We start from the raw sequence: 107,529 nt of genomic DNA, 5'->3' as shown, positions 1-107,529 counted from the left end.
AAAATTGCAATTAAGATAAAAGGGATTCAGGTGGAAAATTAGGGGATTGGCAAAAATGTTTTCATGATTCTTATTTAATTTTAGACAATCTTTTTGATCATTCCACTGTTTGTGTTACCCAGCTTATATTTGTTTTTTTATTATTTTGTGATTATTAAGGGTTGCCAACTCTTACGAACACTCATGCTTTCAGACTTTAACACTCAGGCAAGAATCTTACAGTAAATCTATATTATTCCATTATAAACCTAAAATTAGCTATATTAAAAGTGCTGGGATAGTTTGCAAATCCTCAGGCTATTTACAAGGTAACAAAACTGTTACATACATTTAAATGTGCATGTGTGTGCAGACTTGTGTTGAAAATGCCAGCCAGCTGACCGAAGTTGGCAGTCCTGCTTATTTTCCATTCGTCGTTTCATTTTCAGGTGTCGTTGTTGGTTCAGGTGCAGTGGTTAACTGTTGCCTCACACCTTTGGGACCAGCGTTCCATGTGTGTGGAGTTTGCATGTTCTCCCCATGTCATCGTGGGGTTTCTTCCAGGTACTCCAGATTTACAACAAGGGAATGGAAACTGAACCTTCCGCATGGCGGAACTAATAATATAATTTCATAATTAAACAAAATAAAAAATTTAATTATAATAAAATCACTTATTATAAAACACACATAAAATAATAAGAACTGTTGACCACAAAAACATCAAAGGTTGACTAGAAATTGCCAGGAGAAATTTGGACTGGCCTACAGGGTTGCAGGGTTAGTTCAATGGACTGATTAAACTAAACTGGAATAGTTTGGCCACATTAACCAGCAGTATGTGTGGCAAGAGAAAGGCCAGGCTCATGACCTTAAGAAAGCCATCCCCACAATCAAGCATGGAAGTGAGTCATTCGTTCAAGATGTGGGGATGTTTTTGGCTGCAGGATCTGACAGTCTTGATTGTATACCTTGAACCCTGGATTCTCAGAAATACCAGGCCAGTTTCCAGAGGAATGTGATACCCTCTGCTTGGAAATTGATCCTTGGTGATGATTGAACTCTCCAGCAAAACAAGGATCCCAAGCACACCTCCAAGTCAACCAAAGGTTGATTGAGAAATAAATCCTGGCATATCCTGAAGTAACCTTCTCAGTCCGTGGATTTAAATCCCATCAAACATCAATGACCTGGAGCCTTCTGCACGTGAAGAATGGGCAGAGACTCCAATAGGCAGGTGTAAGAAGCTTGTCAGTACTTACTGAAAATGCTTACTAGCAATTATAAAGGCTAAAGGATGCTTCACAAAGTACTGAATTTGGGGGTTGATGGTTAAATAATAGTGCACATGCACATTTGCGAAAAGAATTACATTTTTCAGATGAACTCAAAAGTTAAGTTAGTTTGGGATTTGAGGTGAGGGGGTGGAGGATCTCCAGTTGCGGGTGTACGTGATATCTTTGGGACTCTGGAGCCTCAAGTAGCTGACTTCAGCAGCTCACCAGCTTGAAGTTACGTTGAATTATTATAAATTTGAATGCATTTGATTGAGAAAGGAAAAAAGTCTTTTTCTCCACAGTAATCTTTGCTGTGGAAATACTTGGCTGCAGTACTTATAGTAAAGTTGTTACATTTTGGCATTTATTTGAGCCATAAACAACGTCAAGCCCGTTATCCTCTTACATGTTGTTGCACCTGTTTGTTCTATAATGTAATAATGTATCTGACCAGCAATGAATTTTCTTGCAGTTGAACATGGTTGCTATGTATTTTCAGTAAATTACAACATGACTGAATTTGAGATTTCATTACTCTGGTTGTGAGATTAATCGACTGCCAGCTCAGTTTTTTTAAAAGAGGTGGGAACAATGGACGCCAAAGTTGTAAATGCCGGTCGTAGCCTTTAATTCGTTTTCCAGCTCCGTTTAGTTAGCTTGTCGCTTTGATGTGAAAGAATCTTATTTTATCGATGGCCACGTTACTTCATACGAGTGGATTCCGATTTAGATATCTTACAGGTACAACACTGTATGTTCATGTAGTAACAGTTTCTCCACCAGATGGCAGTATTACCCCATGCTTCTCTTTCACAGTTAGGCTTTCGTTGCGGATGGACAAATTTGCTGTAGTAACCTGGGTATGAAGCATTGCCAATTCTGATGTTCACGTGACACTTTCAATTGTGGTAGAACCTGGTGCGTGTGGTATCCCCACTCCCTTCGTTGACTCAAAGTCACAAACACCGCCAAGCATTCCTGAGGATTGTTCTCAGTCCACCTGGGTCTGTCTGAGATCCAGAGCCCAGTAAATTTGCTGACAGTCTCTGCTGAAGAGCGATCAATGCTGATTGGTGTCTGACACTTGCTATGATACAATAATCTATTTGGTTTACTAATATTATTCTGTTATTCTAATGACACCAAACCACCAGCTCTGTCACCTCATATCTCCAAGTGCACCAATGTTCTGCAAAACTTGATGATGCAGTTTCTCCTTAACTTGGCCATGCAGTCATGGGGTGAGAGGGAGTACGGGTTTCGGTTCACGCTGGTTTTATTTGTGAACTTCACCACGTGGGGTGTGTTTGTCAGGAAGACTGGAACCCAGCTGCAGATGCAATAATTTGGCATGGGTCCAGACTGCGACCATTTATTGAAAGTTAAAATTTCATGCGATCACATCTCTGCGAGTGTATGATAATCATTAGGATGTTTTCTTCTGGCACAACTAATTAGCAAAATGTGATTGAAAGTTTTTTTTTTCTTCTTCTTCTTCAGTGTCTCTCTTTTTTCTTGCTGATTTGGTCTCTCCCTACCTGCACTCGGGAGTTCATATGCATACGTTCACTGATGATAAAACATGTGAATCCCTTTAGTTGTAGTGTTAACATGTTGCAAAAATGAAGCGGTCATGCATCCTGGACTTGAGAAGAGCTTTGCGAGTCTAATAACTGAGCAGTGCTCAGATTCTGATCTAGCGACCCATTCCTGCCAGTCACAACCTTCCGGGTTTTAACCATATGAATGTTAAAGCCCCCCAGCAGAACAATGGAGTCCCCAGAGGGGGGGCCGTCCAGCACCCCATCCAAGGTCTCCAAGAAGGCCGGATACTCTGGACTGATGTTCAGCACGTACGCACAAACAACAGTCAAAGCCCGTCCTCCGACTCAAAGTCGAAGGGAAGTGACCGTCTCACTCACTGAGGTGAACTCTAATATACAAGCACTGAGTTGGGGGGCTATGAGTAAACCCCCACCCGCCCAAACTCTCTCACCCAAGTCAACTCCAGAGTGGAATAGAGTCCAGCCCCTCTCCAGGAGTTTGGTTCCATAGTCCATACTGTGCATTGAGGTGAGCACATCTAGACGGTATATTTCTAGCACCCACATTAGCACAGGCTTCTTCCCCACCAGGGAGGTCACATTCCATGTCCCCTAAGCAATTCTGGTAGCTGTTCGCCAAGGACTCTGCTTTCAACTGCCACCCTACGACAATGCACTAGATCCCCACAGCTCCCCCTACAGGTGCTATGTGTATCCACATAGCTCTTTTGGGCTTTGCCCAGCTCACAGATGACCTCTTCCCCAGACCTGGCTCCAGGATGGACCCTAGACTCCCATTTACAGCTGAGGCTTCTGGATCCATGTTGTTTTTTTGTCATCATGAGGGTCGTTTAAAATCACACTTAGTTGCTCGTAGGATCGTTGAGGCACAAAAACCCATCCAGCACGGTAAGGTGATGATTCATGGGGGGGATTTGTGTGATTATTACATCTAAATTAATCATAGCTACCTTTTATTGCATCTGAGGTCATGTGATCATTTGTTTATGCATCCTGAATGTGAGCAGAGCTTTACGATGGTGGGCTGGGGACACTAGCCTGGTCCAGGACAGTCTGTTGACCCAGACATAGATAAAAAGATGTTTGAACAGCGGTGGAAAAACATCTTCGACGTCAAGGCATCACCAAAAACAAATTTGCACACTCACTTCACCTTAAACGTCATGGAAATGATACATCATTATTTAGCACTAGTTACAGCTGAAAAAAGGAAGACAAGTTTGAATCTTTTGTCCTTGGAAACACTAGTGATCTTAAATTTTTCATGTGTCGTAAAACATTTATGAAATGATACAGGATTTTAAGGTCTTCTGCAACATGTGAACAAGAATTAGTTATCTTATAATCTTATTTATAACATTAGTTATCTTATAACTTTTCCTGGTTTATGGGAGCCTTTCCCCGGATGGACTGAGCAGGTTATATCATAAGGAATGCAGGACCACAAGGGCCACACAATAATCATTTTGAGCAGGGGCTCTCTATTATTCTTTCCCTGAGGGCCCAAGTTTCATGAGCCACACAAAATCCACTGTGTTTGAAAAATCCAACCCAAGGTCCACTGTGTTTGAAAAAAATTTGGCAAACAGGGAAGTATGGATTCAGCTGTGCTTTGGTCTGGATGTACTTCAGACCAATGATTTAGAGACTAGTATCCACTGAAAGCAGTGGGTATCTTTGCTGTGTGAGGACCCCCAGAGCGTTTAGAGGAACCGCACGCAATGCAGGGGTAGATATGCAAGGAGTAGGTGCTGGAACCCACAACCCTGCAAGTGAGCCACACCACACATGCATTTTTGGGAATATATTAAACCGATCATTGGTAGTTTAGTCTAATTTTAATATGGCAAAGGCTTGAAGCTTATTCAATGACTTTGGTTTGTGTCGGTTACATAGAAATGTAGTGCTGTTATCCTTAAACACCAAAAAAACAATAATGCAATAAAAAGTGTTACCACTTATTATGTTTGCTATACGTGTACCTTCTACTGATTTATTTATTGTAATAAAATCACTATTGGACTTCTATGAGTAAGAATCTTGACAGATTTGTAATACATGCCTGGACCAATAGCACTACCTTGCATGCTGATAAGATACAGGACGCAATGTGAGCATCTGTGCATTGTCTGTGAATCACGATCGTGATGCTTGCAATATCACCACTGGCATCTCCCTGCTCTACTGGCGCAGTGTCTGCACCTCATTCCCTGCCGGTGGAGCCCAGTAAGGATATGGTGCCAACGCTGTACTGCATTTTGTTACAGTGCTCCTCTCGCTTCTTTTGTACGTCCTGAAATTGAAAGAGGAAATATTTATTACGAAGGTGCATGTAGTGGCCTAGTAAGATTAGAGAAGCCAAAATTCTTCTTCATAATAATAATAAGAGTATTTTCTTTTTATAGTTTTTAAAAAATAGTTTAATATCTATCTATCTGTCTGTCTATCTATCTATTTTTAGTTTTTTGTTGTTTTTTTTTTAGAAATTATTACTATCTAGTTATTTACTCTGTTTTCAGTTCAGTTATGAAATCAGTGGCAGTGGTTCACATTTTGGTTAATACCTTATGGTTTTACCCTAATAATTGTTTGCTAGTAGAAATGCCTGTTTTTTTATGTTGATCTTATTAGCAGTTTTTAATACATTTCGAAGCCTGACACAGAGTCATTTTTTCAAAAAGTGGCAAACTGTGTTTCTCAGATTAGTATCAGTAAGTGACACATACCTCTGTTAAAGAAGGTTTGCGAACACAGCTGATGTAAGGCTTGGGTTCGCTTAGAATGTTATCAGAATGGATTTTGTAACAAACCGCACACTCTATCAGAGGCTATCAAGGGAAAAGAACATGGAATCAGAGATTGGACAACCTACATATTAAAATGACTGAGAAGAGAATTTCTTTATGTTCTTGCATGATTTAGTAAAAAATTTGACTACTGTTACGCCAATGACTTCCTTTCAATACTAACTTTGTCATTTCTGAATGTGCACCACTTAGCATTGGGTTCTTCCGTCCCTTTTGTGCATGTTGTGGCTTTGGCGTAAAAATTGTGATATATGAACCAGGCACCAAACCCAGACTGAAAGAAGCAGATGAATATTATTGCATCATTGTAACATTGCTGGCAGTATATATAGCCATATAATCTATAGGTGCATTTCTATTCTATCAAAGTTATCTATAAAAAAGTTTAGTTTGTCTTGTATAAAAAGAAATAAATTAACAGATTACAGCATTTTCTTGGGAAAAGATGTTACCTCAGTGCTGAACTTTTTCAAACTTCTGAAGAAGCGAAAATGGTACTGTGTACTTGAATGTGAATTGAGGTTTTGTAGAGCCAGATCGACTCCCTTCTTTTCCATGTTTGAAAGCTGATCGTAAGCATCTTGCCCTTCACTTGGGGCCAGGAAGGCCGCTATGACAACTAGGACCATCAAGCTCTGGTTCATCTTTCTGTTTGTACATGGAACAACTGCACCGGGGGACTTTGACAGTCGAACTTTGGCTCTTCTGTGAGTTCGATTGAAAATTAACCAAACTTATTTGACCGCTTGTATAAACAGTCCTACCTGCTGCTGACATGCATATTTTTCATTTACTCATTAATTTGTATCAACCATTGCCTTCCTTCATTTGATCAATCCTGCATTTTTCAGGTCAGACTGTTTTCAAATTGAATATATAATTGAATATAAAATTATATATATAATTTTAAAGGTAGATTTCCAACACAAAGTTTTACACGCCCTATTTTGTGAGCAATGACCACATGTGTGCTGCAGCTGCCAGGTTCTGCTCCTTCCACTGACTCCTCTAAGCACAATATTTTACAAGATCCCTTTCCCAAGTTCTGTAAAAAAAACTATATCTGTATGGTAAAAATACCCAATGTATTTCACCAATATCCAATTATGAAGAAAAATCTAAATAAGATAAACTGATCTTGCACATTGTGAGTTAGTCTGTTTTCTTAATCCATAATCAGAGTTAAACATTAGACATTGGGTCTTTCCAGAAGAAAATCAGCCTAAAACAGTCTGCCACTATATAAAAATGACACAAAGTTCAGATCAATCAAAAAATTCTGAATAATAGAAGAATATAACTTGTATACTTTATTTTTTATAATGTAGTTTTTATTTGAATATTTTATTTCCATCAGTCTTAAAATCTCTTATGCCAGTCTATAATGTAACACCAAAATGTGTGTAAGAGTGGATTGTTTTATTTTTAATGATGAACGCAATCACTGTATTCCATTTAGTATTAGGTCATGATTATTTTATAAAATGTGCATTCGCGGGTTAAAAATGAAAGAGGTTAGACTGCAACAGACAAGAAGCTCCCCCCCCCCCCCCCCCACTCCCCACCATGGAGAGGTTATAACAAACAGCAACCCCCCCTTCCCCAAATTCATGGAGAGGCTATAACAGGCAACAAGCACCCACCCCCTTCACAGAGAAATGTTGCATCTTGATAGGGCAGGCAGAATTTTGTGATTGTGCAAGTTTGTGCTTGGCTTGAGACAAGCACTAAGAATTCTGACTCGAGTGTTTTTGAGTATTTGAAGCAAATCATCAGGAATGCGGAGAGGATGGTTGATATTCTCTCCCCCGGCAAGACATCTATAACTCTCCTTGCCTTTGCAGAGCCACAAACATCCTCAGTGACGCATTGCACCCTGGACAACATTTATTTGGACTGTTACCAACCAGTGGAAGGTACAGGGCAGTCAGAGACAAACTACCAGACTTTACTATACTTTTTACCAGGATAATCTGAGCACTAAAGGACTCTCACACATAACCCCCACGCACCACAGAGTCCTTCTATTAATTGCATTTGTACTTCTGCATATATTTATCAGCCATTCTGTACATTTTACTTACATGTCTACTCGTGTGTTTTTGTTTGCACCGTTTGGGGAGTTGCTAACTCAGTGTTGTGCTGTTGTATACAATATAGAATTGAATCCTGAATATGTAACATATGGACCTTAGTTTGCACTGGTTTACACAGCTGAATATAGCTTTGTAGTTAATCCTCTCCTGTCATCCACCCCTTACAGCAATCTGGCTTCCAGCTACTATCAATCTGAATTTGACTGTAACCAACAGTACAGTTCCTTACTGTAACTAAAGCAGAGGTGTGTCAACATCAGGAACACATTATCCCAATATACTGTAAAAAAGTGCAGAGATGAGGATTGCAGTGTGGCTGTTATATTCTGTTCCTCCACAATAATAATAATGTCATATCCCAGCCATGTAAGGCACCGCGAGAGTGATGTCAAAAAACCCAAAAACATAAAATGATGAGCAATATAAGGTGAACCACCAAGATGGACTGACCTATTAATGCAACTATTCCCTCTGCTTAAACTGCACTAGCATGACACTCACAAACATGCACATACACGCTCAGACGTATACATGTCTGTTTTCGTCTTTAGGTACACATAAATGGCATGCATGTAACGGGAAAGAAGTACTGCCCATATAAAATATGATACATGTGTGATAAAAAAAAAAAGAGCGAGCGCCTGACAGAAGGTCACCAAAGCAGACGATGTTTTAATGTCAGAATGAATTGAAAGTGTAATTACCAAAATACACGACATTAAATATGAAGAAGGAATAGCATTACGTTTTGGAAATACCCGAGCGTTCATCTTAAGAGATTTACGGTAACCTTACACTGAACAGTGACCGAGGCTAGAGGCGGGACCCAAATGGTGAAAGATGTGTGTAGGTTGAGTAAAAGGGGATGGCTACTGATAAAAAAAATATCGTTTCAATAACAATGCGGGCTTTGGAGCGTTTAAGGCGTTGAATTTAGAGTATGGTCCTGTGCGCCTATAGTACGCATGTAGCTCTCTTATTGAATGCAACAAATTAAGTCGTGATCAGTTATTTTATAAGCTAGTCGGTATAATAGTTTTTACGCAGCTTAATTTATATATGCATGTATGTGTGTACGTATACATTAATATATTGGTTTTAAAGTATCGTTGTGCATCGCAGCTGCATCCATTCAATGTAATTGTGTAATTTAGAGTCCGCACGTCGGCAAGTATGTTACACCGATGATCAAGTCGACTTCTCAGTAGTTACATGAAGAACAAGCAACGAAAGTAATCAAGAAAAAATAATATGTTACTGTAATTTAAAATAAGACAAGCAAACTAAGGAGCATACGGGCTAAGATGACTATGCCTGTCCCGGAGAGGAACTCGGGCTCTGGGGTAAAGGAGGAGGAAAGTGAAGATGAGAGCGAGATCCTGGAGGAGAGCCCCTGCGGCCGCTGGCAGAAGCGGAGGGAGCAGGTAAGCGTCCATCACCGGCCGTATAATACGCATATGTTTGTGCTGCAGGAGAACTTCGAAGTTCGTAGATGAATGTGTGCCTGTGTGCGGGGCGGGAAACGGCGATTAGTAAATGACTGATAGAGCAGAGGTGGGTAGGTGGGTGGAGGAGGGCAGGGCGATTAGTAAATAACTGATACCGGCTTCTGTCACCAGTGTGGTGCGATTCTTTGTTCACACACACGAGATCGTAGACCATTTAGATATAGTTGTTATTTCTCTGATAGAATCTGCTTGTAATACACTTACAGAATATGTCCTGGGCCCCTGACCCGCACTGACACTGCGCACGCTTGATTTAAAGCTGGAGTGATACAATGTACCATCATAAAATGCCTCGGATACATTACACAAGCTATTCCGGTCTTGGTTGCTGTTTCAGCGCTGTGTCTGATACCTATAGCTGTACGTTGCATGTTGTGCAATTGTGACTCGTTTCTGTTTTTATTCAGACATTCTTCTCAGTGACTCTATTTCTTTTGAAGTGTCTGACTTAGTGTTCCACTACCCCAAAACACAAATTTAAGTTCTGCTGTTACTTAAGTTATTTGTGTGGGGCGGGGATGTGTTGCCTTTTTCGTGTGCTAAACGTAGAACCTAATGCGCACGCAGGCTGTGACTCTCAGTCAGGATGACCTGCTTGGTAGTTCTCATGTACACAATGTCTGATCTTCCATTACAGGCCAGGAAACTGAATTTAGAAAACCTTTTTAGAAAAACATCTAAATTTTTTAGTGCAGCTGAATCATCATAGGCACCCCATTCATATATGCACACTCACACGCACACACATGCATGCAAACACACACAAACTGTTGACAATGCTTCTTCACGCTTGCCCTGGAGGATATTTTGGTTTCACAATCATCAGCAGTCAAGAGCTGAGGTGGCTTCCGTCATAAGCATCCCTTCTGAGAAAATGTGATCCTTCTTGGATTGCCAGCCAGATAGGCCAGATGTCTTAAAGAACCGTGGTGAATTTGATGTTGTTATCATTATTATTGCTTGTGTTACACAATATACATATCAACTACACTTATGCATCTGCCAGTCAACAGCACTTATCTGGACTCCTACTCCACTCAAATAATTGTTCATCCACATCTGCCCATCCATTCATTATTCATCCACTTGTCCATTCATTCATGATCGGTTTTGTTTCTATGATCTTGTTCTTTGTCAGCAGTAAATTTTACATGGAAACTTTTTCTGCTTTGTTGATTGAATTTCAGGTACATACTGGATATCTTGCTGGAACCATTTATATATTATTGGAAATGCTTCAATAAAAAGCATTAAAATACATTTCGGTTTTAATGTTTCTATACATATGTCAGGGTTACATACCCTACAGAAGAAAATTATACATTAGCTAGAATCGAATCCCAAATTAGGATGGAGAACTAAAACATTTGATCAGCAGAATGGACACATGCAGACTGTTACAGTAATAAAAAGATACATCTTATTAGTTTGTTTTTATGTCTTATATTTCCAGGTTATTTAGTCATGAGTGACAGAAATTAGCCCTTGCTGGGTAACTGAGTAAATTCAGGGAATATTATTGCAAGCAGAATAATAGCATGTTTTGTTTAAGATTTATTCCCTGCCTTCGGTAGCAATGTGAGTAGGACTAGTTTCAGAATGAAGCTGCATTTGCCCTCTGAGATTTGCGTTTTTGTACTGTAACTGTGCCGCTGTGTGGTCTGATAGAGTTCAACCCTTCATCTCAAAATTACAGCTGCGATTTCATAAAAGGGAATTCAGTGCAGTCAAGTTTACACATGACATCATAGATAAATTTAGATGCAGACGTGATTGAATACTTTTAGTTGAAACGGGCTTGTTGATCTGGGTAAGATTACTTTTTGGAATCTTATGTCTGCTGGAGTGTCATTTTATATTTTATACATAAAATGCATGTTCTCTTACAGAAGTACTGGGAAGTACGTCTGTACGGAGGTTTTCTTTTTAAACAAAACCTTAGAGGTAGAAGGTCTCTTTGGAATGCTTATGACTGGGGCATTTATTTACAGCAGGGGTGGGCAATCTTATCCACAAAGGGCCGGTGTGTACGCAGGTTTTTGGGATAACCATTAGGTCAGCTGTTCAAATCCAGGTGTGAGGACTCTTCAGCCAGTCAGTCTAATTAGGCAGTTGCAACAAAAACCCACACACGGTGGCCCTTTCTGGATAAGATTGGCCACCCATGTTCGAGATTATGAAAGTTAAGCAGTGGGTTTAGATTGATTTTAAGTAGACTAATCACACTGAGTGGAAACTTGAATCCCTTAAGTGCATATTGTCTTTATTTGGTGCTTTTTTTTGTTAGAGTGGTAACGGTAATAAGAACAGCCCAGCTGTCACTGTCATCCATGATTATGTTACTAGTCATGGAGAAGCAGTTGTAGGGGTCACATGCAGTAGCTCAGTGGCTTTCAGATGAGGGTCATCACTGTTGGCTGGTGTGACAGCAGCATACTAGGCATGTCTCTCAATACCAAGAACACTGAGATCCTACTTGTGGTCTTGGCAAGCCCGGTCTTGCAAACTTCCCTCCCACGAACAAAGTTGAGACACAATGAATCATGGGATTGGTCTCGTTCGTTGAGGATGCAACTGATGTTTCCTTGATATCTGTGTGGGGCAGGGGGGGGCAAGAACGACATCCGGGGATTTTCATTGTTCTCTGTACTTCTTGAGTATCGGAACTGGCCTTTGGCAATGGAGGATGACGTAAAACAGATATACGAGAACACAAGTATGGTCAAGTACTCCTATTGAGAAACACTCTAGATCTGTGGTTCCCAGCATACGTTCCTCAGGGATCCCCAGACAGTCCATTATTTTGGTTCCTCCCAGCTCCCGGCCTCACACTGGCAAGCATGTGAAAGTTCTGTACAATTTACATACATAGAAGTGGTGTGCGGCTCAGTGGATTAGGACGCTGTGCCTGTGATCGGAAGGTTGCCAGTTCAAATCCCTGAATCAGCAGAGCGATTTCACCACCGGGCCCTTGAGCACGGCCCTTAACCCAAAATGCTCCAGGAACTGGCTGATCCTGGTTTCACAGAAAATGAACGTCACTTTGGATAGATCTACTAAATAAAATGCATTCAAATGAAAAAAAAAATGCAAATGCTCAGACATTTTGCAGCAGTTAACATACAGACACTCACAGGGAAAAGCCTGTAGGTGTAACCTGCTATCTCAGCTGCAGTATGAGTGATCCTGTCACAGTTGCCTGTGCTCAGGGGGAATTAGCGAACGGTCACCATTTCACAGAGAAGCATTAAATCATCCAGCCCATTCATGTCCTAGAGCGACACTTACTCTCTGAGGAATGTAGATCTCTGTATACTCTGCAAACGAGCTTGTGTTGGCAGCTCAGGGAGAGCCTCCAGCCTGCTTGTGCAATGTGAGGCCTGTTGCAGGCATGTCATCACCTCCGGAGGCCTGCTTCTCTTTCGAACAGCAAGGCATTTCAGCGTACTGCAGAAACGCCGCGTGGAAAACGGCATACTACAGTACACCACAGTGAAGCTCTGCTTCCTTAATGTCCTGTGGAATGGCTCTGTTTTGTGCAATGGTATCAGTTAACCTTTAATCATATTTCACCACGAGGGTGCCTCAGTGGGTAGTGGTTTTACCTCTGACCACAAAGGGTTGTTGGTTCAAATCCCGCCTCCACTGTACGTATATGTGCGTGTGTGAGCCCCTGCGATGGGCTGCAGTCTCGTCTAGGATGGCATGGGTCCCATGCTGCAGGAAAGTAAACAGGACTTTTTGTTCCAGTTTGTTGCATGTTTATTTTTGTCTCTTTATTTCTGTCTGTATTTGTCTCTTAGAGCAGTGTTTCCCAACCTTTTTTGAATTGTGTACCCCCTGAGAGATTTTCTCATACCACAAGTACCCCCTTTGTCAAATGTGTTGATGATTCAATAAAAGTAGAACGTACAACTGATTATCAAATTTAAAACATTTTATTAAATCTCCATAACTTGAACATTTAATTATTGGGCATTTTATTCTTTTCAGTTTAAATTTAACATAAATATATATGTTGCCACGAAAGTGAATGATAAATCTGAAAATAAATACTAAATTTAAAAAAAAGTAAATAAACCTCCCTTTGTTATAACAAAAGCTGAATGAGTCCCCTTTAAACAGACATTTAAACTTAGAACATCAGGAGCAAAACACTAAAATAAATAACCATATCAGTTTTACTTTGTTTTCATCATTCAACTTAGTTTAGTTTAATGAGACACCTGAGCTTGCTTATCTTTGATAAGCTCTGATAGATCTCATTAAGCAACACATCCCAGACAGATTTTCTTTCTATACCAGGGCACAGCTAATGGAATGGCTGATAAAATTTACCCATCATCAGGGAAATTAAATATTAAATTTTTTTCCACGTACCCCCTGTAATGTGCTCGCGTACCACTAGGGGTACGCGTACCCCCGGTTGGGAATCACTGTCTTAGAGCATATGGTGGGATTTCAGTGGCCCATCTGTGCTGTATTTGAATGATGAATGAATGAATGTTACATTTATATAGTGGTTGTCATGACACCTGAAGCACTTTTTAAAGAAGCAAAGGGGATCCACTTCAACCACCACTGTGTAGCCCCCACCTGGATGATGTGACAGCAGCCATTATGCACCAGTATGCTCACCACTCAGTAGCTAAGGTGGTGAAGGGGCAGGAGAGAATTTACCAGTTAAATACAGGGGATGATTAGGAAGCCAGATTTGAAAGGGCCACAAGGGGCAATTTTAGTCAGGAAATCAGGGTACCACTCCAACTCTTTCGAAGGATACCCTGGGATCTTTTATGGCCTCAGAGAGTCAGGACCTTGGTTTTACGCTTTTTCCGAAGGACGGCACCATTTTTATAGCACAGTGTCCCATCACTGTACTGGGGCTTTGGGATCCACACAGACCACAGGATGGGCTAACCTGTTGGCCGCATCAACACCTCCAGCAGCAACCCAGCTTTTCTATTTCCTCTTTGGGTCGTCCTTTGCGAACATATCAATGTGGGAAGTATATAGTCTACAACAGCGATTCTCAACCCATGGGCTGTGACCCAAATTTGGGTGGCGGCAAGTTCTGAAAGGGTTGGGAATGTAAGCATTAACCTATATAAATGTCTGCAAATGCTGAGCACTTAACTAATGAACACTCAACTAACACAAGAAGCCAAACCACAGATTCTTAATTTATAATTCAGTGGCACAGTCAATCAGATTTGTGCGATAGGCATTGCTTGGTGTAAATTGCTGAGTGCACTGCATACTTGATCATAGTGTTAATTTAAACCTACACTTGATATAGGGTCGCGACTGAGCTGGCATGGTAAAAATTGGGTCACGGTGCAAAAAAGGTCGAGAACCTCTAGTCTAAGAACACGGTGACGCTCCTTTCAAAAGGCATATAAGCAGATATTAAACCCTTTAAACCATTTTACTTTAAATGACATCAGTTGCTCTACCAAGACAAAGACGCCAAACGGTTGTCCGAATAACTAGTGAAACAGACAAAGGAACTGACAAGAGATACTTGATTTAATAGGTGGACGTGAAACACCTAGGAACTCAAAGGTGAAGTAAATACTATAGCAGAAACGCTACAGCAGAAATGCTGTCAAGACAGTGTTTTTATATAGTGCCCATGGATTTTGCAATGCCCAGACATGTCAACAGAGTCAACAGACAACAGGGGTGGGGTGGCATTTAGTGATGACACTTCGATGGTGAGGTGCTTATGATGGATGGCTAACGAGCTGCCAATCTGGGAGAGCCTGTAATACTTTGTGCAATGATTACTAAATTGGAAAGAATAAAACATTTGCCAATATCCTGCATCCCTTATAGAGAATTTGTTTTTCATCCTGCCGGTTTAGAAATCCATCCATCCATCCATTTTCTGTACCCACTTGTCCTACAGTATTCAGGGTTATGAGTGTTTGGAGCCTATAATTAAGGCTATGGGTACAAGGCAGGGAATAACCCAGGGCAGAGCGGCAGCCCATCACAGGGCACACTCACACACCATTCACACACACATACATTCGTACCTATGGACAATTGGATAACGCCACTTCACCTTAGCATGTGTTTAATAGGGTGTCAAAGAATGTCTTAATTGTTTGGTTCCCGTGCTTGTCTGTAAATCTTTAAATTGTTATATTGAAGTAGCCTGTTCGCACTGCTTCGCTGTTTTTATTATCATTACTATGTTCTTCATCCTTCTTTGTGCTGATTAAAATTGAATGCTACTTAATTAGCTTCCTTTTGGAATTTAAAGTGAACAAAATCCAAAAACAATTCCACATGAGCAATAGGTGCAATAGCAGTGAACCCAACAGGTATTGGGGTGTAATGACAGTAACCCCTAATGATACTGGGGTGTAATGACAGTGACCCCTACAGGTACTGGGGTGTAATGGCAGTGACCCCTACAGGTCTTGGGTTGTAATGACAGTGACCCCTACAGGTACTGGGGTGTAATGGCAGTGACCCCTACCGGTCTTGAATATGTGATAACGATTTCATCCTGCAGATTTTCTGAATGCAGTAGTGTATAGTCAGCCCCTGTTTCCCAGGCCTTATTTTCCAGAAATTCAAAGTAAAGGAGCAATTTTTAGTCTTTTTTGTATTTAATATCCCAGTCTTACTTTTTCAGTTCAATTCAATTTATTTTTGTATAGCGCCTTTCACAACAGTCATCCCACGGCACTTTACATGACTGTGTTGTGTTACATTAAACATCATTAGAGAGAGTAATACAGAATAGGAAGGAAGGAAAGAAATTAAATAAAGAAAGCCAGATGACAGCGGAGGAGAGGAACCAAAAACTCCCCAGTAAGGGGAAGAAAAACCTCTGGGGGTCCAAGGTCAACTGGTTGCCCAACCCCCCCTGGGCACTAACATTACTGAAAACAGAAGAGAGTGGACATGCTTGCTAAAAGCAAGGTGTAAGCTGTGATTAAGGATCAAGACAAAGTCCATCAATGAGTCCGTTATCCACATTGGCCTGTGTAGGGCGGCACTGAAGGCTGCACCCACGATGATACAGTTCGTAGGTCCCATTCCAATGTCACCCCTCCATGGGACTGAACCAGGACTCCAGCTCAGATGGTGCCCACCGCGGACACCATCCAGACATGTGGGAAGGCAGAGAGCATGGATGGTCAGAACATGCATTGACACATAAATGGACAAGCATAGTAGATGAAAATAACATGTACAGCAGCACCAGCAGCCAAAGTTACAGTATGTTAGGTTGTGACTAAGCTAAACTGAAGTAATAGGTCTTCAGTCGAGTTTTAAAGACTAAATAACTAAATATCATATTTAGAGACCAAATCAGCATCCCGAACATAGGCTGGTAAACCATTCCACAATATAGGGGCCCTGTAGCAGAATGCTTTATCGCCAACTGTCACTATATTTACATGTGAAATGACAAAGAAACCTGCAGGTTTCCTTGTCGTTCCACATATAAAAACGTGAACCTAAAACATAAACAAACCTCAAAATGAGTGTAGGCATATTTACAGATTGACTAACTGAGCAAAAACCTTAAAGCATTCCTGAAAAATGAATCGCATTTACCCAACATATCCCTACCCCCCAGTGCTAGCCTTCTGACCTGTTAACATGCGTACATCTACACAGATATCTTAACATTTTCTGGATAACAGCTGGAGACAATAACGAAAGAAGGGGCTATCTGCCAGAACAGTACTAAAGAATAAAACAGGAACACGGATTTCTGTAAGGAGAAACATAAAACGCAAAATGAGTGTTGTAGCTGCAAGGAGACATCAGGGAGGACACTGACACAGCGGCAGGTCAGGAACCGATCACTGGTGAACGGAGGCATCAGAAGCCCATGCAGAGGGGATCTGGCTGGGACGCTCTGGAGCTGAAAGCAGCCAATAGGCTTTGGCTTACAGGAGCACGATATGAGCGTAGGCAGTGGTGGACTGACTGCTCGCTGAACATTCATTAATCCAGCAATTTCACTGAGAGTTTAATGGATGTTTATTTACCGAGCAATGCCTTTGGCACATGACCACTAAAAGGCCGATTAATAAATGACTACGGTCAGTGTTTTACTTTTCCAGCATGGATATATTTCAGTCCTGTCCTTGGCCCAGGCGGTTACGGTGCTGCTCCCTATGTTGTTATGGGGTGGTGACAGATCGCTCAGTGTGTGTGTTTTCACCTGAAAGTTATTTGTAAAGTCACATGGCTTTCTGGAGTGTAAACCTCAGTTTATTTAATTTACAGTACATTCCAGCTGAGAATTATAACGATGTAAGACTTCCACCCATCCGTCTTCCATTAAAACTTATCTAGTACAGAGTCAAGTATAGAGTATATAACAGATTGTATTCATAGCATGCATAGCAGATTCATAGCAGACGTACCAAATACACTACAGACAATTTAGTTAGGGGTTAACCTAACTGTATGTCTTATAATTAACCCATAATAAAGAGTCAAAATGATATTTAAATGACCTTCTGGTTGGTGTATGACTGTCAACGTACGTCAGCCTCTAAAGTCACCCCAGTATTTGCAGTGACCATCTAATGTGCCCATATATTTTTGACTTGACCACTATCACACACTCGTATTGCTAATCAAATACCTCACTGAGTTATTTAACTAATCCAGTTAATTAATTGTTTGAGCTGATGGTGAAATGTAAAACAATACACAGAATGGCTGAGCTGGATCTGAAGCGGTGTTCATCTAGCCATTTAACTAGGTATTGATAACTTTTTGGAGAACAAGATTTTTTTTGTTAGTTTTTGTTGTTACTGTTCATTTGTATATATTCTACTGTTAAACTGTGCTTTTCTCTCAGCAAATATGGAGTAACTACACAGACAAGTAGCTTTAAACATTTTCTGTGGCAACCTAAGACATTTGCACAGTACGGTATCTGTGTAGATCTATGTTTGCCCTGAACCTCATTATTATTCTATTACTCTGAAAAGACCTAGAGAGCTCTTGCACCTGTATCTTCCAGGATAGGTTCCAGACCCCAACAACCCTGCATAGGACAAGCAGGTATAGAAAATGGATGGACGGATGAACCTACAGAGCTTCTTAGACTCCGTAATGCGTCTAAGTTCGCTGTTCTGTCAAAGTGTGTATTTGCATATTGCAGGCAGTAATTACTCATAAGGAACAAAAAGTAAACAGAGACCTTCTTTGTGCATTTTTTTTTTTTGCAAAAACATGCATGCCTCTTGCCCTACCCCTACTCCAAAAGTGTTCTCCCCCTAGGTGTTTTGTATGAGCAACTGTGGAAGTCCGTTTTTTGTTTTAACTGTTGAGTTGCGTAATTGGCCTAATTTACCTAATTTACAAGAAGACGTGCTTGTGAAATGCTTTAAATAAAATGTTAAATTCACCTTGTGAGAGAGGCAAAGTCGGCACTGCTCTTCTTGAGGGGGAACTTAAATCTTTTGGGAACCTTTTTATTGAACTTTAGCAGAGAAGACTATGAGCCTGTTTCAGGCTGATGAAGTGCTTGAGAATCGTCAGTGGTGCTGGTAATGGGAAGTGAGAGAAGTGGGTTTTCATATTCCTTCCATATTTCCTGCTAACTTTGGAAAATCTATTTACAGGCTCTGGAGGCACACCCTGCGCAAGATGGTCAACCATGATTTAAAAAAATGTATACAATGTGTTATTACCTCGTTATTTTAAAGTGTGTATTTCTAACAAACACTTATCTTTAGTACTGACACTGTGGCTCAATGGGTTTCACTGTAGCCTCAGAGTAAAGCGCTTGGTTATTTTTCCATGTTTTGTCACAGTTTTTTTGGCTGCAGGCCCAATACTTGGTGTTTAGCCGAATTGCTGTTTCTAAATAGCCCATAGTGTGTGCTCCGCACTTCTGGGATATTTGGGATAGCTTCCAGGATCACCATACACATAAAAGTGTTTTTTTTAAAGCACCTGAAAGGATGGATTATTGTTGTTGTCGTAGTCTAAATTTTATAAATCTTCCTGTAATCTCCAAAATCTGTAGGATTTATTTAATTCTAAAAACAGCACAAATATCTGTGTGTTACCGTAGTGTTTTTCTTGCCATATCATAATTAATCATCATAACCCAGGGATTGTCAGACTTGTGTACTTATCAAAACACTTGTGTAAGGACCTGTCTCCATAAATGCTTTCTGGTAAGAAGGGATCGAGTACAATAGGCCGTTTTGCTGAAACGTCACATGGCTTTTCTGAAACATAAACCCCAGACTGAAACTTGCACAAGAAGCACACACTTCCGCTATCCTTTGGCTTAGAACAAAACAAAACACAATTTAACATTAGAACGTGTACAAATTTAGAGTAACACAATAAAAACTAGTAATAATTTCTTCTGTTTTCTAAAAAGTTACTGATATCTAGTAGAATGGTTAGATGAACACCGCTTCAGTTCCCAAGCCTCTCCTCAGGGGCACCTCAGACATTCCATGATTTTGTTAAATTTCACCAACAGCTCAATTAAATAATTAAATAAATTGGTTTTAAAAGTCAGTGACAGATTGACTAGCTGTATGAGGTGTGCTAGTGGCCAAGTCAAAAAATACATGGCTGCACTGGATGGTCGCTGCAAATACTGGGATGATTTTAGCAGAGGTTCTGAAATGGCTAAGCTGACACACTTTGAGAGGAATAATATCATAGTTTTACACCAACACGAGGATAATCTAAACATCATTTTCTTTGCCTGCTTAAGACTTTTGCACAGTACTGTATATATAGAAGCTTGGTTATTTACTCAGTACCATCCAGGTATATTGAGCTACTCCTCGGATCTGGGCTGCTATGCTGCTTGTTTAGCTCGGTCCGTGTTTGCTGGAGTTTCATTTTGCTTTATACAGTATAGAGTTCACTGCAATGGTAACTTGATGAGCAACAGCGTAAGACCCGCTAACCTTGGGCTAGTTTAATGTTTTTTATGTTTAATGTTTTCACTTTGTGGAAAAGGCCTATGGTGTCTTCCCAGTGCTATCAGATGTAGCAGAAAGTTAAATTGTACAACGGTGCGCATTGTATGACTAGATTTCAAAGCTTCTCATCTCAGAGCAGCATGTCTGTGACTTTATGTGCCATTGGAGATTCCAGACCACATGTTTCCAATGCCTTGTCTAGTTCAGTCAAACAGACAATTATTAAACACCAAATTGATTTGCAGTGGTTTTGTATTCTGTGATGGGTTGGCGCCCCGTCTTGGGTTATGTCCTACCTTGAGCCAGCAGCTTATGGCATAGGTTCTGCCCCCCCCTGAATAGGACAAGTTGCTATAGAAAGTGGATGGATGGATGGTTTTCTATTTGACTTTTTGAGTAGCATCATGATGCTTTTTTTAAAAAAAAATTAGTCTAGTCGTTGTCCTTAGAAAGGGATTCCATTTTCAAGGTGTGGATTAACATCGGCACTCATTAAATATGTTTACTCAGTAATGACATTCTGGTGCTGCTTTTCACAGCATGTATAGGTGTCAAGCATCTACTTCAGTAGGTTTGTGATCTGTGATTATATCCAGAAGGTTGTGGGTTCAAATCTCATGGTCGTCAGAGTTATCATGTTGTTGTTGGGGCATCTGCTGTAGGAGTGCTGGGTTTTCCTTGGTTTTACGTTGCTTTGGACAAAAGCATCAAATGATGGCTTTGCTGAAATATCTGGCCTCTGGACTGCAAACTCCTAACCCTCAGCCTCACATTGCCACTGTGCCTCTTCTGACAAAGTTACTCACAAACATCTGGGCTCTGAAATGCAAAATATGTCCTTCCACTCCCAGTGCTGTTACATCTAAAGAATAATAAACACCTATAAATGGGATTCATGTTTATTGTCTTTTTCTAAATGCCTTTGTCATTCCTTTACAGATGGGGGGTGTGTGTTTATTTGGACAGAGGACATTTTGGGTAGGATGTGCAGTGTCATAGGGTTAGTTTCTTTGTATTGTGTAATCAGAAAAAATGGTCATGTGCTGGTTATACTTTCTAAATTACATTCATATATAAAGCTCAGGAAAAAATGTAAAATTTTAAAACAATCTGCATTTTTAAATCCTGGTTTAATCGTGGTTCTACTGACAGAGGGCTACACTGAGCAGCAGGTTGTTTCCAGGTTCAAAATTTATAAGACTGCAGTACAGAAGAACAATGTGAAACAGGAGACACCAGAGACCAGCCAGGTAAAGGGCAGAAGCGACATTCTAATTCCAGAGATGACCGTCGACTTATCCAGTAGTGTCTCATGAATCGGAGGATGACATCAAGTGACCTTTTAAAGGAATGGGAAACATTAAGTGCAGGTGTGAAGTGCACTGCTAGGACAGTTTGTATCAGGCTACTTGAAGCAGGACTGAAGACCCATAAAGGAAGGAAGAAGCCCTTCATTAATGAGAAGCAGAGAAGAGCTAGGCTGCAGTTTGCAAAATATATATTCACAGATGCACACCCATAAATTGAGAAATGAGTGAAATGAAAAATGTTGCTGTGGTCTCAATTTTTTCCAGAGCTGTTTATACAGTATAATAGGTTTATAATGTCACCAGTTTAGACCACTTAGCATAGCACTTGACTTTGATCTGGCTCTGATATTCAGCATTCTTGTGCCTTGACCTCCTGCCACTACGTTAACATTTCAAAGGCCTTGACTCCAGACTCAGTTGTCCTATTTCATCTGATCCGACACCTTTCACAGTAGGCACAAGGAAAGCCACTGTGCTCAGCATATAAAAGGCACAGCAGTGAGGTAGAACAATGCCTTTTGTTCCAACAGACCAAACCCTCCACCCTGGTTACAGTAGCAACCATTGATGAGCTCATAGTGACTTATTACTTGGGGGAAAACACAGATGACATCACTCTACCCCATTCTGTTCCTTTTCCTATTTCATGTCCTCCTTTAATCATCTTCACCATTGCATACTCATGCCTGCCTGGAGCAGTGGAGCAGCTTCTGGTGGCATGTAGGCATCTGGTGGCATGTCATTCACCCATTATGCATTGCAAAGCCTGGTTGAAGAATAATTATTTAGCATTGTGTACAATAGCATTCTTCATCAAAGCAGGTACTGACCAACAGGCAATACAATTCTGTCAAGCTAAAGTATTAAATTCCTACTTTCATGTGTAATGTGCTTTTTAATTCAGAGTATTAAGTTACTTCTTACTAATTGTCAATGGAAGAATGACTTACTGGACCCAAAGGTTTGGGATAGCTGGAATGTGGTAAAGTATATTAAGCCGATGGGTGTGTGAGATTTGCTCCGTTTGGGTGGTGAATGGATCCAAATTACACTGGGATGAGAGGACAGGGCAGGGACATTACAGTATGTGGGTTTGGAGTAATTAGAGTTGAGAACGCTACACAGCCATGAGAGCTTTGACTTGTGGGAAATGAGCAGGGGAACAGCAGGGAGGTCGGCATGGGAAGCAAGACGGCCCTGCAGCCTAAATGTGGCCCGGGATCGTGCATCAGTCTTACACCTGTGTACCGTGCACTTTCGCCATTTTCCCACTGATTAATAAAGCAAGTAAATGGACAAAAGCTGGCAAAGTGGGCTAACAGTCAGAAACTTAGACTGTTGACTAAGGAGTTTTGATGGACGAATCCATCTGCATGCAATACATCCGTGTTATATTCTGACTGTCAGGACGATGTGATACTTACTTTTGCCTTTACCCGGAGTTTAAACAAACAGCTTCCCGGTTGTGGTTTCAATTTCGTATTGTATGTGCCACACATGATTCAAATAAAAACTTTGTTTTATGAAAGCGATTGAAAGAATACATTTTGGAATGTGCAGGAAAATGTTGATTTTGTGTGCACCACGTACATTTTTTGGGCATCTGCCTTTGTACATTTCAGTTCAAACTGGAAACATTTTTTATAGCATATTATAGAATAAAGAGAAAGTGTTTTAGTGAAACATTTAACCTTTTCTACTTTATTCACGCTACTTAAATTCTTCATAAAAAGAGCTTCTTTTTAGTTGTATCAGCCGTAGCGGGGAAGTTGCAGCTAGAACAGAATTCCTTAAAAATTCAGTGACGCCTCTCTGTCTCCCTCTGTAGGTGAGTCAGGGCAATGTTCCGGGTATTGAGACTGCCTCCTTGGCCATGGACACAGAAGAGGGAGTGGAAGTGGTATGGAATGAAGTACAGTTTTCTGACAAGAAGGTCTTCAAGACACTGGAGGTACATGCCAAATGCACCTTGTTTACTGTAGGTAGATATGCTCACGTTCTTCAGAAACTGATGTATATGAGGATCTAAAATGGCAGAGTCACAGTCACGCACAGCCTCCTGTTCACCTTCTGTTTTCATCTTCTGCAGGACAAAATCAAGGAGATGTTTGAGAATCTGATGCAGGTGGAACACCCCAACATCGTCAAGTTCCACAAGTACTGGCTAGACATGAGGGAAGGTCGAGCAAGGGTGAGTGGGACACAAAGACCCAGCAATGACCCAGCAATGACTCAGCAATGACCCAGCATTAACGCAGCAATAACACAACAATGACCCAGCAATGACTCAGCAAAGACCCGTGGTCTGTACTGTTACAAACATACAGTATATAGTCTTGTAAAAAAATTTGAGGACATCTATTGAAAACCTCTGTCTTTTAACATAGGTAAACACATTGACATTTGATCTTCATTTTATCAATATCAAGAGAGTAAGGTAATATAACTAAACAAACCAAACTTAAGAAATGTCTTTTAAAAATTATTTGTAAAATGTAATTTATAGAAAAGCAATTTCTTGTGAAGAAAAAGTTAGGATACCCCCAGATTTATTACTACTTAAAATGCCTAGAAGTAGATTCAGGTGCACCTGATTAGAACTTCATTACTGAGCATTTTGGAGCAGCCTGTCTTATTTAAACCTCAGACATTTAGTTTGCACCTGAGGCCTTCAGAAAGAAGACTGTAGATGCATATGTGTGTGAAATGGATGTAAAAAGATCTCAAAAGAATTTAAATCAGCCATTCCACTGTCCAGAAAACCATGTACAAATGGAGAATACTCAAAACAACTGCCAAGACAGCCAGGTCAGGCAGTCTTAGCAAGAGCAGCCCAAAAGCAGACCAGAAGATGCTTAAAGACATCTCCAACAATCATAGAATGTCATCTCGGGATCTACAGGAAGCTCATGCCACAGTTCATGTCAAAGTACATCCATCTACCATCAGAAAGAGACTGCGCACGTTTGATTTACATGGGAGGTGTGAAAGGAGGAAGCCCTAACTGTCAAAAAGACTGAAGTTCGCCAGAGACCACCTAGACAAAGACCAGGACTTATGGAACATTGTACTTTGGATGGGCGAATCCAAAATTGAATTATTTGGACACAGTAACAGAGGACATGTTTGGTGTAAACCAAAGAGAGCATTTGAGCAAAAAAACTTCATACCAACTATGAAGCTGGGGGTGGTAATGTCATGGTTTGGGGCTGCTTTGATGCAGTAGGACCTGGCCAGCTCACCATCATATAATCCACTATGGATTATTCATCGTATCAGAGGTGCTTGAGGAAGAATTGAGACCATCTCTCCAATAAACCAAGCAGAAGTGCGGCTGGACCATGCGACATGACAATGACCTAAAATGTTCCTGTAAATCCACAAAGGAATGAAATGGAGAGTTCTGGAATGGCCAAGTCAAAGCCCAGATCTGAATCTGATTGAGATGCTGGGGGGTGATTTTAAACGGGCTGTGCCTGCAAGACACTCTTCAAACATCACACAGCTGAAGGAATTCCGCATTGAGGAGTGGGGAAAACTTTCTGTCAGTCGGTGTCAGAGGCGAGCTTATAGGAAACAGCAAAGGGGAAATACAAGCTATTAGGACATAGGGTGTCCTAACTTTTTCCTCAGTAGGAACTGGCATCTTTGTTAATTTCTTTTGTTAAGTAAGTGAATTTGTTGTTTTTTGGATAGGTGATGCAATAATGTCTCCTTTATATATAAATATTAATTTGAAAGAAGATGAAATATAATTTGATATTTCTTAATAAAGAATTAAATATTTAATGGGGTGCCCTAATTATTTCACATGACTGTATACATGAATGCTGTACAGAGTGAGTGGGACGTGATGACCCGGCACTGACCCGGCACTAACCCGGCACTGACCCGGCACTGACCCACACTCCGTTACTGACACGTGTATAAATCTGCAGTGATAAGCTGACCGAAATGCCGGGAGACTCGTCCACCTTCTCCAGCGGTTCCTCCCCATTTCTGATTGTTTCTGTGTGTCTCTGTCACAGGTGATCTTCATCACAGAATACATGTCATCTGGCAGCCTGAAGCAGTTTTTGAAAAAGACGAAGAAAAACCACAAAACTATGAACGTCAAGGTGAAAAATATATAATATATATATATATTATAAATAGCTGAAATGTAGGTGTATCTGTATCATTTTTTTTTTGTTTTAAGCTTACTATAAGGATTCATAATTTATTGGAACCAAAATGTTTGGGTCTAAAATCTCTGTATTGCACTAATGTCTTGTAGCACAGTAAGCGAGTTGTATGTTGCTACCATGCATTTAGCTCATCTTTAGGTACACAGCGCCACCTGTGGGTAAACCCATGTAAGAAACATGGAAGTATTTCATGAGTTTCAGTTTAATGTCAGGTGCCTTTGGCTGTTCCAGACACTGTTAGTGATATGATCACTATATATACACTGCTGATCAACAGCCAACTGTGCAATAATTTGGTGGTCAGGGAGGAGGTCAGCACAGGGGTTGGATTTTGAGGTGTTCCTGGAAGAGATGAGTGTTGAGGGTCATGATGGGTAGCGTGTTCCTCACTATCGAGGAAAGTCAGAAATAACTTAGGATGACAAATAGAAAACTTTTACTGTTTTACTGCAGGCATGGAAACGATGGTGCACCCAGATCCTCTCGGCCCTTAGGTGAGTGACACCCCCTCACTCTGCCTGTGTCAGATGAGCTTCCATCACCTATTAGTTATACTGTGCAATTCGGAGATTTCAGAGAAATATCAGAGGGGAGTGTGTATGTATTGAATCAATTTACATTAACAGCATAGCGCAAGTGACAGGCCTGTTCTAGGCACTTCAGTTCCTTGAGAAAATTTCTTTTGAAAGCCTCTTTCAGATAAATATTATAATGGCTTGGTGCTCATTGTGTTTTGTCAGTATCTATTTTTCTGTGTCTTACTGGTATCAGAGCCTGTTAACAGAAGTGAAGCAAACTATATTTGCCAATAAAACGATACTCTGCAGCAGTAAAAGAGGAAACTTCTTTTTTTTCCCACCATAGCTCTTTTTTGTAAGATCTGCTCCTGGGTGGACTGGCGGACACAATCGGGGTGGGGGGTTATTCATGTTTCCATTCCACAATTGGCCCAAATCATCCGTGCCACACAGTTTCAGAGTTACTGAGTAAGCTACAGCGTTAATACAAAAGTAATGCTTTTCCTGCACCTCATCACCAGTACATAACTGGGGCAGCTCACTGGGAATTCTCCATATTCTCCCAATTAGCCACTCAGGCATTGACATGTACTGAAGTAATTTGACCAGTAGTATAAACACTTATAGTATAGCAGCATTATGGAGTAGTATTACAGCTGCTGTGTGTGACTGAATTAGTTACCGCCATTACAAACCTTTTATCACAATGCTAGCCTTTCTAACCTTTTGATTCCGTGTAACATTGATGTCTCTGACTGTTGCATCCAGTTACCTGCATTCCTGTGATCCTCCCATAATCCATGGCAACCTGACCTGTGACAACATCTTTATCCAACACAATGGACTCATTAAAATTGGCTCAGGTGCGCCCCCTGCAGGACATGCAGTGCACTGCACTGCAATCTGTCAGGTCCCCACTGGGGATTTGTCAATAACGCCTTTAAGCCCAGTCTATAGTCTGTTACATTTAATTTGTTTCCTTAGTTAATCGAAGATGAAGGAAATTTATCACTAAATAAAAAACACAATACAATACAAGCAACTTCTGCAAAAATGCATTTAAATTGTCAGGAAAGACATTTTTGAGAAATTTTGGACTTTTCAAAACAGTGGTTGCAAGGGCATGCTGTTATAATTCCTTTTGTGAATCATGTGTTATTTTTCCCTTCCCTCCCTGGCCACAGTGTGGCACCGACTGTTCGTCAATGGTAAGCCTCTGCACGGCGTATTGTCTGCCATATTTCACATCTTTTCCTTCCACCCACGGAGCTGATTATCAAACCCGGATCACCTGTTTTGAATGATTTAGCACAACAAATATGAACATGACCCCTGTCAGACCTCAACCCAGCTTGTTAAGGCTGCTCTTCTTTCTGTGTTTATTGTTTCTGACTATTGGAGGCGCTGTGTGTGTGTGTGTGTCTGTCCCTTCCCTTTTTACAACGTTTTTGTGCATGTGACTCATCATTCGTTGTTCTACATCATTGATGAGCTGCCAGTCTGCTATCGTTCTGCTCATGACTGTCCGTCCTCTCTGCCCAGTCTTCCCAGAAGCGGTACACGGCAACGTGCAGCACCACCGGAATGACAAGCGGACCATGCACTTTTTTGCTCCGGAATATGGCTGTATGCCTGCTTCTCCGTCTCGACCCCACGCTGCTCACTGGCGGCGTGATGTCACATCCGGCCCAATAATCTGCCTGCTCTCTCAGATCTCCTCTGTGACTGTCTGTGTATTACTTACCAGTGGCACTTTCAATCACGCTATCAGAGGTGGACATTTCAGGTCCAGAAAGTAAAAATCCAATCCCAGGATTTTGTTTCAACCAACCAGTTGAGCATAAAGAGCCACAGTCACAGAGTACTCAACTGGTTGGTTGAAACAAAATCCTGGTTTGGATTTTTACTTTCTGGACCTGAAATGTCCACCTCTGCACGCTGTGTTGGTTTAACAGATGTTATAGTTTACCAATTCTATGTAATTTTGTGGGTATTGTTGTAATGCATGATAGGCAAAAATGATATGGTCAATGAAATGCTGACGTTTACTGTAATATTTAGGAACATCACTATACAAAAGCTTCAGCAAATAGTTTTAAAAGGCCTTTCTGTTCTCCCCTTGTTTCCTTACACACACTCCTGATGCTACTGGGCTCATGGCTGTTTGTTTGCTTCCAGTGACTGAAGATGACCCTGCTATTGACATTTTTTCCTTCGGGATATGCGCCCTGGAGGTGAGATTTAGGCATCGGTGAAAATGTTGCTTTCTCGCTCAGATCTGTTGCTGGCTTGTTGTGATTGGTTGCACTTCGCGTATGGCGTAAAATCAGACTCACCACAACCCAAATTTGAATTTTTATTGTGAAATTCAGGCTGAGAAAATTCGGGTTGGGAAATTCAAGCTCAGAAAAACAGGGAATACATCCAGGATACTCAGTAAGAGCAAACGAGTGTAGATCTAACCGAACATAATCCTGGCCAATCACAAGACGGGTCGCCAGTCATTTGAGATGGCTTTTTCTACATTCACCACCTTAATATTGTGTCTGACTTTGGGTAAATAAATTCAAAATTGGGTTGCAGTGAGTATGATTTAATTGCCATACTTATTTTGTCAATGATCAACATGTTTTCACTTTGTAGATGGCTGTCTTGGAAATCCAAGCCAATGGAGACACTGTAGTGTCTAGTGAGGCCATAGTACATGCAGGACAGTCTCTTGAGGACCCACTCATGAGGGTGAATGAAAGTTTTCTGTCTTCTGGAAATTATGTAACAGTCCTCATTAGCTAGTGAATCCACATGCCTCTCACCTCAGCATGATGCCCTCTCTGCTTGTGTCTTAATGTAGGAGTTCATCCAGTCATGTGTGCGCTCTGTGGCTAACCTGAGACCCACAGCGCACAACCTGCTCTTCCACCGTGTACTGTTTGAGGTCCACTCTCTCAAACTGCTGGCTGCCCATTGTTTCATCAACAACCAGTGTGAGTCTTTAGTTCTGCAGCTTTATTATAATCCGGGATAGGCGAGAGATCCCAGTCGCATGCTGAAATCTAACCTAGACCTTTTTTCTTGTAGACCTTCTTCCTGAGAATTGTGTGGAGGAGAAAACCAAGTCAATTGACCCGAGTGGCATCATGGCTGAAATCAAGCACCGTGGCCGTCCGGGAGTGCAACTCAAGTAAGCGACTCTTACGTTGTGTCTGTGCAGAATCTCTGCTTCTTCTGTGGTGAGGTGACTCGCTGTCCTTTCTGCGTGTGCAGGTACTCTCACGTTTCCCCTCTGGAGCTTGACAAATTCCTGGAGGATGTGAAGTGAGTGCTGGGCTCAGGGCTCTTCTGTGTAAAACCTACCAGTGAATTACATTTAATAGAAATTTTGGATGGTTCCTGTGTTCAGACATTGGCTGTGGCATATCCTTGTGCATCCAGGAATGGGATCTACCCCCTGATGAATTTTGCCTCTCAGAGACCCCATCCAGTTCCACGGGCTCTCTCACTAACCCAGGAGCACATGGAGACAGGAGTAAAGACCCCCACCCCAGAGCCACAGGAAATGGAGACCCGAAAAGTGAGCAATGTATAGTACTGAAGTATAGTATACTATACTATACTATCTCTAGGGTGACAAAATTCTGGGAATTTTCCTGTTTATTCCCATATACTCCTATTAGTTCCCCTGGAAAGTTTCCAACTTGGAATATTTCCAAAATTCCCCAGCTTCCCTTCCCATGGAATGGAACGTTCCTGGAAAGTTTCCGGAAATTGTCCGCCCCTTTCCAATCCCAATAATCTCACAAAAATAGTAATTTGTAAGACTGCATATTTGATACACTTTTGTATGATTTTGTCTAATGCAGTGTTTCCCAACCCAATCCTCAGGGAACCCTGCACAGTCCACGTTTTTGCTCCCTCCCAGCTCGGAGCCAATCAGGAACACCAAATACCTGGTACTGGTGCGCTGGGAGCTGAGAGGAAGCAAAAATGTGGGTTCCCTGAGGACTGGGTTGGGAAACACTGGTCTAATGTATGCATGGTATATGTTATACAGAGCATCTTACCAAATAAGGAAATGTAAATGTTATGTAAATTTCTAGTAATGATATACAAATGGAGGGAACTGCCAACAGGAATCACCGCTCAGTGATCCATATTGTGTTCTTTTCATATGTCACCTTCTTCCTGATTGTACTGACTGCCTCTGTTTTGTAGGTTGTCCAGGTTCACTGTAATCTGGAGTCCATTGATGAAGGGACCAGATCTCATGTGAGTTTACCTGCTAACTTGTATAGCAACTCATAACCATTCAAGGTTTTGCAGAATATACTATTGATTTTCTATTTTAAACCAGTTTACAGCACCATCAAAGCATAAATGCACTACAAGCACCACAAAGCAGAAAACAACCATAAAAGACAATGGTTACACATCTTGAAAGTGCCATAAAGAACGCATTAAAAATGAAATGAAAGCATTATGAAATCATGCTTTTTTTGCCATTTGCACCAGTATGAGTGCAAGCACATCAGAATGCTTCTTTACACATGTTCCATCTTCTCTCCTGTGAGACAAACACACACATATACAGGTGAGAGCTAAGCCTGGAGTCTGAGTACTGAGTACTGGAGTACTGAGTCAGCCCTTTGTCCAGTGCCTATGGAGCTCCTTTACTGAGCATTAACTGAACGTTTCGCAGTTAGGCGTGATGATGAAGTTCCCTGCTGAGAGGATCATGAGTACAAAACACTGTACACAAGAAAACATGAAAAACAATTCTCAATGCTTTTCTCAATACTTTTGCGTTAACTTAATGTTTTACACTTTGGGGCTAGCTGACCTTTTCAAATCAGAAGTGCTTCAAGGGGCCACAAGGGGGCAGTATACATTTGGATAATTAAGTTATCTAGTTGTTTTTCAGATAGTGAGAAGCTTTTAATCCACGCCATCCACTCAGAAAAGACTTTGTTTGTTTGTTTTCTTAATGTTTTTCTGTGTTAAGTTTGTGATTCAGCTCCACAATACAAGAAAGGCTAGAGATGCTGAAGATGTGGGTTTAAGTTCTACAGCCATTCGAGTCTGTCACAAACATAACGATTTACTGATTTCAGTGATACTCGCTGCCTTTTTGTCTGGATATAGCTTATCGAGTCTGTTGTGCGTCACAATACGAAACCAACAAAAGAGGAGTGAAATGAGCACATATGTTTAAAAAAAAAAAAAAGCAAAGCCATTAAAGCTATTTTGAATGATCTTTGCAGTGGGTGATATATTTGATAGATTGCTTTGGAGGATACCATCTGCATGGATGCTTAGAGTAGGTACCCAGTGCTCACTTCTATTCCTCTCTCAAAACAGCTCTCGATCTTCCTAAAGATGGACGACAAGCTTCACCGACACATTAGCTGTGACGTTCTGCCCAGTGAGTCTCCTCTCTTAAAGCCCTGTTTACAGTACCATCTGCAAGCCATATATAACTTTGCCTCTAATATAGTTTGCTAAACATTGAAAATTGCCTGTGATTTACAACTTTACAACTGAATTTCCGTCAATAAATCAGTTACAAAATGGTACACGATAAAGACAGAATATAGTGAAAGTCGTGAACTTTGTAAAATTTTACTGTGATGACCAGACAGGGGGCATCTCCAGTTTTCATTCTTTTATATAACCGATATTTTTCTACTCTCCTCAGCTGACAGCCCAAAGGACCTGGCCAATGAGCTTGTACACTATGCCTTTATCTGTGAGGTATGTCTCTGTCCTCAGTATTGTGATTGTGTTAATTGATGCTTGTGATGTTGCAATTCAATGACGCTATAAGGATGGATGCTGGTGATGTAGTGTTAATCATCCTGTTGGTTGTGCTCCTCTCTCCTGCAGGAGGACTGTGAGAGACTGACAGGATTTCTACAAGAAGCCTGGACCAAACACTGGTCTTCAGATCGGGGCTCTTCTGGCACAACAGCAGCAGCAAACTGAGCTGTGTGAGGAGCGTGTGTGAACCATCTACAGAAGCTGTGATGGACTTGCTACGTTGCTCAGAGTTGAGGATAAGATGCTGTGAGAGACACTGGGGAAGCACTGGTGGTGGAAAGAGTGGATGGAGTCTTAGCCCAAGTCCAGCATAGGCTACACCAGAGAGGGAAGAGCTTTCAGAGTCTCCTTCTGCCATTTGAAATCCTTACTTCCAGTAAGTGAACTGAGCATCCCTCACAATGCAGCAAGATGGACAAGGTCTCCCTCATTTTTTTTAAAAATATAATTTTTTAATTGAGATATGTGACCCATTTTCTGTTTTTCCTGAAGAACGTGTTACGAGTGGAAAGATTATAGAGGTGCTTGAGCATGTATAAATTTACATGAGACACTCTTGTGCAAAGCTACATGCAAGTAGAGCACGGTCATCCCTGGGGCAGGTGGGGTTAGGGGCCTTGATTAAGGGCCCCATGGTGACGTGATTACTCTGCCAGTCAGGGGATTTGAACCCACAACATTCCAGAAATGGGGGTTGAGGCCAGACTTATTAAGCTACACCCCACACCTTCACCTAGAGATTTTCTTTCCTATATTTCTGGCTGTGAATTCCAGAAGGTCCATCACATTGTCTTAATTTGTAATTGAAAAATTAATTTGTGAAAACAAACAGCAGGCGACTTAAAGTCACCGGTCACACCTTAACTGGTCACTAAAGAATGTATAATTTTCTGATGCTCTTGCGGATGCTGTCTCTACATTTTAAGTTTAAGTATCAAAATAGGGAACTGGCATTTTTATTTTTATTAACTGACTTAAATCGTATGGACCCACAGATGTTTGTATTCAAATAATAATATGGAACAATCTTAATATATTTGTGCATGAATCATTATGAATATGATATGAACAATATTAATCATGAGGGCAGCGCTGTGGGCTCACAGAGTTGTTCCTCCTCTCTGCGAATGGAGTTTGCATGTTATCACATGTTCCCCTATTGCGTGGGTTTCCTTCCACAGTCTAAAGACATGCACTTAGGCTGATTTGTGTCTCTAAATTGCCCATAGAGCATGATTTTGTGTGTATGTGCCCTTTGATAAACTGGCATACCATCCAGGGTATACCCCAGCCCCAGAATAGTCAGTCAGATGGATACATGCACAGCATTTCCCTTTTAGCACCCAAAAAGTTTTTGAATTTTTTTTTCATGAGAATATAAATAGAGCATTACTTCCTACAAGCATTTACTACATGGCGCTGGAGATTATGTGATGCTACATATTATGCATTTTACTAAAAGCGTCTTTGACTATAGGATGTAGAAGCACTCTATCCCTTTTGTTTAATAGTAAACCTGAGCATAAAAGCTATGGATTCCTTGAATTGATACTTTTGAGTAATACCAACATTCCAGGACCTAAAGGACACAGCTACAGCTGAGGCGGGATCCTGAATGATCCGGGAATCATCTTTACAGCCCTCATACTGTATATAACGACATAAACATGTGGAAAAATATGAGAAAACAAGTTTTACATTTTGAGAAAATAACATAATAGCTGTTCATAAGTTAGCAGAACTGCCAACCAGTTAGAAAATAGGTGATTGTAACATGGCTATGAAGGAAATAGCAGGATGGTTGCCTTTTTGATTTTGTCTTAAGCAAACTGAATACTAATATTGCAGTCAGGGCTGATGTATGACAGGCTGAGAATGAGTGTCTTACAACATTCAGTCATCACTCTTTTTGTGACCTACCAATACATTGGGAGACAAAGCCTAATGCTAACCAGACGCTGCACTGACATTTCCATCTGCATGTTACTGGTTTGCTGTCTTGGCTCCCTGCACTGCTGGCTGCCTTGGGTTTGCATAATGTGGCAAATACTTCAGATGGTGGCATATTGTCAGCTACAGAAACACGTGTTTGTATTCCACCGACCCTTTAAAATGCCTTAGACATCTAATATGGTACATAGTTGATAAAGAAAGGGAATGTATGAGACAGGAAGAACTATACATTTATATTGCCTGATTACTGCTTGTCCTCGTGTAAGATATTGTACAGTGTCAGAGGTATTTATTATTAATAATGATAATGATAATCAATAAAAGATAACATGGGGCTTTTGGCAGTTTGTGTGCGTCGCTGAATCTGTTCACATTATGTTGGCTTCATACATTTAAGTTGGGTTATTTAATGCTCCTGTTCATGCAGCGGTAGCATGAGTCTCTTCCTGGTGGGGGTCGCAGCAAGCCAAGCCTCCATTTAAAACCTAACAGCTTCCGTCACATTAGGAGGGCCTGTGGTTATTGAGATGATATGCACCAACATCCTTCTGGCCATTTATTTTTGCAGTCTGTGTAATAACTGAGGCGTTGATCATGGGCTAATGACACTTGATGTCCCCTGCCTCACTCAACTCACGGGAGAATTTATTACGCAAATATAACTCATGTTAGATGTAAGCTTCATCCAGACATTCCTAACAAACCATGACACATGTTACAGGTCCACCTGGTCCAAGCAGCCTCCTCCCCCTGTGTAATCAACTCACCACCAAGCAAAGATCCTTCTACAGCTCAGCTATCTCCACTGAGTACCAAAACCTAGAAAACCATGTAGCCTGAGAACTACATGAACATGTAGATGAACATTGACCTTTGTCTTGAAGTGCTCTGCTGCCAAGTAGACTTATGAGCATCATTGGGGCTAAACCTGGTGTTTGTTTTGGACAACCTGTGACTTAAACAGAAGTCTGACACCAGTTCACAACTTTGGTTTAGACCTTTTAGAACATCTTACCCAGGTTCTAAGAATAAAAATGTGAATTTCATAACAAAACTGACTGTACAGTTTACACAGACCCAATTTCATGACAATACTGATATCATTACTTTTAAATATTTTTTTTAATTTTCAAAAATAAAAAAAAAATGCACTGTTCTAAATTTACGCACAGAGTTTCAAAACATTTTATAGGTTTTAAAGAACTTAAAATGGTCATTTGTTGAATTTGCAGCATTAGAAGGTCATATTTACTGAAATCAAAAGCTATTCAATCAAAAAACATCTTAAGTCAAGTTACATTTCAACATAGGACCCCTTATTTGATAGCAGCTTCACAATTCTTGCATCCATTGAACTTGTGAGTTTTTGGAGAGTTTCTGCTTTAATTTCTTTGCAGGATGTCAGAATAGCCTCCCAGAGCTGCTGTTTGGATGTGAACTGCCTCCCACCCTCAATCTTTTGCTTGAGGATGATCCAAAGGTTCATGGATTGAGGTCAGGGGGCACACCATGAGTTTCTCTCCTTTTATGCTCATAGCAGCCAATGATGCAGAGGTATTCCTTGCGGCATGAGATTTTCAGAGGTCATTTTCACACCTTCGGGGACCCTAAAGGGGCCGACCAGCTCTCTCCCCATGATGCCGGCCCAAAACACGACTCCGTCACCTCCTTACTGACGTCGCAGCCTTGGTGGGACATGGTGGCCGTTCACCAACCATCCACCACTCCATCCACCTGGACCATCCAGGGTTGCACGGCACTCATCAGTGAACAGGACTGTTTGAAAATTAGTCTTCATGTAGTTCTGGGCCCGCTGCTGCCCTTTCTGCTGGCTGGTGGCCAGATAGAAGGTTTATGGTTAACTGCAAGCCTCAGGAGGATCCTACACCTTGATGTTCGCGGGACTCCAGAGGCACCAGCAGCTTCAAATACCGGTTTGCTGCTTTGTAATGGAATTTTAGCAGCTGCTCTCTTAATCCGAGGTTTTTGTCTGCCAGAAACCTTCCTCATTGTGCCTTTATCTGCACGAACCCATGTGCGCTCTGACTCAGCCACAAATCTCTTGCCAGTAACAGTACGATGATCACGCTTAAGTTTTTGTGAAATACCTAAGGTTTTCATACCTTGTCCAAAGCATTCAACTATTTCACGCTTTTCAGCAGTAGAGAGATCCTTTTTCTTTCCCATATTGCTTGAAAATGGTGATCTGCTTAATAATGTAGAACGTCCATCTTCAGTAGTTTTTCTTTTAATTGAGCTCACCTGGCAAACTAATTATCACAGGTGTCCGAGATTGATTTCAGTGATCCAAAGAGCCCTGAGACATAATACCATCCATGAGTTTAATTGAAAAAAAAAATATTTAATCTTTATGACACTTTATGAAATACAATTTGCATAATAATTTGGAACGTGGTGTAATTGATGCTAAAGACACCCAATTTCTTCATCGCCATATTGGTCGCTAGGAAACAGCAGTGCCTCTCGCGAGCACATAAAACGAGGATTATTAGATAATCTCGCGAGAACTCGATAGGGTTACAATCGGCAGGGGCAAATATCGAAGTATCGCGAGATTCCCTCATCTTCATCGGCGTGGCCTTGTGTGGTGTGCTTCATGGCGGTGGCAGTGACTGCGGTAAATAAGTTCAAGTTACAATACTCCTCTGTGGTTTTGCAATTCGATTGCTGTTTGGTGTGTGTCTGTACTCCTAAAATTAGACTGGAATGTCTGTGCCGAGGGAATTCGCAGCATCGTTTAGGGGAGGGTTTGTGGGTCGAGGGGCGAGAAGTGCGTCCGCCCCCCCCAATGTGGCTCAAATTTGAGGGAAAGCCTGTGAGTTTTGGTCGTGAGTCAGTCAGTGCAGCGCTAACGGCACGCACGGCGGCTTTCCGGGCTGTGGGGGAAGCCGAATGGTCTCGGTGTAGGGTGCTTGTGGCTCGGTTATTTAGGGTGCTCGTCCCTCGGTTATTTGTTCGCTTTGTTATTTAGCGGCGCCGGCTAGCTAACTGGGGTTGGGGGGAGTTCCCGCTTCGCCTGCTAGCCTCAATATGGAGGATTATCCTAGTCCACCTCTGGGTTAGGTTTTTTTAAATTTATTTTATTTAGTATAATTTTTCCGAGCGATGATACGTTTCTAATGTTGCTAGGCGGCCCGCTCCGTCCGGCTCTGCTGAGCCGATGAGAGCATCAGTCGCTGTTAAGATGGATTATTTCAGTTTGCGTTCACTGGTAAAAAAAATATATGCATCTAAATACTTTATAAATGATTGTGTTCGTTTCGGAAAAGGTAGTATTTCTCGGACGGGTCAGATTTGCTGTTTATCCAGCTTAAACGACTGTATTGCTTACACAAGGTTTTAAGGCCATTTTGGGACTGCGAACGAAATTTTCAGGAAAGGGTTTGCCAGCCGGACAGTGCTTCCGTTGCTTTTTACTCACCTGAAGGAATTTTCTTCCCTGTAGACTCTGACTTGAACAGTTAAGTGTCCCAGTTTATTACCCTACGGGTTATAGGCATCAGAACCCCCCCCCCCCGTGACGAGCAGGTACTAGGTAAGGGGTCCAATTTCCCATCATGCAGCTGCGCATCCTGGTTTGAGAATCCTAGAGCCTGGTACTTCAGTGTGTGCGCTTAAAGTTTCCTTCTGTAAATAGTCCTGACTTGCAATGTGTGTGGCTCTGCAGGGTGGGTGTGCTTGTGATCAGAAGGTTGCCGGTTCAAATCCCGTTTGCGGAACATCGGGTGCTTAACTCTGAAAAATGTTTTGTGGGTGCTGGATACTTGGCCAACCCTGCACTCTGACCCCAAGCCTCATTCTCACCTGTATTTGTCTGTCTGTGTGTCTCAGGAGTGCAAGATGGGATCTTTGAAGATTGTTTCATTGTACTTTCTACTTGTACAATGACAAAGTGATTTATACTCTATTCATTCTATTCTACAGAGCCAATGACTCTTCAAACCATTCATCATTGCTAATACTACAAAGCTTGGTGATCAGTCTTTTGATATTCTGGATGGTTTATATGTAATAAGCACGTGCATTTTGTGAAATACCTTTACATCACCGTTTCCCCCCAATGTTATGTTGAGTCTTGAGTGTAACAGCTGCCCCTAGAACATCTGTGCACATATTATGAACACTTTCTATAGACATCATATAATTTAACATCATTTATGATCTTAAAGCCAGTGTAAATCTGTACGTCACCATTTTCATCTTAATGTCTCAAATTCCTGTTTCTGTAGCTGCTTAAACTGCTCTAAATATGCAAACAAAAAAGAATTTTGGCACAGTTTATTAAATCAGGAATTGGGTAGCCTGGGTGTTTTTGTAGACATTTGGGTTTTTATTTTTCAGCCACACTTCTCTCAAGATATGTTAACTAAATTTGGGAGAAAAAATGCTTACGTTTAATCTCCTTTTGACTGGCTTTACTGTTCAGATTGTTGCCTACCAAATAACTTTTGATCTAAGTAGGTTTGTGTTTTTCTTTTCTTTTTTGTTGTTTCTCTCTGTGTCGTTTGTGCTGTAGAGCGTATCTCTTGACTGTACTATATTTCCAAATCCAATGGCAGAACTAGTTGGGTTCAAACCTCCTTAAGGGGGCTGTGCATCATGCATCACTCTGGAGTTCATAAAAGAAAAGGTACTTGACCTTTTTTCTGTGTCATAGTCAATAAGGTGGCTTTCTCATGTGGGGCATAGTCCATCCAGGCTTAGGAGACATTTAGGGCTTCCACATGTAAACGAATTTCACATTATTCTGAATTAACTGCATGTATGAATATTCTAATTTTGCACTATAGAAGTGAATCCTTGTAAGACAGGTTCAAGATTTAAGCTATTTTTGTAGTTGCATTGATTAAAACACGTTAAAATGTTGAATTCCATTGTATTTGTCATGTCTCCAGTTACCCAAATTATGCAAATGTTGAGCAAAGTTATATGTGAATGTTTTGATGTAATCCACGTTTGTTAATATTAATTGCTGTGGTATTTCAGAGCAGGCTCAAACATCACTGTTCCTTATGAACGGTACTCTCTGAAGAAACAAACTTTGTATAACAACCTTTACTTGTTCTGTCAAACCCAGAGTACTGTAAGATTCAATGCATCCAGTTTGGATGGGAAGGTGATCATTCTGTTAATGTTTTTTTTTTGTGAGAAAGGAGTTGGTTGGTTGTTCATCAATGTGTTACTCTTAGATATTCTTTTTGGAAAATTTTGATGCTAAGATGACAATAGTGCTTTGGTTCTGAAAACCGAAGATGAAGTGAACAGCCAACCAGCTTCTGTTAGCCTGCAGTCTGAGTACATTGAGTTTGCTCTGAAACAAAGTGCCCGAATGTACTGAGTATTCCTTCTGGAATGCGTTGACGTTTGGGGAGGGAGGGCGCAGTGAGCCTGCGCCTGCTTTTCCTTCACTCCCCCAAGGAGGCTCTGAGAAACTCTCGGTTCTGTCTGTGCTTTCAGGGAGGCGAGGCTCTGATGATGGAGAATGGACAGAGCACGGCCTCGAAGCTCGGCCTGCCACCTCTCACCCCCGAGCAGCAGGAGGCGCTGCAAAAGGTGGGCTGGGCTTCCAGTTGCACATTACACAGCTTGAAGATACAGCATGCAACAGTAAAATGCATCCTCCTCTGGATTTGTGAACATTGCAGAAGCTGAGCATTCTGGCCTTTTGGCTTGGCACTATAAGTTCAAAGCTACTAACTTGTAACTACAGTTAAAATATGGGCTGACTACTTCACCAAAATCTGCTTACAAGTTGCAACCAGGTCGGGGTTCACAGTAGTGATTTAAATGGCGAGGAGCCATTTAAAACAAAGACAATCCCTTGAATACTTGTGTGTAATTGTTGGCTGACGATGCCGCAAACTGATGGTGAGTTTCACTCTGGGTTCTGTCTGTAGTCTAGGTTGTAGGACAAAATATTTTTAATCCACTCAATCAGTGTTTCGTTCGTCTTTGCATGTATACCTGTGTAGAAATGCAGAAGGGTGAGTTTTGACAGACATCCTCTTTGCAGGCAAAGAAGTACGCAATGGAGCAGAGTATAAAGAGCGTGCTGGTCAAGCAAACCATTGCCCACCATCAGCAGCAGCTCACCAGCCTGCAGGTGAGCCCCAGTTGCAGTTGGGTCTAGCCCGCCGTACCCTGGCCCACTAAGGCCAGTTTCTGAAAGGTATCTTCACGGTAGCTGCTGAGAACGCAATCACTGGGTCACATGATCAGTTTACTGTTATGCTTAGTCATAGGAAGTCTTAGAGTTTCGTTTGACTCTCCGGAGAAGTCCAACTTAGGGAGTGGTGTCATTTTTGTTTTTTGTTAGGTTTGTCTACTCTTATCGAGTTCTAATGTAACGGTTTTATGGATTTTTGATGTTGTGATGTCAGTCCTGCATCCCTGATTTGAATGCTCCACCTGAAGTTGAGCCCATTAAACTCTGGAGCACAATGTCTTCAAAATTAGGATCGTGAAGATTTTTACGTGCCTGGTATGTTTTTAATAGCCGGTTACATAATGAGACCAGAAGGGGACACTAAAGGCCAGATAAACAAAACCCAAATACCATGACTTATCGTGCAGCTGGTGATACAGGTGGTATCTTTAGGCTCATGGCTTGATTTGATCTGGTTTCAGATGGCATCTCTGACGATGGGCTTCGGAGACGCACTCTCGCCTTTGCAGTCGGTTCGTTTACCGTCCGCTTCATCACCCCACACATGCATAATGTTTAATGCTCATTTTTGTGGTCTGCGGTATGGCCTGCACACCTTACAATGCTGTAAATGAGTCTTGTCTTTCCACGAGTATGTCTGTGTTACACTGCCAACGCAATAAAATGGTAAGAATCTAATTGGAATGTTCTGTGGGATGAGAACTCGACAAGGAAATTTGATAAAATGCACAGATACACTTGGCTGACAAACATATCTTGGGTCCAGGAACTTTCCAGAGGGGCTTTTTGTAGTACTGTGTACATGTTGTTCTTCCATTCCTAAACAATTTGTGCATAGATATTTGGAATGTCACAACCCTGAGGCATGCTGGGAGTCCAAGTCCCTGCCGCTGAAGCGCTCTTTGCTACCACAGGTGGCGGCTCAGCGCCAGCGCGCCCTCGCCATCATGTGCAGAGTCTATGTGGGCTCCATCTACTACGAGCTGGGGGAGGACACCATTCGGCAGGCCTTTGCCCCCTTTGGCCCCATCAAAAGTATCGACATGTCCTGGGACTCTGTTACTATGAAGCACAAGGTAGGACATTTATTTAAATTTCCAAATTCAGTTCTGACATTTGCAGCACTTTGACTGGCTCCTTTAAAAAAAAATTGAGAGATTGTGCTGCTCTAAAGTTTGTCCATATTTTTAAGGCCCAAATGTCTTGTTTCGGTTAACTTAAGTGTGACATTGCGTTGACCCCACTCCCCTGCTAACAAGCCTCCTGTCTTCTGCAGGGCTTTGCCTTTGTGGAGTATGAGGTTCCTGAGGCAGCACAGCTGGCCCTGGAGCAGATGAACTCTGTGATGCTGGGTGGAAGGAACATCAAGGTCAGCTTGCTTTAGAGCAGCTGAGCTAGACACCTGGGGGTCATCCTCGGTAGCATGGGGTCTCCCTCCGTGGTAACCTTTGTGAATGGTGGTGTAGATGCTGGTGAAAGATGGCGCTCCTCATCAGCTCAGCAACCCTGCCGATGATGTGGATCCTTCTACAGGTAGGGCGGCCCAGCAACATCGGTCAGGCACAGCCCATCATCGACCAGCTGGCGGAGGAAGCCCGTGCCTTCAACCGCATCTATGTGGCGTCCGTCCATCCCGACCTCTCGGACGAGGACATCAAGAGTGTCTTTGAGGCTTTTGGCCGCATCAAGTCCTGCACGCTGGCGAGAGACCCAACCACGGGCAAACACAAGAGCTATGGCTTCATTGGTAAGAAGGGCTGTGAAGCCCTGCCCTCTTCGTGGCTAGCGGCCCTGCTACCTGTTGTCGTGGCTAGCGGCCCTGCTACCTGTTGTCGTGGCTAGCGGCCCTGCTACCTGTTGTCGTGGCTAGCGGCCCTGCTACCTGTTGTCGTGGCTAGCGGCCCTGCTACCTGTTGTCGTGGCTAGCGGCCCTGCTACCTGTTGTCGTGGCTAGCGGCCCTGCTACCTGTTGTCGTGGCTAGCGGCCCTGCTACCTGTTGTCGTGGCTAGCGGCCCTGCTACCTGTTGTCGTGGCTAGCGGCCCTGCTACCTGTTGTCGTGGCTAGCGGCCCTGCTACCTGTTGTCGTGGCTAGCGGCCCTGCTACCTGTTGTCGTGGCTAGCGGCCCTGCTACCTGTTGTCGTGGCGACCTTGTTGAGCTCTACTTTCATTATCATCTACAGAGTACGACAAGGCGCAGTCGGCTCAGGATGCCGTGTCCTCCATGAACCTCTTTGATCTGGGGGGGCAATATCTGCGAGTGGGGAAGGCTGTGACCCCGCCGATGCCCCTTCTGACCCCTGCCACGCCTGGGGGCCTACCGCCTGCTGCCGCTGTGGCTGCTGCTGCTGCTACTGCCAAAATCACTGCCCAGGTAAGTCTCAGTCTTCCGCGCTTTGTAATCAACTCCATCCACTTTGACCCTGTGTGTTATCATGATCAGCGACTTGGGTCACGACAGCCCAGCTTTACAGGTATGGCAGCAAACTGTTTTGTATGCCACAGACCCACATGCAGAATGCAAATAAACCGCTCTGAAAGTGGACTTGTTTGCATTTTCTACCCATGAATCTCAATGTCACTTGTACGAAGTTATCCACATTTATATGCCATGTTCAGCTAGTCTTCCTCCAAAGGCATTCATGACTCCAAAACCTTTTGTTTACATCTTTTTTTTTTTTTTGCTCTAGTGACACATGACCGCTTGTTTCGTGTAGCCAATCGTGGATAGTAGGTGGAGTCAGAATAAACAAAGTTCCTCGAGGCCCTTCAAGAATTTCAAGAATTGGTCTGATCACTGCTCATACGACGACATATTGCTGAAACTGCATTGATTCCATCTAATTCATTGAACCATGCTGCCGCCTTAAGGGCCAGCATTATGGAAAATGCTCTTGACACTTTATCTCCAATTCGTCAACATTAGTTACCTGTTCATTAATTTTATTGTATAAACAGAACAAGTATGCACTTGTATAGTTCTTGAATTCCCAAGTTAAGTCATTTGGAAGCTTTGGTGAGCAGAATACCTGATGGGCAGGAAACAGACCTGCCTTCCAGTAAAATATGAAGGTTTTAGTTAGACTACCCTGCTTTGCTCCTGTAGGGAGTGAGGCTGCCTGTATGGATCATTGTCTGTCAAAGTACTAGAGACAGAATGAGTCCCTGGGTGTTTGTGCTGAATTCAGCCGCCTTTCCTCAAACCTAAATTGGAACAGCTTTCTGGTTGCTGGTTGTTTACTGATCTTCAACCTCAGTGGCCTGTACTACGAAGCGGGGTTACTGGCTTATCGGGGTAACTTGTTGGAAGAACCCCGCTTCGTAGTACAGGCCACAGATGCGCCTCCCCTAACAAAACTATCCACCCATCTAATTTTTATGTAGGAATATGTTTTACATGCCTTACATCAGCGTTTCCCAACCCGGTCATCGGGGACCCCCAAGCCATCCATGTCTTTGCAAAAAAAATGTGGAAGAAATGTAGACTTTCTGGGAGGGAGCAAAAACATGGACTGTCCTAGGGTCCCCAGGGACCGGGTTGACAAACACTGCTTTACATTTCTAACAGTGCTTCTCACATTAGCAGGTGTTATTGCTCTCATCTAGTGTACGATACCCCGAGCTGCTCCCTTGCGAAAATCAGTCTTGTTCGTCTTTACTGTCCCTGCCTCACTGGCGCCGCCCCCATGGTGTTTTCTGTTCTTCCTTCCAGGAAGCTGTAGCTGGGGCCTCTGTGCTGGGAGCTCTGGCTGCACCTGCACTCACCCTTAGTCAACAGCTGGGGGCGCTGCCACAGGCTGTCATGGCCTCCCAGGCACCCGGCGTCATCACAGGTACGTGAGAGAGGAGCAGAGCAGGTTGCAGCCTGTGGTTGCCCTTGGGTGGGAGTGGGGGTTGCCGCCATCTTGGCCATTGCTGAGAGGCATTCTGCAGTCGTGGGGTTGAGGGGCGTGCTTCCCTACTGGGCCACGATTGGAGCGCGCCATTCCTGTAGTTCGCCTCATACCCTGAGGCAGTGTGTAAAACGGATGGTTCCTGACTAGAATTAGGTGTGAATGGACTATGGGAACCTGCAGGCTGTGCTGCTGGTGATATGCTGGGCAGGTGCTTCTGGCTTAAAAAAGCTGGCTTCTCTAGCTAGTTTTAGGTTATAAGTCTGCTGTATTTACAACATTATCCAGCTGGAATGATGAGCTATTTCAGCCAGAAGCTGGTTAGTGTCAAATCCCTAAATTTGGCTAAGCTTAGGCTGTTCACCCTCGGCACTGTTGAAATACGGTGGACATTTTAGCTTTATTTTGATCCTGATGCTCAATCCCGAGGACGTTTTGGCTTCTTTTAGATATGTTGCTCCTCCATAGAATCTGAGGTTATGCGACAGTATGGAGTTTAGTAAGGTGCTTATACACAGAAGAAGCTGTACTGGTAGCTGTACCTTGGTTTCATCGCAGTTAATTCTTTGAATTGAATTAATGCAGGGATGGATGAAGTTTGTTTTTTTTTGTGTCTTTCAAATCAGCTTGCTCTAAATGTATAATGCATTTGTTCACTGCATGTATAAATGTATAATGCTTTTGGAAGACCCATCTTTTAAGGTACCTGAAATGACTCTTTGGGTACTCAAAGTAGTCTGCTTTTCTCTTTGAGAATTCCAGGCATTAGCAGCCTTACTCTAGTAATGACTGGGTGCCCAGTGCTATGTTACAGGGATCAGAGGCCTGCAGATTATGGGAAAGACGCTCAATTTTGCATTGAGTCACATCTAAGTGACCTGGGGCCTCCAGTATAAAGGCTGCGTACCTGCAGAAAGGTTGCGTATGCTGCTATGACATTTATAGAGCAAACTTCTGTAAACCTCTGTTCTGATTCTGTCAACTGGCAACATTAAAACTGAAAACAATGAAACCATTAATAGTCATCTTTCTCTACGACGGCAGCATCAAACATTAATTGATGGGAACCAATGACCTTTGGGAGATATATAGGTATAAATGGATAGGGATGGCTGTATGCATATGGATATACAAGTACTTGGTGGGTCCCTGTGAGTAATGTCGAGGTCAGGGTACTTACTGCGGAGTGTGGGGGAGGTGTGCTTTACGAAAGCCCCTTACGAGCTGCGGTGATTTTCCCCCAAAAAAATTATAGGTAATTTAGCCAATCAGCACAGCCATCTACTAGAAAATCATTCTGTTAACGTGTATCCATGAAATGTTCACAAACTATCACTGGCCATAAGTTTTATGTGATGTTTCTTTACGTTAGTAGCAGGACCTAAAAGATCTCGATCTGTACGACTTTGTACAAAAAAGTCGATTGATCACGATATGAAATCGTCATATCACCTGCCCCTAAGCTTGTGTATCTCTCCCCAGGTTCTTGCCGCAGTGGGATCGGTTGGGTGTTTCTCGGTCAATGCCGAGCTAAGTCATCCATATGGGACGTTATAATCCGTATGGCATCCAGATTCATAAGATTTCCTTATACTGTGGTTAAACATTACATGTGGAAAACCGGTCACCATGACATCAGGACGATCAGCTGTCCACTTTCAGAGCGTTTTTTAAAAATATCGGCTACTGTGTGGGTTTCTGGGCCCATCTGCTGCCTTTACTGCCAAAGTGAGACTGCCACTCCATGGATCAGAGAAAAGCTCCTAGCGTTGTTTTGTCCATCAAGGCATATTTATAATTAAGTGGTGTTCAAATATTATTGTCAATTTAGGGGTGGGCTTGTGCATGTGTGTGTAGTTTTTCCTTTGGGTATATAAAGGTCTGGTGCCCAGCATCTGCTGCATTCACAGTGTTGTATGTCTTTGTGCTTATGCACTTCTCTACCGTCCTGCATATGCAGCCTTTAAGTTTGAAATCTACGCAGTGTTTTATACACGAGGCCCCAGGTGAGGTGGGTTACTGCGAGAGTAGAATCTCCGAATTGCTTTGTTGGAACGTGGATGGCGGCGGGTGAGCAGAGTAAGTCGAACCTGTTAGTGTAGAGGCCTCTCAAAAACGCCCAGTACTGCTCCTGATTATTACCATTAAATGACGCAAACCTAATCCAAAGATTAATGAAGGTGTTACATAGGTGGTGAAAGACGAGGACCTGGTTCCAAAAGCCTACTGGTCCTCTATATGCCTACTGCGACAACAAAAGCAGAGGCAAAGGGATGGTGGGGTTGCTGTAATCTTCTGCTGAACAGCAGTAGACAGGTGTGGGAAATTGATTGATTGTTCTAAATTATGGCAAAGCTGAGTTTCTTAGGACAGTGTTTTGTCTATCCGGTTTAGGGCTCTAAAACAAGCCTCAGTTGTCAAGTTTCCCAAATCCCTGCATTGCTTTGGTGTCCTCATGTCAGGTTCCGCCCCCCAAATACATCTCTTCTGCAAGTAGGTTGTCTTACCAGCAGTCTGTAGGATTGACATCCTTCACAGAACATGCTTGTTCGCCGGTGACAGACTTTGACTAATACATTTCTTTTCTATTCTTTTTCTCTTCTCTTTCTCTTCCCCTCCCTCCACAATTGCACGGAGACCCACTATATTCCCTCCCTTTGCTGCACACTGATCATCAAGTGTGAAGAGGACTCTCTCTCCAACTGCTAGTCTCCCCTATAAACAAATCTCTCATTCCCATTGGCCAGTGAGTTGCAGGTCTCGTGTGTTTGTGGCTTAAGGTTGTGCCACTTAGTGTTGATCCGCACCATCCTTCCACGCATGCACACAACTGAGAGGCGTGATCTTCAGATGACATCTTGAATTCATCTCTATTGTGATTTCACATAGGGCCAGTGGTTCAGACATGCCAGCGCAATATTCTTATGTTTTACTGGTTGCAGAGAACAATACAAGGCATAAGAACCTAATAATAGTGGGAGATTAGTCTTGTCCATATGTTGATAATGAGCTGAGTGGTAAACCTAACCTCCAGGTCTCTCGGAAACAAGTCCTTTTTACTCTCCCTTTTGCAGTGCTCATCTTACAGCTGTAGTATTTTCCCCTATAGGAGTGTGACTCAAGTATTTTTACAGGTCATCCAGTGCGTAGGTTGAGCAGTTTGAGTTGGAAGATTAACGGCTCACCATGATGAACTTGCTTAAGGCATAACAAGTGTGTCAGGCTTCTTGTAAAACGTCATCTTTGCCATTGAACAGCACTTGACTTGACCAGTGAGAACTGACTCTCCGTCCATGTGTTGTAGATGACATTATTTCTTATCAGTTTGGCCTGGAATTTCATCCGCACATCACATTCGTTCAGTTACAAAGTGTGCACTGTCTGGTATTAGGGTAAGATCAGAAGGGGGTCATTCATTTTATGAACTCCTAAGTTTAACGCAACACTTCCTTGAATCTATCAACTTACAGGGGTGACTCCAGCAAGACCTGCCCTCCCTGTGCTGCCCCAGGTCGGGCTGGTTAACCCAGTGCTAGCCTCCCCACCAGTGCTCTCTGCCGTGGTGGTGGCGGCAGCAGTCCAGGAGGCCAAAAAAGAGAAGGAGGAGGAGGAGGCATCTCAGGATGGGACTGGACAGGAGATGCTGAGTGAGCAGGAACACATGAGCATTTCGGGCAGCAGTGCCAGGCACATGGTCATGCAGAAGCTTCTGAGGAAACAAGAGGTAAGTTTTGGGGAGATGCATGTTCCTACGGCTGTCCATGTCTGCTGAAATCCTCTCAGAAGGCATGAGTTCACTTGGCGACATGTAGAGGTGGAAAGTTCTGGTCCAGAAAGTCCAAATCCCAACCAAGATTTTGTTTCAACCAGTTGAGAATAAAGAGTTACATTCACCAAGTACTCAACTGGTTACTTGAAGCAAAATCTTGGTCTGGACTTGGATTTTCTACTCCAGAACTTTCCACTTCAGGCAACATACAAATGAGGCAGATAATCCATATCTGCATACCCACTGAGGTCCTCTGTTCTTGTGAAATGCACATTTCATAGTTTACTTTAATACCAGAGAGTGAGCTGTTTTGATGCAACTTTAGTGGCAGCTAACCCTGTAGGCTTGTACAATGTTGTGTTGGGATGTATTCCATCCTTCCACTCCTGACAAGTGTCACTCCCCCTGCAGTCGACGGTCATGGTGCTGCGGAACATGGTGGGCCCAGAGGATATCGACGACGACCTTGAGGGCGAGGTGACGGAAGAATGCGGCAAGTTCGGCGCCGTCAATCGCGTCATCATCTATCAGGAGAAACAGGGCGAGGAGGATGACGCAGAGGTCATCGTCAAGATCTTTGTGGAGTTTTCCATGGCTTCCGAGATGAACAAGGCCATCCAGGCCCTGAATAACCGCTGGTTTGGTGGCCGGAAGGTCATCGCAGAGGTGTACGATCAGGAACGCTTCGACAACAGTGACCTGTCCGCATAGACTGTACCTTCTCGCCACCTTTCTCACAAATGCCAGCACTGCTTCTGCTAATGTTGGCATCTTTTTAACTTGTAATTATTTTTTTATTGATGTTGATATTAATATTATTAATGATCCCTTTTAGGGATAACATGGAGGAAAGAAGTAGTCATGGTTTTTCTGTCATCTACTGTGAAGGACTGGATATTAGGTTTTGTATTTCGTTTTCTCAGTTTGCAATAGTCATTTGTTTTCCCTTTTTACCCCCCCCCCCCACCCACCCCCCCATGACTACCAAAGTTGGGGCTCTTCTAAGAGCTTGCATCTTATTAGGGTTGTTGGTGTCAGTTACCCATAATAAATTCTTGAAACCTGGGATGTTGGCTGCATTTTATTTATTTTTATTTTTTTAAGTTTTTCAAACAATGCTTGCCTGTTCAAAGTTAAGTGTCCTGTAGTGTTTCTGGCAGCTAGGTGAAACACTGGCCTATTAGACACTTAATGTCTTAAAAATACTAAACAACATGCTTTGAAAATTTCAGTGGTGGTTATGAGTTGGTTCTTACCAAATCAGTGGGCATTTTAAGGTTTTTAACATCCATTGTGTTGGGGCTGCTAATTAACAATCAGGTATTCAGACAAGCACATGTAAAAACTGCAGTTAGTGAACATGGAGAAAGGGCAGCATTGTTGACCGCACTAAAGCCATCTTCTCTCATTTGCGCTGCCATATTGACTTTTTCCTCATGCCACAGAAAAAAACATGCTATTGATAAGCAAACAAAATGTAAATGATATGATTAGTTTTAATCCTTGAATATCGGATAACAACAGATTTCAAGTCAATACATTTTCTCAGAGCGTTTAATAATGCTTTATTGTAATGCCCCATTCGCTCGTCGCGGTAGGCGGCGTGTGGTGTACCTCCTGCCGCAAGGCGTCGCTGTAGCTCATTGACCCTGTCTACCCGAATGAGAGGCAGTTTGAAAGGGAGGAGGCGAATCTCCTGCAATAATAAGGCGGAGTGGAGAGCGTGGAGCTTCGGAGCTTCAGTGTTCACACGCCCGACGAAAAGGGTGGATAGTACTACGCCATTTGGTTTTTTTTTTTAACGTGCTGATTTTCCACTCAGTAACGCTAAAAGCCGGACACCCCGTCCTATCGCCAGACGCCCCCTCCCGTTGTACTACCGCCGCCCCCCCTCCATGGACGCGTTAGGATGGAAGCTGGCGGCGCAGCGCTTCGGTCCCGGACAGTCCGGCGTCCCCCCGCCGGTCGGCTCGGGCTAGGGGCCATGAAGTGAGCTTAGCGTGGGAAGCGCAGAGACTCGGATCGCTTTATGTTTTTTTTCTGTTTTTAAAATTTAAAAGCCTTTTATACGCATTGAAGAGTTAAAGCCGGGATTCTCTGATTACCGTGAGCTGGGCAGTATACGTACCGAAGTGACATTTTCAGTTGCAGAAGATGGACATTGAGGAGATGGACGATGTCAGCCCCTGAGCGCTCAATGGGTGTGACCCAGCGCTCCTGTATACCTGCAGCTTCACTGATCTCTCTCCTGAGCCTTAGTGGACACCTGAAGCTTCTCTGATCTCCATCCTGTGCCCTTACAGACACCTGAAGCTTCTCTTATCTCCATCCTGTGCCTTTATGGACACCTGAAGCTTCTCTGATCTCCATCTTGCGCCTTTCTGAACACCTGAAGCTTCTCCGATCTCCATCCTGCGCCTTTCTGGACACCTGCACCATTCTGTCTGGAGTCCTGAATCTTTTAGGGGGATTCCCTTGACTTTGGCTCCCCTTGTCCCCCTCTCACACCCCCATCTCAATCTCAGGGGGTCGGACATGCTGAAGTGCATCCAGTTGGGGCGCTGCAACCGCCACATTGAGTCGGTGGACAAGCGGCACTGCTCCCTGCAGGCGGTGCCTGATGAGATCTACCGCTATAACCGCAGCCTGGAGGAGCTGCTGCTGGATGCTAACCAGCTCCGCGAACTCCCCAAGGTGAGCAGGCAGTGGTCCACCTAAGAGGTCCAGACTTGCACCAGACAGGCACCATGAACAAGTTAGAGCAAAGAAACCCCCATCTCTTGCCAGCTCGGATCTGTCACTGTATTGTGCTTTTTTTGGCCCTTATAGGGCTATGGTATAGAAGCTGTCCTAGTTATTGCATAACTTTTCTCTTTTTGATTCCGATATAGCTGTATGTGACAGAATCCTTTGGGTGTGATTCAAATCACGAATTTTTGAGAAGGCTATTCTTTTATGTCATCTATGGTTTCCAAACGACACAGGGCAAAGGTTTGATTTGCAGGGTAGGGGCAGAAGAGGGAAGTAGGGGGCTGGTGAGCCCCCTGTAGAGGGTGCACCGCTTGGATCGGCTGTGAGACACTGGGGGTGGCATGCCATGTGTTTGCTGGGGTTGAGGGGGGGTGTACATTTTAATCAGCTGCTAACGTTCAGTTTTATGTTGCTTTGTCATTAATATCGCTGTTGGAGGTAGATGTTAATTTCCTGTAATTATTATCAAAGCAGTGTTTTTCTGTCTGCTGCGACAGGCATCAGTTGGTGTCAGCTGATTTTGTTTCAGTCACTCGATTTATACATGTTTGCTCAGTTTGTTCTGCCAGACATGTAAGGAATGAGCTTAGATAGTGTTTTTTTATGAAGATGGACACTAAAAGTGGAAGATGCTGACTTCACCTGCAGCGTGGAGGTGTGCAGACTCTGCATGATTGGAATGAACTGTATGGTTCCTACAGGGTTTGGGCTCTGCCCACTCGGCCCTACAGACCGCGCGGGTTTGGGCTCTGCCCACTCGGCCCTACAGACCGCGCGGGTTTGGGCTCTGCCCACTGGGCCCTGCAGACCATGTGTGGGTTTGGGCTCTGCCCACTGGGCCCTGCAGACCGCGCGGGTTTGGCCTCTGCCCACTGGGCCCTGCAGACCGTGTGCGGGTTTGGGCTCTGCCCACTTGGCCAGCTACTGCTCCCATGGGTGCTGTCTAGTCTCTAGTATGTGTTGCTGCTCCCCAGCAAAGTGGCCCCCGATGATAAGGAGCAGTTAGTATGACATGTAGCTTCACGTGGAAAAATGCAGTCAGATTCATATGGGCTGGATCTGGCGACTGTGCTCAATTTCCCAAGATGCAGAGATCACTAAGCACTTACTACAACTTGTGTCCTGCTCTGAATGCACGTCGACCACATTTGGTACTCTGCGTTTGCATCAGAGCGTCAGTGTTTTGTACCAATGACAGAATGTGGGGACATACAGAGGAACGCCATCACTTCACCGTGCTCTGAGCCTCCTGGACATTGCATTGTTTTTGCCGGTATCACTTTATTCTGGTCCCTTTGTCTGATTCGTGAGAGGCTGCAGTGTTTGGGCAGCTTGCCTGTCGATCAGTGTACACCAGCATGTTCCCGCTCGCCATTCCCACAAACTGCTTGTCTTCTGCATAAAGGAGGTAGAATTTAGCTAAGCAATTGGCAGCTACCTTTCTGGACAAGTAAATGTGTATTTAATAGAGAAACTAAAGTAGATAAGTGAAATAAGTATCTTCCTGCTGTATGTAGGCAATTTTACGGGTTGTTTACGTTGGAAGCTTGTCTTGGTCTGTGTTCGTGGTCACGTTTTTGCACATCGGCCACAGAAAGAGGAGGGCTCTTGTGCATTCAGGTTCACTAGTGGTATAGAGCAGTGTTTCTAAAACCAGTCCTTGGGGATCCCCAGACGGTCCACGTTTTTGGTCTCTACCAGTTCCCACTGTTATAGAGGCATGTCTGTGAGGCCTTCAGGACATTGGCAGCAGTTATTTACGGTTGTTTAATTGGCTCTTTGAGCCCCGCCTTGCCCCGCCCCACCCTGTGTGCAGCCGTGGGTACAGATTGAGCCAGAGTGGTGAGGGTGTGGTGTTACAGCAGTACTAGCAGAGCTGCCTGTCATTACAAGTCTGAATGCTTCTAAATGCACATTTGAAATACGGGATAGTTGGCTAATTAATCTTAATCTGTTCTGAACCTGAGGTGTGCGTTGCTGGTGACACTGATGGGGAATCTGACTGTGTGATGAATGGATCTCTATCTTGGAGGGGAATCCCGGCTGTGTCATGAGACGATCTCTGCCTTGCAGAATCCAAATGTATGATGAGCAGATCTCTATCTTGGAGGGGAATCCGGCTGTGTGATGAGCGGATCTCCTCTTTGGAGGGGATTCCGGCTGTGTGATAAGTGTATATTTGCCTTTGAGGGGAATCTGGCTGTGTGATGAGTTGGTCTCTGCCCTGTTTGGTCTCCACGTAGTATAATCATCACAGAGGGACTCCTGGCAGTCACACGTCACACTCTGGTTCTGCTGCAGTTTTTATGACGTTTTAATACTGTGTATTCATGTTGTTCAGAAGCTCCAGGATATAGGGGATGGACCTCATGTGGCTGCTGAGTGCTCTACGTTCAGGCTGTGTTCAGCACTGAACTTCCATTGTACTCTCCCCTTTTGGACATTAGTTCTGGTTGGTCAGGTGGTTTTGAGCTCTGTGTTTCACTTTTAGCCTGAATGTGCAGAGCTGAATTTCTTTGTTGCTTGTGTTTGTGAAGCTTAACACCTGCCAGACGGTGCCACCCTGCCTCTCCTTGATGACATAATCTGTAGTTGTTTCGTGTGCCTGGTGCGTGCTCCTTATTCTGTTCCTATTCCCATTTCTGTGCCTGTTCCTATTTCAGTTCCTGTCCTGTTCCTGTGTCTTTTCCCATTCCCATCCCTGTTCTCATGCCTATACCTGAGCCTGTTCCTGCTCCTGTTCCCATTCCTGTTTCTGTGCCTGTTCCCAAGCCTGATCCTGTTCTATTGCCTTTTGTTCCTGTTTGCATCCGTGTTCCTGTTTTCGTTTCTGTCCTGTTCTTGTTCCTGTGCCTGTTCCTTTTCCTGTGTGTTTCTGATGAGTCAGGGGACTGGAAGGAGTTTGTTCCGTGAACAGTGTGCTTTGGACAAGCTGGTACATCAGAGAGTGGCAGCAATGATGATGGTGATGATGATGATGATGATGATGATGATGATGATGATGATGACTGTCGAGGGAGAGAGATGTGCTGTGTGTAAGTGTGGCCTCTGCTGCTATTGTGCTCATAATGGTTACTTTGTTAAGGGCTGTGCTGTTAGCAGTGATCTGGCTTAACAGGACTGTGTGTGTGTGTGTGTGTGTGTGTGTGTGTGTGTGGCCAGCAGCAGTAGGAGCAGTGCTTTCAGTAAGCCTTTCTCTAACAGATGGGCAGCTGAGAGGACTGTGCAGCACAGCACAGTGTCAGTGTATCTTTACATCCCATGAATGTGGCTGCTATGAGTTTTAATGCTTTCTAATATGGATTTAAATATTAGCACACAGTGAGGCTCAGAAGTCTTCCACCTACAGCTTTTCAGCAAAGTCACTCAGAACCATTAAACCTAAAATGGCCTGTTTTAGATTTAATTACGATGATAGATCCAGCCTTTTTTTTTTTTACCCGTATGCTAATAGCTAAGTCCTCAGTTCACTAAGGCTTTCAGGAGACAGAACATAGCATGTTTCTCTCCCAGAGCTCCTGATTTGGAGGAGAGTTGCATCCCGCTGGCCCTGCATGTGCGATCACACGCTTCCGCATTCAGAGCCTGTGTTCCCGCTTGTACAGACTTGCAGGAGCCACAGATGCTGCCTGGGCCGACATGCAGGCACAGCCCCCTGTGATCGCATATCGCTGCATTCACCCTGGGCATTTATCAAATTTCAGCGATGAATGGAGTGGTCCTTACGTTCTTTCTGCGCGTTTCTGTACCAGCAGGTTTTAGTGTGTTCAGGGGTCGGGTGACCCTTCAGTGGTGTGTGAGTGGAAGGTGTTATCCTTGCATCTCATTTGATAAAGCTTGCGTTCTGATGTAGTCAGGAATGGAGCGGTGTGGATGGTCTGGGGATGTGTGGGCCTGTAACTGAGGCTAGTCTGTGTTTCTCATCCCCATCTGTCAGCATTATCTTTGCAGAGAACAGACCGAGTTCCACTGTGCTGTAAAGTTTGAGGCGTTTAGTCAGTAATAGTCCTCAGCAGACGGTTGCAGGCAGGTGGATCGGGATTCGTTCTGTCTGCTGGGCTCTGCCCTGGAATGTGGGCATGGTGCGCTTTTCCATGATTTCCTAGACCAAAAAGGGGAATAGAGCTGATTTCATTGAGATTATTTGCGCCTGAATGCAGACATTACCAAATGCTGCTGTCCCATGGTTTTCACAAGCATTTTTGTCATTTGCCTGGTTTTGCCTATTCTCTGTGGACAGGAATGCTGTGTTTATTTCCTGCAGGTGGAAATGCTGGGCCTGTTGCTGACTCCCAGATATCCTGGCTGAGAGGGTCTGCTGGGGGTTTGTGGGAGCGTAGCCCTGGCTGGGAGGGACTACCGGGGGTTTGTGGGAGCGTAGCCCTGGCTGAGAGGGGCTGCCAGGGGTTTGTGGGCGCATAGCCCTGGCTGGGAGGGGCAGCTGGAGGTTTGTGGGAGCGCAGCCCTGGCTGAGAGGGGCTGCCAGGGGTTTGTGGGCGCATAGCCCTGGCTGGGAGGGGCAGCTGGAGGTTTGTGGGAGCGCAGCCCTGGCTGAGAGGGGCTGCCGGGGTTTGTGGGAGCGTAGCCCTGGCTGAGAAGGGCTGCCGGGGTTTGTGGGAGCACAGCCCTGGCTGGGAGGGGCAGCTGGAGGTTTGTGGGAGCGCAGCCCTGGCTGGGAGGGGCAGCTGGAGGTTTGTGGGAGTGTAGCCCTGGCTGGGAGGGACTACCGGGGGTTTGTGGGAGCGTAGCCCTGGCTGAGAGGGGCTGCCAGGGGTTTGTGGGCGCATAGCCCTGGCTGGGAGGGGCTGCAGGGGGTTTGTGGGAGCGTAGCCCTGGCTGGGAGGGGCTGCCAGGGGTTTGTGGGAGCGCAGCCCTGGCTGGGAGGGGCTGCCAGGGGTTTGTGGGAGCACAGCCCTAGCTGGGAGGGGCTGCTAGGGGTTTGCAGGAGCATAGCCCAGTTTTGATGAAGAGTATACAGGCGCATGATACACAGGGCCATGGACTTGCAGGGCTGGGGGCAATGAACTGGTAATTGACTCTGCTGGGGGGGGGGGGGGGGTACTGAACTAGATCATCATGTGAACCTGCTGCTCTGCTGTGCCAGTCCCATACTGAAGGTAGAGAGGTACCCTGGTCGTTATTTTTGTAAACAGAAGCATGTGGATCTCTGTTTGTGATGCCCATAAACAGTACATGGCATCTGTACATGCATGCAGAGTAGACCTCGCATCCTTCGCTCATAAGATGGAGCAGCCGTTTGGTCAGGAAATCCAGCAGTCAGCAGTGTCGCAAACTTGATTGTGTGTTTGTCATTTTTGTGACAAAAATGGATGTACCTTCTGGGCAATATGGTTGTTGGGACATACCGTACCAGTTAAAAGTCTAGACACCTGCTTTTAATGCATTTGTCTCTGTTTTATCTGTGTTATTCACTTCATAGAAAGCTTCGAGGCAATGAAGTAATATGTGTCAAATATTGTAACAGCCAAGAGAAATGTTCAGCTTCTCAAAGTTTTCTCAAACTTTAGAGATCTTTCGCTTTGACAGCATTGCAGACTGCTGACATTCTGTCAAGCAGCTTCCCAATGCACAGTCATCCCCTGGAATGCGTCTCCTACAGTCCTGAAGGAGATTCCACAAGTTCTGGGCACAAGTCATCTACCTTGCTCTTACTCTTTGATCCAACACATCCTAAACCCGCCCTGTAGGGTTTAGGTCAAGGGATTCTGAGGGCCAGGTCGCGTCATCTGTCGCAGCACTCAAGATAATACTTCCTACATAATCTCGAGGTGCGCTTAGGGTCGTTATCGTGTTGGAAAACAAATGACTTTCAGTAGGTGTGTCCAGGCATTTGGCTGGTACTGAAAGAGCTGGTCCTCCTCCAGGGAAAAACAGAGACTGCTCTATATTATTAGTTCAATAGTTGAGGGAGGGGCTTCACCTGCCCTCCCCCGGACTTGTACAACAAAGTCGTTTGGCCTGTTCTCGCTTCTGTGCCGAACATGGTCAGTGTTTAAAAGCTGCCTGAAGTTCTTGGAGGTTTGTGATAGCTGGCCATTTGTTTTTTTTTAGCTCGTTTCCCTGTGGGAGTCTTCTGAAATGCATTAGTGTACCTTGTAGGTTTTCCCAAACACAGAAGATAAAGTTCAGGTGGCACCGTCTGAGAGAGCTAGCTTCCCATTGGCTGGCTTCCAGAATGGTGTCGGTTGATGGATTGTTCACTGGATAAAGCGATGGCACCTTTAAATGTTGTAATATGTTAATTACTCCCTATTGACCTGGATTTGAATTCGTTTTGGATTGCAAATGCTTGCAGGATGTAAGCGCAGCCCTGCTCTGTCTGAGCAGCCCAGATTTTTCTCGATCTCACTCCTCCGCACTCAGGCCTGTGCCCTACAGACCTCATCGTAGCTGGTGCCGCTCTTTTCACTAGTGATTCATCAGTGGGGGAAACCAGTTGTTCTGGAATGTTCTCCGAACTCGTTCTCTCCTGTATAGATTATTGTGTTTCATCTCACTCTGAAGCAGTCCTTTGACAGGCTCCATCCGACCACGATTGCAAAATGGGCTTAATGTTTTGTGTGACTTTTTGCATTTGCATTTAACGTATTTAGCGAAGGCTTTTGTTCAAGGCAACGAAAAAGTGAGGTAAATGGCGCAATGCAAACATGCATGCGTTCATGGTGTCAGATAGGCTTAAGTGTAGCTAGGCTGAGTTTCCAGTGAATGCCCAGGTACAAGTGTGAGCAGCATCAGAGCAGGAGATACACAACTTCTAACAAAGCTGGAACCTCATAAATAATGTTCAAAAACCAGCTCTGGTGTGGAATGTAGATGTAGGAGCATTCTGGTGTTTTCGGTCTCTCCGTGTACCCGACAAGGCAGCAGTGCATTGTGGGTCTCTCTGTTCCCCTCAAAGAGTACAAACCCACAATGGCCATACCAGGATGATGATGTTTCTGTGTTTTCATTGTTGTGCCTGACATGGATGGTGAATTGTGGCTGGTTTTTATTTTTTGGCCTTTTCACCTCCACTCAGAAATCCCCTACAGACACAAAATGCCTCAACAAGAATTATAACTGGAAGGAGTTTATATAGCTGCTTTACGTAGGGTGGTGTGTGGCTCAGTGGGCTATGCTGACGTTTCTCTGATCGGAAGGTCTCCGGTTTGAGCCCCACCCTCGGCAGAATAGTCACTCGTTTGTGGGCCCATGAGCAAGGCCTTTAGCTCTGTGTTGTGACCCCCCAAAGTTGCTCTCACTTGTCTGTCTGTCTCATGAGGAGCAAAATGGGGTTTTAAAGGGCCAGACTGTTGCTGTTTAATGGAACTGAGTAAACTGTACAATCCAGATCTGATACAGAGACTCTGGAATGCAGACTCTTCAGATTCCTCCCGTCAATAAAAAATCTTCGGTCACGGGCTCCTGTTCTGTGCCAGAATATGTGACGGATTCAAACTGAAGACCTGTTTCTGTACTGTAGCTTCCTGTAAATGAAGCTGCTGCTGTAACCATATGTGTCTGCGGTGGGCAGTCGCTTCACCTTTATTAGGTACTAATCCACTCTACTTGTGCACGGTTGTTACCCTAAACCAGTGTTTCCCAATCCGGTCCTCAGGGATGCACATTCGGTCCATGTTTTTGCTCCCTCTGAACTCCCTGGCAGATGTTCCACATTTTTGCTCCCTGCCAGCTCCCGGTAGCAAAAACGTGGACTGTCTGTGAGTCCTTGAGGACCGGTTTGGAAACCCTGCTGTAAACTAGCACGCCGAGAACCCATTCCAGAATGGGTTACTCTTCAGTGTACCGGTCCCCCCCAAACCTTCATGCAATGTATCAGCCAGGTGATTTTGTTTCCAGGTTTTTACAGGCTGTTGGTATGTTTCCAATATTGTCAACCGGGAGTGTGCAATACGTCTTTGATGAGCTGATATAAGCTTGTTAGCAGTGTGTCGTGCTGTTTGTAGAATAGATTTGGTGACAAAGGCCTTGTTTGCTTATAGGGCGATGTGAACCTGGCTGCTCGCTTGGCTCATCTTCTCCGGATCTCGAGGATCCGATGGCAGCTGACTTGTGTCTGAGACGGCATAAAGTTCAGTTCCTGCCACACACGATTCCCCAGCATGCTGGGGGGGGGGGGGGGAGGCTGTACTGGAAGGCTGTGCCTTTGACACACACGAGCGTGGGGTTGGTGTTAAGCTTAGGATTAGTTGAACGGGAATCTGCCTTCTTTACTGGTCAGAAAACCTCCTTTGAGATTCTCTGAGATGAACCTGCCTCATGTCTAGGTGACACTTGTTGAAGTTTACTTTCATTGCGTATGAGTCCTTCAAAGGCCTGGCTAGCAGTGTGTGGGACTGGGGGAGATGGCAGGAGATCCTCAAAGGCAGGAAGCCAGGCAGGCAGGAGAGTAATGGAGAGCAGAGCATGCTGGGAACTGTCCCAACACTACCAGGTTCACATCAAGGGTGGATGTGTGGCTGTATTGTCCACATGGGGAGAGGCTGTAAGAATACTTCCACAATAATAATAATGACAATAATAATAATAATAATAATTTATTATTATTATACAAATAGATAGCACTGGATTTGTTCTCTCTCTATCTGTATTACCGTCACTAATTTTATTCCTATTCTGTAAATATTTATTCATTTTTTTATATTACTACAATACTTTCTAAGTTAGTTTGCACCACATTTATTTGTTTGCATCGTGTGCCCCATCTTTGCACTTTGTTTGGCCCTGTATGTATGTTCATCTCTGCACTATGTTCTTGCTGCTGTTGGCACCAGAATGTCCCACTGGGATCCATAAAGTCCATCTTTAATCTTAACCGTCAGAGTAAAAGTGCTTTATGAGGTTCTTTATTGTGGTCTTAGGGCAAAATAAGCTATATAATGAGATGTTAACAGCCAGAGCAAAGCTGGCACTTCGATGGTCGGCCACCTGACTGACGGCGTGACTCCTCTGTCCCTTTCAGCCTTTCTTCCGGCTGCTGAACCTGCGCAAGCTGACCCTCAGCGACAATGAGATCCAGAGGCTCCCCCCAGAGGTGGCCAACTTCATGCTGCTGGTGGAGCTGGATGTCTCGCAGAATGGTGAGGACACCGTGCTACGGCACACGTGCAAGCTGTCACCCGCCTGGCTCCACCCTCACCATCTACCCAGCATCCTCTAGTGCGGCCTGTGACTCTGCTCTGGTGTAGCAGGGTTGTGTTATTTGCTCGGCTGATCTATGTGCTGTAGCCTCCCTAAATCTACGCTTAGGGATGAGCAACCATTAGAGATTGTTGTGCTGTGAGGTTTGGATATCTGGAGATGATCCTAGACACTGTTTTTTACTTGTGAAATTAATCTTACCCGTTTATTTGAAAAATTTTCTTTCCATTAGAATCTTCTTTGTGAAAATATGGCCTTTTCTTCTTTCTTTTCTCTGAAAGCACGACCTCGTATCTTGGTCGAGCTGCTTCCAGTACAGAACAGTCAGAACCAATTTCTGGGGACCTTTCTTAGTAGCCACAAGAGGTCTGAGTCAGCCGCTTGGGTCTCTCCTGTAGTCTGCAGCCGTATGTTAGTTACGCGAAGACGATCTGAAAGTGTGCTTTTGTTGTGAAACCGCACGCTCCTCTGGTGTGAATCTGCGGCCTCCTCCTGCAGACATTCCTGAGATTCCTGAGAGCATCAAGTTCTGCAAGGCGCTGGAGATCGCAGATTTCAGCGGAAACCCTCTCTCCAGGTCAGTGCGTCCCGACGCCCGCCGCGTCCTACGCCTCATTCTGCCTCTGGAGAAGGTGGGGCGGCCCTGCACTCGGCTTGTTAGCCGCCCAGCTCCAACAACATGACGTTTACATTCTGCTTTGTTTACATTAGCAACCAGCTTTGCTAAAGCGCCATACAAAAGGGTTTGAATGGTCAGGACACCGCACTTTAACCCCAGTAACCCTCCCAGTGATAAGAGAGGCTGGTGCCGCCTCAGACTCAGACAAGTGGATCTTTTTAGCCTTAGTAGAGGTGGGGTTCACCTACTGCCTCTGCCTGCTTTCCACTGGTTCGTCTGCACTGCAGCCTCCATTTCAGTTCTCAGAAGGCTTAAGAGATTCAAGGCCTCAAAAGCTTTATTGTCAGTTGTACGTATATAAGTACAATGAAATGGTTGAATGCATGCAGACATAAAGGGCATATAACAATCAATAGCAACAATGAGCGATAACAGAATAGAGACAACAATATACAATATTCTGCACAGACATTACACAGTACTGTGCCAAAGTCTTAGGCGCTGAAGGAAAATGTTTGAGGCTATTTAACTAGGTGGCAAGTGTATGTTTGTTCAGAAAAAAACAATTTTTTAACATTAGAACACAGTCAAATTAACAGTAATACCATGAAAATTAACAAGAATCTCAAATGATCTCCATAAAGTTACTGATATCTTATAGGACAGCTAGATGAACACCGCCTCAGTTCCCAAACCTCTCCTCAGGGGCACCTCAGCCGAATCATAGATTTATTAAATTTCGCCACCAGCTCATTTAATTAACCTAATTAGTTTAATAACGGTATTGATTAGCCAAATACGGTGTGCTAGTGGTCGATTAAAAAAGACGCATGGGTGTATTCGATGTTTGCTACATATGCTGGGGTGACTTGAGGTTCTGAAATGGCTAAGCTGTCAGACTCTGGCAAGCATGCACCACCAGGAAGATCATTTAAGCATTATTTTCTTTGGCTCCCCAAGGAGGGCGAGGTTACATTGTGAAGAGCAAGTTATGGCGTTTCTTTCTTCAGTAATTAGTGCTTTTGCTGTAGACCCTCAGCAACATGCAACAAAAGCAGGTACAGATTTTAGGTGTCATGGAAGCATATTACATTGGGCCCCCAACCCAGACAATCCACTTATGTCGTGATTTTTTAGGCCCCCTGTCAGTCGTCTTAACTTCACGGCGCCCGTGAGCAGCAGTGCCCTGGCTGCACCACCCTTGCCGTGCGCCCTGCACTAGGCAGGCAGCGCCTTTCACGCAAATCACAGCAGCACTATGCCTGGGGGGGGGGGGGTGGACTCAGACGGGAGTAGCCAGCAACGTGTCTCTACTCCTTCCTAAATTGTCCTAAGTTCCATGTTATTAGTCCCCCTCCCCCACTTTTCTCCAGTGTGTTTTCTCCCCAGTACCTGAAAAACAAGTCGTATTTGGTTCCCAGTGCCGAGGCCGTGCAAACACGTTGTGCACCTTGGAATGCCATTGAGTGATTAATAGTGAACAGGGTGGGGTGATCATCCTGCTGACACCGCTCAAGTGGCCTCAGCGGGGAGGGCAGTTCAGCACAGCACTGCACTTACAGATCTGCTCCCCTGCTCCCCTTTCGCCCCCCCCCCCCCCCTCGGTCTCTCCGCAGGTTGCCGGATGGTTTCACGCAGCTTCGGGGACTGGCTCACCTGGCCCTCAATGACGCCTCCCTGCAGATTCTGCCGGATGACATCGGCAAGTGAGTGAGCGGTTCGCACACTTAAACACTCACACAATTAGCTTCATACCGACTGCATTCCTGGATGTTCACACTTCCTGTCACAACACTCCAGGCGATCGTGTACTTTGATACCAGGCCAGCGGTGGCGCTGTAGAACACGGCTGCTCTTTAGTCGCGTTTGTGAAGTATTTTAATTAGTTTTGCATTGAAAAAACAAGTGTTTTACTGAACCTAACCATGCATTATTTTCTTCCAGTATTCAAGAATACATACAGGTATATAGAGTTGCAGTTACAAATATATTTATTGTTATTTATTATTTACAGTCATCTGGCAATCTTTTTAATCCCATAGAGAGGAATCCAATGAATGCTGGTATTTCCTGACGTCCTCAGCCAGTCATTCTTTGAATCTGTTACCCATATTTGTTTCCATCCTATCAGAGAGGGTGTTTTTATTCAGCCTTTGGCCCGATCTCCTTTCTTGCTTCCTGCTACTTTTCCTCCGGTTGATGAGCGATCGAGGACCGTTTGCGTCACAGAATGGACCGTCATTGCTATTTCGATTTTCAAGTGGCCCCCAAACACTCCACGCCCAGCTACTGTGATAAAAATTGTTATGACAGCCACACGCTCTGGCATGTCCACGTCTGCAGGAAACGTGAATCAGCCCTTGGGGTTGGGGTTACGGTTAGGGATAGGGTTAGTCCATGCCTGTCTGCATTCTTTAGCCACTTGCTGTGGGTGTGCAGTTTGCTTGTCCTCCCCATGTTGAGCAGGTTTCTTGCTGCAGATCTAAGACATCCAGTTTGGCTAATTAACATTTCACAATTACCTGTAGTGGGTATGTAAGTGTGTCCCAAAATAGACTGGCTTCTTGTCCAGAGAGTCCCCTGCCTTGTGCCCTGCGATGGACTGGTATCCCCTTCAGGGTATCCCCTGCCTTGTGCCCTGCGATGGACTGGCATCCCCTTCAGGGTATCCCCTGCCTTGTGCCCTGCGATGGACTGGCATCCCCTTCAGGATATCCCCTGCCTTGTGCCCTGCTATGGACTGGCATCCCCTTTAGGGTGTCCCCTGCCTTGTGCCCTGCTATGGACTGGCATCCCCTTCAGGGTATCCCCTGCCTTGTGCCCTGCTATGGACTGGCATCCCCTTCAGGGTATCCCCTGCCTTGTGCCCTGCGATGGGCAGGCATCCCCTTCAGGGTGTCCCCTGCCTTGTGCTTGGCGATGGACAGGCATCCCCTTCAGGGTGTCCCCTGCTTTGTGCCCTGCGATGGACAGGCATCCCCTTCAGGGTATCCCCTGCCTTGTGCCCTGCGATGGACAGGCATCCCCTTCAGGGTGTCCCTCTGGGGTGTTCGCCAGCCTTAAGCCACCTGAGAGATTCAGGCCCCCGACCACAACCACCACAATCCTGGAGCAGTCAGGAGACTGGTGGACAGTGAATTTGATATTTGATCAGTCTGTGCTCATGTTTAGATGCTGGTGTAAGGCCTCCAACATATTGGTACTCTGTCACTCTGTGCCTAATTAGTTAATGATGGAATTTTCTGTTTGTGTCCTGATCCTATTACATAAGAAATTTACAAACGAGAGGGGGCCACTTGGCAGCCAAAGAGCAGCTGTGTAGCTCCATAGCTAAACCCCTCACCCTAGCTGTGTCAACAATCTCATGAGCAGAGCTGCTTTTTAACGGCTGAACAAATCTCGCTAAAGTTGTGCAGCGTGTTTTCTAACGAGCCACTGTGTTTGGCAGCTTGGGCAACCTGGTGACCCTGGAGCTGCGGGAGAACATGCTGAAATCCCTGCCCATGTAAGTATAGCGTCAGTGGGGTCTGGGCTAAGGGTCAGAGAGCCTCCAGTCATTGTCCGTAGAAATGAAATGTCCTGCAAAGCTGAGCGGGTGCCAGGGAATTGTGCTATGCTAACACACACACTGCGGGGCCCTGCCATGTTAACACACACACTGCGGGGCCCTGCCATGTTAACACACACACTGTGGGGCCCTGCCATGCTAACACACACACTGCGGGGCCCTGCCATGCTAACACACACACTGCGGGGCCCTGCTATGCTAAAAACACACTACGGGGCCCTGCTATGCTAACACACACACTGCGGGGTCCTGCCATGCTAAAAACACACTACGGGGCCCTGCTATGCTAACACACACACTGCGGGGCCCTGCCATGTTAACACACACACTGCGGGGCCCTGCCATGTTAACACACACACTGTGGGGCCCTGCCATGCTAACACACACACTGTGGGGCCCTGCCATGCTAACACACACACTGCGGGGCCCTGCTATGCTAAAAACACACTACGGGGCCCTGCTATGCTAAAAACACACTATGGGGCCCTGCTATGCTAAAAACACACTATGGGGCCCTGCCATGCTAACACACACACTGTGGGGCCCTGCCATGCTAACACACACACTGTGGGGCCCTGCCATGCTAACACACACTGCGGGGCCCTGCTATGCTAAAAACACACTACGGGGCCCTGCCATGCTAACACACACTGCGGGGTCCTGCCTTGCTAACACACGCTGCGGGGCCCTGCTATGCTAAAAACACACTGCGGGGCCCTGCCATGCTAAAACAAACACTGCGAGGCCCTGCTATGCTAAAAACACACTACGGGGCCCTGCCATGCTAACACACACACTGTGGGGCCCTGCTATGCTAAAAACACAATGCGGGGCCCTGCCATGCTAACACACACACTGTGGGGCCCTGCCATGCTAAAACACACACTGCGAGGCCCTGCTATGCTAACACACACTGCGGGGCCCTGCTATGCTAACACACACTGCGGGGCCCTGCTATGCTAACACACACTGCGGGGCCCTGCTATGCTAACACACACTGCGGGGCCCTGCTATGCTAACACACACTGCGGGGCCCTGCTATGCTAACACACTGACTGCGGGGCCCTGCCAGCGCAAGCTTATTGATGAGTGTTTTGTTAACATGTGCAGATATTTTAAGCCAACGGTGGCCAATCTTATCCGCAAAGGGCCGGTGTGTACTCGGGTTTTTGGGATAACCTGCAGGTCAGCTGTTCAAACCCAGGTGTGAGGACTCTTCAGCCAATAGTAATCTAATTAGGGAGCTGCAGCGAAAACCCGCATACACACCGGTCCTTTGCGGATAAGATTGGCCACCCCTGCTTTAAGCCTTCGTGCTTTGGGTCCTCAGGCTGTGTTTGTCGCCCTCTATTGCTTGCCACAGCCATTGGCATGAAAGCCATGTCATGTTAAAGGGACACGGGAAATGGCACAGCATCACCACATCCACACTCCAGCTACATTATTCAAATACAGAAGCTTACAAATGAGTTTGCATCACAAATTAATTTTTATACACTATTTTCATACAGTCCAAGAAGTAAAAATGTTGTGCTCTGTGGTTCTGAGCACCATATATGATCAGACTTTTCCCCATTTTTAGGTCGCTGTCTTTCCTGGTGAAGCTGGAGCAGCTGGATGTGGGCAGTAATGACCTGGAAGCATTGGTAGGCAACCGGTCTAGTTCATATTCAAACACACATGCAGCTTTTATTTTGGCGCGTCGTTGTCTATTAGCTGGATATTGTCCAGCTTTTAATTTGACACTTTGTTTATCATGATGTCAGCAGGTTACATACCTGCCCCCTGCTTGGCTGCTGTATGGTTGTCCTTTCAATGGACCCCACTTTCGTTGGACTTTTCTGTAATAGCTGAAGGATGTTTGCTGTGTTTCTCAACCCAGCCCTTTGGTATCCGTAGACAATCCACATTTTTGCTCCCTCGCAGCTCCCAGACAATCGAGAACATCGAATACCTGGTTTGGGTGCGCTGGGAGCAAAAATGTGGACTGTCTGGGGGTTCCTGAGGGCTGGGCTGAGAAACATTGATGTAAGAGGCGTTCTGCGTGCATGAGATGCGATCACAGAGTTCAGTGCGCACACGATCAAATGCTATTTTTGCCAGATTTTTGCAGTTTTTTGTGATACAGCCAAAATGAACAATTAAAGAAGCATTCGTGAAAATAATGCAGCAGTGGAATGGGCGGCTGGCAAGGGCACCATCTTGTGGGGTGGTGCTGCCTTAGACGGCCGCCAGCGCCACCCCAGCCTGCCCAAAGTGAAACCGGGTGGTGAAGCTCGCTTCGGGTGTCACATGGGCTTGGCCCCATTGTTTATTTCTTTTTCTTTCTCTTTTGGCGCTGGTCTCATTTTAAAAATATCTCGACGCAGTGCTGGCTGTTTGGGCCGCCTGGCTCTCTGTTCATTCCTGGGAGGGTTTGCAAACCGGCCATTTGCTCTGTGTCCCCAGCCTGACACCCTTGGTGCTCTGCCCAACCTGCGGGAGCTGCTGCTGGACCACAACCGCCTGGCTACCCTGCCCCCGGTCAGTGTGGCAAAGCTGGCTCCTCACTCGCACCTGGGGTCGGTAGGGGTCCTACAAGCGGGTAAAGGAAGCCATCTATGTGCCTGCAACCAGGAGGAAAACAAACCAATCAACAACCTCTACTGCAGGCTTGGGGCATTTTTAGTCGCTGATTCTCAGTTCCGTTTTGCATAAATCAGGCAATGATTGGTCACCATACACCGACCCTTAAATCAGGCAATGATTGGTCGCCATACACTGACCCCACCCACCATAGGCTTCTATGTCTTATTTCTTATCACTTGTTCATAAAAATGCCCATAATTCTCCACCTCTCTACCTGCCTCTGTGCACTTGTGCAGGAGCTAGGGAACCTAAGGAGACTGGTGTGCCTGGACGTGTCAGAAAACCGCCTGGAGGAGCTTCCCGCAGAGATGGGCAGCCTGGTGCTCCTAACCGACCTGCTGCTGTCACAGAACCGGCTGGAGCTGTTGCCAGACACCATTGGTGAGATCGCCGGGGTTGACAGTGTCTCACTGTCAGGCTGTGTGTAATTGTTCCAAATATCTCACTGAGTGCTGTCCAGCTCCTTAATGGTTATCTTACATGAATGGAACTGTCTTATCCCCCTGGCTGTCAGTATGGTGTGGGAGTCTAAACCTGAGTGCAGTATGAGTGTTTGTATAACATGAGGGTCTAAACCCCCTAGGTGCAGTATGGCTGACAGTATGGTATTAGGGTCTAAACCCCCTGGGAGCAGTGTAACTGTCAGTATAGCGTGGGGTTCTAATCTCCTTTGGGTGCAGTACGGAAGCTGGTGGCACTGCAGAGTCGTGGATCCTTAAGCAGCCAAACCACGGCAGTTAACCTCCTGACAGTTAATAAGTTAGAGTTGTGCTACAACAGTTATACCCTTGTTGGTGGCCCTTGCAGGTGGCCTGAAGCAGCTGTCCATACTCAAAATGGACCAGAACCGGCTGATCCGCCTGACGGATGCCATCGGCGACTGTGAGAATCTGTCTGAGCTGGTGCTCACTGAAAACCTCCTCCAGGTCTGGCCTCCACATGCGTGTCCTTCTCTCTGTCCAGCTTTCCGCCATGTGCGCTTCTTCATCGTTTCTGCCTGGTGGACTGCTGGTGCTTCTCATCGTGGTTAATCACCTTTGACCATGCCCCACGCGTCAGTACTGTCCTTTTCAGTCTTGTTGTCTTATTCCTTGTCTTTCATAGTCTGCTTTTCTCTTACCTGCACACAGTCTGCCTCTCTTGTTCTTCTTCTTCACTTCTTTTTCTTATCTTCTTCTCCTCCATTCTTTTCTCCTTCTTCTTCTCCTTCCTTCCTTCCTTCTTCTCTTTTTTCTTCCCCAATCTTCTTCTTCCTCTCATTCCTTTTCTTCTTCTTCTTCCTCCTTCTTTTGTCCTCCTTCCTTCTTCTTCTCAATTCTTTTCTCCTCCTTCCTTCTCCTTCCTTCTCCTTCCTTCTTCCTCCTTCATGTTTTCTTTTCTTTCTCGTCTTTTGTCTCTCTCTTATTTGCTCTCCTTCTGGTTTCCTTGTCGTTTCCTGTTTTTCCCTCTTCCCCCTGACCTTTCTCACTCTCCATCCCCTCCTCCACCCTGTCCCTTCTCTCGCCAGGCTCTGCCGCGATCCATGGGGCAGCTGAAGAAGCTGACCAACCTGAACGTGGACCGCAACCGTCTGTATGGTGTCCCCCTGGAGCTGGGCGGCTGTACCAGCCTCACGGTGCTCTCGCTGCGTGAGAACCGCCTGGCCAGGCTGCCCCCCGAGCTGGCAGGTGCCACGGAGCTGCATGTGCTGGACGTGGCGGGGAACAGGTGCCATGCGCAGTCACATGGTCGCATACCCAGTCACAAACGTGCACAGTTGCGGTTATGTGCACAGCCATGTCCATAGTCACACTCAGTTACGCAGTCACACATGCTCAGTCGCAGAGTCCTATGCACAGCAGCATTTTTAGCCTTCAGCTTAGTGTATGCAGACCCTTTGCATAAAGTTACCGACACAAACTGATCCTTAGAATGCCGGTGAGTTCGGAGTCTGGCTTTTCGCCCCGCACAGTTTACTCACAGCGTCCCTGTGACCCCGCTGCCTGTTCCAGGCTTCAGAACCTCCCGTTCTCCCTGGCAAACCTGAACCTGAAGGCCCTGTGGCTGGCCGAGAACCAGTCGCAGCCCATGCTCAAGTTCCAGATGGAGAATGACAGCAGGTCTGGGGAGACGGTGCTCACCTGCTACCTGCTGCCACAGCAGCCGTCGACCAGCCCAGGTGAGGCGGGGGGGCTGGGGGGTCAGGCACGCGTTTAGTCTTTGCATAGCTGTTAGGAGGCCTATATTTTTCAATTTTTTTGCAGTAGTATATGATGCAGTATGCACACTTATGCATACTCGGATGGATACTCATGCTTACTCAGACATACTCAAACGCATACTCAGAAATACTCTTACATGCTGAGACGTATATGCATACATACTTGCATGCCTACTCAGACATAGACACGTAGTCTTATAATAGAAGTCGATGAGTGACTTCCTCTTGCATGATAACAAGGGGTGGTAATAAAACGTCGGCCTCATTATTCTAACTGGACAAGCGGCAGTGACTGCAGCCTCCCCGCTGGGGCCTGACATCAGGGTGTCAGATACTTTATGCCTGCACAGCAAGAGCCCAGTGAAAAGACACCTTTCATCTACAGTGCAGCTGACGTAAACAGGCACTGGAGGGCGTTCTGCGATAAAAGAGCTGCCTTCTTTGCTAGAAATAAATACAGTGTTACTGATGTTACAATCCAGAGGTGTTCTTTACTCTGCCTATTGGGTGGATGTTTCCTTGAGTGTGTCTTTCTCTTCTTAGCTCCGCCCACTATTAAATTTCATACCTTTCCATTCTGATAGGCTAGTTTTCTTCTTGCATCAGAAAACACCAAAGATTTTGCAGTATTGGCTTGGTTGTCACGCATCAGGTCAGATGCCTAGCTATGGATCTCTGAGGATCCCAGAACATCGGGGTCCTCAACATTCAAACCCTGAGTCCCCCCCCCCTCCCTGCATGTCACAGAGAACGAGCCGCCAACTCCTACTGATGACAGCTGGACAGACACCAACCTGAACCGCGTGTCCACCATCCAGTTCCAGGAGAAGCTGGAAGACCGGGAGCACGATGAGGAGAGCGCGGCTGAACGAGGGGTATTTGGTGACGCGGGGGTGGGGGCACGTGGGGGCTCACTGGCCTGGCTTTTGCCACTAACATCACCCGTATACGTGTCAGGGTCTGCATCGACGGGCAACACCGCACCCGAATGAGCTGAAGGAGATGAAGAAGGTCATGGAAGAGAGGAGGCCCCATGCGGAGGAGGAGGAGGAGAGGACCGACACAGAGAAGGTACTGAACATAGCCGCATCCGTACTGGACCGGCAGGTGCCTTTGGATGGTTTTCGGGGTAATAACCTGCCGTTTTGCATGCAGGCGACGTTGACCAATCACAGCCCGGACTCTCAGACGTCCAACCAACTTCACAGACACAAAAATGATTTGGTGGAGCTGGATGAAATGGAAGTTGAATACGTGGAGGTGAGCAAATCTGCAGTTTGTTAGGAAAGATTTCCAAGCATGGAAATTTGTCACGCTTGGTGATTTTGGAGCTTCAGGCACCTGTGCTGCGTAATGTTTACGTGACGATCCAAACGAGCGTAGAAGGGTCAGCTGTGAGGTGGATTCCCGTGTAATTAGCAAACGAGGTGAGCGGCATATGGGTCTGATGACCGCTCTCATCTGCAGCCCACCGTGCACTTCGCAGAGGAGCCCATTATCCGTGGAGGTGAGGAGGAGGACGATGAGGAAGAGCCAAGCGATGACGGGGAGCGGCGCGCTGTCCCCGCTGAGCGGCAGCGGCTGATCAGGAAGGACACGCCTCACTACAAGAAACATTTCAAGGTCTCCAAGCTTCCCAAACCGGAGGCGGTGGCGGCTCTGCTGCAGGGATTCAGTGCCGAGGGGATGCACCCGTCTCCTGAGGAAGGAGTGGAAGAGGAGGAGGAGGAGGAGGAGGAAGAGGAGGAGGAAGCAGAGAACATCTCTCCTCTCCCCAGGACGGAGGGGCTGACGGACAGACATAACGCCTCCCTGCAGCCCGTTAAGGTAGGCGGAGGTGATCGATGCCGTGTGCAGTGAAGCCAGTGACTGACCGACTGTGAATGCAACCAAAAAACTAAAAATGCCAAAAATTCCATTTTGTTAGGTTACTTATGGTTAATGTTAGGGCTGAGTAGGGGTTATGGTTGTCTTTGTTGGGATTAGAGTTTTGCCCATAGAAATGAATGGAGAGTCCCGATAAAGATATGAATACGTAGACTGCATGTGTGTCTGTGCGTGACATTGTGTCTTATGGTCTTTCCGAATCACTTCTGACCGTCTGCATGACAGAGGTGGAAACCACCCTCAGTCGTCTTTGTCAGACATGTCCAAGCATCTCTTGGATCCGACCAAACAGCAGGGCTTGGGGGCCAAAGCTGTGCTCTCACTGGCCATGCAGCTGCCACTATGTTCATGGGGCTGAGACTGCCACCGATTCCAGCCTCACATGCCTCAGCCTGGAGGAGATGTTTTGGGCCAGCAGGCTTTGAAGGAACCACCTCACTGGATCTCTCCCTGACTTCTTTTGTCTTTTTTTTCTCAAAGCTTAGCTAGATCCATGCCAGTGTGCCCCCCCTCCCCCCATTCTCCTTTACACGGGTGTCTCTGTTGGTGTAGGTGTGGGATCTTGGCCCCAGGCACGTGTGTGTGTGTGTGTGCGTGTGCGTGGGGGATATTATTTGGCCCCCACTAATCTGCATGACTCTCAATGCTTCCTGTCCTAACAGGGGGTGTCATTTGATCAAGTCAATAATCTTCTGATTGAGCCTGCTCGAATTGAGGAAGAAGAGGTCTGTACCTGCTCTCTCTCCCGTTCCCTTCCTCCTCTCTGTACTGTCATTTGCCGGTGCCGTATTGCATCTAACATTGCCTTCATCCCTTTCTGAGGCCAAACATCTCTCCTGTTTGTCTGCATGCACCTGGCCGGCTGGCCCACCCTCCCTGCATACCCCCAGCACTATGCCTGTCCCCCATTCATCTCTGCTGCCTCCTCTGCTCCTTGCACCCCCATTTTCTGCGTGTTCTACTGCCCCCATAGTGTGTGTGTCGGGCGTGTTGTACTGCCCCCGACGTGTGTGTCAGGCGTGTTCTACTGCCCCCTATGTGTGTGTGTCGGGCGTGTTCTACTGCCCCTGACGTGTGTGTCAGGCGTGTTGTACTGCCCCCGACGTGTGTGTGTCAGGTGTGTTCTACCGCCCCCTACATGTGTGTGTTGGGGCGTGTTCTACTGCCCCCTACGTGTGTGTGTCGGGCGTGTTCTACTGCCCCCTACGTGTGTGTGTCGGGCGTGTTCTACTGCCCCCTACGTGTGTGTGTCGGGCGTGTTCTACTGCCCCCATAGTGTGTGTGTCGGGCGTGTTCTACTGCCCCCTACATGTGTGTGTTGGGGCGTGTTCTACTGCCCCCTACGTGTGTGTGTCGGGCGTGTTCTACTGCCCCCTATGTGTGTGTGTCGGGCGTGTTCTACTGCCCCCGACGTGTGTGTCAGGCGTGTTGTACTGCCCCCTACGTGTGTGTCTCAGGTGTGTTCTACTGCCCCCTACGTGTGTGTGTCGGGGCGTGTTCTACTGCCCCTTACGTGTGTGTGTCAGACGTGTTCTACTGCCCCCTACGTGTGTGTCGGGCGTGTTCTACTGCCCCCTACGTGTGTGTTGGGCGTGTTATTGGCCCCCGATGTGTGTCGGGGCGTGTTCTACTGCCCCTTACGTGTGTGTGTCAGACGTGTTCTAATGCCCCCTACGTGTGTGTCGGGCGTGTTCTACTGCCCCCTACGTGTGTGTTGGGCGTGTTATTGGCCCCCGATGTGTGTCGGGGCGTGTTCTACTGCCCCCTACGTGTGTGTCGGGCGTGTTCTACTGCCCCCTACGTGTGTGTTGGGCGTGTTATTGGCCCCCGATGTGTGTCGGGGTGTGTTCTACTGCCCCTTACGTGTGTGTGTCAGACGTGTTCTACTGCCCGCTACGTGTGTGTCGGGCGTGTTCTACTGCCCCCTACGTGTGTGTTGGGCGTGTTATTGGCCCCCGATGTGTGTAGGGCGTGTTATTGGCCCCCGATGTGTGTTTCGGGAGTGTTATTGGCCCCCGATGTGTGTTTCGGGAGTGTTATTGGCCCCCGATGTGTGTTTCGGGAGTGTTATTGGCCCCCGATGTGTGTTTCGGGAGTGTTATTGGCCCCCGATGTGTGTTTCGGGAGTGTTATTGGCCCCCGATGTGTGTTTCGGGAGTGTTATTGGCCCCCGATGTGTGTTTCGGGAGTGTTATTGGCCCCCAATGTGTGTTTCGGGAGTGTTCTACTGCCCACTTCCTGTGCACTGGACATGTTACTGCCCCTGTTGTTGAGACAGCTCAGATAAATAATCCCATGAAGAACCACCGTGGAAAAAGTGTAATCTGTGCATTCCAGCAGCACAGACATGGTTAAATTAAAGTTAAATTCAGAAGTAAAGGGGCAGCATGTAATTAAATGAACATAACTACTGTAACTGGACTCTGGAGAAATCAAATGGCTCGTGCTTTTTTTTTTTTTACCCATGATTCATAGTCTGTCTATGCTATTGCCACAGTAGGCTGCCTGCTGAAGTAGTGAAAGCATGTGCTGTGAATTGTGATCACCGTCTTCCTCTCGTCCTTCCCTTCATTTCCATTCCTCCTCTTTGCCAACATTCTCCACTGTCTGACAGCACACCAGTGTGCTAATGTGGGGGTTCTGTGTCTGCAGTGAGTCATTTTCTGGTTCTGCTTAGGGTTATTGCACTAAAAAGAACTTAAATTATAAGAAAACATTTTCGTTAACTGGAATAAAATTTGATTATTTTCATGCTAACAACTTAACAAGAAATGTAAATATTGCTTCCAAAACTAACTATAAAAAAATTTAAGCAAATTGAAACAAAACATTTTTTAATACTATTTAGACAAAGTAATGATTTGTTTATTAATGGTTTGTTTACTATTTATTAAACCTGGAACATGTTTTGCCCGTTTTGTGGACATACACATACAGTGCTTACAGAAATTCTTGGGACATTTGCTTAATTCAATAAAAAAAAAATCTAAATTTATTGGTTTCATAACGAAAATCTTTGTTCCTTTGACTGTTTACAAAAAATATATCTCATTAGAAACAACCAGTACTTTTAACTGAAACATTAATTTCAAATAGTTATAAATTGAAAACTAAATTATAATTTTATAAGAGCTCATTAGAAGTGTTGGGACAGATCTAGTTAATTTTTTGTTTGTTTGTTTATTTATCAGAAAAATAGCTCATACTTTGTTGCATATCCATTATTTTTAACATTAGCCTCAAGTCCTCTTGACATGGAGTGCACAGGTTTCTTGGTGCTTTCAGAATCAAGGCTTCCTCCATGTTTGTTTTGCTTTCTTTTAGCCATTTTTGGGCACATACAGACTTAATTTTTTTTTTCCTGAATTCAGCATATGAGAACCATCATCAGTCATGTCCTCAGTAATTACTATGTCTCCTGGTCCTGAGGCTGCCATCCTTGCCCATGCCGTCACCTTGCTAGCACCGTGCTTCACAAGAGTTGTGGTGTTTTCAGGATCTTCAGCAGTTCCCTTCTTTTGCTACATAATTGCCTTTCCTACTGATGGAAAAATGTTGATCTTTGTCTCATCAGTCTATAGCATATTTTTCCAGAATGAAACAGGCTTTCCAAAATGATCTTCAGCTACACGGTAGTCTTGCCTTTGGGCTCTTGTTGCTGATGAGAGGCTCCCACCCTGTCCCTCGGCTATGGTACCGAGCTGTGTGCAATCTGTTCTGGATCATCTGTGTTGAGATGCAAGCATTTGAAGTTCTATGTTCTTGCTGAATTTGTGTTGCAGTTCTTTTACTATTATTCTTAGCAATGCAAATAATTTTCCTGTCATCGTTTGAAATTGTGGATTTTGGACGACTTGACCTTGGTTGGTTTAAAAGATCTCCTCTTTCTTTTCAGTGCCTCAAGGCATTATGAACAATTGATTTTGGAATGTTTGACATATCTGCAGTCTTCTGAATTTTCCTTTTAAGTGTCATAGTATTTTTTTTGACTGATTCAGCTTGGTTCTTGCCATTTTGTTATTAATTGCAATTGTAGTCAGTGGCTCACTAAACAGACATTATAAACAAAACTTTGGCATGCCAAAACTTTCTGTGAGCACTGTAGAATGTGCACTGTGTATTCATGTGGGATTGCCTAAAGATCAGATACATAAAATAGCTGTACAACTTCTAGTCCATCCTTAAAATTAAAACTGAAACTAAAATATGTAAAAACTGCATTTATTTATATATAAATCATAAAATCAATAATACCACACTGTAAAATAACACTAGACTGGAATTCAAATGAAATATAAGAATGCAAATTAAATTAGAAAATCAGAACTATAATAGCCATGGTTCTGCTTAATAGATACCCTAATTAGTGTCATCAGTGTCATAAAGTCATTTGTTTAACTGTGTAACACCTTCGACTGCGGGCACCTGCTGCTCTTATGTAAGGCGGGGGCACCTGACCATACAGGAGCTTACCTAAAGCGGGGGGTGTCCTGAACCAGCATCAGACTACAGTATAAGCCCCCCCCCCCCCAGCGAAAGACGTGTCCCGCTATACGTGGTCATGGTGCATCATTCTGGTCTTGTCAGGCTAGGGGGCGCCACCTCGCCGTCACTGACTCCTCCTCTCCACTCTGCTCTGCTCGCAGCTGAAGCTGAGCATCCTGCGGCAGGCGGGGGGGCTGGGCATCAGTATTGCAGGGGGTCGTGGCTCGACGCCTTACAAGGGGGATGACGAGGTATGTGTTTGCCTTTGTATGTGTGACTGAACCTGGGTGCTGCTTGGTGACACAGGACGGATAGAGACCCACTCCATTTTCCCTGAGAACAGAATTATGGCACCTGTTTGCCTGTGTACTGCTGGTGCATTCTGGGAGCCCTTTTCTTATAGGGACCCATTTTTCCAGCCATTCCAAGCTTTTGCCTATTTGAGCTTGAGAGCAGAATTCACACACATGATGCTATTTGTATCAAATCTGAAGGTTTTTCTAAATCACGTTTCATATCCCTGCTCCGTTCCTCTCCTGCTCCAGGGAATCTTTATCTCCAGGGTTTCTGAAGACGGTCCTGCTGCTCATGCTGGCATCAGAGTGGGAGATAAACTTTTGCAGGTACGACCCACTGTGCTTTAAGGGGTGTGGCCCATTCTGCTTTTTAGGGGGTGTGGCCTGCCCTGCTTTTTAGAGCACATGGCCCACCCTGCATTTTGGGGGCGTGGCCCACTCTGCTTTTTAGGGTGTGTGGCCCGCTCTGGTTTTTAGTGGTTGTGGCCCACTCTGCTTTTTAGGGTGTGTGGCCCGCTCTGGTTTTTAGTGGTTGTGGCCCACTCTGCTTTTTAGGGTGTGTGGCCCGCTCTGGTTTTTAGTGGGCGTGGCTCACTGTGCTTTTTAGGGTGCGTGGCTCACCCTGCTTTTTCGTGGTGTTCTCGTTCTCCCATTCCTGCTCTTACTTTGCTCTGGCTCCCATCAGGTGAACGGTGTGGATCTGGACGAGGCGGAGCACCAGGACGCCGTGGCGGCACTGCGTAGCTCCAGGACGGCCATCACCATGACGCTGCTACGGGAGCGCATGGTAGAGCCAGAGAACGGCGTCAGTACCACACCCCTGCGGCCCGAGGATAGCTCCTCCCTCTGCATGCCATTGGCCGAGCCCCGCCCTTCTGGTGACCATGAGCGCGTCTCCGCCTCCATCGTCCGTGATGACGTCGGCCTGGGCTTCTGCATCGCCGGGGGAAAGGGCTCCACGCCGTATCGCCAGGGAGACACCGTGAGTGGTCAGAGTAAGGTGGAGTGGGGGGGGGGGGGTGGGCATATTTCTGGCACAATCATGGACAAATGCTTAATAAGGACGCCGGTGACATGAAACGTGAAATGCCAACGGACTCTGGGGGAACTCGGAATGCAGTGTACGCAGACGGTAAGAATGGTGAACATCCACACGTCTCTGTGAGCTTCTGGTACCCTGGGCCTCCTGCTCGTGTCTGCTGACATCCCTTCTAGGTCCTCGGGCTGCTTCTCCTTTAGGGACACCCGCCTATCGCCTGAGGTGCACTGAGCATTCCCCATCATGCCACTCTCCATACCGTGGTGCTGCTGCTGGTGGCGCTGTGGTAACCGCCTTCTCCTCCACTGCCAGGGTATCTTCATTTCCCGCATTGCTGAGGGAGGGGCCGCCCACCGTGACAGAGTTCTGCGTGTGGGGGACAGGGTTCTCTCTGTGAGTGGCCCCTGCTTCTGCACAATTTCATCTTCACCTTCATCTCTCTAAGGCCTCGCATAACCACAGTCAGCGAGGCCGGTCCTTCTCCCCCTCTGTTTTGGATCCCTCGCTCCTCTCTGTGACGGGCGCTTGGGTGGCATGGCTCTCTCTCCCCTGCACCTCCTCTCCCTCTCTCCCTGCTTTACCTGCATGCCCTCACACGCCAACATACACAGCATCTCTCTGCCTGCTTGCTGGCAGCCTTGGTGTTAGTGGAGGTGGGTGGAGCCTCTGGGCCCTTTGCCATGGTAACAGCATCTGTTACCATGGCAGCAGCCTCAGTTAACCTATCAGCAGTAAGAGCCTGTACTGTCCCGGTCAGTGTTGGATTTTTTTTCCCCATGACCAAAGCGAACGGAGTTTGTGTCTGTAGGTCCAACAAGAGCTGCTCGGTTTTTGAAGACACTTGAACACACGTGAGATTAAATCCCAGTTAATGCTGCTGAATGATTAAGCATTTCTGGAGCTTTGCTGAATCAGCAGCCTTGCTGTGACAGGGCTGTGACCTTGGTGCCTTTCGAAGCTGGCCTGATATTTTCATTTGTGAGAGAGAGCGATGTCACTGTCCCAACAAAAGCAGCTGGCTGGATAGACTGGTAGGGCTACTGCCCCGGGTGTCTGAGGCCTGTGACCATCACTGTTTGCAGAGTGATGGCGTTTGTGTGCAAACAGGCAGAGAGCTACGCAGCTGTAGCTCACCAGGAGTGTGCAGACGGCCTCTACCATGCGCATATAACCTCCCTCAGGCCACTGGCTGAATTAGTTCACATCATTTACCCACCTCTCTCTCCCCCTCGTTCTCCCTCTTTCCCCGTCCCTCTTTTTCTCCCCCCTCCTGCTTTCTCTCACTCGCTCCCTCTCTTCCTCCTCTCCCTCTTTCTCTCCCCTCTCTCCCCCTCTCCCTCATTCTATCTCTCCCTCTCTCTCTTCCTCCCCTCTCCCCCTCTCTTTCCTGCTCTCCACATCCCTCCCTCTCTACCCTTTTTCTCCCTCTCTCCCCATCCCTCTTTCTCTCCTGCTCCCTCCTCCTTTCATGCTCTCTCCCTGTCCCTCTCTCTTTCTCATTCTCTCCCCCTTTCCTGCTTTCTCTACTTTGCTTCCTCCCTTCTCCCCTCTTTCTCTCCCCCGTCCCTCTTTTTTCCTTCTTTCCTCCTCTCCCTCATTCTTTTCCTCCCTCCCTCCCTCTCTTCCTCCCCTCTCCCCTCTTTCAGTCCTTCTCTCCCCTCTCCTTCTTCCCCTCTCTCCCTCCCTCTCTCCCCTTCTCTCTCCTCCCTCCCTCTCTTCTTCCCCTCTCCCCTCTTTCCTTCTCTCACCTCTCATTCTTTCCCTCCCTCCTTCTCTTCCTCCCCTCTTTTTTACTCTTTCCCCCTTCTCTTCCTCCCCCTCCCTTTCTCTCCCGCTCCCTCTCATTCTCCCCCTGTCCACATGTAGCCAGGCTCCTGTCCGTTTCTCCTGTACAGTATTAGGCTGTATGTGTCGACATGTCCACCTCCCGCCTTTCTGTGTGCAGCCGTGACACACGTGGAGCAGCCAGAGGCGTGTTCCCCTGATGCCCTTTCAGCTATGAAGGTCCATCAGATAAACCGTTTAGCTGGTTATTTTGGCTCCGCGTGCCAGGGATGTGCGGTGGCTTGGTTCATCCCCGGTGGGTGACGTGTGTATTTGGTGTCACCACAGATCAATGGTGTCGACATGGAAGATGCCAGACGTGACCAGGCGGTGACACTGCTCACCAGCACCTCTCCTACCATCTCTCTGCTGCTGGAGCGTGAGCAGGATGCCACCGAGGATCACCCCACAGGGCCCCCGCCCCGGCCACGCTCCCCCCCGCCCCCCCAGCCGAGTGACTCAGACCCCACTGGTACCTGTTCTCAGAGTGAGCACCTGGACCAGCCGTGTACGGACGTGTACCCTGTCGAGGTGAGACTGCAGGGGGGGGGGGGGGGGGCAGGTTCACTGCTTACTTTACAATTGTGACATGTAAGTAAATGAGTGTTTATTAACAGTGCGAAAGGTTTAGCTTTCAATGTGACATAGAAGTGAGTGGCCTTCGCACCTCTGCTCTGGACGATGCTTTCTCACAGCCACTCTCCTGCCTCCCTCTGCCTCCTCACAGGAGCTGACTCTGCTGAAGACAGGCGGCCCGCTGGGGCTGAGCATCGTGGGGGGTAGTGACCACGCCAGCCACCCCTTCGGGGTCACGGAGCCCGGCGTCTTCATCTCCAAGGTCCCCCACACCTCCAACTTCCTGTACTTCTCCCCCCCCCATCTCCCTCTCTCTGTCCACCCTCCTCCTGTCTTTTCCCCTCTACCTCTCTATAGCCTTGTTTGTCCCAAGGTGGTGCCGGTGCTGGTGCTGGACTTCTTCTCAATCCGGCCCCGGTTCCACGCGTTTCCACCACAAAAAATGGTCCTGGGCCAGAAAAAACGGCACCACAGAAAAGCTGGGCTCAGAATGTGGCACCATGACTTCAGTGAAAGTTGGATGGGCTGTGGTGTCCAAACCTTCCATATACCCAAAAAATTCAATCCATAACCAATTAGTTAGTCTAATTGCTGGCAGTGAAATGACTTGCTAGCTTATTGGCGGAATAAGGTTACATCATTTTTTTATTCTGAGAAAAATGAAAGATCTGCAGGCCAGATTTAATACTACAATATAAATATGTCGCAGGTCAAACAAATAAAATTCTGGTGGCAACGAAATCATGAGGCGGACAGCAAAGTTAAGTTTTTAGCAGTTTTTAGCATTACTGCATGATCCTTAAAAGTACAGCAGTAAAACAGCAAGCGAGAATAAACTAACACAGACGGGGTAAACTTCACTGAGACAAAATGGCAAATATGGATTGTATTTGATGAAAATAAAATATTTTACGTAAAATATTAACTTCCACTAAAACAGTTGTATAATTCGCATAAACGATGCAATGTTACATTGTGTTTTTTATTCTGTGAAAAACATAAGATTGACCTGCTGGCCAGATTTATTAATAAGTATAAATATGTTTAACAATAGTATAAATATTGTTTAAAAGTATGAATATGTCACAGGTTGAATAAAATATTGTGGTGTTCCAGTGGTGAAGAGATCATGAGGCCGACTGCAAAGTTTTTAGTTTTTAGCAGACTCTTTTATTGCGCGATCGGAGAAAGGACAGCAGTAAAACAGCGAGAGAGAATAAACTCACTCACACACAGCCGGGGAGCCTTTTTAGAGACAAAAGTGGATACAGGAAGTAGAGACAGGGCAAACGAGTCACACAAACTTTTTTTTCGGTTCGGCAAAATAAATACTAAATACAGATTAACCTTTACTTTACTTTCACTTCCGCCTACGTAACATTTCTGTTCCGGTTCTTTTTTAAACCAGTGGAAACGCAGGCTGGTTCTCAAAAGGCACCAAGCCAGAACCAGCCTAGCACCAGCACCAGCTTCGTGTTAGTGGAAATGAGGTATATCTCTCCCCCCCCTTCACCCCTCTATCCCTCTCTCCATCTCTCTCTCCCCCTCACCCTCCCTTCTCCTGTCTCTTCCCCTCTCTGCCTCTTTGTCTTCCTCTCTCTCTTTTTCTCCCCTCCCTCCACTGCTCTCTCCCTCCCTCTCACCCCCCTAATACACAGGCAGAAGTTCAGCTCCTACCAGCCTCCGTCACCACAGCGGGGTTTGAATCCCTCTGATGCCTCGCCCCTGTCTGTCTGCCCGCCCTCCTCAGGTGGTGCCCGGGGGCGTGGCTTGCAGCGCGGGCCTGCGGGTGGGCGACCGCCTCCTTGAGGTGAACAGCACCAACCTGCGGCAGGCCATGCACCAGGAAGCCGTTGGTGCGCTGCTGTCCAGCCAGCAGGAGATGCGTCTGCTGGTGCGCAGGGACCCCGCCCCTCCTGGCATGCAGGTGTGACTCGCGCTACAGACTCAGCTTCTTATTCAATGGTTTTAGCACTAGCCATGTTACTGTCCACACCTGCAAGAATCCGGAGTGTAATCCTGAGTGTCACGGTGCATCTGCAGGAGATCGAGATTCAGAAGTTACCTGGAGAAAAGTTGGGCATCAACATTCGGGGCGGAGCTAAAGGCCACGCCGGCAACCCTTTTGACCCCACGGACGAGGGAATCTTTATCTCCAAGGTGACTTCATCCCTGTTTGTGATGCTACACAGACAGTATTTGCAGAAATATGATTCTTTTTAAGAGTCCCTCAGCGACTAGGTCGGTGGGGGGTAAAAGAGTGGCTCTCCGGGGGGTAAAGGGGCGGCTCTCCCGGGGCTAATAAAGGTGCAACTTTCTGGGGGGTAAACGGTTGGCTCTCTGGGGGGTAAAGGTGCAGCTTTCTGTGGGGTAAACGGGTGGCTCTCTGTGGGATATAGGGGCAGCTCTCTGGGGGTAAATGGGCGTCTGTTCAGGCTCTCTGGGGGTACATGAGCGTCTGTTCTGGCTCTCTGGGGGTAAATGTACATTTGCTCTGGCTCTCTGGTGGTAAATGGGCGTCTGTTCAGGCTCTCTGGGGGTAAATGGGCGTCTGTTCAGGCTCTCTGGGGGTAAATGGGCGTCTGTTCAGGCTCTCTGGTGGTAAATGGGCGTCTGTTCAGGCTCTCTGAGGTTAAACAGGTGGCCAACCCAGCTCTCTCTGTCCTCCCAGGTGAGCCCCGACGGGGCTGCAGCGAGGGACGGCCGCCTGCAAGCTGGCACGCGCATCCTGGAGGTGAACGGTCAAAGCCTGTTGGGCCAGAGCCACGCGGATGCCGTGAGCGCCCTGCGCGGGGCCGGGGAGACACTCTCCCTGCTGCTCTGCGATGGCTTCGATCCCCAAGAAGCCGCCGCCCTGGAGGTGAGTGTGCTATCGGGCCCTTTTACCTGCATGAGCTCCAACGCCGAGGCTGGAAGGGATTCTGTGGCCTGTGGGGCTGCAGGCTGGTGCTCAGCACTTTGCTGATTAAATCTGACTGGGATACTTTCTGTAAAGGAGAACACCAGAGCAAATGGCTGACATTAGAGTGGGCGTGTTGCAGAAACAATGGCTACCTGTAATAAGAGCATCATGTCAGTGTGGATGTGCATACCTCTGTCATGCCTGCACATACCTCTGTCATGCCTGCACATACCTCTGTCATGCCTGCGCACCCACAGAGCACGCCTGGTGTCATTGCCAACCGCAAGACCAGTGCGGAGAGCATCTCCTCCGTTGACAGGGACCTGAGCCCAGTGCAGATCCCTGTCATGCAGAAGGTAAGGAGAGCGCTGAGATGTGCTGACTGTATCCCAGATTCGTGGCCTGTGGGCGACATTAACCCATTGCTTCCTCCTCTTCTCTCTATATAGGAGGCAGAAAGTGTGCATGACGCTTCCCGGTGGGAGAAGGAAGCTGTGGAGGATGTGGTGAGGAGGGCTGGGGCTGGTGGGGGGGGGGGGGGGCAGCACAGCAGCACCGGGGACTGAACTTGTCATGACGGTGCAGGGAAATCATTGACGAGGCTCTGTTGGTGAGCTGGGACCCCGTGCTGGAACAGCAGTGTTTTGGGGGTGTCACTGGGTGCCATGATGCATTCATGATATTACATCACAATATTATATTACTCCCTTTGTACATTTTTGCAACTTGTAGATTAGATTCATGAACTAGAATATACATTAGATATGAGGTGGCACTTAGAAGCTAAGTGAACAAAAATTAATTTAATAATTAGAACTATGCATTTCCATTACTTAGCAGACTTTTTACAGCTGAGAAAGCAAGGTTAGACCATCCCTGGAGCGACTGGGGTAAGGGGCCCCACGGTGAAATCACTCTGCCAGGCAGGGGTCCTAAACCGCTGAGGCGCACACCATCCCCCCCCCCCCCTTTAGCGGCCTCCTGCAGATCCATCTGGCAGCACTGGAGGAGGTTCCTCCTCCATGCAGACTGCTTTCAGCTCGGTGACACTCGTGGCTGTAATTTGCTCATTTCAGGCCTTGAAGCAGCATCTCAATGGAAGTTTAAATGAGAACTTCAACCTGAGGGGCATAAACTTTCACACGATGGTCTACATGTGGTGAAAACTCCATAATCGATTAAAATGAGGTTACACAACTCTATCTCTGTAGTCCCAGTTGTAGGGCACGGATTCTAATTCAAAGAAAATGAAAAGCTTCATTAATGAAGGCGTGTAGCTTGGTCTTGATGAGGGCAGCCCTGTTAGTCGTTCCCGTGGTCTGCTTTTTTCCTCTCTCCTTCCCTGCTAGCGCTGAAGATCAGCGCTGAGTCCATGTCTCTGCTGCTTATATGCATGCATGTGCTCCATGGCTCTTTTCCCTCCCCACCATCAAAGGGACGCATGCACCTGAAGCGTGAGGGGGGGTAATCTAATCACTTTCTGGAAAAGGAGGTTGAGGTGAGGCTACCCTTGCCCATCCCCTGTTCCTCCAACAGGGGGAGACACTGAGTTTGTCTAGCGCTGCGATTAGCCAGCAAGTCTTAGCAAGTTCGTCCCCTACCTTATGCCCTGAGCTTCCTGGAATGGGCTACAGGCTCACTGGGTCCTTGTATTCATTGAGTAGTTTGAAAATTCAGAAGGTCCTTTCCAGCATAGATGTGCTGTTCCCCTTACTGTATTCCCCTCCTTCAGGCCTTCAAAACCCGACCGCTCAAACTGGACTACAGGACCCTGGCGGCATTACCTGTCACCAGCCTGCAAAAGATCAACCGGGTGAGTGACTTTCATCCACCATCAGCAGCCGGGAGGGTCGGCAGGCCGAGTCCACAGATATGGGTCAGTCATCAAATGCCTTTCAGGTCGAAAGACAAGTGCAGCAGCAGGCAGATGAAATGTCACTAGTGTAAGCAGGCTGACTGTATCCTGTATGAAGGGCCTTTGTGTGTGTTTTAAAAATGTTCCAGTGACCTGTTAGATACAATTAGATGTTAGACCTGGTAGATACAATTTGTAGGTTGTTTAATGAACCCAAACGAAGGACCTGAAGTCAATGAGAGAAGCAAGTTTAGCAGCGTTATATATGATTAGGATGTTGGGTTAGCGCTAGCCTGTTGGCAGTGATAGGTGTTGGGAATGTTGGGATACTGAATGGTAATATTGGTGTGTGGGGGGGGTGTGTGTGCTTTCAGACGCCTTCCTCTGAGTCTCCGGGGTTCAGCAGCCCCATCAGAAACGCCTTGCACTCCCCCTCCTCCCATCCGGTGAGGACCTGCTTTCTGCCTTAACCTACCATCAGCCATCCTGGTTTTTTATGGTTACTGCTATTGTGGGTGTTATCTCATGCCTGGGACACTGTAATGCAGCGAACGCCCAGTGTATTGTTTTTCATGACCACCGAGCCCTCTCTCTATATGAGGCAGCCTGCCCGTAAATCTGCTCCTTTTATCTCTTTCAGCCAAGTCATCATTATATCTCTGGTGTAGCCGCCAAAGAAAGTATCCTGGTGAGTCTGTCATGATGTCAGAATTTTCTGAGGTGCCCTGAAGTGTGTTCTTCCTGAAGACACGCCATCATACATGGAGAATAAAGTGGCCTGTGTTCCTGCTCCTCTTGCCCTTAAAGACCAGACCGGGCAAGATCCAGCCCTTGTCTCCCATGTGGCCGAGCTCAGCGTCCAGTCCAGACAGCCGGTCCAGCCCAAAGTCACCTGGACCACCACTCATCAGCCCTCGTCCCACTGTAAGAACTTTTAGGTTTTGGTTTTGGAAGCCTGTGGGAATATGCACTAAGAATGGGGAACTTGGCACCAAGTGTCAAGAAATAACTAAAACCAAGCTGTCTGGTACCAGCTTTCCCGATGTGTTTAGAGGCCCAGACTTGGCATATCCACGTTGATCATCTGTACTATGAGGTCTTACATCTCCGTTCTATCGCTTCATTGTCAATGAAATCACACCTTTCAAGGTGTCTTTCAAGATGCTTGGTTTGCGATCAAGTGTGTGTGATGTTGCTCACATCCAATTCACTCTTTATTGTGCGGATTAAGATGTGCTGATATTCAGCTACACGCATGTAGAGTGTGAGGCAGCAGCCTGTAGCAGAAACCCGCCCATCTTTGATAGTATCTGCTGTATCTCCTCATCCCCCCTTCTTAGTGAGCACACCCTCTGCCTCTGCTCTTGTTTCCTGTGACTAGTTTGCGTTCTCTTGCAACTTCAGCCCTGACCTTCTGTAATAGTACTGCATTAGCTGTATCTCCTCGTCCCCCCTTCTTAGTGAGCACGTCTTGTGTCTCTACTCTTGTTTCATTTGAGTAAGTCTTCCTTTTCCTCTTCCCCTCCCCATCATTCCCCCCAATACTAGTCTCTGCGTTCTCCTCCCCTCACCTCGCCCAATGACCTTCCCATCAGTATGAAGCAGACTTACAAGGCCCTTGCGGCTGTGCCCTGCTCCGTGGCTGTGCTCGAGCAGGTGGGGTTCCGGAAGCCTTCGAGGGGCTGCCAGGTGGGCTTCCGGGAGCCTCCTTTGGGTTGTCAGGTGGGGTTCCGGGAGCCTCTGTTGGTCTGTCAGGTGGGGTTCCAGAACCCTCCATGGGGCTGCTAGGTATGGTTCCGCGAACCTCCGTTGGGCTGTCAGGTGGGGTTCTGGAAGCCTCCATTCCTGAAGCCAATAGGTTGGGCTTCTAATGCTTGAAATGCTTTTTCCAACATGATTTTCTTGCATACAGGTTTCAGAAGACTACATAAATTTTTTAAATGGCTTTGAATTAAGTTTGTTGTTGAAATCTGGGATTCATGTGCTGGCTGAGGGATGTGGACCCTATGCTTGCTTCTTCTCCATCATGTATCCTTAGACCTGCGTAAAGCATGTCCCCTTCCATCTCCCGAGCCCTCTGACTGTCTGTCTTTGGTTATGCAGGAGCCGCTCAGCCCAAAGCCCAGCGTTCAGTCCCGGCAGCTTGTGGAGGTAAGTCTGGCAGCACAATAATCATACAAGCTCTAAAATCTGTAATGGTAAGAGTGAATGACTTCTGGCATCGAATTAAGTCCGGTAATCACATGGTGCTCTCTGGACTGCAGATCCACACCGGGGTATTTTATAACATGCTTATGCATTTGCGAAGCTGAGTTGGCCAATGGTTGCATCATCGGAGCTCTGAGCATTAGTGACCTTACGGCTTGGGCATCTCAGCTTGTGAACCAGCCAGTGATGACCTTTGTGGCCCTTGCAGCCCGAGCTGGACAACGAGGTATTTGAGAGCGAGGCCAGGCTCGATAGTGTGGGCAGGGTGGACACAGTTCCTGTCTCCACTCATGCCCCCATCACCTCCGACCGTAGCGACTACATGAATCTGGCTGTTGTGCCACGCCGGTCCCGGCCCTCACTGGACATACAGGTACCCCTGGTGGGGGGCAGCAGCCTCAGGTGGTGGCCAGCTCAGGAACCAACACTGAGGGGCACAGTGGTGTTGACCTGAGGTCTCTCTGATTAATTCCGGGCCTTTCCAATGGTACTGTGCTTGAAGGTGTGCAATGTGGGCCTCCAAATGGTGTAGTAACTCAATATTTAACAGACTTGGGGAGTTTTCATAATTAGCTGATTAACCACTGATGATGAAGTGGTGATCACTGAATATTACTAACACAAACTTCCTTTCAACACTGACCATGCTGCAAAGGAATGGCAAAATTTTTAAGGCTGATGCATTCTGCAACTGCAAAACTGTGTAGTTGTTTCTGTAAAGAATCTTGCATGCTTTCGGTTGTTTGAACAAGTCATCTTGAAATTATTCAAGAGTAAGAATAAGACCCTCATTTACAGTGAAGGGGCTTTGATGATATTGGTGTCACATTTCTGACAGCAGCCCCCCACCCCCCATTGCTGTGGCAGGCACCTGCTCCCACTAGACAGGGCAACCCAGAACGGCGCTCTTTCAAGGACCGACAGAAGTACTTTGAGGTTGACATGAAGCAGCAGCAGACAGCAAACGCCAAACCCAAGCCCCGGGTGTCCCTGGTAGGCGAGGATGACCTGAGGAAGATGAAGGAAGAGGAAGGTAGGCTCTTCAGCAAGGAGAATTGACTTTGGCCACTTGGACTAACTGAAAGATCCAGCCTGTTAAGTTTAATAAGTTCCGCTTCTGCTGTCCATCTGCCTGTCATACCAGCCCGATGGATTCAGCAGCATTCCCAGCGGTACCTACTAAATGAGGATGAAGACGATGAAGAGGAGATAGTCCTGGCCAGGAAGATGGCTGAAATAAGGGCCCAGGGCAAGGATCTGTTGGATGGAGTAGCGTACAAGACTCCTGAAAAAGAACTGACTGGGCCATCGCCCCAGATCTGTGGCACCCCGTCCATTACCGGGTACGGCCTTAAGACCCTTGCGTTAATGCACAGCCGCCCTTAACATCCTTGTGTTAATGCACAGCCGCTTGGCACAGCTGCTGATGTTCAGCCTCTGTGTGCATGGGGCACGCCATAATCACAGTCGGCCTTTTCAGGCCCTTGTTCTTGGACAGGAATGGATCTCCTCAGAGGGACTCGCTTGACGGCAGCTCGAAACTGGAGCAGAGACCCAATTCTTTGACGGGGTAACATTTTCTAGACATTTTTCAGAATGTGCTTGGTGAATGACATTGATCAGTATCAATAACATAAGCTTTTCCTTTAGAAAGTGCTTGAACTACAGCATGATACAGTCTCAGAAACTGCTTAAACACGCTCATTTTCAGAAGAGAACTGAAACCTCGCTCTTGTATGAAACCTAAATACATGCAGTACAAGCAGGCGCTTGCTTCGAGATTCGATTGAGATGATAGCTTTGCACGTGCGCAGGGCTCTTAGATGTTTGTCGTTAACAGAAGCTTGAAGCCTCTATATCTCGACGAGTCCAGCCCCCCCTTCCACCTGTGGGACCCCGAACTGCAGGCCGGCACCTCTGACAGGGAGCTGTCGTCTGCAGAGAAGCGAGCGATGGAGGTGGAGAAAAGGGCCAGGTGGAGAGCAGAAAGGTAGCCAGCTGGTACACAGGACACACAACACACCTGATATTCAGGCATCACACGGCCCTGGATGGATGGAGAGGTGTTTCTCACTGGACCTGTCTGTGTGTGGCCAGCTCAGCCCATGTTGGCTGGTTTTCCTGGATGTGTCGTGGGCAGTGACCAACCAAACCTAGACACGGGTTATATTGTGGTAATAGTGGGACCCAAACCCTACTTCCATATAAAGCCCATTTTACGCATTACAAGCCCAAAGTGATGAAAATATTAGACATTTTAGACCATTCTATGGACAGATTGTCTATTCCCTGCTAGGGTAAATCTCCCGTTACTCAGGGTGATGTCGTAGCCTGTAGGTCGGCACTGTGTTCCCACGCCTCCATGGTTGTGGATGTGACTCCCTCCCTGCTTCTTGGTGTGTTTGGTTCTGGGGTTATGCGGTACCAGGTATAGTTTATAAGTGTGGCTTCTTTGGCTGGGGCATTGGGATGGAGCGGGGCAGGCACTTGCTTTTTCTGAGATCTTCCGCGTCACCTCTCCCACCTTCACTGCTCTGTCGTCTCACATGTCCCCTGACATCACCCCCCCACGCCCCCCCTGCCCCTCTTCCCAGGATGAAATCTCTGGAGCAGGATGCCCTCAAAGCGCAGATGGTCATCGCCAAGTCACGGGACGGCAAGAAACCCGGCGCTCTGGACCGGCTAGCCGACTCGCCATCGCCTGCCTCCACAGGCTCTCCCACCCCCCTGGAGGGTCAGTCTGTGCTTCTGTAATACCCCCAATGCTCCTAATCACATTAGCCAGAAATGAGCGGACGCTACTTTTGTGCTCTTGCTGTTGGATAGAAGCTCTTGATTATCTTTCCTGTTCATCTCTGTCTACAGATTTCAGTCCTCAAAGTGTCAGATCACCAGGTAGACAGGTAAGATCTGATTATTGTATTTCCCCGCCACCACAAAATATACCCAAGAAACTTTGTCAGCTTGTAACTTTGGGTCATACTGTTGTTTTTGGGGCGATGGTTGTGCTTCTGAGTCTTCATGTTCACAGTCAGACACACTGAAGCAGTAAGGCTGATTTACCACATAAACATTACTGAATGCTACAAGCTAACTTTACTGCTTCTGAGTTTTTTTTAGAAAGCTGCTCAGTTCATCCTTTGAGGATGTGTACGCCCCCCTACCTTTTCCCCTCCCTCCTTCCCTCTAGTGTCCCTCCATTCTGGAAGCTATTCCCACATCCAATAGCCGATGTGAGAGGTGAGGGAGAATGAGGAGTAGTGAGGCATTTTTGTCTTTGCGTGCCTCCGAACCAGGCCATAGATAAACGCTCACGTGTGAAATGAAACCACCGTTCCGCAGCCTTGTGTATTTTAGCACGTACAAAAGCAACATTTGTCACGTCATGTAGAATTATTCAGTTGGAATTGTTATTGTAACCTTTGTCATTGTCACCTGGAAGATCTTACAGGAGATATGACACAGTTGAATTCACTATCCCCATGTTACCATGGTAACTGTCCACAGCTCCTAACAGCACTAAGCTTTAGCCCTGCCCACATCACGTGTAAGCCCCGCCCACACAACACTTGGCGCTTCAGCCCTGCCCCATGAGCCACATCGCTCCACTCCACCTTTCTTCATTCATTCCTATTTGCTGTCCCTTCTAGTCCCTGACAGAAAAGAAGTTTGACTACCGACAGTTCGCTGCAATCCCTTCTTCCAAACCTGTGTACGACATCCAGGTATCCCTGCATGCTCAGTGTCTGGGTGCCCTCATTGCTGCTCCCAGGCTCGCCTGTCCCGCAAGCCTCCGGATGACTGGACTGTGGATGCCTTTGCTTTCTGGGCCCTGTATGGCAGCCGTGTCACAATTAGCGCTGTTTTCCCTTCCATTTTGGCACTGTGTTTCTCGGGCTTGGGGAATGTGTCAGGTTTTTTTTCTGCCCTATTGTATGCTTTCTTGGGAACACCAGACTCTCTCCAGCTCCCGTTTCCATTAGGATCTTAATGCCGGCCATAAATCAGGTCACGCAGTAAATGAGGGCATTTATAATGAGCCTTTTGCTGTTGATAAAAGGCTTCACAAGGACGGCAGCTGCTAGAGGGGGTCGGCATCTCGAGGCCACGGGCGGATTGTCTGTCTTCCTCTTTCTGTCCATCTGAATTCCTCTGCGCTGAGCTGCCTGTCACTGTTGTCAGCCTGCTTTGGTGTTTGTCTATCTGGCACTGTGTACGTAAATGCTGTTCCACACCTGTAAGGCTGCCTGGCAGTCCTGTACCCTCATTTTATACTGAAATGTTCTTTGCATTCAGGTTCTGAATTTTAAAATCATGTGATGTTTGTCCACAAAGAGGTGGGCGGCTATGTGTGATGTTCTGACTTTGCTTCTTCTAAAAGCAGAAGGTAACCTCTTGTTGTATTTAGGGCTGCACAATATCACATTCGGGTTACGTGGCGCATGCCCAATAATCACCATCGCTATAGATGATGGCCATAAACTTGTGTCCAGACACCAGCTTTTCTGTGTTATACGGGCATTTACTTACACAAACAATTTGATAAGCAGATTAGTAGTGCACCTAAAATATTAATATGAGGCGTATTGTGATGCCCAAAAGTTAGCGATGTGTATAAATTCGACGTATCCTTATGTTTAATGAACTTGTCGGTCTTTAAACTGCAAAAAGTACCGTCACACCACCAACATCTTTTTACCTCGTTTATCCACATGGTCTCCTCTTTCTAAAGACGTCATGGCTGCTGATCTGTCCCTTTCTTAACCGCCACTTCAGCGCTTATCGCTTCCATGATCTACCGAAGCAGTCGCATGTGCCGTGCTCCTTTATCCCAATTTAATAAACATAAGGATACATTGAATTTATACGGAGTACTAACTTATGAGCATCACATTACGCCTCTCATTTATATTTTAGGTATACTACTAATCTGCTTACCAAACTGTGGCCTTAAATAAATGTCTGTATAGTAGTAAAACCTGAGTCAAATGTTTACGCCGGTCATGTAAAGCCCTGGTGATTATTGCCCATGCCCGTATAACCTTGTTTATATCATGACGTGATATCATGCAGTCCTAGTTCCATTCTTAAGATGGATATCCTGCTTGAATGCCTTTTTTAAACGTGATATTTATACATTTATTCTCTAGGATAGCAGCAATTATGTAGATGATATTAAGCAGGTAGGCAAATGATATTTAGCTCAATTTGAAATGGGATTAACGGTGATTAGCCCACGGGGTGCTGGCAGTGCCTGGATCTGCCCGTCCATCTTTGGTGGGCGTCTCCCGGCGCTGTGAGCAGCTTCTGTTTATGCGCCGAGTGGCAAAGCGGCTCCGGTGTGCTGGAGCTGCATCAGCCGCAGCCCTTACTTGGCGTCCCTGGCTTCCAGTGTTACTATCTGTGGCTGTTTATAAATACAGATTCCTCAGTGGACTTCTGCCTCAATTCATAAGTATTGATAGTCAGACAGCCTCTGGGTCACGGCGCTCCAGAAGGCCGAGCCGCCGGCGGATGAGAGGGTCCAGTGGTTTGCTAATTCAGCCATCACTGTGGCTATGGGTGCAGTTCATTTATGCTTATCTACTTGGTGTCTTGACGGGAAGTGGTATAATATGTGGTGGCTAAGAGACCACTTTGCCTTAGGACAGCTGTGCATTTGGATGCGAAATGCTGCTTGGGAAGGTTATTTTAGCTAAATAATTTGTGGATAAAAAGAAAACTAAACAGGCAGATGCTGAAGTGAAGTCCGTTCTTCTCCTCTGCTCATGCTATCTTCTCTTGCAGGCCCCAGATACCGCAGACAACAATTGCTGTATTGATGGCTCCGGTAGTTATGGTGAGTATTGACTGGTTAAACCGTTCACAGTATTGATATTAGTTGTAATTTTGTCAGTATACAATGCTCACAGAAAGTTTTGGAATGCTTGCTTAATTCTGTAGTAAATTTTCTTTGTCATAATTCAGTTCTGTTCTCGCCATTTTGCTATTAATTGCAATTGTAGTCACTGTCTCCCAAAAGAATACTAAACACAAATGTGTTACTTTAAAGGTGTTACTAATTACAAAGTGTCCAATGATGACCGATTGTCAATTAACTTTTTAACTCAGAACAGCTCATTTAGAACTATAATTTGGGTGTCAGTTTATTACTACTTTAAATGAATGTTTTACTTCTGGTTGTTTCTAATATGATAGATGTTCTTTTTGAACAAATTAATGAAGTAATTATTTTTTTTATAAAACCAATTACTTTGCAATATTTTTACTGAACTAAGCAAGTGTCCCAGTAATTTCTGTGAGCGCAGTATGTGGTGTTGAATAGCTAAGCTGAAACCACAGTGATGTGGATGTAAAAGTATCACCAACACCAGGGTCATCAGTGAATCACTTTAATGCTGCTACCATAAGCAAGTAACACTATTGATTATTCATCATTTTGATTTGTACTGGTTACTATGATTACTGACAACTGGATTGTGTGAATACTTGTGAGTGCTTGTAAATTTTACAGGCATTTGTTCATCAGTAGTCAGATACTGGTCATTGATGCTCTGCGGTGTATTGTTTTTAGAAACAAGCTAGACCTTTGTCCCTAAACAATTGGCGTTTCCTATCCCATATAACTCACATTTATTTTTGACTCAATCGCATTTTCGTTATCTCTGATCCAGGCGACACCCTTGGATAAACAGCTGTCAGACTTTGGTAGGATTTGAATGCATTTCTCCGTGTCCTCAAATGGGAGAGCTCTTCAGTAATTTCCCTTGTTTTTCTTGGCTTCCTGGTGTGGGTGTATTTGGCTAAAGTATCTACAGTTTGTGACTTATGGGGATACATACAGTACATGTACAATATACAGCACACTGTTCCACATGTGATTCTGAGCTGATTGATCCATTTGATATTAGCACACACATCCTGGGAGCAGTTGGTGTACCATGGTAAATCAAGGTAGTGGCTGGTGGTGATTCCATTGGGGCTTCCTTGCCAATCGAGTAGTGCTGCATTAAAGATGACACGCATTTCCCATCAGCTCCTGGGGCACCAAGACTAACTTTCATCTTCTCATAATGGCCTCTGATATTTTAACTTTATCCATGGCATTAATAGCCATTGAAATGAAAATTATAAAACCAGCTTTCTGATCATTAATCAGTTATGAACTAATGAGAATCTTGAAAACCTAACTGCTTATTTGACAGGCCCAGGGAACTCTGGGAATGTCGTCATTGGTGGTGCTTGGGTCTCGTTATGCTTTTAAACTATCAGGGTGACTGGCACGGATGTGTCGTCACACTGATTTTGACTCATTTTTTTGAGAGGTCCTTGTCAGTCTGTTACGTAAGGCAAGAAGCCTCCTTGCGGTTTGGTGTTGGTTTAATTGTGGTAAGACGCAGGCATCACTGTGACCTCACAGCACTGGATCGAAACGTCGCTTTAAAACATGCAGTTTCACACTTCTTTAAAGACAGTGTGATGTCATGAAATTAATAAACTGATCTATATGGACGATCGTATCTCTTTTTACTTATTATTAGGACCCCTTGAGGACCTCGATTCCGAGCTGCCCGTTTCACTGCCCGAAGCGTCAGCCCTGGAGGAAATGGCTCTGTACAGTAATAAGAGCAAACTAAGACAAGGCCGGTGCAGCCTGGACACAGCTGTGCCTACGTAACACCACAGAGGCCCTAACTGCAAAAACCCATGAAGATCCTGTCACAAGTGCAGGCAGGCACTGCAGCCGTCAGACCACGCAAGGTGCAGCAGAAGCATCACTGCCTGACACAATGACAGTGTGTCACACAGCAAAGCTGCAGTTTCAGCATAGGTGCTGGTATGGGGGGATTACCATAGTTACACATCCCCCCCACCCCACTGTGGGAGGCCTCTGCTTTAAATTTCTTTTTTTATTTAAAACAAATACAAGGAGGGTCCACCAAACTGTTTTCTTTTTCAGTTTGGATTTTAGTTGCTGTTTTTTTCCTTTCCTTTTTATTATTATTGTTGTTATTATTATTATTATTATTAATGACTATTCTGTGGAAGAATACAAGAAAGTTATATGCTAAAAAAGTTATATGTTAAATTGTATTTTTGTAAATGGTACAAGGATGTGGGAGTCTGACACACAGCCGGACGCTGTCGTTCAGGTCACCATTCCTGCGGCGGTCCTGTGTTACTAAGAGCAGAAGGGGTGCATTAGTGTGACTGTAGGCTGGGTGCAAACGTTGAGCAGTTAGCATCCCAGTCTGGTCATATTGCAGCTGAACGCTTTTAAGATGCCATGGTCCCCATCTGGGATTTCATATCACACTTTGATGTATTTCATAGAGGGAGACACCTGTAACCCTCTTTACTGAAGGTTAGAAGCATAAAGCTTCCAGAACTACCAACTAGCTGGAGAAGGGCAGTATTCTCCCTTTCTTCCATAGACAAAATCTGGACACACCTGTTTTAATGCATTTGTCTCTATTTTAGCTGTTATTCACCTTATAGTAAAAAGCTTCAAGACAATGAAATAATACATAGCAAATATTGCAACGACCAAGAGAAGTGTTCAACATCTCATTCTGTTCAAAATTGAGACTATTCAGAACAGCCACCTTTTGCTTTGATGACAGCATTGCAGACTCTTGGCGTCCTTTCAGCCAGCTGCCACATGTAGCTACCTGCTAAGCTTCTTCTACATTCCAGGAGCTTCCAGTTCTGGGCACAGGTTGGCTACCTTGCTGTTACTCTTCAATCCAATTCATCCCAAACTGGCTCATCCGTCACTGCACTCCATCTCATTCTGTGTTCACAAGGTAATTCTTACTACATGACCCTAAGCAACCCTTCAGGTTATCTTGTTGAAAAACAAATGATTTCCAGTAGGTGTCCAGATTTTTACTGGTACTGCATGTCGGATTTGTTTTCAGGGATTCAGTTTATGACTATATCGCGCCTTTCACAACAGAGTCAGCCCAAGGCGCTTTACATGATTGTGTTGTACTAAGCCTTTCCAGATTAACTGTGTGTTACCATGTCTGTATATGTACCATTCTGAACTTGTCAAAGGGTTAAAATGCATAATTTACTTTTCCGGCCCCAAAATACTAGGTCCTACGTATTTGTGGTGGAGGTACTTTTTATTTATTTATTTTTTTTTAATCTGAAGCCAATTTGTGAATAATGTACAGGTACTGGATTTTAAAAGACTCATAGTTTTTGGATTAGAATTAATACAGATTTCAGATGAGATGGTCATTTTCAACAATCTTTCTTTGTGCATATCTCCAGCTTTAAAGTTTACACTTATAATCAGCTGTTTGTTAAATTACCCTGCTATCTCAAGGGCAGAAATTGTTTTTGAATTTAATTTTACTAATCTTAGCTTTTTTTTGTTCTTGCCAAATGAAATTCAGCTGCAATGTTTTTTTTTTTTAATTCTGGGTAATTTTAAATGTTGATTTATGACACTACATTTTATATTATAGTTTTGATTGTTGCTCTTTCTTTTCATTGAATTCTCATTGAGAGCTTTCGTTTTAAAAGGGTGAGAGGTGAAAGGTGACTGCCGGGAACTGTAGTTCATTCAAGACTGTAACTAGTGAATTTGTACAACCAAAGAAGTCTATTTTGTGGATCAGCAAATAAAGTTTACTTTTCATTGAGCTGATGTCCGCAAACTTCTCAGAGATTCAGAAACCGTATAGTTTAAACTTCTCTGATTTTATAGTACACAACTATCCTTGTAGAACCTGATTTTTTCAGTACAGTCTGTTGGCATTTAACATGCAATGAGAGGTCAGGGGTAGCCTTAATTAGCCAAAGAGAAAAGACTAAGTTATTGGATGGGTTTCTCTTGTCAGAAATTTTGGTCAACTGTCCTATATATTGTTAAGTTTCATGGACCGATTTCTCCAAGTCATTACCCATATTCATAAAATTCACTGCATAACTATCTGTGCACGTGTACTGCATTAATGCCAATGGGAAGTGAGCCTTTATAGTAACAATCAGCCAGATACATACCCAGAAGATTCTGTCCTCGTTTGAAGGTCCCGGTGAGCTCTTAGTGCACGATTTCCGTCACGGTCACCAGCATTTGTGAAAAATTGAGAATGCTCAATATCCTTTTTTATTGATGTTTTCTGCTTCAGGATAGCTGTAAAAAGAAGAATGTATAACCCACTATAACTCAGTTTCAATAGGAATATTGATTGAAAATGAGTAATGACTATTAGGGCAAATACAGAAAGAATCCTTGTGCTGACACACATACACAGACGCTCCTCTACTTACGAACTTTCAACTAAGGAACTTTCAGACATACAAACGTAGAGGACTGTAAATCCAAATTGTGTTTGTTGGGCTCCCGTTTCCTGTCCGCAACATCAATTTTTTTTTCTGTGCACCAATTCAGCCTAGTACGACTTCTGGCCACTAAACCAGACATGCAGCAGTGTAGCGTGCGTACTCCCAGCATCCTCCCAGCATCCTCCCCTCACTTGCTCTCTGTAGGTGAGTGCAAGCTGGCTGTGAAGGACAGCCGCCTATAGCAGCACCCAGGGAGCTGGGGGTTAAGGGCCTTGCTCAGGGACCCACAGATCAGCTCAAACCAGTGACCTTATGATCACAGGCACCAAAGCTTAGCCCACTGAGCCACACGCTGCCCATTTATGGAAATTTTTCTTTAAAAAAAAGGTAATTACATCTGTAATTAAATACATATCAGTAAAGCAAGATCCATAATATCGATTTATCAAGGTAACATTTATTAAAATCATGCCGATTAGGAAACATCACTACCAAGCTACATATATGGTTATATGGAAAAATAAGAGTTCATTGTTTAATTAAAGGGTGATGTTTTTATTTTATTCTTCAATATAAAGATACCGAAACCTTACCACTACCTTGGCCCAAAAACTCAGATACATACCAAACCGTGGGTAAACTGTACTAGTCTTTATACAATTTTTTGTGTATAAAACAAGTTAAACGTTGTAATATGAAGAATTAAATGGTTTAGATACAAATGAAGATTGTGTTCTACACAAGTCTTTTACATGGCTTCATTTCTACTCACCTTGAGAACGTTTGATGCTTGTCCAACCTTCGAAGAAAAATTGAAGAAAGCCCGCCAATAGTACATTAATTTATTTGCAAGAGTGATACATGATTGGTTAATTTCAGTGGTCTCATGTGCAGCGGGACTTCACCAATTTCACCAGTCACCACCAAGATTTCAACTGAAGGCAAGACTTAGTTCAGCAACTTTGAGAGATGCTGATACCATAATGTCATGCATTAGATCAGGGGAGGGCAACCTTATCTGCAAAGGGCCGATGTGTATGCAGGTTTTCGCAGCAACTCCCTAATTAGATTACTAATTAGAGAACTGATTGGCTGAAGAGTCCTCACACCTGGGTTTGAACAGCTAACCTAATGGTTATCCCAAAAACCTACATACACATTGGCCCTTTGTGGATAAGATTGCCCAGCTATGCATTAGATTAACATGACATCCAGTATGAATGATTGAGAGTTAATCACTGAAGTACATATGAGAACAGATAACTATAGCTTTAAGCAAATTCTAAGCTTAAGGAATGTACTTCCACTGATACAGGATATTGTTGTGTGAATACGTATTCCACACACTGACAGAAGAGATTTTGTCAACATTTCATGTATTGTGTACAAAATGACATTCAATATGTAAAAGCATGAAAAGTGCTTTCAATGGCATTAACATAGAAATTTCAAATGAAATTAAAAGAAAGTAAACGAACAGGATTTGCAATAGGAGAACGAACTTTATGTTCACAAGAATAAACCCATTAAGGGCCAATGTGGGCCCCATATATTCAGGTTTTCTGGGCTGCCCATCTGAACACCATTTATGCTTTCCTGGGCAGCCCAAATGAGCCCCAGTCACAACCCACATACCAACCCACTCGGAGCCCATGCCCAGTTAGAGTGGTCATGTCGGCTGGTTAGCCACAGACCTAATTATATTCTTAGCCTTCAACATAGTGATAAGCTGCAATGCTACCTAAGGTACATATTCATACAGCCAAGGCTAACATAAGATACAGAAACTTTGAGGTTAACATAAGGTGCATATTCATACAACCAAGGCTGACATAAGATGCAGATTCACAAACTTCGAAGCTAACATAAGGTGCAGATACATGCTTATTTTGGTTACACTGTGCAGCAGTAATTGCATTCTCTAAAGGATACAAGGTCACAATCTCTACAGGTTACATTAGCATCTTCTGGTTACATCTTAATAGTGTCCTAATGATTACATTCTCTATGTGTTATACAGTGCTATATAATATTCCATATTTTTGATGGCCTGGGAACATCCATCTTCCCCTTCAACCAAGAGGTTTTCACTGAGGTTCAGGTTTGGAGATTGGACTGGCCATGACAGGGTCTTGATCTTGTGGTCCTCCATCCACATCTTGATTGACCTGGCTGTGTGGCATGGAGCATTGTCCTGCTGGAAAACCCAATCCTCAGAATTAGGGAACATTGGTCAGAGCAGAAGGAAACAAGTTCTCCTCCAGGACCATCTTGTACATGGCATGATTCATGCATCCTTCACAAAAATCTTCTCCATTCCAGCCTAGCTAAAGCACCCCCAGATCATCACCGATCATCCACCAAGTTTCACAGTACATGCGAGACACTGTGGCTTGTAGGCCTCTCCAGGTCTCAGTCTATGCATTAGATGACCAGGTGATGGTAAAAGCTGAAAAGTGGACTCACCAGATAAGAAAACCTTACTCCAGTCCTCTATGGTCCAATGCTTATGGTCTTCTGCAAACCTCAGCCTGGCTCCTCTTTGCTTCTCTTTGATGGTCGGCTTTTTTCTAGCTTTGCACGACTTCAACCCCGCCTGCCGTAGCCTGTTTCGAACCGTCCTCGCTGTGCACTTAACCCCAGCTGCCATTTGCCATTCTCTTTGTAGGTCACTTGATGTCATCCTGCGGTTGTTGCGTGACATTCGAAGGAGCTGACGATCATCCCGCTCAGTGGAGAGTCGTTTTCGCCCTCTGCCAGTCTGTAACTCTGTGGTCCCAAATGTCTCTGCCTTGACCTTGTTCTTATGAACTGCCGTCTTTGAAATTTTGAGGATGGAAGCAACCTGACGCTCACTGAATCCCTCTGCTAGCAAAGCCAGAATTTCACCCTTCTTTTCCTCACTCAGATTTTTTCTTTTGAACTCATTTGGCATGATGAATAGATATTTTTGTATTCCAATTAAATTTAAGTTACTACTTGCACTGTTTTTGCCATCCAGACTGGTGCTATTTCAAGAGAATATGGATGACCACAGCAGGGAAGATGTACATTTGTAATTTTAGAAAATGTAACTAACCTACGAAATGCAAAACACTGGAAATCACACGTGACTTGGTTAATAAATGACGTTGCTTTAAAACATGGTCATTTAAACAAAAATCTGAACGTTAATCACCTCTCGCCTTCACAAGAACATCTGTATGCGCCACAAAGTAAACGTTTTCTATTCGTAATTATAACCGTGCGCGATAGCCGGCTGTTTGTATTAATCTGTTGAGATGTAATCTCTTGTTGAAGGGGATAATCCTGCTTCCTATTCATATAACAATGATAATAAGCGCTGCCACCGCTGTGCCTCGTTCAGATGTGCGCAGTGTAAGGATGGGCTGCTATACGGCTCTGGTTTCCACCATTTTGCAGTTTTGATTTTTTAAATATATTACATCAACAGAACAAAAGATCTAAGAGAAGCACGGGTACGGTGTCCTATGAGGCTCATATCGATTTAGGTTGTTCAACTAAGCAAAAAAGCTTTAATGAAACGCTTGTACGGTATCCTGTGAGGATCATCTCTCCTTCGTTGGGCGATTTGAAATGTCTTAACAATAGAGCAAAAAGCAGATCTTTATAGAAACGCGGCTACGGTGTCCTGCGAGGCTCAGTCCTCTTTCGTTAGGCGATTTAGATTCGTTAGGTGGCCTCTGTTAGTTAAGATGGGAGATATGATTTTCGAAGAACTGGAAGATTTGGTGCATTTCTCCGTCCACGACCTGCCTAATCGGGGCTACGCGGTGATGGAGGAAATCAGACGACAGGGGAAACTCTGCGATGTCACCCTGAAGGTGAGACATCAACCCGGCCCTGGCTATCGTTTGTCATTTAAAAACGGGCTTTTCGCGTATCCACCCTTTACGGGGGTCGCCGGGTATAATCGCGTTTGTAACTTTCCAGTTCTGTTGAGCAACGGGTGTCACCGGGTGGCCATTTCTAAGGAAGAGTCTTGGCGCCGGGGATCGCGGTCATTAATTATCGGTTTGTAATTATTCGTCTTTACTGCGGAAGAAGGGCGCAGATGATACCCGTGCGGTGCCTTTTACACCGGCCTGTCTGATTTTCCTCTCTCGCTGAGTGGCTGCCTCTCATGGCCGCTTGTTTCATTCTGTCTCGTTCTGAATGACTCTGGCTGCCTCTCATGGCCACTTGATTCATTCTGTCTCGCTCCGAGTGACTCTGACCACCTGTCATGGCCACTTGTTTCTCTGCCTCTCTCTGACTCTGGCTGCCTCTCATGGCTGTATACTGGACATTCAAGATGTCTTTATTTACTGTCTATCTGACTGCCTTTTCTGAGCACACATCTGACACCTTGGACTTAAATGAATCCAGTACATTGTCTGTATATTTTGAACAAACCTGAATGGTTGTTTGTAAAAGAAAGCTGTTGTCTGTAACAGCTTGCTTTCAATTCAGCATTGAACTTAAACTGCTCTGTCTGTAGCCTTAACTGTCTGCTCCTTTGCTTTTATTTTCTTGATGCAAAGTAATTTGTAATTGGAATGGTCTTCTATCAGAAATATCCTCCATGTTTGTCTTGTGCAGTGTACTAGAAATATATTTTGAGGATTTACACAATTCATTAATTCATTTATTTGTTTATTCATTCGTTGGTTTGTTGTATAAACGTAAAAGGCTGGGAGTCACACAGCAGACCATCTTCAGACGTAAAGCCAGTGGCATCTCTTCATTCATTATGCCACAGTATCATCACCTTTTTCTGCGTGAAAGGATCTGCTGACCGCTCCTATACTTGGTTGCCCTTGACCTAATCCTAAGGATCAAAGTGCTTTGTGTTAGAAGAAATGCAGGAGCTCCTGGGCTGCTTGCGTCTGTTTCCTCTGCCGTCTTATCCTGCTTAACGGTGGATTACACGCACTGTGCCCTGTGTAACAGGCCACCCGTATCCCCTTTCTGCTTTCCCACGGGCTCAGTAATGGAGACGGACGGAGCCACAACTATATGCTCGAGCTATTGGCTGCCAGGCTTTTTACTATGTTACATCCTTTAGACGGTAGGTTCAAATAAACTGAGAAGTGCTTTAAGGCCAAATGTGACTGAGGGTAGATGAGATTTAAAATGATCTGTTCCATTCTCGTTCAGGTGGAGATGTGTCTAAATCGCCAATGCAGAGCAGCACATCTTCAGGGGGTGGTTGGCTAGTTTTGATGACTTGTCTCTTTGGCACAACAGTGTCAGATCTCAGAGTAAATGAACCAGTAAAATGTTCTGTTGAAGAGCCCACCTGGTCTGCCCACTTGTTAGCATCGTCTGGTTGCTCGTATTCCAGTGCGGCGATTCAGATCCCCAGGGATCAGGTGACGCTGAAACACTCTAAATTGTCCCTTTAACAAGCTGACATGACAACCTTCCTGCACTCCGACTTCACTGTCACTGGAGAACTGGACATAGTTCTCCTGGAACACCGTCCCCTTTTTAAATTAAGCCTGACCTTTATAAGCAGAAAGCCTCTATCCAGAGGCCTGCGTGTTACCACTCAGCGCTGTCCAATCAATGCTAATTCTCTTGTAAAACAACATGTTCGAGGTGTTAAAAGATTAATCAGCTGATAGAAAGACTGTATTGAAGAGTCATTCTTTCATCCCGCTGATGAATAATGAATGTGTGGTGTGGACATTAGGGTGACTGACGACAGGAGATTTTAGTGTTTTTCTGAGCTTCTTCTTTTAAAGTAGAAACATGGCTGTATAAACATTCCCCCGTCCCGGCAGGTCGGAGACCACAAGTTCAGTGCCCACAGGATTGTCCTGGCTGCTTCCATCCCGTACTTCCACGCCATGTTCACCAACGACATGGTGGAGTGCAAGCAAGATGAGATCATCATGCAGGGCATGGACCCCAGGTAGGCCGTGTACCACAAACTTCCCGTTTCGTTTCTCCATTTTTATGAGGCCAGGCCTGTTCACCTGTGTTCACACTAGTTAATTTCACTACTGTGGTTAATATAACTGCCATTTTACGGTAACTAATGACACGGGGAAAAAAAAATTCTGGGTGGTCAGACAAGATTTTATACTTCCTTTAAATGATTGTTTTTCAGTTTTAGTGGGACTATGTGACATGGCTCACCTTGATACATGTATAGTATATAAAATGTTGTGCTTATAATAATAAAATAATAATAATAATAATAATATTTGGTTTTTGAAGGACTGAACTCCTGATGTGCATTATTTAAGATGCAGAAATAAACTCCATTCTGCACAAGAATCTCTTGTTTGACAGCCTCTGATTGTTTCCCCTCTCAGTGCACTCGAGGCCCTGATTAACTTCGCTTATAACGGTCACGTGGCCATCGACCAGCAGAACGTGCAGTCTCTTCTGATTGGTGCCAGTTTCCTGCAGCTGCAGAATGTGAAGGACGCATGCTGCTCCTTCCTACGCGAGAGGTGAGCCCCCTTCCCCCGCCTGTACTAATCTCACCCTGACCCTAGCCTTTCCTATGCAAAACGTGGTTAGATCAGTGAAGCGGCTCACGTTTCAGTCAAATGATGGCAGCTATCTAAGTCCCACTCTTTCATTGTCTGTGCTAATAAGGTTGCATCCCAAGAACTGTCTGGGGGTGCGGCAGTTTGCGGAGACCATGATGTGCACCACGCTGTATGATGCAGCCAACAGCTTCGTTCACCAGCACTTTGTGGACGTCTCCATGTCGGAGGAGTTCCTGGCTCTGCAAGTGGAGGAACTGCTGGAGCTGGTTGGCTGCGATGAGCTCAATGTCAAGGCTGAGGAACAGGTAGAACTGGCAGGCAGCCTGGCTTCTTTGTTATGACCAGTCAAAGAATCTGGTTAAGTTCACTGGAAGTCAGTGACTCTGCTGTTTACATGTTTACATGCTGCTAGCTCTTAATGGCAGCAGTGTGTTGACTACGCAGTAAACTGAAAGTCATTAATTCGGCTTCAGAACTTTTCGTTTTGTGTTCCCCTTGAACTGACTTGGCCCTCAATTAAACCTCGGCATGTGTTCAAGGCTTAAATTCCGGTCCTCAAGGTCCGAGCCCTGGCGATTTTCCAGCCTTACTTTACCTATGAGCCACATGTGACGCGTCTGTGGCCAATCAGAATCGGTAATTATTAAACTAACTACCTGGGAGAACTGAAAACACGACCTGGATTTGGAATCGAGGGCCAGATTGAAAGAGACCTGCTTTATACCCTTTAGAATTGTGTCCCCCTTGTGCCTCCTTGCGCTGGCCTCACCCTCGATTTGTACCCGGGCAGGTGTTCGAGGCAGTGCTAGCATGGGTCCGGCACGACCAAGATCTGCGCGGCTCGCTCCTCCCAGAATTACTCGCCAAGACTCGACTGCCGCTGTGCCGCCCCCAGTTCTTGGCCGACCGCGTGCAGCAGGACGACCTGGTGCGATGCTGCCACAAGTGCAGGTGAGGTTCAGGCCACTGCCGACGCGTCTTCCCTTACCATGAAAATGAAACGTCATTTCTCAGTACATGGTGGGTTTGTGACCCCGGACTGATCTTGGAGCTGTCCTCTGTGAACAGAGACCTGGTAGACGAAGCCAAAGATTACCATCTGATGCCAGAGCGACGTCCCCACCTGCCAGCCTTCAAGACACGGCAACGATGCTGCACCTCCATCGCAGGACTCATCTATGCAGTGGGGGGGTTGAACAGTGCAGGTATCATTATCGCTGATGGGCTGAGTAGTGAACTGAGAACTCTGAAGCCCTTTCTGATTAGTCGATAGCTTGTTTGAGCAAAGAGCTGTGAGATACCAGCTTATACTGCAGTATCCAGCATCTCAACAGTATTAAAATGCTGCATCTGTTACAGGCGACTCTCTAAACGTGGTAGAGATGTTTGACCCAATTGGGAACTTTTGGGAGCGCTGTCAGCCAATGAGCACGACCCGAAGTCGAGTGGGCGTGGCAGTGGTCAACGGACTTCTGTACGCCATTGGAGGATACGATGGCCAGTCACGGCTTAGCACCGTTGAGGTTTATAACCCAGAGACGGATACTTGGACCCAGGTGGCCAGTATGAACAGCAAACGCAGGTGAGGAATTTGGTGTGGCAGAAGAATACTGACTCAACCCAATACTGTATTTGAACTTTGTTTTTTTTGGTTCTTGACTAAACTGGTCTGGCGTGTTTAGTGCTGGTACGTCCAGCTGAGTGAATGTGAAGCATGATGGTTGACACTGATTTTTTTGCGTCTCTTTGCAGTGCGATGGGCACCGTGGTGGTGGACGGACTCATCTATGTGTGCGGAGGCTACGACGGCAAGTCGTCCCTAAGCTCTGTGGAGTGCTATTCTCCCGAAGCTGACAGGTCTGTGTGCAACACTCTCTTGGATGAAGTGGAACTTCACGGCCTCTTTCACGTGGCACAATGGCCTTTTGAAACGAGATGTAACTCTTTACACCCTTCAGACCACACAGAGGGCTCAGAACATTTGTGTTTTCATTTCCCTAAATTCAGTTTAAACAGAACTTTTGCTGTGCTGGATTTAATTGAAGTTGAACTTCTTATTTTAAAGTAGAAATGCTTGATCACCTGGTGTTTTGATTCAGGAGTCATGACATTTTTGGCTGATATCGTTTGACATCCATGTTTTTATGAGACATAGTTCAGTTCAGTTTATGATAAAAAAAAAAAAAAAATCTATTCAATTTTATTTATATAGTGCTTTTAACAACAGTCATTGTCACAAAGCACTTTACATTTAACCGGCCATTTAACAGGGCATTCTTGGTATTTGAATGTTTTCAGGTGGACAGCCGTGACGGAGATGACGGCGAGTCGCAGTGCAGCTGGGGTCACGGTGTTTGATGGGAGAATTTTTGTATCAGGCGGTCATGATGGTCTTCAGATCTTCAACACGGTCAGTCAGGAATCCAGAAACATGACATAATAATGCTGAATTTTGCTGGGAAAAAAAATGTATATCTGCTACAGGTTCAGTTGTTTTATAATAAGCCTAAAGCTTAGGGATCAGGGCTAAAATGTAAATTTGATTACATGGCAAGCATCCTCCAACAGGTGGAGTACTATAACCAGCACACGGCCCTGTGGCACCTGGTGACGGGGATGACGAACAAACGGTGTCGCCATGGCGCCGCAGCCCTCGGCAGCCAGCTCTACATTGTGGGAGGATACGACGGTTCGGGATTCTTGAGCAGCGCGGAGGTGTATAGCTCTGTGGCAGACCAGTGGAGCCATCTAGTGGCCATGAACACACGCCGCAGCAGGGTCTCATTGGTAGCCAGCTGCGGCCGGTTGTATGCTGTGGGCGGCTACGACGGACAGTCTAATCTCAATTCAGTGGAGATGTACGACCCAGAGACGAACCGTTGGTCTTACATGGCTCCTATGGTGTGTCATGAGGGTGGGGTGGGAGTTGGGTGTATACCCCTCCAGCCAGCCTAGCCCTACACAAGCAGACTGTCCTTCCTTGCATTTTTCTTTTTACTATGTTTTTACTTTTTATTATCTGGTAACTTCTCCTGGACTTCCGGACGTCAGTGTAATTAATAATGTATCTATCTGATTGGCCTGCCCTCCTTCCTTGAGAGGAAGAAATAATTTGGTGCTGATTGGGCCGGTTACATTTCCGTCAGCGTCTCTGACTCACGTGTCAGGTCTGCACGGGTTTGAAGACGGTGAGTTTTCAGGACAGACGAAGAACTGAAGATGTCCCTCAAGGCTGCGTGTGGAAGACGGAGCCCAAGCGTGAGCTGAATCAGGATCTGAAGATGAGCCCCTCATCATCTCGGACCTTCCTCAGATGTATCGTCGCTGTGTAGCAGGATGGCAAGCAGGGGTGGGGGGGGGGGGAAATGAGGGCTTTCGGTCCTCAGGGTGCTGGAAATGACACCAGGGACGCCATGATGGCGCCGATGGATGATCAGCTGCTGATGAGAGGAGGTGTCGCTCATGAACTGGGAGCAAAGATTTGGGATAAAATGGTACTACTGCACCAAGGGGACCAGCGATAGGCTGACTGGTGCTGGGAGGAACATGGGATCAATTAAAGAGACTTATATGATGATCATGACCACAGCAAATGTTGGGTTTAACGTTGAAGCAGAATCATCGTTTATCATATGTAAAGGGTGCCTGTGGTGGAGGTTCTGCAAACGGCGGCTTTTGTTGGAGTTTGAAACTGACATGCAGAGTGGCGTGCTGATGTCTGTACGGGACGTGGCCTTGCTTTGTTTAGGTCCTGGAGCTGAGGATGAGAATTAGACCCAAACTTCCAGCACTTTTGTTTTCTTAGATAGCCTTTATGCCGCTGGGCGTTACATATCTTCTGATCATTCCAGGACCAAAGTGCATCACCGTGGCCGGGTCTGACTCCCACTACTTGTATCACATGCCTCTAGTTGTCAGTTTACAGACACACAAGTGTTACGGTAATGTTAATGTCTTGCTTGCTTATCTAATGATTGTCGAGGCGAGGAAGCCTGTATAGTGAAAATTCCACTCTGAGCTTGGGACTGTCAGTCTCCTTGTGTACATACAACTCTGTGTCTCTCTGCTGCACAGTATGTTGCATATTTCACATGAGTTAACTACTGTGACTTTAGAATATTGATTCCGCTGTCATTCCTGCTTTTTTATTTCTCTATAGGCATCATGATTGCAGTATTTTTACATTAAGATTTGGTACTGTACCTCAGACTTTGTATTTATTTACTTTAATATTTCAACTCTGGTTGCTGTTGTGGTGCCTAACCCTGCAAATGGATTTTTACGTCGCTATAATTCCATATGAATCTGAATGTTAGATGAACGGTGGGTCCCTCCATGCCCCACCCAAGTCTGTGTACCTACCTCTGAATAAGAGCCTGCTCTTTGTTTCCAGGTTCTTCTCATTAAAGAGTGAGAAATGTGTTGATGTCTTTTCCAGAACTAATCACTTAATGACAGACTTGGTCTTGGTTGTGTGTTCGTGGAAAGGGTAAGATTTTATATTCCATTTAAGATTTAACCACGTTCCAAAATGTGCAGGGATGATTTACGTCGGTGATCATGCAGGGTTGCCGACTTCGGTCTGCTGGATGATGTGAGATTTTCAATTCGAGGAGCTTGCACACACATTTACATGTATGTAAGATTTATATTGCCTTGTAAATGGTCTGTAAGGTTTGCAAGCTGTCCTGACGCTTTTGGTGTAGCTCATTTTAGGTTTTTAATGGAATAATGTAGATTTGCCGTAAGATTTCGTGCATGAGCGTCAGAATCTGAATGTGACTGTAGCGCCAGATGCGTGAGAGTTGGAAATCTGGATAACAGAACTTAAAAGCCTTTAAGGTCTGATTCCCACATTTCTGAACTACATGAGAAGGCCATAAATTATCTGAAACTTGGTACAATGAAA

At 45.5% G+C, this 107,529-nt stretch overlaps 4 protein-coding genes and 1 long non-coding RNA gene across 20 annotated transcripts; 4 read left to right on the top strand and 1 right to left on the bottom strand.

Annotated features, from left to right (window-relative positions):
• The first annotated feature begins 8,546 nt into the window (after window positions 1-8,546).
• nrbp2a (nuclear receptor binding protein 2a) lies at window positions 8,547-34,304 on the top strand. Its single transcript, XM_023792971.2, has 18 exons — window positions 8,547-9,148; window positions 23,317-23,439; window positions 23,578-23,679; window positions 25,517-25,606; window positions 26,129-26,169; window positions 26,962-27,056; window positions 27,378-27,401; window positions 27,736-27,819; window positions 28,372-28,427; window positions 28,837-28,932; window positions 29,045-29,177; window positions 29,272-29,374; window positions 29,458-29,508; window positions 29,626-29,764; window positions 30,406-30,459; window positions 31,549-31,612; window positions 31,886-31,941; window positions 32,074-34,304. The coding sequence occupies exons 1-18, from the start codon at window positions 9,029-9,031 to the stop codon at window positions 32,170-32,172; spliced, it is 1,530 nt and encodes a 509-aa protein (XP_023648739.1). The 5' UTR covers window positions 8,547-9,028; the 3' UTR covers window positions 32,173-34,304.
• Window positions 34,305-36,385: 2,081 nt separating this feature from the next.
• Window positions 36,386-48,789, top strand: puf60a (poly-U binding splicing factor a). Of its 3 annotated transcripts, none has more exons than XM_023792979.2 (12): window positions 36,530-36,598; window positions 38,498-38,611; window positions 39,439-39,534; window positions 39,995-40,084; window positions 40,609-40,659; window positions 41,062-41,223; window positions 41,424-41,516; window positions 41,681-41,894; window positions 42,331-42,521; window positions 43,860-43,980; window positions 47,511-47,764; window positions 48,221-48,789. In XM_023792979.2, exons 3-12 carry the CDS (start codon window positions 39,454-39,456, stop codon window positions 48,518-48,520), a joined length of 1,557 nt encoding a protein of 518 aa, XP_023648747.1. In that variant the 5' UTR covers window positions 36,530-36,598; window positions 38,498-38,611; window positions 39,439-39,453; the 3' UTR covers window positions 48,521-48,789. The 3 variants fall into 3 exon arrangements, with proteins under 3 accessions (XP_023648746.1, XP_023648747.1, XP_023648748.1); XM_023792980.2 differs by lacking the exon at window positions 36,530-36,598 and adding an exon at window positions 36,609-37,954; XM_023792978.2 differs by lacking the exon at window positions 38,498-38,611 and having other exon boundaries at window positions 36,386-36,598.
• A 689-nt stretch (window positions 48,790-49,478) lies between these two features.
• On the top strand, window positions 49,479-95,465 carry LOC111834079 (protein scribble homolog). Of its 14 annotated transcripts, none has more exons than XM_023792989.2 (44): window positions 49,479-50,503; window positions 59,544-59,661; window positions 60,221-60,299; window positions 61,958-62,047; window positions 63,790-63,846; window positions 65,492-65,555; window positions 66,358-66,432; window positions 66,774-66,918; window positions 67,345-67,463; window positions 68,045-68,244; window positions 68,529-68,695; window positions 69,485-69,612; window positions 69,695-69,808; window positions 69,893-69,997; window positions 70,205-70,564; window positions 71,287-71,349; window positions 75,271-75,360; window positions 75,655-75,732; window positions 76,091-76,387; window positions 76,757-76,837; window positions 78,557-78,799; window positions 78,996-79,106; window positions 80,595-80,771; window positions 80,888-81,004; window positions 81,516-81,704; window positions 82,004-82,102; window positions 82,196-82,252; window positions 83,479-83,559; window positions 83,976-84,047; window positions 84,242-84,289; window positions 84,409-84,525; window positions 85,150-85,257; window positions 85,705-85,752; window positions 86,018-86,182; window positions 86,677-86,842; window positions 86,954-87,152; window positions 87,290-87,379; window positions 87,650-87,799; window positions 88,404-88,543; window positions 88,675-88,712; window positions 89,460-89,521; window positions 91,597-91,648; window positions 92,484-92,517; window positions 93,351-95,465. In XM_023792989.2, exons 1-44 carry the CDS (start codon window positions 50,345-50,347, stop codon window positions 93,485-93,487), a joined length of 5,289 nt encoding a protein of 1,762 aa, XP_023648757.2. In that variant the 5' UTR covers window positions 49,479-50,344; the 3' UTR covers window positions 93,488-95,465. The 14 variants fall into 14 exon arrangements, with proteins under 14 accessions (XP_023648757.2, XP_023648755.2, XP_023648764.2 ...); XM_023792987.2 differs by having other exon boundaries at window positions 85,150-85,290; window positions 87,308-87,379; XM_023792986.2 differs by having other exon boundaries at window positions 49,480-50,503; window positions 85,150-85,290.
• Window positions 95,466-95,944: 479 nt separating this feature from the next.
• Window positions 95,945-99,604, bottom strand: LOC111834082 (uncharacterized). The gene is made up of 3 exons (XR_002835906.2): window positions 98,578-99,604; window positions 96,884-98,308; window positions 95,945-95,959 (listed from the first exon to the last, which is right to left on the bottom strand). It is a non-coding gene; the product is annotated as an uncharacterized lncRNA (long non-coding RNA).
• Window positions 99,605-99,709: 105 nt separating this feature from the next.
• On the top strand, window positions 99,710-107,042 carry klhl18 (kelch-like family member 18). The gene is made up of 10 exons (XM_023793001.2): window positions 99,710-99,956; window positions 101,901-102,031; window positions 102,438-102,578; window positions 102,727-102,925; window positions 103,411-103,571; window positions 103,689-103,825; window positions 103,980-104,202; window positions 104,373-104,477; window positions 104,919-105,030; window positions 105,189-107,042. Exons 1-10 carry the CDS (start codon window positions 99,828-99,830, stop codon window positions 105,573-105,575), a joined length of 1,725 nt encoding a protein of 574 aa, XP_023648769.1. The 5' UTR covers window positions 99,710-99,827; the 3' UTR covers window positions 105,576-107,042.
• Window positions 107,043-107,529: the final 487 nt, after the last annotated feature.

This window comes from Paramormyrops kingsleyae, chromosome 4 (genome assembly GCF_048594095.1).
Source record: "Paramormyrops kingsleyae isolate MSU_618 chromosome 4, PKINGS_0.4, whole genome shotgun sequence".
Lineage (NCBI taxonomy): Eukaryota > Metazoa > Chordata > Actinopteri > Osteoglossiformes > Mormyridae > Paramormyrops > Paramormyrops kingsleyae.
Note: the sequence above shows the minus strand (reverse complement) of the source record. Positions and strands in the feature narration are given on the sequence as shown.

Excerpts from the sequence above, each read along its gene's own strand:
- nrbp2a (XM_023792971.2), top strand. The coding sequence starts at position 9,029 with ATGACTATGCCTGTCCCGGAGAGGAACTCGGGCTCTGGGGTAAAGGAG. Across the intron at positions 29,375-29,457 it reads CGTCCGGGAGTGCAACTCAA|GTACTCTCACGTTTCCCCTC; the intron begins GTAAGCGACTCT and ends CTGCGTGTGCAG. Across the intron at positions 29,765-30,405 it reads AGGAAATGGAGACCCGAAAA|GTTGTCCAGGTTCACTGTAA; the intron begins GTGAGCAATGTA and ends TCTGTTTTGTAG.
- puf60a (XM_023792978.2), top strand. The coding sequence starts at position 36,578 with ATGGCGGTGGCAGTGACTGCG. Across the intron at positions 40,085-40,608 it reads AGCAGCTCACCAGCCTGCAG|ATGGCATCTCTGACGATGGG; the intron begins GTGAGCCCCAGT and ends ATCTGGTTTCAG. Across the intron at positions 42,522-43,859 it reads CTGCCAAAATCACTGCCCAG|GAAGCTGTAGCTGGGGCCTC; the intron begins GTAAGTCTCAGT and ends TCTTCCTTCCAG.
- LOC111834079 (XM_023792986.2), top strand. The coding sequence starts at position 50,345 with ATGCTGAAGTGCATCCAGTTGGGGCGCTGCAACCGCCACATTGAGTCG. Across the intron at positions 69,613-69,694 it reads AGAGCGCGGCTGAACGAGGG|GGTCTGCATCGACGGGCAAC; the intron begins GTATTTGGTGAC and ends TATACGTGTCAG. Across the intron at positions 71,350-75,270 it reads CTCGAATTGAGGAAGAAGAG|CTGAAGCTGAGCATCCTGCG; the intron begins GTCTGTACCTGC and ends CTCTGCTCGCAG.
- klhl18 (XM_023793001.2), top strand. The coding sequence starts at position 99,828 with ATGGGAGATATGATTTTCGAAGAACTGGAAGATTTGGTGCATTTCTCC. Across the intron at positions 102,926-103,410 it reads ATGTCAAGGCTGAGGAACAG|GTGTTCGAGGCAGTGCTAGC; the intron begins GTAGAACTGGCA and ends GTACCCGGGCAG. Across the intron at positions 103,572-103,688 it reads CGATGCTGCCACAAGTGCAG|AGACCTGGTAGACGAAGCCA; the intron begins GTGAGGTTCAGG and ends CTCTGTGAACAG.